This window comes from Echiichthys vipera (genome assembly GCF_963691815.1).
Source record: "Echiichthys vipera genome assembly, chromosome: 3".
In the NCBI taxonomy this organism is placed as follows: Eukaryota; Metazoa; Chordata; class Actinopteri; order Perciformes; family Trachinidae; genus Echiichthys; species Echiichthys vipera.
In genome coordinates this window covers 34537453-34659348 of record NC_139828.1, presented here as the reverse complement: position 1 = coordinate 34659348, position 121896 = coordinate 34537453, and the positions used below count along the sequence as shown (strand labels likewise).

Sequence of the window (121896 nt, the reverse complement as noted above, 5' to 3'; positions counted from 1 at the left end):
AATTTAGTCCTTAAAACTGACAAAGTAATCATTGTAGGAGATTTTAATATTCATGTGGATGTTGTTAATAATAGCCTTAGTACCGCGTTTATCTCTCTATTAGATTCGATTGGTTTTAGTCAGTGTGTACATAAACCTACTCACTGTTTTAATCACACCCTCGACCTTGTTTTGGCTTATGGTGTGGAAATCAATGACTTAATAGTCTTTTCACAGAATCCTATTTTATCAGACCATTATTTAATAACTTTTGAATTCATATTACAGGACTACTCACCTCTGGGCAAAAGTTTCTACACTAGATGTTTATCTGATAGTGCTGTAACTAAATTTAAGGAAGCGATTCCATCTGCATTTACTTTAATGCCTTATCCTAATATTCAAGAGTCCTGCACTAACGTTTGTCTCTCTGAAATTGACCATTTTGTTGACAGTGTTGCAGGCTCACTAAGAAAAACACTCGACTCTGTTGCTCCGTTAAAAAAGAAGAAAATAAAACAGAGGAAGTTAGCTCCGTGGTATAACTCACAAACCCGTGAACTAAAACAAATATCGCGAAAATTAGAAAGTAAATGGCGCTCTACTAAATTGGAGGAATCTCACTTAGCTTGGCATGAAAGTCTAAAGACATATAGGAAGGCCCTCCGTAATGCCAGAGCAGCCTATTACTCATCTTTAATAGAGGAGAATAAGAACAATCCTAGATTTCTTTTCAGCACTGTAGCCAGGCTGACAGAGAGCCACAGCTCTATTGAGCCATGTATTCCTATAACCCTCAGTAGTAACGACTTCATGACCTTCTTTAATGACAAAATTATAACTATTCGAGACAAAATCAACTCGCTTGGCACCAATCTTTCATCGAACCCAGGAACCTTAGAAACAACTGTACGACCTGATATATTCTTGGACTGCTTTTCTCCGGTCGACCTTAACAAATTAAACTCTACTATTTCAGCATCAAAGCCTTCTACTTGTCTCCTAGACTCTATTCCAACTAGGTTACTCAAAGAAGTGTTACCTTTAGTTGACACTCCTGTATTAGATATGATTAACATGTCTTTATCAGCAGGTTATGTACCAATGTCTTTTAAAGTAGCTGTAATTAAACCTCTTCTTAAAAAGCCCAGTCTTGATCCTGAGGTTCTAGCCAACTATAGACCTATATCTAACCTTCCTTTTCTCTCTAAGATCCTCGAGAAATTAGTTGCCAATCAGTTGTGTGACTTTCTACATAATAATGAGTTACTTGAGGACTTCCAGTCAGGATTTAGAGCGAATCATAGCACTGAGACAGCACTGATAAAAATTACCAACGACCTTCTAATAGCTTCAGACAAAGGACTTGTCTCTGTGCTTGTCTTACTAGATCTTAGTGCTGCCTTCGACACTATTGACCATCACATCCTGCTACACAGACTAGAGCATCTGATCGGCATTAAAGGAACCGCACTGAGCTGGTTTAAGTCATATTTATCAGATAGATCTCAGTTTGTACATGTTAACGACAAATCCTCCATGCACACTAAAGTTAATCACGGAGTCCCACAGGGCTCTGTCCTTGGACCGATTCTATTCTCCTTATATATGCTTCCCTTAGGAAATATTATAAGGAAGCACTCCATACATTTTCATTGTTATGCTGATGATACACAATTATATTTATCGATCAAACCAGATGAAACCCATCAGGTAGATAAACTTCAAATGTGCATTAAGGAAATAAAAAGCTGGATGACCTGCAATTTTCTGATGTTAAACTCAGATAAAACTGAAGTTATTGTACTTGGCCCCAAAGGCCTCCGAAACTCAATAGCTAAAGACATTGTTACTCTGGATGATGTTGTGTTGTCCTCCAGCACCACAGTAAGGAATCTGGGTGTTATTTTTGATCAGGATATGTCCTTCGATTCTCACATAAAAGTAACAAGGACTGCATATTTTCACCTGCGTAATATTGCAAAAATTAGGAACATTATGTCTCAGAAAGATGCAGAAAAACTAGTCCATGCATTTGTTACTTCTAGGCTGGACTACTGCAACTCCTTATTATCAGGCTGCTCCAATAAGTCTGTTAAGAGTCTCCAGTTGGTACAAAATGCTGCAGCTCGTGTACTAACTAAAACAAATCAAAGAGAACATATTTCTCCTGTATTAGCTTCTCTGCACTGGCTACCTGTAAAATCTAGAATAGACTTTAAAATCCTTCTCCTTACCTATAAAGCTCTTATTGGTCTGGCCCCGTCGTATCTTAAAGAGCTCATAGTACCGTATCACCCAACTCGATCACTGCGCTCAGAAAATGCAGGGCTACTTGTCGTTCCTAGAGTCTCCAAAAGTAGAAGGGGAGGCAGAGCCTTCAGCTACCAAGCTCCTCTCTTGTGGAACCAACTCCCAAGTGTTATTCGGGAGGCAGACACTGTCCCCATATTTAAGAGTAAACTTAAAACTTTCCTTTTTGATAAAGCTTACATCTAGGGCTTACGAGCTCTCAGCTGTGTTGCTGTTGTTATTCTTAAAGCTGCGTCCATTCAGTTTAATGATGCTGCTATAAGCCTAGTCTGCAAGGGGAAATATTACCTTTCCTAATACTCTGAGATACTCTGTCATTCATGTCTCATCAATGCATGTTATTAATTCAACTTCTTCCCCAGAGTTGTTTGTGCTTTGTCATCTCCGAGGTCTCTGCTGATCGTGGTGGTGCCTACTGCCGTAGTCCTGTGGGTCACTGCTGATTTTGGTAGTGCCTGCCGCCTTGGTCCTGTATATCAGTCCCTGCTGATGGGGGTGGTGCCTGCTGCCGTGGACCTGTGTGCTAGTCTCTGCTGGTGCTGGTGGTGCCTGCTGCCCTGGTCCTGTGTGTAGGTCTCTGCTGACAGTGGTAGTGCCTGCTGCCTTGGTCCTGTGTATCAGGTTCCTGCTGATGGGGGTGCTGCCTGCTGCCCTGTTCCTGCGCGCACATCTCGGCTGATGGTGGTGATGCCTGTTGCTGTGGTCCTGTGGTCCTGTATGAAGGTCTCTGCTGATGGTGTTAGTGCCTGCTGCTGTGGACCTGATTGTTGGTCTCTGCTGATCGTGGTGGTGCTTGCTGCCGTAGTCCTGTGTGCTGGTCCCTGCTGATGGTGGTGATGCCTGCTGCCCTGGTCCTGTGTGCAGGTCTCTGCTGATCGTGGTGGTGCCTGCTGACGCTTCCTGCTACTTCAATAACTATTAGTCATTTATTCTGTCACTACTTTTATAAATTATAAAATCTGTAGCCATAAAAACACCATCAGTGGTATGTCTTGCTGTATCGTAGCTGCTACTGCCCCTACTACATCATTTTGTCATGATTATTTTCATTTTCATGTTCTGTCACCTTGGATGTGCGTGTTCCTGCTGTTCTGCTATGCAGACTGCCATAACATGTGGGTCATGTTCACATTACTATAGATATTGTTATAGTTACTGTTACTCGCTGGCTGCTTGCATCTCTGGAAGTGTGTCAGTCTCTCTGTCTTTTGTCTATCTTTGTGTTTCTCTCTTTCTCTCTCCTTTTCTTCCTCCCCAACCGGTCAAGACAGATGGCCGTCCTCCACAGAGCTGGGTCTGTCCGACGTTCCTGCCTGTTATAGGGAAGGTTTTCGTTGCCACCGTACTCTATGGGGGAATTGTTGGGTCTTTACCTACTCTGTAAAGTGTCCTGAGATAACTTTGGTTATGATTTGACACTATAAATAAAATTGAATTGAATTGAATTGAAATTGAATTGACACTTCACCCCCCCCCCCTCCCTGGACACCATAACCCCCCCCCCCCCCCCCCCACTCAAAACACCCTCCCTGGACACCTCACCCCCCTCTCCACCCCAGACACCCCTCCCATCACCCCTCCTCCTCCCCTCTCCAGACACCCTCCCTGGGCACCATCACCATCACCCCCCCTTCCCACCCCTGACACCTTCCCTGGACACCTTCACCCCCTGGACACATTGTTTCCATCACAGCACTATGGTCACTTTATTTTTCAGTATTCATCTGTTACACAGAGCTAGCATATACTTAGACTGCTGTTTTCCTGCCATGCACCACTATCACTTTATTATTTAGTATCTGCACATAGCTTATAGTTATATATTATATTTATACTCTATTACTGCACTATAGTTCTGTTTACGTCTGCACACATACACTTACACACATGTATCATGTCTGATCACATATGAATCCGATCACTGTCCACTTATATCTTTCTGCACTACAGTTCTGTTCATACCTGTTTTAACAGTCTACTGCATGTTTACATTGTTTACATCATATACACCCGTTCACATGTCTGCTTACATCTGATACACGCATTTCTTTCTACATCTCACGCCGACGATGTTCTCTGTATCTAACCTGTACTAACACACTAACATCCTGACACTTATTCTACCTGTACTAACACACTAACATCCTGACACTTATTCTTCTTTTACACTTTATTCTTGTTGTTAGGATCAAATGTTTTTGTATAGTTGCACTGTCGTTATTTGCTGCTCTGTGTGCCCTGAATTGCCCCCCGGGGACAAATAAAGTTTTTTTAATTGAATTTAATTTAATTGAACAGGCCTTAACCAATCAGGTTTTGCAGTCACCACATTACACGAAACACTTTTGGCAGAGCTTCTCCCACCTAAGCATGCAAATTGGCTACAGGTAAGACTGTCACTATTTTCACATATAGCAGATATGCATAGGGGGTTTGCCACTCGTTTGGTCAAATTTGGGCCAATCGAGATTTTCTCGCTGCATCTGGCAAACCCATCGCCCATCACAACTTGGTCGCTTCCCTCCTTGATGCTTTGCAGTTGGCACATCACATCGCCATATGTAATAGAAGGACATACACATAAAACAGACTATGTCTCACTAGGAAATGCCCGTGCTGATGCTGCAACCAAGGTCACAGCTAAACAACAACACCCTACACAGACTTACAAGAGCTGCAGAACAGAGCCACACCAAAAGAGAAATGGGCGTGGAAGCAGGCTGGCAGTTTGATGAAACAAAACGTTTGGTAGGGGCCTAATGACAAGCCCTGTTTGCCGGACTATTTGTTTCACCATAACTCTAAATTGATGCATGGTCAAGACCACGCGTCAAAAGGGGGGATGACACGTGATATCCAAAGACATTGGATGACACGTGATATCCAAATACATTGGTTTTACAAAAGGTTTCTCACTTTGCTTACAAAATTTTTGCCAAAAATTTGTGATCTCTGCAACAAACAATGCAGGCAGAGGCATTAGGGTCAAACAGAGTGCCCATCCCCCCAGCAGCGAGACCTTTTGATCACTTACAAATGGAGTTCATAGAACTAACAACAAGTGAGGGAAAGGAATTTTGCCTTGTCATGGTCGATATGGTCTCAAAGTATGTAGAGGCTTTTCCACTTCAAAGCAAGATGCATCAGCAGTGGCCTAAGCCTTACTAACACAGATACTTCCCAGATGGGGAGTCCCCTTACGAATATCAAGTGACAATGGGACCCCTTTTGTAAACGCCGCGCTTAAAAACATCAGTCGGTACCTCGGTATTGACCTGAGGCGCAGTAAAGGTTGCAGAAAGGGCCACCTGGATCCACGCCAGCCACTGCAAAAGAGTCACAGAGCCATCAGACGATGCCCTCGTACAGACAGATCCGAGGGAACCAGATGGCATCGATCTTCCAAGGCCAGCCACTCCAGGGGGGGTGAGACGCCACCTGGACCTGTTGCCGGCTCAACACCTCCTACTACTCCTGCCGCTGAACTAGCCCTACTCCGGCCTCGCAGATCGAAACGGACAGGAACTACACATCGTGGACATCGCCTCGGTCACCCGACCGGAGCAGAATGCCTGGTAACGAGTTGTGGCTCTAACCGCCAGGCTGATGACGAATGACAGTTGTTATGTCTGTGCTCAACATCCTCACAGTGTGGGCATGGCACTGCCTGCGGCCTCGCTCCCTGGTTGGGGGTTCTGAACATCAGTGCCGTCAACTACGAGGGATTGCCAGTCAGATTCAGAAACGTCACAACTACTCTGAGTCAGGTGCATCATTCAGTGATGACGAAGAACCCCATACAGCAAGGAGGAGCTGTGTGCTTTGTAAGAAAGTACCGGACATCACTTGACCAAAATCTGGGCACGTCCTTTTGCAACTAGAGAGTGAGCGCCACATGCAACAGCGCATGGAACGCTGCCTACACCAACCCTGAGTGCAAGAACATGGGCTCTTAACTGGGCAGACTGAACCTCACACACACCCACAGCCTGGCCTCTCAAGGGGGTATGTGCCACATTATCGGGACAAAATGCTGCACCAATGTGCCTGCATTAGGTGACAATTTGACTCATGTTGTCGCCCACTTGAAAGAACTGTTGAGAAAAAAGCAAAAACTCAGAAGCCCATGACGGCTGGGACCTTTGGTCCTGGCTCACGATGGGGGGATGGGAAACCACCGCTGTCAGATTCCTACTCCCTGTGTTGATTGTGGTGGTGGTAATGTTGTTGGTCATTTGTTGCGTGCTGCCTTGCTGCAGAGCTCTCGTGGTTTCCTTAGTGAGCTCCGCCACGGGGTAGTACCCACGAATCACCATGGGCCCAGATGAAGATCTGTGGGTAACACCATTTTTGGATTCAGATATTGAGTCAAACTGATGTAAACACAAAATGTGAATGTTAGAGTGTGATTACACTACAACCAAATGCATGATAACAACAATAAAATTCTCACCCTTTTGTGCAAACCATGACATGTAATTGTGTGCAAACTGTCTCACTCAGGTCTGCCTGTTTGCCTGTCAGACCTTAGCTCCTTTACCTTCTACAGCTTGACCAGACCGCTACAAAGGGGGGGGGGGGGGATTATTTAGATATCCTTCGTCTCAACCCGGTGAAGAGTGACAACAGACTTGGTCAAGGGGGCTGTAGAAATTAGAAAGTGGCTGAGCGGTGATGGTGAGTGGGGGCCCTGTGGTTAGAAGTTTGGCCAAATACTGAGAGAGAAATGGGCGGTTAAATTCTTCAGGTGGTAAAAACCTATCTTTGTTGTGTTTTTGATTTGTGGAATAAAAGAGGTTGTTGAAGGATATATGTATACATGCCGATCGTTATACCATACAGTTTATCTGTATTATGCTATTCATTTTTTGTTCCTTTCCCCTCACTCATTTATTACATGATAATTACCTTTTGTGACTATTCCAATCACTGTTTTTACCCAAATTACCTTTATTCATCTGTAATATAAAAAGCTTTTTCTTCAGTTTTGATGCATGCTATTTAAAAAATTGCTAAAAATGTAAATATAGATAAATTACAAATTTCCTGTTTTAGTGAACATAAAATGTTCAAAGGGGGGACTGTTTGCTGAATTTTTGGATATTTGTAATTCATAATCATAGTTTTGTCAGGTCAGACACAATTCAGTGTCTCCTCTGTCTCACGTTCTTAATGGATAATACAAATAACTAACTCATGATGGTATAATGGCATATTTGTGCATCTGCACCCTGTGTTAGAGACCTTGTGATGAGAGAGGTTCAGAATGTTCAGAATTGTAATGTCTAAGGCATGTTTTTGTTTGGTCTAAAGACGTCACCCAACCAAGGCTATTCGCGTCATGTCCCTTCCCCTAAAAGACTGTGCGAGATTTGGCTCATCGTCATTCCTGCTAAACTCTTAACTTCGTGAGGATGCAGGGATGAACGTATTTTTGTCTGCAGAGGAAAATGCTTTGGCAAAATAAACCATGGAGAAAAAGCTGATCCTGTTTGTTGATCTTTATTGAAGAATCCATTTCCACAGTATGCAGTGACGTGCAGTCAGGGGAGGCTGTCATCATGAGAGGAATAGGAAACGAAATAACAAAGTATTAATATTTGTCCTCTGGACTATGATTTTGGTGTGGTTTTTAGTGTATTTTGACCATTTTTATAGAAAAAATGGCAGAAAATTCTGTATTTCCTGCTTAAATAAACGGAGTCTCCTTCGGAGACGAGAGGTGAGGCATGGACAGCCGAGCCTCCCTCCAGATTGCGCAATCACTCACAAACTGGATTGAGCGCGTGCAAATGGCGCGTGCTTGTTCCCATTTCTGTGTATGTTTCCAATATGATGGTTTAGGACACTTTTATGTAATAAAAGTATACGTCTTCTTTTCCATGGTGTTCAGTAATGTATTTTACGTATGTGTGTAATATTTACATCTTATTGATATGACATAAATCCACAGGGAAGGCAGGACCTGCCTCAAGGAAGACGGCGATAGTGAGCAGCCTGATAGCCTGCCAGCAGCCAGGTCACGGTGAACTCTAACCCGTGTGCAAAAAGTAAACACAAGAAGTGTGCTGTGCGATGCTGTAGATTTGATTTCTAAACTAAGAAATTTTTCAAAGCTGGACTTTCAGTCAAAGTCATTTAAAAGTAAAGGTATGATATACTGCAATTTACAGTGGCACTGGTGTTTTAAAATGGTTTTCAGCATCCTATTCACTCCTATTCTCTAATCCTATCCTATTGGCATCCTACTGTATGTTTGTAAATCTGACTTGTGAGTCAGTGCCTCCCCAACCCCAACCCTCACTGCACATCACTGTGTGTGTGTGTGTGTGTGTGTGTGTGTGTGTGCGTGTGTGTGTGTGTGTGTGAGTGTGTGCGTGTGTATGTGTGTGTGTGTGTGTGTGTGTGTGTGTTTGTGTGTTTGTGTGTGTGTGAGGGGGTGAGAGACAGAAAGGTTTCAACCACTTTTAGTAGAGTGGCACTCTCCAGGTGCTGCTCCTTGTGCTCCCTAGCTGCTGTAGCTAGCTCTCCTAGCATGAATGTTTACTCCAGTGTCACTGTTGACTTCAGTCGTTATGTTTCCGGCAGAAGTTAATGGCGCTGCTATCTGCTCACTCCTGTTCGCGTCGTCACTGCCTGTCCGTGTATTTTTTGGGAAAAAATGGCGGATATCCATACCGAACACCACAGCTAACTAGCGACAATGTACTGCGACCATGAACGTCAAGTACTAACAGCGTACCCTCAGTGACCCGCCCCCACCACCTTTAATTGGCCAGCATGTTGCCTGCGTTTGTTGGTTGGATTGGTTAAATTGTATGATCGACAAACCGAGATAGGAATAATAGACCGTTGGCCACTCCGATGTAGAAAACAAAATCCAAATAAAATAAACAGCTTCCAGTCCAAGGCAGGCACGGCTGACTCTGTGGGCAGGCATGGCTCATGGATTATTGAGAGTGAGTGTGACACTGTAACAACCATGAGTGAGATGTAGAGACACAACAAGTGTTATATATATTGGTTGGACTCTCTGTATCTACGGTTTGTAGAGATTTCTGAGATTTTCACAGAAACGTGCTTGATTCTGAAGAGTTTTAACTCAATGGGCCGGTCATGAACATCATACGGCTGCGCAGGGCGGTCTGCCGGCCGGTTCACTTGAGATTATTGGCCACCGGCCAAACGGGAAATCCCGGTTGAACCGATGGCCAATCCGCCCCTACTCTGCAACACCCCTAATGCAAACCTCCAGCACATCCTGTCAGGCTGTAAGATTGCGCTCTCCCAGGGAGGCTATAGGTTCACCCATGACCAGATCCTGAGGAAGCTAGCAGAGGTGTTGGAGGGCCGTCGACAGGGCAGCAGAGGGGTACCACCTGCAGAGAACCACAGCTTAATCGACTTAGTTAAGTTGTACATGTTCTTTTTGGGTAGACCAGAGAGCAGGGCCTTACAATAATCTAAACAAGAAAAGATAAAAGCATGCATCAGCACCTCCGTGCTGGCCTGAGAGAGAAATGGGCGGCTATATTCTTCAGGTGGTAAAAACCTATCTTTGTTGTGTTTTTGATGTGTGGAATAAAAGAGGTTGTTGAAGGATATATGTATATATGCCGATTGTTATAGTGGTTTAAGAGTACAGTGGGTGCTTGTTTCTCAGCCTTGAAGCCACTGTGGGAGTGTGTGCAGAGGAGAGATAAAAAGGGGAGTTTTGTTAGCGGTCAGTGGATGGGGCGACTTCGGTCGAGGGAGCACTCAGGCCTTCAAGGACACTGTCAGTGGGTGTGTGATATATGCTCAAGATTTCTATACTGTCACTGAAAAAAAGCCCTTTCAGCATGACAACACACCTGTTAACATCAAATTACCAGAAGCAACCCTTTTTCCCCAGTATACACTGAATGTAACTTGTTCTGAACTGTCTCTGAATTGTGTCTGAACCTTCCATACATCTGTAGGACCTCATGAGGAAGTGCTGTTTAAGGAGTTTTTGTGTCTGGTTGTCTGCTCAGCGTCGCAGGAAGACAACGGTAGATAAGACATTTGCATACTTGTTTCGATAGGAGATAAGGTGTGGTTTACTACCTCAAACCCTCCTAGGGTAATAAAAAAAACAGAACTCCAAAAAAGGACCCCTTTTAACCTAAATCAACGTCAAATCCGACCACAATTTGAACCGGAGGACCGTCTCTGTTGGGAGACAGAGGGACTTTCAGTAATAAGATCTACACAACAGAACTTTGTGTAGATGTTTGGAAAACAGTTAAAGTTCGATGTTCGCAACTTTCATTGCAAGTGTGTAACAGTATATGCATTATTTGTATCTTGTTGTGATTATGTTTATGTGGTTTCAGAAGTGCAAAGTCTTTGTCTAATTCCTGAAATATGTTGTGTTTTAATAATAGGCCCATCACTCAGTATCTGTATCTGTTAAAACTGTCTGCCTAAAGATTTTGGTTAAATTGGATATCAGAATTAGAATTAGAATACTAATTACTAATACTATCAGAGCCATAGGGGTGGGTTATACCTCAGACCCCCCCCCCCCCCCCTTTTCGTTCAACTTCGAGATAAAGGAACAGACAGAGGTGTCCTTTACTCGCTCTCACTCTGAAACTTTCTCCTGCACCTCTGCACCTCTGACCCCCTCTTCGTTCCCTTTGTTCTTTTGTCTAACTTTGTTAACCCAAAGTTAGCAAGAGACGTTGTTTTCTTACTTAAGTATTTTCGTTTATTAATCTATTTTTACTGCGCAACTTTATAAGTTTCTACGACACGTTTTTATTTTTCCTAAGTATAGTAAAACCCCTCGTGCCGTCTTTTCCCTTTTTGTCCGGTCGACAAATTGCATCAAACTCTAGTTCAGAACCAGTCAGAACATTTTTGTCAACCCAAAAACAACCTCCAGAGGCAAGCCACCTATAGAGCTGGGGCGGGAGCAGATGAACCCCGCCGATCCAACCGAGCAGCTGACCCAGTCTACAGAACCAGAACTAAGGTCCGCCAAACACCAGGGACCTACGAACCTGCATTGGTACTGTAAGACGCCAGTGCGACTGTAATATCAACGGCAAAGTAAGGTTGGCCTTTTAATGCAACTCTTGGTTTAAACGTTGGTGACACTTGAATTCTGATCCGAGTTCTGTTGACAGGGTAATTAGAGCAAGTTTTAAAGTCCGCCAATAATATTATAAACCAGCCCCGTAGGCCTGAATCACTCTGGTCTTGAGCTTTTATATCCACATTTAACCCTTTTTCTCTTCTCTATTCAGTGTTGCACTGTCCTGTATTCGCTTTGTTAGGTAGTCAAATAAATGTTTATAACTTTACGTCGTTGTGAGAGTCTTCCGTTCTGTGCAGAAAGTGTTGGTCCCTGATAAGGCTGTGGTACGAACTAACGCGTTCAAGACGAGACTGATACAAATTTAAATAATCAATTACTTTAAATAACTAACAGGTATTAAACCTTCACCAAAGTTTAATAAACATCCTGTCTTATTTTGGTGTGGTGCCCTACTCCGAGGTAAAATCAATCCTAAATTATAACGAGTCGTGTTAATTCATAATTAATTCAGCGACTAATATATTCTAGCCATAATAAAAGCAGGCTTAATCTTCTACACATCGTTTCACTCGACAGACAGCGAGATAGTATGCGTACAGCTTAACCATCCTGTACCAACATGTGCAGCTGGTTTTCAAAGTGTTTTAGTAAACAGACGTTTGTTGCAAAGTCTCCCAAATAAAAACAACATATACAGAAAAAAATGTTGATGTTTCAATGTATGCATCTATCCTAGTGAATGTTTGTTAATTAGACTATAATCAATAATTAAGTGTATATTTCAGTGTGCTATGCGCACTATTGGTCAATATGATAGAAATCAAAACTCCTTCACCCCTGCTCACACTGTTCATGGCCCTAGCCTAACCAGAACTGATTTGTCCACTTCAAAGTCAAATCAAATCAAATTACAACTTTACATTAATAAGCATTACAAGCTGCAACACATGTCGTATGGGTCAACGCGATCTATCTGCCAGCATCTCTAAATATCTCTGCTCCGCCCTGGTTATTAGTTTGTCCCTGTAAGGACCCTTTTCTTTTGTCTTATTCTAGATATCTCTGCTCGGCCCTGGTTTAAAGTATGTCCTTGTAAGGACCCTTTTCTTTTGTCTGATTCTAAATATCTCTGCTCGGCCCAGGTTGTAAGTTTGTCCCTGCAATGACCCTTTTCTTTTGCCTTAATCTTCTCCATCTCTTTACAATCGTCTCGTCAAATCTCAGTTTAAAACGCAGTGATTCCGTCTCTATGTGCTTCCAGTTGTGATTCAAACTCCTTCCTGTTGCACTCTATGGTGCAGTGTTGCCCTGGCAACCAGTAGCGTGGGATTCCAACGTGGCGGACCAGTTCAGACCCCTCCCAAATTGTCACGTATCTGCTCATTCCCAATAGCTTTTAATTTTTTTGTCATACTTTTGGGGACTGAAAAAAGCGTATTGTGTGTTTTTCATCTAGGAGGAGGGTCACAAGCTCGGGAGTCAGTTTACCAGCAAGCAAGAAAGCGTTGTGGTGTGGTTGTCTTGGACGATTGTCAAGAGATGCCTGTCCAAGGGGACAGCACAGAGGAGGCTTTGCCTGCAGGTGTAGTGTCAAATGATCATGACTATGCCTGTCACCTTCTCCTGGTTACTTTTACAAAAAAGATCAACAGCTATTTTGTCCAGCGAAAAAGTTAAAGTATATGGCAGTTAATAACAATTACTATCTTGTGATGATGGAGACACCTGGAGAGGCGTGATTGGGAGGAACGGCCTCCCTGATCTAAATCCGAGCGGTCGGCTGTTATTAGACTTCTGTGCTAGTCACGGATTGTCTATAACTAACACCATGTTCGAACATAAGGATGCTCATAAGTGTACGTGGTACCAGAGCACCCTAGGCCAAAGGTTGATGATCGATTTTGTGATCGTATCATCTGATCTGGGGCCGTATGTTTTGGACACTCGACTGAAGAGAGGGGCAGAGCTGTCAACTGATCACCATCTGGTGATGAGTTGGGTCAGAGGATGGGGGAAGATTCTGGACGGACCAGGTAAGCCCAAAAGAGTAGTGCGGTTGAACTTGGAACGTCTGGAGGAGGCCCCTGTCTGAGAGATCTTCAATTCACACCTCCGGCAGATTTTTTCTGGCATCCCTGTGGAGGTTGGGGGCATTGAACCGGAGTGGGCAATGTTCAAAGCTTCCATTGCTGAAGCTGCAGCAGTGAGCTGTGGCCTCAAGGTCTTAGGCGCCTCAAGGGGCGGTAACCCTCGAACACCATGGTGGACAGGGAAGCTGTCCGGCTCTAGAAGGAGGCCTTCCAGGATATGTTATCTCAGAAGACTCCAGAGGCAGTTGCAAGGTACCGACTGGCAAGAAGGGCTGCAGCCTCTGCTGTGTCAGAGGCAAAGCAGCAGGTGTGGGAGGAGTTCAGATAAGTCATGGGGAAGGACTTTCGGGCAGCACCAAGGTGCTTCTGGAAAACCATTCGACATCTCAGGAGGGGGAAACGGGGAACCGCCCAAGCTTTTTACAGTAAGGACGGGACGCTGGTGACCTCAGCTGATGATGTAATCGGGCGGTGGAAGGAGCACTTTGAGGAACTCCTTAATCTCACTAACACGCCCTCTTTTGTAGAGGCAGTGCTGGAGGCTGATGGGGAATCATTGTCTATATCTCTGGCGAAAGTCACTGAGGTAGTCAAACAACTCAGTGGCAAAGACCCAGGGATTGATGAGATTCGTCCAGAAATGCTGAAAGCTTTGGGTTTGACACATCTCTTCAATATTGCGTGGAAGTCTGGATAGTGCCAAGGGAGTGGCAGACCGGGGTGGTGGTTCCCCTATTTAAAAAGGGGGACCAGAGGGTGTGTGCCAATTACAAGGGTATCACACTACTCAGCCTCCCTGGTAAAGTCTACTCCAAGGTGCTGGAAAGGAGGGTTCGTCCTATAGTCGAACCTCAGATTGCAGAGGAACAATGCGGATTCCGTCCTGGACGTGGTTTGTGGATTTGGAGAAGGCATATGACCCGGTCCCTCCGGAGATACTGTGGGAGGTGCTGCGGGAGTATAGGGTGAGGGGGGTCACTTCTGTGGGCCATCCAATCTCTGTACACCCAAAGCGAGAGCTGTGTCCGGATCCTCTGCAGTAAGTCGGATTTGTTCCAGGTGGGGGTTGGCCTCCGCCAGTGGTGCGCTTTGTCACCAATCCTGTTTGTGATTTTCATGGACAGGATATCGAGGCGTAGTCGTGGTGGGGAGGGGTTGCAGTTCGGTGGGCTGAGGATCTCGTCTCTGCTTTTTGCAGATGATGTGGTCCTGATGGCATCGTCAGTCAGTGACCTTCAGCACCCACTGGAACAGTTCGCAGCCGAGTGTGAAACGGCTGGGATTAGGATCAGCACCTCTAAATCTGAGGCCATGGCCGCTGATGAGAGGCTTGGTCACTGCAGAGTGGGCTTTCAGTCTAAATCGTCTTGACAATGAGACACTGTGTGCAGAGACAGATCTTTGCCCTGTTCAGATCTGAACTGGCGAGACACTCCAGATGCAGTGTTGAACTCGTTCCTCATTGAGAATCTTGTCATGATCCTGTCCTCTCGTGCACTTGTTTTACGTGGAAGACCAGCCTTTTTGAGGGACTTAAATGTAAAGTTTTAATAGTCTTGAAATCTCAGACTTGTAACACCCAACCAGGAAACCGGTGGATTGCTTACTCCAGGTAGGGAATGAGTCCTTACCCCAAGTGAAGGAGTTCAAGTACCTCGGGATCATGTTCACGAGTGAGGGGACGATGGAGCGTGAGTTTGGCCGGAGAATCAGAGCAGCGGTTAGAGAGCTGATCCGGAAGGCAAAGCTCTCGATCTACCGGTCAATCTTTGTTCGCTGGTACAAGCGACGGAAATAAGTTTTCTCAGGAGGGTGGCTGGAGTCTCCCTTAGAGATAGGGTGAGAAGTTCAGCCATCCGTGAGGAACTCGGAGTAGAGCTGCTGCTCCTTTGCTTTGAAAGGAGCCAGTTGAGGTTGTTTGGGCATCTAGTAAGGATGCCCCCTGGGCGCCTCCCTAGGGAGGTGTTCCAGGCACATCCAGCTGGGAGGAGGCCTCAGGGAAGACCCAGGACAAGGTGGAGAGATTATATCTCCAGACTGGCCTGGGAACGCCTCGGGATCCCCCAGTTAGAGCTGGTTAATGTGGCCCGGGAAAGGGAAGTTTGGGGTCCCCTGCTAAAGTTGCTGCCCCCGTAACCCGACCCCGGATAAGCGGTTGAAGATTAGATAGTAGTAGTTGTATTAGGGGCAACTGATCTTTCTATAAAGTTTTGAACCTCATATTATAATCTTTTTTCAGTTCTATTGACTGGTGAGGATCTGTGTGACATACCTAACAGTCAGCTGAAAAGAAGAGGCTTCTTGGATGAGGATCAGAATTTTCAAGTCTATTCACAGAAAGACCAGTTACTAATGCTACTACTACTATTTTATTAATATGTTGAACTCAAAAGAGATGAGTCAAAATTATTGTCAAGCTCACAAACCAATAGCAACCAGTAATGAAGACTGAGTGAAAATGGGTAGAAGAGTGATACCTAACTCACTTCATGTATGTTTTTTCTTACCCATAAGGTAAACTGGACAGTGCCGCTCAGAGAATACAAGAGTTGGAACTGCGAGTTGTGTCTCTCGAAACAGAAATCCAGCAGCTGACAATAACCATGCAGCAGCTACTCATTTTTTAGTTTTCTGTCACAGATGAGGACTATCGCTACTACACAAGATTCAGCTCAAAGGAGGTCTTCACTGTGTTTTGTTTGTTTTGTTGATTTATGACGTCATAGCCTACTGATATTTCTTCAAAACTGTGCTACTGATTTGGCTTTCAAAATGTTTATTACAGTACAGTTTGTTAAGTACATTATAAGGTACAAGAAAATAAACATTTTTTGAAATGGTTGGATGCAAAAACAACTCTTTTCAAATGTGCTGCAATGTGTGCACCCAAGTACTACAAGCTAATAGCTTTCAAAAATTCCACAACTTCAACATTAACATTCAAATATAACCCAGTAGTCATTATGGCCTTTAGAAAATGTTTTTTTGGGGAGCTGGGGTAGTGCACTATAGGCCCATGTAGTGTGGCCTAAGCATTTGTCCTTAATAGCATTTTTCCCTTTACATTACTTTTACTTTTATACTTTAAGTAGTTTTGAAACCAGTACTTTTACACTTTTATTGGAGTAAAAAGCTTGAGTTGATACTTCTACTTCTACTATGAATTTGAATACTTTTAACATCTCTGCTCAACATAGACGGATTACCGCATGGGCAAAGTGGGCGTGTGCCCAGGGCCCCTATTGGCTCTGGGGCCCTGGGCATTCAGAGGTTTTTTTTTTTTTTTTCGGTACAATTTAAAAAAGAAAATATTGGAATGAAGGTTGTTTTGAAAATGTACTATGATAATAAAATCATATGAAAGTTTCAGAAATGATAAGATTAAATCAGTAATGTGTGATGACTCAATGACGCACGGGCTTGAGGCATTTCAAGTGTCTGAGGTTCGGTTTCGTTTGCAGCTCTTTAGACCGGCCCTGCCTCCGTGTTTGTGTCTGCTGCTGCTGCTGTGGTGTTTGCTTCCGCTGCTGCCCATTTTGTGCCGACTGCCGCGGCCGCTTTCCCCGAGCTCTCCTGCTGCTGGTGCTCCTTGAATAAGATGCGGGCATTTATCCCAGCCAGGTCGAGAGGGATGTTATAAAAGACCGCCACTGTCCGGCCGTCTTCTGTACCGCCTTCGACAGAGTAGCCTACCCCTTTCGCATCTTGTCCGGGTTGTCCTCGTGGTACTTGGTGTTGTTATAGCACATCACAGTTTCTGGTGTTGCCTTCGCCCCACTAAAGGTGCCCACACCAGTGTGCAAGGTTCTCAGGATGCAGACAGTCTTTCCCTGCGACACAGAGTCGCATTATTTCAGCACCGAACTGTTCCGCTCGCTGTTTCACGTAGGGGAACTCCTGTTTTTGTTTGCCCATGGTGCCAACCAGGCAATATAATACAGCTATATAATAATTGACTTACAAGTAAATTCACAAAGAGGCACAGCTGGAGACTGCTAACAAAGTTAGAGACAAGAGAGAAAATGAAAGCAGCAAACCGCATGAAAAATGTAACAATGAAACCGAAGTGAAGTGATGTGCGGTCAGTTTGGCCGAAATATGTAAAACATCTCATATTTTCTTTACCTTTTGTGTAATTTATATAAAAACGATTCTCAATTAAAATAGAGACACTTTTAGAATGAAATGGTTAGAAGCCTTTATTGTCTGCATTTTGTTATTTACATCACAGACTGATAATTTAATTCTGATAATATTCAAAGTTATTATTATTATTGTTTCACAAAAACAAACACACAGCAAGTATAACGGTACTGGGCTCTTTTCTTTGTGATTTAGCAATATTGTTGCTCCGTTGTGTGACAGCACTTTTATTCTCAACAAATCATACAATGAACATCACTAAGATTTTACAACTTGAATAATTCATTCATCAAGATCTGAAGTGTTCCCTTCATTTGTTTGAGCTGTTTTGTGCCAATGTTGGGAAACATGATGCAGGCATGCTTATGAAGAGAGGGCGCTGTAATTGGCTGGGGGACTACGGAAGCCCCTCCCGCTGAGCGCTTTCTTTTCTTTTCTTTTTTTTTTTTTTTCTACCACTGAGCTCATGTAAACAAACACACACTGGGCATGCGTCACTGGAATAATGGAGGACTGTCTTTTCCGCCCGGACTGATGGTGTCTGTATTTCTACTCTACTACCTGTGATCCAAGAAAAAAAAAAAACTCGTCTACATTGCAGCGTGTGTAAGTTGATGTTTGACACTTTAGAATTAATTCGTTTGTAGGGAAGTAGGAGTAACTTTTAAGTTTAGGCACAAGAAAGTGACGATCGGCAACAAGCCATGTTTGCTAGTTGTTTAGCTGAGAGCGGAGGCAGCTGTCAGATCTCAGAATCCGCTGCACACTTAAAGCGGTTGCTTCTGCTGTCAAGAAATTAATATCTGTTTTGACAGGACGACTCGTGTTATTTGTTAAGTTAGTATGCAGCGGTTTACTCCTGAATATGACAGTGCTTTGGTTTTTGATGACTACACTTTTAATTCCTAAGACGCAGAGCAAGCTATCTTGCCGTTAGCATGTTAGCTAGCGAAGGAGCAGCGCTGTCAGTGGGCCACGGTGTGTGACAGACGTTCTATTCACCCAATGACAGTCTGAGCATCATAATACGTTAGGATTGGATCCAATCACAGTTACACGGTGGACCCACAAGTCTTCAGGTCCGTATTGCCAGAGTGTAGAGGATGTTGATAGACATCTTCTCGGTTAGTCAACTCTACACGTAAAGATTCCTGTACATTAATGCACAGCACATCACATACCAAGGGCAGTGAAATCGGATGTTTAAGTTACAGATATGTCCTTTGTAGCATCTAGCCCACTGGTTCTCAAACTGTGGTACTCAAGCTCCCTATGGTGGTACTTGAAGGACTCTCCGAAATTAAAAAAAGCAAACATTAATTACTGAATTAATTATTATTTTTGTTCAAATATCAGCCTGCTATGTAGTCACGTTCAGAATTACGAGCTAAACTGTGATGGTAAGAGAGTCAGCAGAGGTAAAACGATTGGTTTGAAAACTCTTGACATGTTAGTGCTGATGCTAACCTTTCATACAGTGTGGCTGAAGACAGTCAACAATAAATTATCTTCTGATCAGAAATAAACCTTCCTGTCTGTAGCTGAATAGTGTCGGCCTACGCTGCTGTATTTCATTGCTACCGTCCTACCATCTATGCTGTTTATACCGTTCACCCCTTGGTGTAGGTATAGTGGTTTCTGTTCTAATGTGGTCTGGCATGAAAAAAGACAGAAACAGAATAAAGGTTTCATAAATGTATTTCATAAACAGTGTCTCTGGAGTCAGCTTTTTAATATAAAGTAGTTCAGGTTTGACCAGTCAGAGTGTAGTGGTTTTTTGACCTGGTTAAATGTGCTGTAAGTACTGTTTTTTTTCTGCATCTGGTTTAATGTGGTCTGGATGGAGAAAAAGCAGTGAAATCAACCTTTTGTCTTCAAAAACAGAAGAAAAGACTGACAAATCTGCCGAACAGTTTAACAGCTTTGCAGCTGTAACGGTGATGTTTAGGACTGTTTTAATGAAAAGTGGTGCAACAATTGGATAACTGGCCAAGAAATCTTATCTCTTTACCTTCCCCCTTACTCCCGGATCAGAGAACAACTACAGCAGCGTGCTTGAGATGGGCTGTTACTGTAAAGTGACTGCACAGACCTGACGTAGACTGGGTCACAGGCTGAGGGCGCACTCACACTGTCCATCCGTACCGTGCCCCAAGACGTTTCACGGTTAAAGTCTAGTCCGTTTGACCAGTGTGACTTGTTTGGGAAAGGTGGGCTTTTGTAAGGCACGTTTACACATGTACGAGCGCGAGCGTGCACACGTGTACGGGCACGAGGCCTACCGCGGTTCTGACGTCATTTTATGTGCGCCTGTTCGGACATAGAAAAAAAGAAGGATGGACCATGCGCGGACATTTAAAACAATGGCGGCGAAAGGTTCATGTTGGTGTGATGCGGAGGTGGAGTGTTTACTGCGGATTTGGTCGGATCAAAAATATTCAAAAACAGTTGGACAAAACGCACAAAAACTCTGAGGTCTATGGAAAGATTTGTAAACAAAGCGATGCATCGCGATGACGTCAATCAATGCGTGTGACGTGTTACGGCGTGATGAAGTATCGGCAGGCAAGAAGCATTCCGCCGAGGGCCCAGGTAGTGTGAGTACAAAGGGGCCTGGCCCGCGGGGGGAGAGGGAGGGGGGGACAAGTACCCTAAAGCACGGGGCATGGTACGGATGGGCAGTGTGAGTGCGCCCTTAGAAGACTTTAAAAAGTGCATTCAATGGAGCCTGATGCTGTCAAACATGTAACTGTCCAACTTGTAACCTAGATGTTTTCATGATCATGTCCATGTTTTCCACCAATCAGAGTTGTGGTCCAAGTAACAAAACTCAAGATGACTACAGACACGCCAGCCAAAAGCATGGGCTCCAGGATAATGACGTTCACCCCCTCCAAAGAGGAGTTCAAGGACTTCAGCCGGTACATTGTCTATATGGAGTCACAAGGAGCACACAAAGCTGGAATGGCAAAAGTAAGTAGTAGGTCTTTTGTGTTTTCCTGGGTTCTTATAATGGTACAGACTGCATTTATTAATTCTCCTGAAATGACCTGTGTCTACTGTTTGTAGTTTGGATAATCTACTGTTTTATGATAAAATGAGATATCATTATTTACCCTGGCGTTTGTCTAAGTAGTTCCTAGAGATGGAGAGTACAGAAAATGGACTCAAGTTGAAAATAGCCCAACTCATTATGTGAACTAAAGCCCTGCAAAAGAAAGAGAGTACTAGACATTTGTTTGGTCTTAACTCAAATCCAATACTCTCTGTAGCTGTTTCCTAGGTGTAACGTTAACATACGTCTTCAGTGGCCACTTTTGATCTGATTTCACTTCCCCGTTCTGAATGGAAATCATGTAGCTAGCCTGCATATTTAAATGACAAACAGTTTGTGTTCTTGTTGTGTACATTTAAGCTCTTACTCTCACATGAATCATTATTACAGAAACATGAGATAAATGAGAAAGTACTACCTACTAGGGTTGTCACCATACAGTCAATACCGATACCCAGGAAAATACTCAATACCATTTTGATTTCACAGGAAAAAATTTCAAAAAATGAAGGCAGAATTTATACAATAAAGATTAGTACATACAAACAACATCTGTACCGATACTTTTAAAAAGTTGTCTCACGTAGTGTAAAAAAAAAAAAACTGAATATATGTGAATATATGACAATTTGTTTGTTTCCCTGTGTTGTAGAGGATTTGTGTGATGATGTCATATGAGCAGCACCGTTCAGAGCCGCTGAGGTAGAGTCAGTCTAATATTTATTTACCATTAAAAGTGCTTAAATACATCTATATAAAGTCTATTGTGCTTTAAAACTATGTGCAAATTGTAACTATCGATAGATTATTTACATTACAAATTGTTTTTATATCGATATACATGTAGTTGGATCAGTGGAATATAAATCTCTACATTGATGTAGCCTGTGAATGTTCTCATTCGTCCAGGTCATCGTTATCCTCAAAACAATTTCAGTCAAAAACAACTGGACTGGTTGTTTGTCTAGGAAGACGTTTCACCTCTCATCCAAGAGGCTTCATCAGTTCATGTACGCATCTGACCAGGCTGGGACCGGTCCAACTAACTGGTGTGGAGATCCAGGTATTTAACCTCTCACAAGGCCGGTGATGTCACTGACACCTTTTGTGCTCCAAGTACCCACGCCCATCGTAAGAGTGACAGTCGTTGGTGGGCAGTTGGTTTCGACTTCGTTAGTGCTCTATTGAGTCTGAACGACAGTCGTTGGGGTCACCCGGGCCATGTGTGAACAGTTGTCCTTTGAGGTTAGATTGTTGAATCTCCTGGGAAGTGATGAAAGGGCAGCATTGCAAATTGGAGATAAGTGGTGTCTCAGACCCCCTCCTCTGTTTAGCGATGGTTTCTCCACTTTTACATATATGGCTTCTTTTACTCCTCTTTCAAACCATCTGTCCTCTCTGTCCAAGATTTGGACATTGCTGTCATCAAAGGAGTGGGCTTTCTCCTTGAGGTGTAAGTGGACAGCGGAGTCCAGGCCTGAGGAGTTAGCTCTCCTGTGTTGGGCCATGCGTTTATGCAGTGGTTGTTTTGTTTCTCCAATGTAAAGATCTTTGCATTCCTCGTTGCATTGGACAGCATAAACCAGGTTGCTTTTTTGGTGGTGTGATGTTCTGTCCTTCGGATGTACTAGTCTCTGTCTGAGTGTGTTACCGGGTTTGAAATACACAGGGATGCAGTGTTTGTTGAAAATCCTCCTGAGTTTCTCCGATACCCCAGCCACATATGGGATGACTATGTTGTTTCTCCTGTTATCTTTTTCTTTCTCAACCACTCTGGTTTTCTTTCTGGAGGCAGCTGCCGTTTTAACAAAGGTCCAGCTGGGGTAGCCACAAGTTGTGAGGGCGCCTCTCAGGTGCTTGCGTTCTTCCCCTTGAGCCTGTGAGCTAGTGGGTACGTTTTTAACAAAGGTCCAGCTGGGGTAGCCACAAGTTGTTTTTAACAAAGGTCCAGCTTGGGTAGCCACAAGTTGCATAGAGCTGATAACGTACCCACTAGCTCACAGGCTCAAGGGGAAGAACGCAAGCACCTGAGAGGCGCCCTCACAGCTTGTGGCTACCCCAGCTGGACCTTTGTTAAAACGGCAGCTGCCTCTTGGATGAGAGGTGAAACGTCTTCCTAGACAAACACCCAGTCCTTTTTTTGACTGAAATTGCTTTGAGGATACATTGATGTAGTAGATGAATGAAAGTTAGATAGATGGATTGATCGATTTCTTTCTTCCTTTATTTGTAAATGGTAAATTTGGCTCGCAGTGAGAGACATTCATACAAAACAATACATAAATAAATAAATAATTTTAAAAAAATAGTAAAAGCTACACAATTTGCCATCATCCCCATCATCATTCCATGCTGCCTCATAAAGTGCATTTAATATGTTAAGTGGCTACCCTCAAAGTGCACGGCATAAGTGCATTCATTGTCATCATCAACACCACCACCAAAACCATCGTCAGCTAGTTCTCATTCAGATGTCTGATGGCCGCAGGGACAAAAATAGACCTGTGCCTTTTTAGTTTTGGTTCTGGGTACCACTCACTACCCACACAGTGAGACCGGCACACCTTCAAATCACTCATCAAAACCCATCTCTTCAGAATTGCCTTCAACCTCCAATAATCCACTGTGTCATTTAACTTTTATTTCTTGACTACTTATTTTTAAATTCTCCTGCCCTTTAGTCATTTTACTACTTTGAATCTTTCTTACCTTAACTTACTTGTTTCTTCAATGTAGCCTACTTGTTTTTAATGTACTCACTTGTAGCCTGCTTGTTGTTTTAAATGTACTTATTTTAAATGTATTGGTTTTTATTTTACTATGTAAAGTGACTTTGAGTAAGCGCTATACAAATAAAATGTATTATTATTATTATTTACTATTATTATTAAATGCCCCTAAGAAACAGGTCTGAACTGGGGCCATATCGTGAAGGTCTTTCAAATAAGATTATTTATTATTCTTTTTACTGTGAAGCAACAGCACCAAGTATTAAGATACAGTCATTGGGGGAAGCTTAGCTCATGTTCAACTGAATGAATCTACATCAACATTCATTACAGTGGAATTACCTGTACTCTCATAGTTCACATGGTAAATTTGGCATAATGTACATTTCAATGACACTCATTGCTTGATATAATTCAGTAGTGAATTCCAATTACATCTTTGCCATATTTTTGCTCGCTCTTGTTTTAAATGTGAAACAGGGTAATGTACATTTCTCCAGCACTAACTCCTTCAATTTCCCAGCTTGGGATCCATAAAGTATTTCTATTCTATTTCTATTCTATTCTATTCTCTTCTATTTTATCAGTCCAACAGTAACATAATCTAATGGGTAAAAGGACTTGTACTTATATAGCATCTTTCTAGTCTTCTGACTACTCAAGGCACTTTCACACTACTTGTCACATTAACCCATTCACACAGACATGTCTTGGACACTTCAACATGCGGACTGGAGGAGCAGGGGATTGAACCACCGATCTCTTGAATGGAGGACGACCCGCACTACCTCTGATCCACAGCCGTCCCGTTATTTACTCTGCTGCTTTCTCTTCTTGAACTTTTTTGTTCTGTTCTTCTCTTGCAGGTTATTCCACCTAAAGGCTGGAAACCTAGGCAGACATACGATGATATCGATGACTTGGTCATTCCTGCTCCCATTCAGCAGGTAGTGACCGGCCAGTCAGGACTGTTCACACAGTACAACATCCAGAAGAAGCCAATGACTGTCCATGATTTCCGCAAGACCTCCAACATGGACAAGTCAGTTTACATTATGTCACATTATGAACACAGTGAGCTGAAATGTTTTTCACGCAATGACTATTAGATTATGATGCAGACAATCTGGTACAGTTGGTTATTTCCATAAGCCTATTATTTTGATTACCTAACAAGCTCTATCCTTGGATTTCTCATTGTAGGTTCTGCAATCCCCGATACGTGGACTTTGACGAGCTGGAGAGGAAGTTTTGGAAGAACTTGACCTTCAACCCACCCCTTTATGGTGCTGATGTCAGCGGATCCTTATATGCTCCAGTGAGTGGTAGAAAAATAGATAGATAGATAGATTTAATTTATTATTCCGTCATGCATAATCAATATGCCCAGCCCACAAGGGCTTACAAGACACATTTATTAAACAAAAAAAGACCAGGAACCAAAAGTAGACGCTTAACATTAGTAATACTAACAAAAAAAACATCCTGACGTTCCCCCCAGGCTTTTGCAACATAGGAGGCTAGCTTCTAAACATAAAGTGCACAACCATTCCATCATGTCATCATTAGTGCTCCAAAACATTCCAGGATTTTGACCAAACATTTAATTGAGAAAAGGTATTCTCAGCTGATCATGAAAGGGACAGTAAAAGTGAAATGAATACATTTACTTTCCAACTCTCCAAAATTACAAAGTTCACAAAGTCTCTGTTCCTCTGGGATGTTTTTAAATCTGCAAACTTCTAGGGCCAGAGGAAAGATTCCTGTTCTTAGCTGAGCAACCAAAGATCTCTGATTTCTCCCTAAATTTGCTTTTACATAAGATTCAGTACCATAGTTTTGTTTGATTTGAATATATTTTGTTTATTGTTTGTTTATTGTTTATTTTGTTGTCATTTAACCCCTTTCCTTCAAATCCAAAAAGTAACTTTTTTCTAATTGTGTTTACACTGCATGATAAATTATTTCTATAGGTATGCTGTATTTCGGCTTCTGCTGAACTTTACTCCAAAGGAAAACCTTTTTATTGATCCTGTTATGTGACATATAAATTAAGCAACACCACAGCCTAATCATTTCACATTTCCTTCTTACTGATCCAGGAATCTAACTCCTATCAACCTGAGCAGCCACATTTATGAATGTCTGAGAAACAACGTATAGCTCTGTTTTTTGTACTGCATCTGAAATGGACCTTTCTTTCAATCCCCATATCCCAGCAGCATAATTGAAAATAGGAGAAACTCAGCGTGCAATTGAGAGGAAGTGGAATACCCAAGGTTTTTACATATTTTTAATATAATTTACATATTTTAACAGCAGACCCCAAAGCTCTGCTAACGCAACCAGCCAAGGGTTCAATTCCATTTCCGTAAGTCATAAACTCATCAAGAGGAAATCCCAAATATTTATACTCGCATACACAGTCCAATGTCATGTTCCAAAAAGTAAAAATGGTCCTACTTCTTGAAGCCTTTTTTTTCTAAAATGAATTATCTGTATTTTACTCTTATTTATCCACAGCCTCCATATGTAAGACCATGTCTTTAACTAATTCAATATATTCTGCAAATCATTTTCTGATTCAGCCATCAGCACAATAGCATCTGCGTACAGCAGAATACCCACAGTTGAGTGCGTTAAATTTACACCTTAATTAGCATTGTTGATTTCAAGAGCCATGCCATTTATGTAAAAAGAAAAAAAGCTAGGGGACAGGACATCACATCGTTTAACACCAAATGGGTTTTTAAACCAGTACGTTTGTGAATCATTTACCTGAACACAAGCAACAGAGCAACTAACCAGGGATTTTAGAGCTTGGTAGAATTTACCATCAACCCCTGCTTTTAAAAGTTTTAAACAGCAGATCCCTATTTATCCAATCAAAAGTCTTTTGGAAATCTAAAAAAACATATAAAAAAATCATTTATTATTTTCTGCTATCCTTGTCCCAACTATTGTTGAAATTGTGTGAATATGATCAATGCAGGCTCGATTTCTTCTGAACCCATTCTGCTCATTAACTAAATATTTTACTGTTTTCAGATACTGGGTCAGCCTAATGTTCAAAATACTACTATATAATTCATACACTGTGCTAAGAAGGCTGATTCCCATGCAGTTGAGTGGTATTCTAGGATCATTCTTCGAAGACTTAGGGCACACTCACAATTACCATTTGTACCGTGCCCAAGCATGCTCCATAGCTAAAGTCTAGTTCGTTTGACCAGTGTGAGTGCAACAGTCACCCTAAAGCACGGGGCACGGTATGAATTGTGTGTGAGTGAGGAATAAGTTTGATAATAGATTTATGACATGCAGAAGGAACAATACTATATTTAAGTCAAAACCTAAATAAACAGAGAAGCAGATTTAAAAGAGGTGGTGACAGATTGAATAATGCCACCAACTGGATCTTAGATCTCTTTATTGTGTTACCACAGACCTTCCCATTCAGCCATCTTTAGTAATTGTACCACATGTTGCATTTTTACAGTATCAGTGTCACTGCTACTTAGAGCCTCTGCTGAATCCCTTCTTACAGGATGTGGCTGAATGGAACATCGGCCGTCTCAACACCATTCTGGACACTGTGGAGAACGAGAGTGGGATCAAGATCAAAGGAGTCAACACACCATACCTTTATTTTGGGATGTGGAAGAGTGCCTTTGCATGGCACACAGAGGACATGGATCTGTACAGCATCAACTACCTGCACTTTGGAGAGCCTAAGTCCTGGTACAGTCACTGACACACCCTTTCACTGCTGGTCACTCTGCTTTTGTATAAAATTTAGCAATCCTAATTTACCACTGCAGACATAGTGATGTGCAGATACAATAGTCAAAAATATATCACATGCCCAAAAAGTACTATATTTATAAATGCATTAGCACTTGGATTGTGGGAAAAATCAATTAAGACTGATAGATATTTATATTTTATTATTATCTTAAAGTGGAAACCGATAGTTTTCCAGCCTGTAGTGTTCCCCAGTGTTATTGTTGGTGCAGCTGTCACAAGCAGCTTGCCAACAGTTCCCAACAACACAGGACACACTGCATTTGTTTACAACCAACTGAACAACAGAGACACTGATTTTCGGTTGTTGATTTTTACATGAACAAGTAGATAGAACTAGTCAGGCTGGCTCTCCAGTCACTGGATCCATCAGTTACTTCATATTAGCAACATGGCTAATGCTAGCAGCCTGTATACTCTCCAAAGTACGACACAACTGTAAGAATCCCAATTTGAAGCAGAAACTCTGAACTCAGTGATCTAGCTTAGTAGAAAGAGCGGTTCTGATCACTCTCCCCTTCCTCCATCTGCAGGGCTCTTTTTCTTTTGTTCCACCGTCCATCATTCACGCTACCTGATGATAGCTACTGTAAGATTTTTGTTGTTTGCCTCTTACCTTTTTAAGTTGAGGCGCAACGCAAGCTCTTTCCTCTTCCTTTGTAACATAAAGTAAGTCGGGAGTTCATACCCGGTAACAGACAAAGTTAAATAGTTAAAGTGAGGCTTGAATCTAAATTTTGGTGGAATCTTTATTCAGTAACCATTACATTGTGCAGTCAACATTTACTTCATAATAAGTTTAAACAGAAAGTTATCTGTTTACATGCAGTTTAAAAACCTGATTATATTCGGGAAGGACATACTCAGGTTTCTCAAACACCATGTAAACACCGTACCCCTGGTAAAATCAGAGTTCTCATACCCCTGTTAACAGACCTAGAGAACACTTATTCGTGTATGTAAACAGCTTTCCGGGATTACTATCGGGTCACTCATCTGTGCATGCTCCATGGGTTAGAACTCCCCCCTCCCCCCTCCCCACTCCACAGTAGTGGCTCCACAACAGGAAAAAAACAGATAGAATAGAAAGAATAGAGCATTACCTTTAAACCGAGAGAGGACTTGATGGAAAAATGAATGGAAAGTAGCATGGTAATTCTGTCCAAAGTCGGCCATATTTTCCCCAGTTGGGATTTTGACAAAGGGGAACCATGTCCCAACCAGCTTTGTTGGCAGAGCACCACCTTCTGTACCGAAGGTCGAGTTACTCCATCATTTTCCCATTCAACCCATTTCATGTATACGAGGGAAACTTCAATAATCGGATTATTCCCTTTACCAGGTTAAGATCTTTATTGTGTTACTGATGTGCCTGGAAATGCACTGACTGTAAATGAACAGCAGGGTTTCTGCTTTGTACATTTTGCAGCGGCGGCCCACCGTTGCTTCTGAGAAAAAAAAAAAATTAAAACAATTTTCTTTTCACCTAAAGGATTACTAAATGTGAAGGAGATGGATAGTAACAAAAGAAGTCTGGTTTCAGACCTATTATTCATATTATTCAGATACACTGTACTTTTTTATGGAAGATAAAACCCATGAAGAATAATCTATTTGACTCATCTGTTGCTTTGTGTTATTGATAATTGTTGATGAATGTATTAGAGGTGCCAGCCTCAAAGTACTACAGTAACCCTGTGATGAATAATGACATGGTTGAGAGGAGAGCTGCAATGAATCGTCGATTAGTCATTTAGTTGTCAACTATTAAATTAATCACTAACTATTTCAATAATTATCCTCAAAGCAATTTCAGTCAAAAGCAACTGGACTGGTTATTTGTCTAGGAAGACGTTTCACCTCTCAACCAAGAGGCTTCATCAAGCCGACTGAAATTGCTTTGAGGATAACGATGACCTGGACGAATGAGAACATTCACAGGCTATTTCAATAGTTGATCGTTTTGATTAAGTTTTTTAGGAAAAATCCAAATTTACTGATTCCAACTTCTTAAATGTGAATATTTTTTGCTTTCTTTTTCTGTCATTTTATAGAGCAAACAACTGATCCACTATTGGAGAAAATGATCAACAGATTAATCCACAATTAAAATAATCAGTTGCAACTGTAGTTGAGCGGAGTTATTCTCTCTGTGGTTATTATGTACAGTCTTTATTCTCCAAAATACTTGCCCACCATGAACGAGCTGATATCTTTACTCTGTTGTCAATACAGCCATTGATCATATTTATATACTTGTACTTTTGTTGCTCTTAAGGTATGTTGTCCCACCGGAGCATGGGAAAAGACTGGAACGACTTGCCAAGGGTATGTGATGGGTTCTTGCAGAACTCCATATATGGATTTGAATGTGTTACAACAGGCACTTGTAACATTATTCTTAAATCCCCTATGTAAATTATCTGGCACTCACATTTGAACCACTGGATGCCACAATTCAATCCAGCTGGTCATACTCAGTGGTTTTAAAGAGGAAGCCACAACTACTTTTACTGAGCCTCCATACGGAAAGTACCTCAGAGACCACAGCAGCAATTATATTCACATATCCCATTTAACAGTTTCACTGCAAACACAAACACATCCATAGAGGGTCATTTGTGTTAGAGAGAATTTATTGTGGTGCCAGAAAGGAAGACACAGTGCCAGAGTCCCGTATGTATTATGCTTAAGGAGTTTATTTATGCTTGATCAAGGAGAACAGAAGCGCGTCACACAAAGTACTGTGTGAAGCCACCTCAATTCTAAGGCAAGTTCAGATTCTTATACCAGAAGGTGGACTGAGACAGCAAGAGGAGATCTGCTAACATCTCATAGGCTATAATTAGTGATGTCCAAATGAGGCTTTATGAACCATTATTGTATTTGTTGAGTTCACTAGATGGAACTCTTGGTTTAAAGAAAATGGCTCAAACGAATGGTGAGTCATTGGCCCTCATTTATCAATCTTGTGTGAAAACGGGTGCAGATCTGAGCGCAGAATTGGTTGTAGGAAAGGACCCAGGTGTGATTTATGAAACATTCATATCTGACCAATCTCAGCGTATTAATGAGCGGGCCTTGATAAATGCGGCGGCTGAATTCGATCGTCATTAACATGTTACGCCCTTAAATATTCCTGTTTCGGAGGCCTAGGCCACTGAGGTCAAACATGGAGAGGAGAAACGCTGGGAAGAAAAGACAATTTTTTCGACACACAGATCGGCATCCTGACATCCGAGATGGAGCAAAATAAAGATTTGCTATTTGGCAGTCTTAAGAGTGGAATAAAAGGGGCCCATAAAAACGCTGTATGGAAAAGAATAACGGAGGCAGTCAACCCGAAGCAGCGCTCCACTGTGACCCGTGTGCGTGTGTGCGCACTGCTGAACCTGCGCTCCTGCTCTGTAGCGGGGTTTGCCAGCGGGGTTATTAGGTATTCCGTTAGAGGATAACCTATGTCACCTAGAAGAACCATACCAAGATGTTAATCATCTGATACCTTGTTTGATTTAATGCAATTTATCGAGGGTAGCCACTAACCGAGGAGATGACTTTGGCTCTGCAGTGCGCTTTCCTTTTCATTCATTCATGTTCAACCGCTTGTCCCCTTCGGGGTCGCGGGGGGCTGGAGCTGAGCTGTTTTGAAATATAATAAAATAATCGTGTGCCCCCCCCCACTGGCCACCTGGCCACCACGTTTAAAAGTGATAGCTTCGCATCACAAATCACCTGTACATTTATCGAGTGGTAGTTTTTGCGTTTGATGAATGCGTAATCATTCATGGATGGTGCCTTCAGACGCACATGAGTACAATCAATTGCTCCAACCACAATTTTAATTATTTTTTATTTGTTTTAAGAATCCGTTTTGATCTGTTCTTAATATGTGACTGCTTATGCTTAATGACAGCTGAGGTTTGTTAATTATTTTCAGCCAGATTTTGCTGTACTGCACCGCAAATACACAGGCTGAAATTTGCGTAAACGATCTCAGACCAGAAGTGAGATTTGATCGTAGCTCCCGCTCACGTCCAAATTGATAAATGCCGAAGTTTGCCAGGAAATGGTCGTATGCACGTTTTTCTGCCGTACGTTTGTTTGATAAATGAGGGCCATTGTGTTTTCAACCCTTTGTTGAACAGAGAGCTCCGTCTAGTGGACTGGTTCATGAAGCTTCATTAGGACATCACTAGCTATAATGTATATACTGTACATGACATTAAGGATTCACACCAGCTAAGAAATGCAGAATGTTACGTAGTGACAGTGAGCATTATCTTCTAAGCCTGCAGATGTGTCTGAAGCCTGCAAAGAATAAGATAGTAGACGCCAAAAGAAAAATACGGCCTTGGCATGTTCCCCAGAGAGTTTTCAGGTCAGACTAACTGACCCTAGAAGTAATCTAACAGAACATGCCGCTATCATAGCTCTCCACTATAATAAAGAGATTGATTCATTAACCACATAACTGTCTAGACAAAATTAAATAATCCCTATCAAACTGCACTGATGTTGTGAATGACTTCCTGCCTTTCCAGGTTTCTTTCCAGGGAATGCTCAGAGCTGTGAAGCCTTCCTGCGACACAAGATGACTTTAATTTCACCCTCGATTTTGAAAAAATATGGCATACCATTTGAGAAGGTGACCTTTCATTTACTAAAAAAATAGATATGCTAGGACAGAAAAGTACTTCACAGACAGGCAGATTTAATAGAAAAGTGTATCCATTCTTGTAATTGTGCGTTGTTTTTATATTCAGGTCACTCAGGAGGCTGGGCACTTCATTGTGACGTTCCCTTTTGGTTATCATGCTGGTTTCAACCATGGCTTCAATTGTGCCGAGTCAACCAACTTTGCCACTCAGCGATGGATTGATTATGGCAAACAGGCCACACTGGTAGATCATTTAAACATCTGCAAATCTAAATCCCATCATGCAAAGGCTCATCTGCATCGATGTAGTGGTGCTCTACTAAAAAAAAATCAAACATGCCTTGGAATTGTGTTTCAGGATGTCGCATTATTTAATCACCATAACAAGAATAAGGCTACTTTCGCATTTGTAGTCTAATCATTTGGTCCGGAGCATAGACTGTACATGAAGATTGACATCATGGCTCTACAGAAGTGAAGCCAAAATATCCCGGATACAGATGCCACCATTTTACAATTTTGCAAGGCTGTGCAATATAGAGATCTGGTGGCGGGGTCGCGTCATCCCTGATCCCAGATCACCTGACCAATGGGGAGTCAATCACAGCTGTTAATCATGACGTTTCACCCCGTTTTGATGGAATCAAATAACTATTTGAAACCAAAAATACAGAAAAATAAACACCAGAACAAACTTCAGCGTGATCTGCTAACATGGAAGTGGCAGGACTTGTGAGCCATACTGCCTCCAGATGCTTTGGCTTCACTTTTGGGGAGCTGTTAAGCCACCCATCTTTATATATGCTTTATGGTCTGTATATAGCATTGTTACTTTTTAGGTTCCTGGCCCTGTTCTTCAGATGTGGCTCAACCAATCCAGGCTAACATGTTATCAAGCTAAAATAAATACTGGTTATTCTCATCCAGCTAATTTGGCTCTTTGAGAGTAGCTTGAGGATTGATTTGTTAATCAAGCATAAGGTTCTCTTGAATAACTGTGTTAATATTTTGAAATTAAGGCACAAAAGGTAAAAACTTGATTTATTCTGAAATATTGTTTTTTTTATCGTTCAGAATTTAATAGAATATCAGCTGTTTTTTAAAAAAAACAAGGCACTTCAACAAAAACCTTTATTTTGTGGAGAAAAAAAAAATGGTGATCAAAATTAGAGAACAGTAACCACTGTGTCAGAGGAGAAGATTTCAACAATGTTTTCTTCTATAGGATTAAAAAATGAATAGGAAGTGTAGAGGCCACAGCTTTGAATGACTGGTTTGATCTGTGGCCATTCTTCTTCACTCTCTCTCACAGTTCAGTAACTGGAGGGGGTTTCTTCGACATTACTTTACCAAGGATTTTCCAGAGATTTTCCTCTTCCCTCTCTGAGTATGAGGAGAGGAAAAAAGAACAGAGACCGTAAATGACAACAAAACACAGTAGAGACTCACACTGAGTTAAAATGTAAACACTGTGCTGCAACACGGCTTTTTTTGGTTCAATTAAGGGGCATGATTTTTTTAAGGAATGAGTTAAAAGAAAAAAAAAAAACACTACGAATATCCGAATACCAAAATTGAAAACCAAAAACCTAAGAACAAATATCCGGATATTGGAATATTTATTTATCTAGCCCTAGCTAGTTATTATACAGTTCTTAAAGCCTAACCTATAGTAACACTAAATTGTCAGAAAAGATCTCAATCTCTGGGAAGCATCATTGTCCTTATTAGTGGGAGCAAAAGAGGCTCATGGAATGTCCACATTTGAAAGGGTTCATCCTCTGGGAAGCTGTGTGTTCAGTAAACTTATTCTGATTTTGACATTGCACCCAAAACCTTGACCGAAGGGTTGCTCTATGGAAGGTTAGGGGCTCCTAACATTGTTAGTATCGCCCTCTTGGAACTTCAAATATTCAAATACAAGCCAGAATATCTAAATTACTCAGAGAATATTATCAAGCCAAAGAGTAAATGCAGCTGTTCTCAAAGCATTTTTTTATACTGCCCACACTACCAAAGTTTATACCTTGCCCGTACCAGCCTAAAATGCTGATTTGTGTGTTCCCCCCAGTGTTCGTGCCGTCAGGATATGGTGAAGATCTCCATGGATGTGTTCGTACGCAAATTTCAGCCCGACCGTTACAAGCTGTGGAAGGCAGGGAAAGACCATGCTCCCATCGACCACTCCAAACCCACACCAGAGGCTATTGAGTTTCTGAATGGAAGCAAGAGCGAGCCTTCAACAGAGACTCCTAGAGAAGCTGAATCTGAGGAGCCCACTCCTCCTGTCCAGAAGGACAAAAGGTCTGGATTCCCACTCACTACGTGTTTCAAATTTGTAGCACATCTCTCCTCTCCACTGTGCTATGGACTGGGGCTGCATGAGTCCACCTTTTTCACACTCAAGATGTGGGTGGGCTCTGTGGTCCGTGACTGTCAGGCATCACTAATGGACCATGATGTCATCCATTGGACCTAAAATTACTGCAGTAAATGTAAAAGTCCTGCATTCAAAAACTTACTCATTTAAAAGTACAAAAGTATTTGCATCAAAATATACTTGAAGGACTATAAGTAACATATGCAAATCACGACTGATCTGATCATTGTGCTCTCAATCCAGTGAGGGGCTTCTACTAGTAAAGCTACAGATTGGGTCTGTGATGATGGTTATTCAGTGTAGTCATTCCTTTTAGCCGTTTTTGTGTTCTAGATGAAATCAAACATCACTCAGAATAGCTGCTTTGCTGTGTGTTTCGCTTAGTCCTGTCGGGCATGTCTTCACTAATATCTCCAATCCGTCAGTCCAAAGCCTCAGACTGGGACAAAGCGACAGCATGAAGCTATGAAAGCCTCTGAAGACATCAGACCTGAACTGACCATGAAGGTAGCTGGGGAGGTGGAACCAAAGAAGGCCAAGCTGTCACGCAAGGAGTCTCCGTCTAAAGTCCCTCTCAAGCAAGATGAAGGTACACTACAGTTCATAGAGATCTTATTTTAGCTTTTGATCCTTTTGTTTCGTGTAGAAAGTAATTCAGCCTATGAGTAGAAACTGATCTTTAATCCCTCAGAAAAGTATTTTTATTTTATTTTCTACCTGATCAAAGCTCTGGCTTCTTTTCACCTTATTGCCATTTTTTCTTGAAATTAAATGTTGCTTTGGTGCTGCATCCTTTGGAGATAGAATTTGCCCTTCAACTGGAGAACCTGTAGGCTATGCACATACTCCAAATACTTGAGTTGCTTCAGGTAACTAGTAATTAATGTATTTCACCTAGTCACCCATCTGACCATGTTTTGTCAGAAGAAATGTTTTCAAAGTTAATCTAGTAGATCTAGTATCATTTATTGCAATATTGTATATTATTACTGTATTTTACTTTCAGACACAGTGAAAGTCAAGTCGGAGCCTAAGAAGGAGAAAGACACAAAGCCTCAGACTAAATCCCAGTCCAAAGCCATCACCAAGAAAACTTCAAACCGACAAAGCACGTCAAAAAAAGAGAAGAACGGTGTGTCGGCAACAGACATCTGTCCTCCTGAGCCTGCTGAGAGCCAGGTGGTGGCTCTGTGCTCTGAGGAGGAGCCTCAGCTGGGCAGCAGCTGCAGCCCGGCACACAAAGTGTTTCAGAGGACGCTGAGTCCAGCTGACGTCCTGCATGTTCACAGCTACGCCAAAGGAGACTATGGAGAGGGAGAAGCCCCGCCCAAGGAGGAGAAGAGGAGTGAGGGCAGTGACAGTGAAATAGAGAAAGACAACCGACATGTTAGCAAAGCAGTGAGTGGACACAGATGTGATGGAGAAATCCTGGAGAGTGTTAGCGACTCTCCGGGATTTCTCCGTTAATATACTGTCTCGATGGCTTATTTGGTGACCGAATTTGCCAAAAAAGACCATGGGATGATTTTATGCCAGAATTTCACTTTAATACTGTACTGCAAATGTTAATGAACAATAACAGTGTTTTTTTCCATGCTTTTTTTCTAACCAACCAACTCTTAGCTCAAATGACAATACATCCTTAAACTCAAGAGCTGTTTTAAGCAGTCATTGCTCCATTGAGACACTTACAAATAATGGCTGTTTGGTACAAGTTTTAGCTTGGAAAAATTGGGATGATTTTATGCCGGAATTTCACTTTAATACTGTACTGCACATGTTAATGAACCATAACAGCGGTTTTTTTCCATGCTTTTTTTCTAACCAACCAACTCTTAGCTCTAATGACAATACATCCTTAAACTCAAGAGCTGTTTTAAGCAGTCCTTGCTCCATTGAGACACTAAAAAATAATGGCTGTTTGGTACAAGTTTTAGCTTGGAAAAATTGGGATGATTTTATGATGGAATTTCACTTTAATACTGTACTGCACATGTTAATGAACCATAACAGTGTTTTTTTCCATGCTTTTTTTCTAACCAACCAACTCTTAGCTCTAATGATAATACATCCTTGAACTCAAGAGCTGTTTTAAGCAGTCCTTGCTCCATCGAGACACTAAAAAATAATGGCTTTTTGGTACAAGTTTTAGCTTGGAAAAATGAGAATCAACCAGTATGGTCTTTTAAAAAAGATAGTTCAGCCTGGAGGCTTTTTGTAACTGTAGGTGTGTCTCTCCAGCAGGTAGCAGAAGAGGTGGCTGAAGATGGAGAGATGGAGAGTGATTTAGGGCAGCTCCCAGGCCACCATCCGCTCATAAAGGACGGCATGAGTGATGAAGGTCTGTCACATCAACTGCAACAACTTACCTGGGATGCCTCACCATCCAGTATATATTGGTTGAATATGAATTATGAGTTATTAGAAATGGATCTAATTAGCTTTAGGTGTCATTGGTGAATATCCTTGTGCCAGTTGTGATTTGATATAAATGTGTATACAAACTTTGCCGTTGTGTTGGTTTGTCCCTCAGAGGCTCCAGAGGAGGCCCCCCCAGTAGAGGAGGGTGGTCTGGAAGGGGAGAGCTGGGCAAAACCTCTTGCTCACCTGTGGCAGAGCAGACCTCCCAACCTGAAGAAAGAGAGGGAGTACAACCAGCTCATGGAATCCAAACCTCCATATTGCTCCATCTGCATGCTTTTCTACACATACCAGCAGGTAACCTGAACTGAGCATACATTACCAGTGTTCTACTGATCTATACCAACATATGGACTATACACTAAAGAGACCAGCAGCTGTCATAGAGAGAAAATGTCAAATGAATGGTAAATAGTGCTCAATTTATAACTAATATATTACATTACCCTGAAGACATCGTTACGTTACATCCGTTTGTGATTTAAACTATACGTTTTGAACAAAAAGCCTACGTCACAAACTAGAAGTGTGATGCTTGAGAAAGTGATTCTTTAGGAAGTATGGTTAGTCTTAAGAAAGAAGCAGTCCAATTTCATTCTGGGAAATATAAGGTTCCAATGTTTTTGGAACAAAAGTGAGGATATATTTGCCTCTGCTGAATCACTTTTGACCGTTCTGAGATGTGAATCCGACATTTTTATGGTAGTGCAATACTAAATCGCTGTACATCCAAACCAATCCATGACCTGACAATCTACTTATGCCTCATTTCCACTGCATGGTTTGTCTTGACTTGATTTTTTTGGTACCAGTACTTTTCTCCATTTCATTATCCACTGCAGATAGTACCCCCTTAGAGTAGGTGGGATTCATAATAAAGGTATGATATGAGGTAACTGAGCCCATTAAACTCGACGGAGCAGCACTCACTCACACTGAAGCTGACTTTTTGACTTCATTCAACATCAGGATTTATCTTGTGCACAAAAAAACTGTTGGTTTGTCCATGACACCTGCTGATCTCCTTAATACATTTAAGTCCTTGTTTAAAAATCACAATTATTACTGTCCAGTGATCCAGGAGTTGTTTAGTTGTTGCAGCTTTATGAAAAAGTCCATATTCAGAATGGGGTGTAATTTGGTGCACAGAGTTGTAAGCTCCATGTTTGTGCGTGCTGTTCCTGCTGTCAGACTGAATGTGTGAACAGTCCTGTCATGATGGCTGGTGGGCGGATGCGGACCAAACCTCTGATCCCAGAGATGTGCTTCACCACCACCACAGAGGAGGACTCTGAGTGTGAGGAGCAGCCCATCACACCTCACCTAGAGGAAGATGGAACCAGCCTCCTCATCAGTTGTGCTCAGTGCAGCATCCGCGTTCACACCAGTCAGTATACACACACGAAATGAGTTTATTTGCTGCAAATATGTATCACATCCTGTGTGCGCATAATCAAAGTGTTTTTAGACAAATCCTGTAGACTGTACATAGTGTTGTCACAATACCAAAATTATGACTTTGGTACGATACCTGTCTAAAATATCTCAATACCAATGCTGAAAAGATACCGGCGGGAGACTAAAACATCATCAAAGTAATGGAATAAACAGCATGTGGAACTTAAAATTATTTATTTTTATTATTTAAAACACTTAAACTGTAAATTAAAATACATTTTTGTGAAAGCTACTGAGCTTTTTAGCTACCTAACATGTTATTAAGTTCAAAACAAATGACCCAGACCTGGTGGAGGTCTGTGCTCTAATCGGACCATTCTCTACTAATATAAATGACGAAAAGAAAGCTGAGCCGGAAAGGCAAAGTTCTCGATCTACTGGTCAATCTTCGTTCCTACGCTCACCTATGGTCATGAAAGCCGGGTCGTGACTGAGAGAACGAGGTGGCGGGTACAAGTGGCCGAAATGGGTTTTCTCAGGAGGTTTGCTGGAGTCTCCCTTAGAGATAGGGTGAGAAGTTCAGCAAACCGTGAGGAATTCGGAGTAGAGCCGCTGCTCCTTTGCGTTGAAAGGAGCCAGTTGAGGTTGTTCGGGCATCTAGTAAGGATGCCCCCTGGGCACCTTCCTAGGGAGGTGTTCCAGGCATGTCCAGCTAGGAGGAGGCCTCGGGAAAGACCCAGGACTAGGTGGAGAGATTATATCTCCACATTGGCCTGGGAACACCTCGGGATCCCCCAGTTAGGGCGCGCTCACACTATCCTCCCGGACCGAGACCCGGACTTTAGGGTACTTGTCCCCCCTCCCTCTCCCCCCCGCGCCCCAGCCCCGTTTGTACTCACACTACCAGGGCCTCGGCCAATGCTTCTTGCTGTCCATACGCCTTCAAGCCGTAACACGTCACACGCATTGATCGCGTGTGTGGCTTTGTTTACAAATCTTTCCATAGACCTCGGAGTTTTTGTGCGTCTTGTCGACTGTTTTTGAATATTTTCATCCGACCAAATCTGCAGTAAACACTCCACCTCCGCACCACACCAACGTGAACCTTTCCCCACCATTGTTGTTGCTGTTAAATGTCCGCGCATGGTCCGTCCTTCTATTTACATGTCCGAACAGGCGGACATAACGCTACTGCCGTATGGCTCGTGCGCGTGCACGTGCGCACGCTCGTGCTCGTACATGTGCAAACGGCTCCGCTAAAGCCCACCTCTTTCAAGCGGGCCGTGGCGGCCCAGCTGGCCCCAGTTGAGCGCGGAGCGGGTGCGCTCACACTACTTAAAGGTACTAGACTTTAGCTGAAAAACCGGTTTTGGCCGCGGCCAAAAGGATAGTGTGATCACGCTCTTAGAGCTGGTTAATGTGGCCTGGGAAAGGGAAGTTTGGGGTCCCCTGCAAAAGCTGCTGCCCCTGCGACCCGACCCCGGACAAGCGGTTGAAGATGAGATGAGATGAGATTATACATCATTTACAGCAATGCACATGCTGTGATTATATTACCAGTACTGATTGCCTCAAAATAGATCATTAATAACTGGTGTTGTTGATCATGGGCGGCTGTGGCTTGGTGGAAGAGTGGGTCGTCCTCTGTTCGAGAGATTGGTGGTTCGATCCCCATCTCCCCCTGGTCCACATGTCGAAGTGTCCTTGGGCAAGACACTGAACCCGGAATTGCTCCCCGTGCTGCGCATGGGTGTGTAAATGTGGTGTGAATGGTTAGATCAGATTAGATGGTATGTAGATGTCCACTGCCATCAGTGTGAATGTCTGTGTGAATGGGTGAATGTGACAGACACTGTGAAGCGCCTTGAGTAGTCAGATGACTAGAAAGGCGCTATAGAAGTACAAGTCCATTTACCATTTACCATCATACTTGTGAACACCAGCTCATGTTCTGGTAAAGTTAATGTCTCCAGATTGAACTGTTTGCATTCAAAGATGTGTGAACCACATCGGGCAGTTAAACACTTAGCTTTACCCCTGACTGCCGCGATCAACTCTGATGGTGAAAAAAAGTTCACTCGTCACAAAATAAACACTCGCTTGACTTCACGTTACAGTGGGGAATATTTATGTTATCCATCTCTAATCTGCAGCTCTCTGAACTCTTTGAACAAGTCCTCATGTCTTTCATCTAGATGTTATTCCAAGTTGGTCGTGTTTGCTCCCTTGGTCTGTATCGATTTAAAGAATTTAAAGACTGTGTTGTGTCTGTGGGCTTGACACTGTGGGCTACGTTTTTGCTCCGTGCGTCTGCTTATAAACAAGTCTAGGAGGGTCGGCAGGAGCACTCATGTCTGTCACATGAAACCCGCCCTGGCTGCAGGCAGTGATGAAGCAAAGAGAGGCTGCACACAGAAGTTCATAAGTATCGATACTAAAAAAAACTGAAATAGTATTGTTTCTAACCACTGGGTAACGCGGTACCTTTTCTAGTAATGGTTTAAGGTGCAACACTACTGTACACACAGCTCATTTTCTCAGTTATCATTCCTCAAAATGACTCATGTATCATTAGCACAGATGTGTTACTATAGAATCAGACAGCAGCATTTGATGGCTTCAGACTGCAGTGATCAAATACCACCTGTGAATGGCAGCACATGCTTATAGGCCATCATAATGCCATGACAACTACCACAGTGTCACACTGTGTCTTTGTGTTTGTATATTCCAGGCTGTTACGGTGTGGACCCTGCCAGTGTGAGCAAAGAGTGGAAATGTGCACGCTGCAAAGCCAACGCCATGACTGAGGTTAGTGAACACTCCAGGGTGGATTTCTCTGTCTGTCTGTGGACAGATTGTATCACCACAATAGCGTCCTAATCGTCAGGAGATACAGTCAGGAAACCTTACTGGTGTATGGTTGGGTGGGTCTGAGCAAAGGGGTTGGAAAAAAGCGGTACTAAGTGATGTGGCAATTCCAATTGCCTTGATAAATGAGTAAATATATCCATTTGTATGGTGTAAGAAGTTTGGTTTAATTCCAAAAGAGAAACAGAATTCAGAGTACAAAAGAGTTATTTTACAGCTGGATCAGAGCTCCTGCACATTAGGGTTAGGACCAGAGGTGTGACCCCGAACATACTGTAACACAGCATATATAGGTTGGACAAGATTATGAGGTTACCAGGACAGAGGCTCATAATCAAAGGGAGCAGGATCCACAACATGATCTATCAGATGCATTGTTTCATGGCAATGCCAATCAAGTACGGAAGGGGCCATTCAAAATCTAGGCAGAGGGCAGGGTCTCTGCTGATACAGACTTTACACATTGTTTTTAGAATATATTACATATTATACCTTTTAAGTTGTACTCTATTAGAATTGAGATATGTTGTTTCTAGCAGCCTCCTTAGCAGTAAGTTGTAACTGCAGGTGAGCCTGTTCTTTCAGAGCCTCCATCTTGTCACGTGCATAGTTTGGTTCCCTTTTGTAAACTGTATTGAAGCGAATTCACCTCGCTACTTCCAGTCCGTCCCCTATGTTGATCTCTTAAAGCCATACACACACATATGTTCCTTTTACACTTCTGCCCTTACTACAAGCCTGACTCAGAAGTCGGAAGTTCCTGATTTCTGATTACAGGTGAAATTGGTGACGATCTGGGCCAAAAGACCAGCAGCTGTCAGCAGAGTCACTAACATGGTGGTGTATTTACATCTTGAGAGGGAATGTCTCCACAGACACAGATATTGAAATACTCAGCAAAAAGGCAACAAGTGCTTTCATTAGTGGGTCATATGATCAATCATCGTTGTTTAAACTCACTATTCGATGGATAGGAACTTAAAAGACAACTAACTAGATGAAAAACTTACAGATTACAACTTTAAATGCAGGGCTTTCACATTGGATTATCTTAGCCCTGGGCTAACTTGGCAACCTTTCACTCAGAAATTGTTAACCCAGGCTTAACCTAAGCCCAGTGCTATGGGATTCACACAGCACCTATGCTAGCTCTGGGTTAACCCTCAGGCCTTTATGGCACCCTTTTGGGGCTTTGCAAGACATGTTTTTGCTCTCATTATGGTAGTTTTGCTGAGATGATGATATTTGACAAAGGTGTTAATTTTTCAGTGAATTTTAGAATTTCTTCATTAAGACTGAAAAAAACTACACTTTGCACTGTCTACACAACTTTCTCCTGTTGGCTTTAATGGTAGTCAATGTCTCCAAAAAGGGCTTCTAGCAACCCATTTCTTTCATTATACTACCATTGCAATACAGAAATATGAAATTTTGTCAGTTTCTCTTTTTCCCCAGTTGTTCAAAGGGTAAAAAGCCCCCCCAAAAAAACAAAAAAACAGATGGCACCATTTCCCCAGTGATGCATTGGCAAACTGTTAGGGCATAGCAGTGGCTTTAGGGCAGTGGAAAAAATTATTTCAACTAAAAATATTTTGTGTGTGTCACACTGAAATCTGTTGAAATAACTGCATTCATGAAAACCAAGAAAACACTGTATATTTGTATTATAGCAATGGTATATAAAAAAAAATGCATTTGACTATTTTGGGAATGCATCCTACTCTTAGGCCTTAAAATTAGTAGTTTTTAGTGTTTTTCATCTGATCCACTCATTTCTCATATGATTTATCTGCAAAGACATAACAAGGTATTTCCATTGGGTTACATTATATGGTGTAAGATGCTGTTTTCAGGGTTACAGAGAACCAACAGAGCAACTCCCTGTAGAGCAACAAGGCAGCCAGGTGCATCAGTTTTTTTCATGCAGGCGCTTGAAAAAGTTTGTTTGAAAAGCTTTTTTTGTAATAAATTGGTATTTAGAGGGTCAAAATTAGGAACAATTAATTATAATTTGCTTTACATGAATAGTTCTGGAGTTAATGAAAAAAAAAAGTCTAGGTCTTTAGGTCTTTATTGTTTGTATGGGCAGTTGATAGATAACGTGTTCTTCTTGCAGAATTGCTGTTTGTGTTCACTGAGAGGGGGAGCCTTGCAGAAAGCCAACAACAACAAGTAAGTTGTTCTAGAGTCATCAGGAATGGTAAAAGACATCTAGCTGTACTTTAAGTCGACTTGAACAATAAACTGGTTTAAAGTGCCAGGCTGGGGCTGGAGTTCTGAGTCAGCAAACTGGAATAGCCATGGTATGTATGACCACATGTAGGGATTCACCTTATATTGGTGGCTGATATGTTATTGGCTGGTAAATAATAAATTCAGTCATTATTGCTCTGAAAATGGAATGACTTTCAATCATTTTCTCTGAAAATGCAGAACTTTGGCTTGTTTTTTTTATTGATGCGACACTTGAAAGACATTCTGGATGGGATTTATTTTCTAGTAGTAGAGTGAATTACATGGCTATAATGTAGTTTATGATAGTCCCTACAGACACCTCTGATCACTGTGTCTGTGCATGTTTGCACAAGGGCAGTCAATCCACACACACACACACACACCTGAATGTAACATTAAATATTTAGATTTAAAAAATGCTTTTTTTTTTTTTTTTTTACACATTCCTTAAATGAATAATGCCTTTATTTATACCAAAACACACATGTTGCAGCACAGTGTTTACTTGTCAGCTCAGTGTGAGTCTTTACTGGATTTTGCGATTTTTGCTGTCGCTCAGCTTTTCTCTTTTCCTCTCCTCAAACTTGGTTGCTTGTGGTCAGGACAGTCGCTAACTTGTTGTTCTGCTACCAATGTTAGCTGTTTCATCAGTGTAGGCTTTAAAGACATGCTTGAAGGCTGAGATTAACCACAGAGTTACCAGTAATAGCCACTAATTTCTTTCTGCCAGTGCATGTCGGTGACATGGAGACACTTTTGCCAGAGTCACATTTTAACCGAGATGCCTGGCATCTGTAGAGGTCTGTCCTTGTCCGTCTGTCTGTCTGTCCTTAACTGTTGTTATAAGACTATTTAATGAAGATAAACACAGAGGTTTGTTTCTGATTCTGTACCGCTTCCTGATTCCCCAAACTAAGATGTTGGCTGAGGGTCACAATCACAGAACTTGCAGAACGTGTTAACCTTGCATTAAAAATATAAATGGCATTAAAAATTATTTGAGTTAACGCGTTATTATCGTGTTAACTTTGACAGCCCTACTGAATACATATAGAACAGGGACCCACTATTTATCATACACACACCGATACCAATGGCAGCTTATAAAGATCCATACTGTATTTGAAAAACTGTGAAGAAAAACAACATAAAAATAACATACTCTCTGATGGTGCAGCACTATCCAAATGGAACTGAGATTATTCATAAAAAACAGCAGGCACACTAGCAATGATGCATTTAAAGGGACAAGGTTCAAATCAACTACAAGGTTAAAGTGTTTGGTTGTGGTCCAAAGGACTAGAATTAATTAAAAACTGAACACTAACCTCAAAATCCAAGGTCACTCTCTTTGATGAAATGAAATATTGCTATTTTGTGTTTGTTCACAAAACTAAGAGAGGTGTTATATGTAGATTAGTTTACTTTACAAGCCCCACATTGAAAAATGTATACACACAGGCTTTTAGTCTTTCAGTATGACCTACACCATCCTGTATGTCAGACTGCTCATCAAGTTGACTGAATCAGATCAATTGACTGTTATATTTATGTTATAGTCAATTTTATTTTTAATTATCTTTTGTTTACTTTTTGTTAGGTCTTAAAGTTGTATGTGTGTTGCTTTACTTACTTCACTAGGTCAAATCACACTTCACTAGGTCAACATTCACATAGACAATAACATGGACACAAATACCAAAGAACTTTGTTCTATCTATTTATTTTATTTAATGAATGATCCATTTTTCTTATTTATTTATTTTTTCATCAATGTTTGTGTAGGCCACCCCATGCTATCTAAGGTACTTTTATCATCAATTACCAGCCAACAGCTGGATTGAAGACTAAAACATATGAAATGTAATAAAGTCACATTTTTACTTAGTTGTATAGCTTGCACATGGGCAATGTGTGAAATGTATGTTGATCACAGAGAAATTTTATTTATAGTGCCAATTCATAACAAAAGTTATCTCAGGACACTTTACAGAGTAGTTATAGACCACACACTATGACTAATTTGTAATTTTCATAGACCAAACAATTCCCCCGTAGAGTCAAGTGGGAACGAAAACCAACAGGCAGGAACGTGGAACAGACCCAGCTCTATGGAGGATGGACAGAGAGAGATAAAGACAGACACAAAGACAGATGAACAAACATTTCATCAGAAACAAAAATAAATAGTCAGCCTCCTTTAAGGATACATATACGTACTCCATAAATGTGGTGGTAAATGTATATGTCACTATTATCTTTTCAAGACAATGTCCCCTGTCACACTGCAAAACAGGTAAAGCAGTTCCTTGAAGCTAAGAATATTGAAACAATGAAATGGCCACAGTCCAGATCTAAACCCCATAGAGAATCTCTGGAAAATCCTTGTCAACAAAGTAATGTCTAAGAAACGCAATACAGCTAGTGAACTGTGGAAGAGACAGTGTGTCAGAATGGACCAAGAGCAGAGTGAGAAACTAGTGATGTCCTGTGTGTGCAGATGTGCTGAAGTCATTCAAAGCTGTGGCCTCTCCTCTTGATATTTTCCCAAAATAAAGGTAACAGTGAGCAAAATTAGAGAACAGTAACTACAGTGTAAAAAGACTAGATTTAAACAATGTTTTCCTAGGGCTTTAGGATTCAAAAAATTAGTCTAGTTTGTTTGACCAGTATAAGTAAAACTCTTCAGCGCACGGGCACTGGCCACGGCCTGGTTGAGAGAGGTGGACTTTAATAAAACACGGATGCACATGTACAAGCACCAGTATGAGCAATGGCGGCAGTCCTGAGACTATTTATATATGACTTCCAGCCGAACGGTTTGCGGTCGTCGTCAGGTTGAGTGTTTACTGCAGTTTTGGTCGGATAAAAATATTCAAAAACAGTCAGACAAAACTAAAACTCCAAGGGGTGATGACGTATAAGCAAGAAGCATTCCAGCTGAGGCTCGGATCATTTAAAGTAATGTGCAAGCAGGCCTGGGCTGCCGGGGAAGAGGGAGGGGGGCGTGTGAGTATAAACAAGGTTACGTCCACACACAATGGAAAACAATCTTCTTTTTTTCGTCGTTCTTTCCGTCCACATGGCCACGGCTCAAGAAATGTCTGCATCCACAGGAAACCAGTGAAACACTGTAGTACACATGCCAGACCTATATGTGGGGCTGTAACTGCCACAGAAATACACCAACAACGGAGAAGAAGAGACGGGGGAGGCGCTGTGGAGAATCCAAATCTGGAGACTTCCCAAATCCTCCTCCATCCTAGAGAGAAATGTGTGGCTCTGATGCACCAATTACTCTGCAGTTAGTGTCCTCAACGAGCATTGCTGCTGTGAGCCCCCTCCCCGTCCCAAAGCACTCACAGGTGCCACTTTCTCACTACATTTAGGGTCTGCTCACACTGTCCTCCCGGACCACGACCCGGACTTTAGGGTACTTGTCCCCCCTCCCTCTCCCCCCGCGCCCCAGCCCCGTTTGTACTCACACTGCCAGGGCCTCGGCCAATGCTTCTTGCTGTCCATACGCCATCAAGCCGTAACACGTCACACGCATTGATCGCGTGTGTGTGGCTTTGTTTACAAATCTTTCCATAGACCTCTGAGTTTTTGTGCGTCTTGTCGACTGTTTTTAAATATTTTCATCCGACCAAATCTGCAGTAAACACTCCACCTCCGCACCACACCAACGTGAACCTTTCACCACCATTGTTGTTGTTGTTAAATGTCCGCGCATGGTCCGTCCTTCTATTTACATGTCCGAACAGGCGGACATAACGCTACTGCCGTAGGGCTCGTGCTCGTACATGTGCGCACGCTCGTGCTCGTACATGTGCAAACGGCTCCGCTAAAGCCCACCTCTTTCAAGCGGGCCGTGGACGGTCCGCTGGCCGCAGTTGAGCGCGGAGCGGGTGCACTCACATGGCTTAAAGGTACTAGGCTTTAGCTGAAAAACCGGTTTTGGCCCGCCCAAAAGGACAGTGTGATCACACCCTTAGAGACTTTTCACACCCAGTCTATTTGTCCGTCTCTCTACTCTCACGCAGCATCACTGTTGTTGTTATGTGACGTCGTGGGGTTAGAGGTCGGAGGTGAGGCGATAACGGCATCCTTTAACAAAGTATGAGGTTTCACCGTCCAGACGACAACGCCATGGGGGGCGTTTTCAAATTTTCACACTCTGGGACCAGGTTATAAAAGATACAGTTTTCAGGCTCGGGTAACGCCACGGGCTGGAGTGGATGGTCGGCCAAAATGCTACTAAAGCTGCGCGGTTACAGGAAAACATGTCTCTGTGTGGACAGACCCTAAGTAACGTGTTTCATAGCCTTTCTACAGTCTGAAAGACTTCCCAGAGCTCCAGCCATTCACACAATGGAGGTGTCAGAAAAACGGCGTGTGTGAGTGGTCTCTTAACACTCTGATGGTGAAAAGAAGTTTACTAGTAATAAAATAAACACTTCACGTTACATCTGTAGATATTTATGTTATCCATCTCTATAAGTCTTTGAACAAGTCCTCATGTCTTTCATCTAGATGTTTCTCCGAGATGGTCGTGTTTGCTCCCTTGGTCTGTATCGATTTAAAGCATCGTTTACAGACGGACTGTGTTGTGTCTGTGGTCTTGACACTGTCGGCTACGTTTTCAGCTTATTAATGTGTGTGTGTGTGTGTGTGTGTGTGTGTGTGTGTGTGTGTGTGTGTGTGTGTGTGTGTGTGTGTGTGTGTGTGTGTGTGTGTGTGTGTGTGTGTGTGTGTGTGTGTGTGTGTGTGTGTGTGTGTGTGTGTGTGTGTGTGTGTGTGTGTGTGTGTGTGTGTGTGTGTGTGTGTGTGTGTGTGTGTGTGTGTGTGTGTGTGTGTGTGTGTGTGTGTGTGTGTGTGTGTGTGTGTGTGTGTGTGTTGCAGGTGGGTACATGTGCTGTGTGCAGTGGCTGTGCTGGAGGCACGCTTTGTCAACATCACTGAAAGAAGTCCTGTGGATTTGAGTGGAATCCCTTTGCAGAGATTTAAACTGGTGAGTTCAAATAACAGTCACACTTGTATGGATAAGCTACTCTTGCCTTCTTCATTGAAAGCTGGTTTTCAAACAATGTCTGAGTCTCAAATAATAACCAGCAAATAAAGGCTGATTGCTAAAAAAGGTGGAGGGGAGTAAATTGCTCTGTGTGCTGTGGATGGTTGTGTGATTGTGGTTTGAATGATTAGATCTGCCATGTGTGTGATTGGGTGAACCTGACAAGTCGTGTAAAAGCGCCTTGAGTGGTCAGAAAACTAGAAAGGCTCTATATAAGTACAAGCCAATTTACCATTTTGATCTCAGTGAGCCCATGTGTGAATACAGCTGCCCATTCTCTGGTGTATTTATGGCGAGCGAGTAGGTGCATTGATGACGTTTCTTGCGATACCAGACAAAAACAAACATCTGACCGTGAGGAGGAAGGCTGATTTACACAAAGTCCGCAAAAACAAAGTCTAACTGGAGAGACAAGGAGATTCAGGAGCTTCTGTTTTTAAGGACCACTGCTGAAATGACCAAGAAGAAGAAGAAAAATTCAATGAAGGGCAACAGACTCTGGTCTTTATGGCCAAATTACGATCTGTGTTTGTGACCACGACGTAATCTACATCATGTCCTTCCTCCTGCACGCTCTACCTAGACATCCACTGCATTTTCCTGAGTCTTCCTGTGTTTTCATCTCTGACAGAAATGTTACTACTGTAAGAAGCGGATGAAGAAGGCGTCTGGCTGCTGCGTGCAGTGCTCTCATGGCCGCTGTCCCACTGCCTACCACCCCACCTGTGCCCAGGCTGCTGGAGTTCTCATGCAGCCAGATCAGTGGCCCTTTGTGGTCCATGTGACATGCTGTCGACACAAAGGTCCCACTCAGATTGAGGTAAGGAGCTTCTTAAGATCTGTTAAATTCTAGAGGGCTGAACCATTAATTGCATTCAAATCGACATTGCAATGTAATTAATGCAAGTTTCCAACTGAAAAAGCTGCAATTAAAATAAAAACAACAACCAGAGGGTAGAAAACAGCTGACTCCGTGGACTTGCACTATGTCCTACGCGCCACATCACATATGAGTAGATGATGAAAACAACTTGTAAAATGCCACACACAAGCTTTGATGCTCCCAGTACTACAGTGTGAAAATGACCAAGGCTGGGTTTAAGTGAAGTCCAAGTTTACATGTTACATACATGTTAGAGGTCTGAGGTGGGGAGATGACGCCATCCTTTAACAAAGAATGAGGTTTCACCGTCCAGACGACAACGCCATATGGGGTGTTTTCAAATCTTCCCACTCTGGGACCCGCTTTCAAAAGATCCCGCTTTCAGGCTCCGATAACGGCGGCTGCTGTGGATGGTCGGCCAAAACAATACTAAAGTTGTGCGGTTACAGGAAAACGCGTCTCCGTGTGGCTGGGCCCTAAGTGTAGCTTTCAGAATAGAATAGAATAGAATAGAACTACTTTAATGATCCCAAACTGGGAAATTATTTTGTAACAGCAGTAGTGGGTCAGCAAATAAAACACTTTGTACATAACATACATAGAATCCAATATATACATAGTGTATAAGTAAGGACTGCGGGGTTTGTTCCAATACTTTAACTGACTGGAGGTCAGTAAGATTCATATCTATTTTTCAGGTCACACCAGGCCTGTGGTTTTCTTTTTCAGATTTTATTTAAGTTGAGTTATGTTATTACATGTTTACAAGGCATGAAGTTACAAGTTATAACATTCAACTGTGAATGGTGTTTACAATTCAGTAGCTAAATAAAGATATGTTCTTCATATTAATTCATGTATCAATTCATCTTATTCATCATAACATGTTGGCCTGGCCTACATGAAAGTGCAGTTAATATGTTTCCTTTATCCATTCTTGTGTTGTCAGACTACAGAATGAGTAAGAAGATAAGGAATTAAAAAACAATTGTAAACTTGATCGCAATATTGGCCTAAAAAAAACTTTTCTCACTTTTTTACCCTAGTACTCAGGGACTACTGAAGGTGTGTCAACAATAGTAAGTCCTAAACATGCCATTTCCTTATTCCCCTCTGGCAGCGCAATAAAGCAGCCATGCAGGAGCTGACTGTGGGACAGAAGGTCATATGCAAGCACAAGAATGGCCGCTACTACCAGTGTGATGTGGTGCAGCTGTCTAAAGAGACCTTCTATGAAGTCAACTTTGATGATGGTTCCTTCAGTGACAATCTCTTCCCCGAAGACATCGTGGTAGGTCTCACTAGTTCATCTGTATCTTGTCATTTCAAAGAAAATTAAAAAATGTAAAAAAGACACACAGTTAGTAAAAATCTTAAATTCAATCTTTTGTTATTAGGTTTGGTAAATAAATACTTTAACATATTGTCCATTTATATTTACATTGCTGCCCACTTAGATATTCATGTACAACTATAAGATTTTTCTATTTTTGCTGGACTTCGAGGTCATCATGATGACAACTTTCGTGATGTCATGGAGACCTTTATTAACCTCAGTGCAAAGAGAACCGTGCCTCTATTTGACAGGCTTATAATGCAGACAGGCCTAATTCTTTCTGTGTATCGCTCAGGATGTTATTAATAGTTTCATGTTAAAAAAATAAAATTGGGTGTTTTAAATTTGCCTGTAGCAAAAGAAGCATTAACATTTACATTTCGTTTTAACTTTGGCAAGAGCAAGGGGTGACAGAGTTTGTGTCCTTATAAATACTTCATCTCATCTCATCTCATCTTCATCCGCTTATCCGGGGTCGGGTTGCGGGGGCAGCAGCTTTTGCAGGGGACCCCAAATTTCCCTTTCCCGGGCCACATTAACCAGCTCTAACTGGGGGATCCCGAGGCGTTCCCAGGCCGTCCTTACTGTAAACAGCTTAGACGGTTCCCCGTTTCCCCCTCCTGAGATGTCGAATGGTTTTCCAGAAGCACCTTGGTGCCACCTTAAGTCCTTCTCCATGACTGCTCCGAACTCCTCCCACACCCGCTGCTTTGCCTCTGACACAGCAGAGGCTGCAGCCCTTCTGGCCTGTCGGTACCTTGCAACTGCCTCCAGAGTCTTCTGGGATAACATATCCCGGAAGGCCTCCTTCATCAGTCGGACAGCTTCCCTGACCACCGGTGTCCACCACTGTGTTAGAAGGTTACCGCCCCTTGAGGCACCTAAGACCTTGAGGCCACAGCTCACCGCTGCAGCTTCAGCAATGGAAGCTTTGAACATTTCCCACTCAGGTTCAATGACCCCAACCTCCACAAGGATGCCAGAAAAGCTCCGCAGGAGGTGTGAGTTGAAGATCTCTTGGACAGGGGCGTCCTCCAGACGTTCCCAGTTCACCCGCACTAGTCGTTAAGGCTTACCTGGTCTGTCCAGAATCTTCCCCCATCCTCTGACCCAACTCATCACCAGATGGTGATCAGTTGACAGCTCTGCCCCTCTCTTCACTCGAGTGTCCAAAACATATGGCCTCAGATCAGATGATACGATCACAAAATTGATCGTCGACCTTTGGCCTAGGGTGCTCTGGTACCACGTACACTTATGAGCATCCTTATGTTCGAACATGGTGTTAGTTATAGACAATCCGTGACTAGCACAGAAGTCTAATAACTGACGACCACTCGGATTTAGATCAGGGAGGCCGTTCCTCCCAATAACGCCTTTCCAGATGTCTCCACCATGTGAGTATCCCCACACCCGCCCGGCGACTTACACCCTGGGCAACTCCAGAGAAGAATAGGGTCCAACCCCTATCCAGGAGTACGGTTCCAGAACCGAGACTGTGTGTGGAGGTAAGCCCCACCAGATCTAACTGGTAGCGCTCCACCTCCCGCACAAGCTCCGGCTCCTTCCCCGACAGAGAGGTGACATTCCACATCCCCAGAGCCAGCTTCTGCTGCCCGTGTCTGGTCCGTCGAGGCCCCTCACCTTCACTGCCACCCGTGCAGCAGCGCACCCGCCCCAAGTGGTTCCTCCTGTGAGTGGTGGGCCCACAGGATGGAGAGGAGGGAGGTGCCACGTCACTTTTTCGGGCTGTTCCCGGCCGGGCTCCGTGGCAAACCCGGCCACCAGGTGCTCGCTGGCAAGCCCTCCGTCTTAGCCTGGCACCAGACGGGGGCCCCGGGCTTCCTCCGGGCAGGGTCTCTCTTCCTCTTCCTCGTTTGTCCATTTAGTCTTTGTGAACCATTCTTAGTCCGGCCCCTCACCTGAGACCACTTTGCCATGGGAGACCCTACCAGGAGCACTAGGCTCCAGACAACACAGCCCTCAGGTTCACAGGAACACACAAACCTCTCCATCACGATAAGGTGATTGTTCCCGGACAGGGTAAATACTTCAATTCATTACAATTCTATGCACGTCAAGATTAGGGTGGGACAAAATATAATTTTGGGCGATATATCTAATGTGTAGGTGTGAGTAAGTGTCTGAATGTGTGAGGGAACAACTAAGCTGAATAAATTCATCATTGTGTTTTGTCTGTTAGAGCCGAGACTGTGCTCAGCTTGGACCACCACCCCAGGGTGAAGTGGTTCAGGTACGATGGACAGACGGCCTGGTGTATGGGGCCAAATTCGTGGCAGCGCATGCCATCCACATGTACCTGGTAAGATTTTCTCTTTGTTTTTGTGTTTTTTTGGAAAAAAGTTTGAGCTGCTGTTATTAATAGCACAATAAGCTCACAGTGGTAACCCAAAAAATGGACGGGACATGGAGATATACTAGAGACTATCAGTGAACTACGAACGTGCGAACAAACGACAGAATTGTTCCTGGCCCTTTGAGTAGAAGCCTGTGTGAAACAGTAATTCATGGCCGTGGTGGCCGATGTTGACTGCTGTCCGCTGATCTCAGTGCTTCCACCTCAAAACCAACGCTGATTGGTTCGGTCGCTTGGCAAACTTCTCCAAATTTTCTCTGCCGCACGTTACCAAACTGATCTGAGAGGAAATATAATGGAGCTCGGAGAACAGGATTGTCTTGCGAGGCGGCTTCCCTTCACCACCCAAGAGAAGTTGTGTGAACTACATGGCGGGGTTACTGTGCAAGGCCCAGGCGGTATGGAGGGGGAAAGCAGCGACGTTTGGGGCCGCAACATCGCAAGCACAGAGGCACTGGACACCCTCTTCGGGGAGGATTAGTTTGAAAATATGGATTGTTGTTTCAGTGAGCCATGCATTGTTCCTCATAGAAACCCACTGTGTGGTGGAAGTCCAACAGGCACCAGGACAAATAACTGAGCGTTGTGTCAAAGCAGCAGCTGCTGATACCTGCCACCTCTGTGCCAGAGGAGCGCCTGTTCTCCACAACAGGACTGATCATTAACAGGATGGGAACGAGGATTTAATCCCGTTTTTGTAAGGAGCCATGTTTTGAACTTGTGGTTGTGAAAAATCAATCCTTAAAGGGGAACTGTGACTGTTTTGATTGAGAATAAGCATTGGCTGTTGGTAGGCTGTATTGCTGTGGGCATCATCACTGCAGGAAGATGAGTTGATTTCTAAAAATAGATGTATGTACAAATGTCAAACAAAATGGTGTCAGAAGAGATTTGGTTTGATGAATAATTCTCAGAATGCTGAGATATTTCAAGTTCATCAATGCTGCAATCTGCATTTTTCCAGAGTCACAGTGGAGTGTTGTACTAACTGTCACCTCTGCTGTTATTTGATTGTCTGGATTAATTGGTAAAATGATTGGATAGTAGTGAACTTGCCTGCTTCTTTCTAAAATGCTGACAGGGTGCTTTACCTGCAGAGTTTGACCGTGAGCAGATCTCAGTGACTCAGGACTCCTTTGTGACCTTGACCCTCTCTCAGACTTAGGAGCTGCTTTGTAAATGAGTCTAGTTCATTTGAGTGTAACATTCAGGCACACTTACCATCCCTGGCCAAGTTTAGAGAGGTGGGCTTCGGCACGGCACAATTGCACATGCACAAGCAAAGAAGGCGTACTGTATATAGGTGTATAGGCAAAAAGCAAACATGCCTTGGCCTGACTGAATCTTTTCAAGCTGTGGGACAGCAGGCCGGATGAACTGGACAAAGTGCACCAGTGCATCCTTACAGTCCTTAAGTTAGGACTAGCCCTCCCCTAACTCAGCCAGTTCAGATCTGTTTTTAACCTCAGACTGTTGGTTAATATGTCCCCTGCCTTAAACCCTGTTATCTTTGGAAAGCCCTATCCAGTCTTTCAAGGACAGAAACGCTGCTCACACTTAATATTAAGTGGAAAATGAACATAAAAGTCATATTTAATAACTTTCTCTCCACCATTGTTCTTAAGTTGTTATGGCATGTTGGATGCTGACTTCTTTTCTAGTATAACATTTTTGGTTAATTTCTACTCTGAAGCACTTTGAGGGCAGCAGTAGCTGGAGAGGTGTCAGTTCACATCCTTGGTACTGTGGAGGTGTCCTTTAACACCAAACCCTGAGCAGCTCAGGGCGCCACCCCCTCACTCCTAAAGGGGAATTTCTGTGTTTTTCAACATGTACCCTATTTCCCAATGCATTTCTGTGTCAGTGACTACTTGCAACAACTTTTTTTTTTTACAGTGCCAAATCACAACAAAAGTTATCTCAGGACACTTTACAGAGTAGGTATAGACCACACTCTATGACTTATTTAGGATTTACAGAGACTTCCCCCGTTGAGTACGATGGCAACGAAAACCTTCCCTTTAATAGGCAGGAACATGGAACAGACGCAGCTCTGTGTAGGACGGGCATCTGTCTACACTGGTTGGGGAGGAAGAAAAGGAGAGAGAAAGAGAGAAAAGACAGACAGATGGACAGAAAGAGACAAAGACTGACACAAAGACAGAGACACATTTCCAGAGGTGCAAGCAACCACAAAAGTAACAGTGACTATAGTGATAGCTAAAGTAATGTGAGTATCACTTATATGTTATGGCAGTTAATACAACAGGACAACAGAGAACAGCCAGGGTGACGGAACATGACATTGACAATAACAATTATGGTGGTAAATATGAAGTTGAATTAGTAACGTGCATTAATGAGACATGAATGATACAGACAGAGAGGAGAGAAGCTCAGAGTATCAGGAACAGTATTATCCCCTGGCAGACTAGGTGTATAGCAGCATAATTAAGCAGAACAAAATCTTAGAGTACATGCAGGTTCTAAGAGAAATTGAATGGTAATAACAACATAGCTAAGGGCTCGTAAGCCATAGCTGTAAGCTTTATCAAAAAGGAAAGTTTTCAGTTTACTCTTAAATATGGGGAGAGTGTCTGCCTCCCGAATAACACTTGGGAGTCAGTTCCACAGGAGAGGGGCTTGGTAGCTAAAGGCTCTGCCTCCCATTCTACTTTTGGAGTCTCTAGGAACGACAAGTAGCCCTGCATTCTCAGAGAGCAGCGATCTAGTCGGGTAATACGGTACTATGAGCTCTTTAAGATACGACGGAGCCTGACCAATAAGAGCTTTGTAGGTAAGGAGAAAGATTTTAAATTCTATTCTAGATTTTAGAGGTAGCCATTGCAAAGAAGCTAATACAGAAGAAATATGTTCTCTTCTATTTGTTTTAGTAAGTACACAAGCTGCAGCATTTTGGACCAACTGGAGACATTGGAACAGCCTGATAATACGGAGTTGCAATAGTCCAGCTTAGAAGTAACAAATACATGGACTAGTTTTTCTGCATCTTTCTGAGACACAATGTTCCTAATTTTCACAATATTACGCAGGTGATATTACCACAATATTACCATCGTGGGGCCACCACTCGCAGGAGGAACAGCTGGGGTCGGGTGTACTGCTGCACGGGTGGCAGTGAAGGTGAGGGGCCTTGACGGACCAGACACGGGCAGCAGAGGCTGGCTCTGGGGACGTGGAATGTCACCTCTCTGTCGGGGAAGGAGCCGGAGCTTGTGCGGGAGGTGGAGCACTACCAGTTAGATCTGGTGGGGCTTACCTTCACACACAGTCTCGGTTCTGGAACCGTATTCCTGGATAGGGGTTGGACCCTATTCTTCTCTGGACTTACCCAGGGTGTGAGGCGCTGGGCGGGTGTGGGGATACTCACAAACCCCCGGCTGAGCGCCGCAGTGTTGGAGCTCACCCTGGTGGACAAGAGGGTCGCCTCCGTACGCCTGCGGGTGGTAGGGGGGAAAACTCTGACTGTTGTTTGTGCATATGCACCGAACAGCAGTTCAGACTATTCGGCCTTCTTGGAGACCCTGAGTGGAGTCCTGCATGTGGCTCCAGTAGGGGATTCCGTAGTTCTGCTAGGAGAACTGCTGGGAGAAAAATGAAATGAACGCCCATGTGGGCAATGATGGAAACACCTGGAGAGTCGTGATCGGGAGGAACAGCCTCCCTGATCTAAATCCGAGCGGTCGTCTGTTATTAGACTCGGCCTCGGGGAAGACCCAGGACTAGGTGGAGAGATTATATCTCCACGCTGGCCTGGGAACGCCCCGGGATCCCCCAGTTAGAGCTGGTTAATGTGGCCCCGGAAAGGGAAGTTTGGGGTCCCCAGCTAAAGCTGCTGCCCCCGCGACCCAACCCCGGATAAGCGGTTGAAGATGAGATGAGATACGCGGGTGAAAATAGGCAGTCCTTATTGTTTTATTTGAGAATCGAAAGACATATCCTGATCAAAAGGATCAAATTCCTTACTGTGGTGCTGGAGGACAACATAACATCATCCAGAGTAACAATAGCTTTAGCTATTGAGTTTCGGAGGCCTTCGGGGCCAATTACAATAACTTCAGTTTTTAGTTTAACATCAGAAAATTGTAGGTGATCCAGCTTTTTATTTCCTTAATGCACTTTTGAAGTGTATCTAAATGATCAGTTTCGGTGTATCATCAGCATAACGATGAAAATGTATGGAGTGCTTCCTTATAATATTTCCTAAGAGAAGCACATATAAGGTGAATAGAATGGGCCCAAGAACAGAACCCTGTGGGACTCCGTGACTGACTTTAGTGTGTATGGAGGATTTGTTATTAACATGTACAAACTGAGATCTAGCTGATAAATAAGACTTAAACCAGCTTAATACGGTTCCTTTAATGCCAATTAGATGCTCCAGTCTCTGTAGCAGGATGCGATGGTCAAAAGTGTCGTAGGCAGCACTAAGATCTAGTAAAACAAGTACAGAGACAAGTCCTTTGTCTGAAGCTATTAGAAGGTCATTAGTCATTTTTACCAGTGCTGTCTCAAGTTCTCAAATAACTAATTATTATTAATTTTTAAGAATTGAGCACGGGCCCCACAGCCTAACTGCTGTGTACCAAGTTACAATGTAATTAAACGGGGCGCCTGCACACCGACAAAATACATGTCTGGCAGTAGTGTCCTGGTCACACTACAGACACACGGCTGTGGTTCAGAGTGAGAAAGAGCAGGTCATTCTCCATTCGAAAGAATGCTGGATTTGATCCCTGGCTCCACCTGTCCCCATGTCTAAGTGTCTTTGGGCAAGACACTGAACCCCATGAAATTCTAGCCCAAAACTCCCTGTATTGCTCAGGGGTGTGTGAATATGGTTTGAATGATTAGATTAGTGTGAATGGGTGAATGTGACAAGTAGTGTAAAAAGCGCCTTGAGTGGTCAGAAGCCTAGAAAGGCGCTATGCCCTCTATCCCCTCTAATATTTGCACCGATCATTGAACCCCGCACCCAGATTATCAGACTGCAGTAGTGGCCAAATGTTTTGAGAATGTATTGAAAGTATTGGTTTTCACAAAGTCTGCTCCTCCAGTCCAGATATTTGTGTCAGATGTTACTATAGTATATAGAAGTATTATTACTGTACAAGCCTTTCATGAGATTCAAAGCCTTTTATTGACATTACATAGGTCAAGTTTATGCAAAGTCGACTAAACTTTAGAAACTGCTCAGTTGAACTTGTTCTGTCCTGACATTTCTTGAATGTAGGTGGAATTTGAGGATGGGTCACAGCTAACTGCCAAGAGAGATGATGTCTACTCTCTGGATGAGGAACTCCCCAAGAGAGTCAAATCCAGACTGGTAAATGCAACCCAAACCACACACAAATTAACTTTTTACCATGCATCATAAATGTGTCTGATCCTGTGTTCATTTGACAAACAGAGTTGGAACTAAAAAAGTGTAAAATCAGTGAAAGTCATTGAAAAGCAGCTTTGTGTTTGTCTCTGCAGTCTAAAGCGTCAGACATGAGATTTGATGGCATCTTTGAAGAGAAGGAGATCATCCAGGAGTCCAAGAGACAAAGAGTGATTAACTCTCGTTACAGAGGGGACTACATAGAGCCTGTGATCTACAGAGCCATCATGGAGTAACCCTCACTTCCCCACACAGCACCAGCACTGACTCAACTGTGCTCACTGTACCTTAACTTAGCAGCTAGCCACTGAGAGAGAGTAGCTCCAAATGACTTCCTTCAGGACTCCCTTTGGGCTCTTCTCTTGTTTTACTTGTTTTCTTTGTTCAACCAGTAAGAATTATATGTGCTTTGTGTGACTGTGATCAGACAAACAGGAGTAATTTTGACTTCAGTTTTTCCATAGGACTCCACAGTGCAGTAGGCTGACGTCCAGCCCTGGCACTACAGAAAAGTAGGAAGCAATACTAATATGGCATTTGTTCAATAAAGTAGCATTTTGACAGTAAAAAAGACAAGGCTGGAGTTAAATTAAATGAATTGCTCTTCACTAAACATTTAGTGAAAGTATTTAATATGAAATTCCGGTGTGAAATCATCCCAGGGTCTTTTTCAGAAAATACACAATTTTTTGGTGTAACAACTATTAACGGCCATATTCAGGAGAGTGGCCATCAGTCAGCCGTGGCTAACACTGATTAGCTCGGGGCAATATAGTGAAGGCATTAAAACGTCTTTTTTAACCACTTATACTGCTCAAAATAACAGCAAACATCTGCAGTAGCATGAGAAGTCCTTACACATAAAACAAAGAACCAAAAACGTAGTTATTGAACCCAGAGTTTATTAAAAGAGTGTTTTAAAGACTTACCTACTGGCCCCTGTACCAGCTCCTCTCATAGTAAAGTCCATTCAAGTGGATTAGCAAATGCAATCCAAATTAATTCTGTCAAATGATAAGCCTTATTGCAGCCATTCCTTAGGTACCTGTCCCTCCCACACGCTACCAACTCAATATTATTATCAATGAATCTGTCACTTATTTTTATTGACTAATCACTTTGTCTATGTCAGAAATGCCCTTCACAATTTCCCTGAGCTGAAATGAGCGTTTGTGCATTATTAATTAGTTGTTTTGGAGTTCCGAATAATATAAAACATTAAGGAACAGGCTTCACATCGGAAAAGCTTGAAATATTGGCATATGTGCTTGGAAAAATGACTAAAATCATTTATCTTGATTCATTTTCTGTCGATTGACGAATGGACTCACCTGCAAAGATGTTGCCCCTGATACCTGCCAGGCTCCACATTCAGAGAAGGCACAACTGCAGTTCTACCAAGCTAATTGAATTCAACACAACTTTATATTGAAATACTCATGTGGACCCTTACTCCGTAGAGTACTTTAGTGTTGGATTACTATTAACTTGCTAGCTGAATTGGCTGCACCCTACCTCTTTCTGTTCCCAGTAGAGATTGTGTATCAACTTGCAACACATTGACATAGATGATTTGCATAACCAGAGCAAGACATTTCTCTATAAATGATATAACCAAACCAACCCAAGCCCTACGTCAACACAATGAAAAAAGTCCTGTGTCCAATACAAAGGCACCTCTGAGAGCCTGGAATGATACAAAGAATGTTTGTGCTTGTGATCCCTTATGAAAAAGTGGCAGTCATTTCTTGAAACAATGGAGTTACAGGAAGATTATTTTTTAACATCAAGCAAATCTGCACATACAGGTAAAAGCACCCCAAAGTACTGACACCACTGAATTGTTTTTTTTTTTCACTAGTGAAAGTACAGTAACCTGAGTTTCTGTACCAATACTAAATTAATACTGTTTTTAATTCCTTAGTTTGAAAAATTGTAGTTAAATTGGCGGAAATTGCAATTGCTATCAGGAACTATCTGTTAAGAGTAAGTAAAGATTAAAAATTTGACAGATTTTTGCTACGGACTCATTTCAAGTTTTCAGTACCATCTGCATTTTGAAGTGGATATCAATGTTTGAAAGTTTTAAAAAGAAAATATTAACAGATTTTTTGGATCAAACATTTTAGATGATGATTGGTTGAGCATGAAATGTATTGGTAACCTTAGTCACAGTCATGTGACAGAAGAATCTCACTAGTTTTTCTCTGGGCTCTCAAATGCACTTTGAAGCTCTAAAAAAGCTAGTAAGTGACCTTTTGAGTTGACACTGTTTACGGTTATACATAAATTTGTTATTTACTAAGATATGTATTGAGCACACATTTCTTTTTACAGTGCCAAAATAAATTGAGGTGTGATAAGCTGTTTTGGACATGGTAGAATGCTGCAAACCTGGTGTGAGTAATTTAAAAGGTTTTACTCAAGGGTTTTTCATATTGTTTCACATGATTGTGACAAATGCATACAAAAATAATAATTTACGGATAACCTATTTCTTTCAGTGGGAGCAGTGCCATTTGATCCTGTGATTAAGCCTCCTCTTTAACTCCAGTTATGAACTTCTTTCCTTCACATTGAATTTAGTGTGTCAAGTGAATATAGCTTGTTTTTACCAGCCTATTTATTAAGGTGCTTTAAGAAAGTAACCTCTGCATTACAGACATGCATCTGCAGTTATACTGCAGAGGTTTAGGTTCATGATGTATGTTCTATTTTTTCTACATTATATAGATGAATTTTAAAGAACCCATTCATTTTTTTAATGCGCTTTGTCTACCCAATTGTTTCCTTACTCTTCTACTGAAAGTTGTGCATTGCACTTTTATTTAAGTCCAGTTTGCGAGGAAATTTGAATAGTTGTTTGCTGCCATTGCTGATTTGTTAACAGTCTGTTTTAGAATGTTTATTGTACTTTTTATAAAAATGTCTTATGGATAGTGCACCCCTCCCTCTTGACCAAGCTCCAGCCTGTGAACTTGTTCTTGCCATAGTGCAGAGACTGCAGACAGAGGAACGCTAGTTTTCTAGTTAGTCATTGCCAATTCAAAGAACCTGCTTTCATCAGTCCAGTGGAGAATGAATTTATTTTATTCATAAAGTATCAATACATTGGGAGGGGGGAATCTTATCTATTTTATTGCGTTGTTTTGTAAAACATGTTCTATGTGTATTTTCACAGAGACCTGTGAAATGTAAATGTCATGTAGTCTATTTTAAGATGTTACTCATTGACCCAGGACATTGGCTGTCTGTTCTCGTTGTGCAACTGAACTTCCAGATTATCATTCAGGCAATTTTTTTAAATAATTTGTTTATTTCAGTAAAGAAATTTGCTTCAGCTCTATCAGTCTGTTTTCATTCGACATTTACCCACTTGTTATTTATAATTATTGGTACCTGTTTTTCTCCTGAGGTACACTTTATTAAGAGTTTAGATGCTGTAATTAATATTGTTCAGTCACTAAGACATCAATAAGACCCACTTAAAGTTGTAGTCCATAAGAATTTAGACACATTTTTCTAGCAGCCACTCCAAATATAGCGAGTTTAGTGGTACAGGCCAGGTACACACATTTAAAGGTTGAATATGGAGAATGGCCAGAAGGTGTCGTGGCCTTTACCACCCTACTCGCTAGACGTAACATTCTCCTTAAATGGAAACATGTTTCTCCACCGACTCATAATGGATATGTGAAATTTTACAATGCCTAAGGTTGGAGATGTTAAGGTTTTCACAGAGTGGATCTTTGACAGCATTCCCAAAAGCTTGGGACACGATGCTGGCTCTCATTAGTAATAGTCTTACTGTTACTCCTGATGATGCTGAGGACACTTCCTAGTGCTTGGAAGGAGAGACCCTCTCCCCCAGCCCCCACCACCCTTTATCTTTTTCTTCAATTACTTTAATTATTTTTGCTATTAGCTATAACTTTTACCCTATTTTTCCTCATTTTACCTGAATTATCTACTTATGTTATATGTTATATTACTAAGTTGGTTACTGTGAATACATCTGACATGGGTTGTTGGGAGGGGTAGTGGGATTCATGCTAGGGTTTTTTCTTTTTCCCTTTAAGGCAGACGCGCTAATGCACTATACAATTGTTGTACTTTTTCTTTTTTGCCTGTCTGCAAAATTGCAGGAGTTTGACTGACGATGACCGTTAGCCGTTAGGGTTAACCGTTCCAGCTAAGTAAAGATGAAAGTGATGTTAGCGATCAAGGAGAAACGTAGCCATTTGGGCGTGCGTTTTAATGGCGTTCCTCTCCTTTCTCTGTCCATGGAGTGAATGCTTGGCCTATATTGACTCTGGTTTTTGCCCATCTCCGCTCACTCAGTTGCTGGTACAAATAACGCCCCCTTCACTGAGGCTCCGAAGCAGCTGCAGGATTGGCAAACTCCATTTCACCCAGTGCCAGTCTACAGTAGCTGCACCCAACAACAGACAACCCTGGCAACCAGCAACGCCCAACGCTATTGGCTGGAACGGGACAGAAAGTTCTCAAATCTGTCAAAAAAATTTTAAATGTTAATTCAGACCTAATATATTTTTTTATGGAAAAGCAATATTTTCATTTATTCCTCCCAATGTTTTTCAGCTTTTAAAAAAAATAAAGCCTTTAATAAAAAAATTAAAATTGCTTATGAACACACAAACCATTCATTTCATCTCATCTTCAACCTCTTACCCGGGGTCGGGTCGCGGGAGCAGCAGGTTTAGCAGGGGACCCCAAACTTCCCTTTCCTGGGCCACAATAACCAGCTCTAACTGGGGGATCCTGAGGCGTTCCCAGGCCAGTGCGGAGATATAATCTCTCCACCTTGTCCTGGGCCTTCCCCGAGGCCTCCTCCCAGCTGGACGTGCCTGGAACAACTCATAAATGCTAAATTAGGCTAAAAAAGAAGGCTCTCTGAGTGATACCAATTGAAGAGACATTTGAGAGCCATTTAGGAGCCTTAAGAAACGGTTCTCTTAAGGGAGTTGAGCCAAAAGAGCTGAATCTTTGAAATGAGCCGGACCTCCCACTATTTCACATGACGCTGATGTTGACTAACTGGTGACCCGAAACACAGAGGGATTTACTGAGGTCAACTGAAAAATAACGGTATCCACCCTGTAAGAGTCTGTGAATGGCTTGCTTGCTAGCGTAGCCAGCTACTCATGCTTATTGGCTACTTATTACATCCAGTTTTACTGACATTTCTGTTGCCATATTCGTGTCGTGTATTTTAGGACAGCACATTTTAATCTGCCATCAAAGCCAGCCCAAGGAGGAACGTTAGCGGTGGTTATTAGAAACGTTAGCAAACGTTAACGTAACGCTATCATTACTGGGGCGACGACAGCAAACGTCATTAATGAGCTGTTAGCTGCACTAACATCATTGTCTTCATATTTGTCACTGTTTATCTAACGTTGCATTCACTATTAACTGTTTCCCTCACTCAATCCTCAATTCAGAGCTAAGTATAGATGAAATACAGTGACCTAACGTTACTGGTTAAGCTCATTTACCCCAACTGACTCACCATTTCTGTCCTAACTTTTAACTTTTTATCAGTGTACTTAGAAATACATTTTAATATTATTGAATTTCAAAACATTGCAAATCGAAAACTTTAACAGGTCAAAACTTTGACAAAGGAAACCCTCCTTAATGACACATCAGAACTACAGATGGGACTGTTCCGATCCAGTCTGCATCTCTAATCAGAACTCCTCATCTCTGTCTTCAGCAGACCTCCTCTCTGCACCCCCATCCATCCAGTCAGGCCTCTGCTTCTAACTGAGCTCTCCTGCCACAGCATCGTAGCTGTGCTCGGATCAAAGTCACTGCGTGAAAATTTTAAAGAGCAGTGACTCGTACGCTACGTTGTTTCTGAGGGGAACTATTTTCTACAGGGGAGCTACTTCAGTGCAACACACAACAAATCACCGGTTCAGCACTAACGTTTGCTACCATCATAATTTATCATTTCATAGCTTCTACAATGTTTTGCTATATTATGCATAATTTATTTCACAAGCACAACCATCATTTACCTGCCCCATGGCATGGAGCCCTCCAAGATTAGGTTGCCAGGGCTTCAGTAATTATTTTAAGTATTGGACCAATACTGGCTGAAAAAATCCCTGTTTCTAACAGTAGTGGAAGAGAGTGAAATTATAGAGATTGTGCAAAAATGTAAAAACTTCTACACTGTAAAAAAGGATTTTGGAGGGTGCTAAATACAATCCATGAATATTGTTTAAAATGTACTCTCATATATTAGTCAGCAAGTGAAATACATAATAATGGGTACATTCTACCTACACTACCTATTTTTTAACAGTAACAATTACAACCTAAAAAAATATCATAAAATGTACCCAAATATGTTTGCCCTGCACTGCGATGTGCGCATGCGTCAGGTCATACGCTAACGGCAGCGGGACTTTGGCGGTCATTTGCTTCCTGTCATCTATTGTGGAGCTGCTGGATTTTTAAGGTAAGCGAAGATTCCTGTTTAACGTGTTGCTGTGTATTATATCAGGAATGTAAATGTCAGCTTATTAAATGCTAAAATACTCCCCAAGAGTTGTGCTCCGCGTTCTTCTTTATGTGCCATGCATGACTGAACCGGCTTGAACCTGAACGTTTGAATTGGCGACAGGCGTCATCTTAGCTATTTTAATGTCTAATTTATAACCGTGAGAAATAACACACCGTTGAACTGAACTGCTGTAATTGGGCTTTGCAGCGGAATTATATGCGCACTAAGTATTCTATGCAGTGAGCATGCACGTTTGTGTATTTGCTGCACAGAGCCTCCACAGTCACAAACATGCAGTTGTGTTGCTCTGAAAAAAAGTGTTTTTCCACTGGTACCTTGTGTCTGTTTGCTAATGTTACTTTATTTTGTCACGGGGAAAACGTATTTTTGCCCACCGTTTTAGACAATGTATAGTTTTACTTTGAAATAGCGTTGATTCAGCGGATAATTGATGGGACCGACTATTACCTGTTTTTAGCTAACCAACCCGGTCAGCGCCGGCGTCTGAAGGGCGACTGGCGCCGTCATGAATGTCTTAATGAGGAAGAGAAATAATGTTATCAGCATTTCAGTGTAAAAGAGGGAGACTTGCGGTGAGTGGGAGTTGCAAGGGAATTGTGTGCAGGCTGCTTAGTGTGTTTTACAAGACGAAGTGAACATAGACCGTTTGTGATTATTTGGCGCGGAGTATTTAATGGCGTCTAACCTAGTTCATTGGAGCACACTCAACAGACCCTGTTTGTTGCTGTTATTTCCCTTTAGTCACTCCCCATTTACCCCCTCTCCTCTCTCTGTTGACAAAGTTACGTACAACGGATCGGAACAGAAACCTTCGTGACCCGCTTCGTTTATGCGTCGAGAGGCTCTGCGCTGCCCAGTGCTGTCTGCCTGAGAGCTCACCGGAAATCAGCAACTGTCTCCGGGATAGCGTTGGCTCGTTCCCCGCTGTACACTATGCAAAGCCACACACGTGAACTTAAGTTGCATACTTTCTACTGGCGCTTGCCCGGGATACTCAATTAAGCACAAGTTCTTAGGATGTCTCTTTTTGGTGCTTTTTAAACATGTTTAACAGCATGGTTTTGGAGCAACGTATGTCCAGGATTAATGCCCCTGTGCACCAGAAATGATTTAAATTCCGCTTTTCTCTGCCAGACTATATGAAGCTAATTTTAGTTTATTTTTCTTTTATCCTGTACATACGATTTAAACAATGATATCCACCGTGTTTTATTAAGTGTAGAAATTTTAGCTTATGGCAGATCTCCCAAAAGCTATACAATACTACATTGTTCACACAATCTGGATGTGAAAGTCAGATATTTTACCTCATTTAAGTTTAATTTAAAATGCTGTTGTGCTGAGGGAAAAAAAGCGGATACCAGTGTAGTCAGTATAAAATGACCCACTGCTAAATGGGAAACATAGGGAAAATTTTATATTTACTAGAGCTAGTTAATGAGTTAAAAAATGTTGGAGTCAAAAAATGCCAAGTAAAATTGTAGGACACCAGATATGGAAATTATTCCTCATTTTTTGTCCTTTGCCAGTCACATGCCTGATTATTTACTCATGTAATTTGGTATTTTATTTGCTGCAGATTCACTCTAAGTATGTTTACTCTCCTATTTTTCTCCCCCTCCCCTCAGGCCCTCTCCTGTGTTCTTCGACTGGAATATTGACTCATTCACCAATTCCCGCGGCATCTGTCGGTACCAGTTCCGGGATTGCTAGATCTTCGCCTGCCAGTCCTCTCGATAGACTACCTGCAGGTGTGGGACATGTCTGTTTGAAACGTTTGTGAATGCCGGTTTTCAGAAGAAAACAAAATGCATGCACTTTAAGAGTTAAGTTAACTAAACCAAAGACCCTAACCTGAGGAAAATTTTGGTGATACCTTAATTCAAATGAACTGGCTCTGCAAAGTATGTAACTTCACCACATCAAAACAACTGGACCTATTGAAACACAATAGATTACAACACGGGCATTTTGGTCAAAACCAGTCGATACCCTGTCTCCATTCTGATTGCCCTTGCACCTTAAGGACATGGGGTGCATTACGGACACATTTGTCTAGATATCACCCAAGGAAAACCAAGACAGGCCAACTCCTTTCCTTCACTTGCCTAGTGTGTAATTCATGCTTTTTCGACACCGAAAGACAATATTTTGAGCACCTTGGTTGCCATCTTAAAAAGTTTGAAACTGTGCCTTGTGTTTTTCAAGGTTGTGATTACAAGACAAATATATACACAACATTCCACAGTCATAAGAGCAGGAAACATAATCCCCATTCAGTGGAAGATTTTAAGACTTCTGTTTTTCATGAATACCAAAGCCAAACGGATGAAGAAAGCGACTTTGTTGAAAGTGAAAACTACTGTGTCTCTGTCCTTAAGGAGGATGAGGACTTGAACAAAACTATTATCAAGAGACTGGGGTTGCTCCTCCTTAAATTGGAATGCATTTACAATGTGTCCAATACATGCATAGATGAACTAGTAGAAGAACTTCATTTCCTTTCAGCAACTGCATCTGGCCCAGCTATTAGAGAAATTCTACTGAGCACTTTGAGGAAGCATAGCTGTACTTTTGAAGATTCACTGATTTCAGAACTGGTCAAAGATATTTGCCAGCTAAACCCTCTATGTGCTGCTTTAGGGGTGGATGGGCCTTTAAGTACTCACTACAGGAGAGGGCAATTTATAAAAGAGCATCTCTCATTGACTGAGCCAGTTGAGTACATACTTGATAGTAGCGACAAAAAAACCTTCCAGTATGTACCAATTCTCCCATTATTGACTCAACTTGCAAACAACAAACACATTCAAGACACAATATTACAGAACAGAAGACCATCTGATGTTTCTTCTGGATACAAATCATTGCATGATGGATCGTTCCTAAGAGAAAACAGCTTTTTATGTGGAGATGAACTTAAACTCTCACTGATTCTTTACATAGATGACTTTGAAGTATGCAACCCTCTGGGAACGTCCCGCAAGAAGCATAAAGTCACGGCTGTGTACTGGGTGTTTGCAGACATCCCTGCTACCTTGCGATCTACACTAACTTCCATTTACCTAGCCATTCTTTGTAAGGCAGGCGATGTCAACCAATATGGATACCCAAAAGTGTTGGAGCCATTGCTTAGAGACTTGAAATCCTTGGAAGATAATGGCATTTTTGTTCCAACTCTGGGCAAAGTGGTCAAGGGAACTGTATTTGCTGTAGTCGCTGACAATCTTGGTGCTCACTCTTTAGGTGGGTTTGTTGAAAGCTTTTCTGCCTCAGACTTCTGCCGCTTTTGCCTTGGGGAACGTTCACAGATCCAGGAGCACGAAGTAGGAGAAGGACTGTTTCCTCTACGGACTAAGTCCAACCATTCCATGCATGTCGAAGCAGCATTGTCTGACCTTGCTGAAGCTCATCACTGCGGAATAAAAAGACAGTGTCCCATCTCTGACAGACTGAGTTACTTTCATGCCACGTCAGGTTATCCCCCTGACGCTTTGCATGATTTGCTTGAAGGGATTGTACCTCTAGAAATAGCACTCTGTCTTGATGTGTTTATCAAGAAGAAATACTTCACTCTTCAGGATCTCAACCATTCCATCCGTCGATTTCCTTACAAGTGGAACGACAAAACAAACAGTCCACAAGCTATTCCCCCGACTTTTACATCACGTAAAAGTGTGGGAGGCAACGCACATGAAAACTGGTGCTTGTTGAGGATCCTGCCTTTTATGATTGGTGACAAAGTACCAGAAGATGACACAGCATGGGAGGTTTTGATGACCCTGAAAGATGTTGTTGAGCTTGTCATGTCTCCTGTCCACACAGATGAGACATTAGGATACATGGAAAGCAAGATCAGTGAACACCGTTACAGGTATTTAAATGTGTTCCCAGAGCAGAAATTGAAACCAAAACACCACTTCCTTGAACATTATCCATGGCTTACAACTGCTTTTGGACCACTTGTGACTCTCTGGACAATGCGTTTCGAAGCCAAACACAGATTTTTTAAAAGGATTGTGAGGCAGACCGGGTCTTTCAGAAACATTCTCATGACAATGGCAAAAAAACACCAATCAATGATTGCATATCACATCCATGATGCTAACAATCAAAGGCCTACACTGTCAGTGTCCAGAATGACTCAAGTGGCAGTTGACATTCTAAAAGACAGTATTAAGGAGTCATTTGGAAGGAAGTTCCCTGGGGCAGAGGTTGTGAGCATGACAAACAAGGTCACCCTTTTAGGCACGGACTATAATGTTGGAATGTTGTTGCCCTTTGGATCGACAGGAGGATTGCCTGACTTTGGAGAAATACTTCAAATAATCATTGTGCATGAAAGCCCTGTCTTTGTTCTGAAGTTGCTAAGTGGGTGGTACCATGAGCACCTGAGGAGCTTCAAAGTAGAGCCAACAGGGGAGATTGAAATACTTCAGCATTCGGAAATGAAAGATGCATACCCCTTGGCTGCATATAATACAGCAGATGGTCGAATGGTGTCCCTTAAACACTTCATTTGTACATGAAAGTAGGTATACTTCAGTTGAATTATTCTGTTACCATGCCATATCAATCGTTAGCATATTGCAAGTAACAGTTATTCATTGCTTAACAACAAGAAAAGGACCGTCCACACAAAGGAACATGATTTATTTTAAAAATTTAGCTCTAAAATAGTTGTAATGCAGGTGGTTTGAGTGGTCCAGACTACAGCTTTATAGTTGTGGTGTGGACATGAAAATGTTGTGGTTCAGGTCCAATACGCACATAATTATAGATTTTATGTTGTAAACCCACTTTGAGTCCACAGTTTTTATTCATGATAATAATGTTCAGATACAGTAATGCTTTTATTACCCAACCATTGTCAATTTGCATTGATCCAGTCAAGAACATTGGATCTGGAATGAATAGGGATATTTGAAAATGGAAACTGGGTAGGAACACTGCTAAACATTTCTTCCCTTTCTGTCTACAGCTGAGGACAACATAGTCCAAATGGCAGTCCAGTTACGAGTGATCTTGGAAGAACACGATATACGAAAGTTGATTCTTCCATCGGGAATTCCTAATACGGTGGAAGATCTTGTTTCAATATTCATTGAAACATTCCAATTACACGGAGAATTTGGACTATTATATGAAGACAAAGATTTTGGGAACCAATTTTTCAGTGTCACCTCAACTGCTGACCTGCGAGACAAGGCCACTGTGAAAATAATAAGAAAAGAGCCTTTGATAACCCTTGACTTGCATCCACTAGATGAATCAGGACTGTCCTCTACACAAAGTGAAGTGGACACATACCCTGCAGATGAAGAAGAATCCTCTCATGTGGATGACTGTGCATCATCCAGCTCACAAGACACCATTATTCTCCCTAAATCATGCCGTGCTGCTCCATGGCCAGTGCCATTTCAAATCCCACAGTTTTCCCGCGACATTGAACTTATCCTCGCAGAGGCGAACAAATCATATCATACTTCTGGAACATACTTCCGAGATGCAAGTGTTAAATCGGCAATAATGCATGACCTTTCCAAAGTCATATTCTCTTACACGGCCTACCCTTCAAGTCAGCAAATAACCTCAGTGGCTGAAGCCCTTGTTGAGAAGTTTCCATGCCTTAAGGAGCCTGGGTCCTTTGCAGGGCTGTATGGCTGGCAGCAACGCATCAAGTACAAGATGCACAATTACCGTGCCAAGCTGAAATCACGAAAATATGCCTATCCTGAAATAGAAATAAACACATTAAAGAGAAAGCTGCCGACCGATTCAGCCCCTGCCAAAAGTGTAAAAAAGCCAAAGAAAGCGGAGGTAAATTATCTCCCTCCACATCCTGTTGGAGAAGATCAGGACACATTGGAGAAAGAGAGGCTTGAATTAGTCAATGAAGTGAAAAAGAGGAATAACGCAAAGATAATCACAGAAAAAATGTCTAGAACCTTTTCAAGTCGAAGAGTGGAGTTGGTGACCCACAGCCCAGCTGTCAGTGTCTTCAAAGAAAGGTGGCCTGCGTTATTCAGTGAGGCTCAGGTAAGGGTGTTTGATGGATATTTATTTTTTTCCATCAAGAACTATTGTTCATCTCATTTGTATCCTTAAAATTTGAGAATTAGTGTTTTTCAAAAGTTGTCCCTACTCATTTACTAGATCAAAGAAGAATTCCGTCGTGTAACGACAGTTTCCCTTGAAGAGACATTCATGTTGAAACTTGATGGGTACACACCACGTCTTCTGCAGCTGATGCGTGCCAAAGGAGGAGCTGCTCGTTCCAGGATGCGTCCTCTCCTGGACACTGTAAATGAGGTATATTTTTCTTTCACTTTTCCCACAAAAGTGCAAATACTAATTTGCAGGAAAACAGTTGAAATCAAAAGTTTGTACTTAAATTGAAGTCATTAAAACTATTTTTCTTAACCATTCCACAGATTTCTTGTTAAACTTTAGTTTGGCAAGTCTGTTAGATACTGTGATTTGTGCATGAAAAAAGAACATTTTCCAATAGTTGTTTACAGACATTATTTTATATTTAATTCACTTCATCACAATTCCAGTGGTTCAGAAGTTTTCATACACTTACAGTAAGTTGACTGCCTATAAACAACTTGGAGGATTCCAGAGATTGTTGTCATGGCTTTCGAAGCTTCTGATAGGCTAATTGACATAATTTGAATCACTTGGAGTCGTATCTGTTGGGCGTAAGTTTAGGATTAAGTCATGGTTCAGAGTTAGTGTTTAAAATTGGTTTTGGCGTGAAAAATTATGCCATATCCTACAATCGATTTTGTGAAGTGCACAAGCCCCTCCTGCAGGAAAGCAACCCCACAACGCAATGCTTCCTGACAACCCCCTGCGCTTCACGGTTGGGACGGTTTTCTTCAGCTTGCAAGCCTCCCCCTCATAACCTGAGAAGCCACCTAGCAAGGAAGAAGCCACTGCTTCAAAACTGCCATTCAAGAGCCAGACTACAGTTCTTGGAGACTTTTTGGAGAAATGTCCTCTGGTCCGATGAAATAAAAATCAAGCTGTTTGGCCATAATGACCATTAAGAGAAAAAAGGGGGGAGGGGCTTGCAAGCCAAAGAACACCATTCAAACTGTGAAGCACAGGGGTGTCAGGCAGCATCATGTTGTGGGGGTGCTTTGTTGCAGGAGGGACACAGTGCACAGGAAATGGCATCCCTTTCAATGCATGTTTCATGAAAACTTTTGACCCAATATTATTGTGATGAAGTGAATTAAAAATGAAATAATCTGTCTGTAAACAACTGTTGGAAACATATATTTGTCATACAGAAAGTAGAGGTCCTAACCGACTTGCCAAATTATAGTTTGTTCACATGAAATCTGTGGCGTGGTTAAAAAACATGTTTTAATGACTTCAATATAAGTGTATCTAAACTTCTGACTTTAACTGTAAGTCTTATCACTAAAATATATCTCATTACAGTCCCAGAGCATTGAGAAAAAAAGGGATGCAGTTGTCTGTTGCCTCATTGAGTACCTTGGGGAACAGCAAGAAGAGCTCTTCCAAGATTGCCAGGTATGTTATTAAATGATTGATCAACCCAAGGTATTCTCATGATTACACATCCTCTCATTTCATCTCATGCCAGTCCAGCATGATCTTGGCTTGTGTTAATGTGTTGTGCACTGTAAAAGTTTCTGTGATCTTTTGAATGTTTGATTTTTTTTTCATGTGTCTATGCTTTAAAGATGGTTATATTTTTTTAAATAGATAATGGAAAGTTAAGCCCTCATCTCCACTCATCTCATTTCATCTCTGTTGTATTATGGGAAATTGGAGGCACAAGTTGGGACATTTTGGGCCAATTTCTATTGTTGCCCATAAATCAGCACATCGTAATAGGATATTAGGGTCAAGCATTCGACTTGAAAAAACCTGATTGTGTTTAAATAACAACCATGACCAAGAAAACTGAAATCTATTGAAACAGCAACAACTTGTTTATAGTCTTAAATTAAAAATGCTAATACTTTTTGTTTCTTTTAAACATGGAGGACGAACGTGGGGGCCACATGGACCATACCATGAAGGTGCTTGTGATCCCTAATCCCACTGCAGAGGAGGATCCAGCAGAAGTGTCTATTGTGATCGAGGGAAACCGAGTGCTCAGCGGGTGTGGAAACCGAACAAAGGCATGTATGCTGTTGATGGGACTGATCTATGCCCTCAACCTTGAGTATCCCAAGACGCTCAAGAACACCTTCGAAGTATTCCAGAAACTTTTCCTGGAGATAGATGGGGGAAAGCTGCTGAAGAAGGTCCACAGCCTCAAAAACAAGCTAATGGATTGAATTGTTTGCACTGAAGTTCTGGCACAGACTGATGTTCCCTCTTCATCCAATAAGACTTTTTCGTCCAAATTATTTCAGGAACTGGCTGTAACTGATCTTTGTTTTGGTTGCACTGTGTGATGCTCATTGAAATGTGATCAGCCAAATCCATCTCGCTGGAACAATCAAAAGAAAGTGGATACTCAAAGAATGACCAGATTGGCTATTGACAACTATCTTTCAGGGTCATCAAATGTAGAAAAATGTCAAACAAAGCATACTACTGATTGACAAAGGTGCTTGAATTTCTGTTAACAAGTTGAAAAATCTATGTTAAAGTATACGCGCGTCTCTACTGTCTAAATGAGACATAGCATAGCACTAGTAATTTGCATATAGACACATTGAGTTGTGTAATTTTTTTTTTTATTTGAGCAATCTTAAATAGCCCAAATGGGTTGAAATGTTTTGTCATCTGTGGTTGTTCAGAACCCACATTTGAATCTCTGATGGAGTGATTGTATGTCAGTGTTTGGTATTTGAGATGTTTTGTGATCTAGTTGTTCAGTAAGCTGCACATTATTGTAGGGCTGCAAAGAATGATTGATTATAAATCGATTGTTACAATAATCGCCAACTATTTTGATAATTGATTGTTTAAAAAAAGTTAAAGATTCTTACTCCAGATTCTTAAATGTAAATATTTTCTGGTTTCGTTACTCATCTGTCAGAAAATTGAATATCTTTAGGTTGTGGACAAATTAAGACATTTTAGGACGTCATCTTGAGTTTTGGGAAACACTGATCAACCTTTTTTCACCATCTTCTGACATTTCATAGACAAAATAACTAATCAATTAATAATCAGATTAATCATCTGAAAAATAGTTGCAGCCCTACATTGATGTTCAAGAAATTGAACATTTGAAGCTGCCTCCTCCTCTCTTCCCTACAGCAATGGGTTGTCTTTACCCCAAACGCATAGAAATGTTTTGTTGCCAAGTTGTTCAGAAACTAGCCACACTTGAAGCTGTTATGGATTGAGTGTAAGACAGTGTATGGTGTTTAAAATGTCTTGTGATCCAATTGTGCAGAAAGGGGGGGCCCTCAAATCCAAATTTGAACTGTTTAATACACTTTTGTTTTAGTTGAATATTCAGAGTGGTGTGTCCTTTTGTACCTCCTATAATTTGTGATCAATCAGTTGATTTAAAAGAAGATGCCAACTAGTATCAAGTATTATCTGCTGTCCGAAAATAAGTAAATCTAACCTTCCCTGATTAAGTAATGGTTAATTAGTCATATTGATTAATTATTATTAATAATTATTAAGTAAATTTGCCTAACAATTAAGAGTTAATATTACTCAATTTTTATGAGTAATTAGTTGTGTAATGTATTGAGAAATTTTAGGTAGACTTTACCTAATTTCTTTTAGTATTTGATAGCTGTTGAATTTAGGTACTATTTACTCAAAATATGGAATTAAATCTACCCAATCAAACTGAGTGCAAATTGTTACCTTAGATTTATTGGGTAAATTCTATAGGTTGTTATTTACAGTGTACTTACTATAATGACATTGACATGAAATTAGGTAAGCAGGTTGTTTAGGAAATTGCAAAATCACTAAAGTTATCATTTAAAACTGGTAAATTCCCAAGAAAAAGGAAAATTGCAAAAGTCATAACGCTCTACAAAACTGGAGACAAAGAACACTTCGTAAACTACAGGCCTGTTTCCCTGCTTCCTAATTTTTCAAAAATCTTCATTAGCAGCCATTGAGCTAACTGAAAAAATCCCAAATTCCCTGGAGCAAAAGAATTAGCTGGTGTTTTTATTTAACCTCGAAAAAACATTTGAAGAAGAATTCCTTTATTAGTTATTATTAGGACCTATATACATGCAATAATAATAATAATTTGAGAGAAAAGTTTAATTTTAAGACACCAGCTGTTCGCACAACTTTAAAGAAGTGAATGCATTTCAATTGGTGGTGTGAGACTGGAATGGAATGAGCCCAGAGCTAAAGCAACATCAAAGCATGGTCCAGTTTAAAAAAAAAAAAGATATAAGGCAATGGTTTTCAAAAAGTACAGGGATAAGGGAGGTAAGCCCTGAGAGGCAAGATTCTTTTTTTTTTTTTTTGGGCATTGTTGGCCCAAACCTAAGTTTATCTCCTACCTTTGTATCGTGCATCAGTATCTCGTAGAGACATAAACAACATGTTTTACCTTATTAGTGAACTACACATGTCTGTAAACAAAATGGGACCGTGCATAGGTGCTGACTTGGGTTAAAGAGTGTAGATATAAGGTCTGATGGAATTATATTGTGAAGAGACTGTGTTCCACATGGCTACTTAATATTCATGTGGATGGAGTGATCATGATTCCTGCAGGCAGTGTAAGGGTACATCCACACGATCGAAAACGACCCCCCCCCCCCCCCCCTCCGTTCTTGACAAGTTTTCCGTCCACACTGTCTCCACGCAGCAGCGCTCCATCTCCACGCCTCTGACCTCTAACCCCCGTGGAGATGACGCCATCGTTAACAAAGTATGCTTTTTTACCGTCCAGACGACAACACTACGCGGGGCATTCTCAAATATTCCCACTCTGGGACCTGGTTACAGAAAAGATCATTTACATGCTTCGATAACGCCGGCTGCGTGTGGATGGTTGGCCTAACCGCTTCTTAGTTCGCTCTCTATGGAGCAGTGCCGTATGTCGACAGGTGCTTGGCGGGGCCCTTTTAGAAGTGAGCCCCCCCTCACAAAGGGGTTACTTTACCTCTGTGAGTTTCGTAGGCTACACCGCGGCTAACACAAGTACTATGGAATGACACCTGCAGCACCACCACAGCTCTCTGACAAAATCAACCCCCTGTAAAGAAAATACTGACATTTTAAAAAGGTGTTTAAATCTCGTCTCCTCTCGTTCTCGTGGACTCTATCGTGTATCGTCTCAACAAACCCCTTATTCTGAATGTATGGTATATTTTTGAATATTGTAATTTCATGGCAGCGCACAATAAAAATGTGATCATGAATTTTAAACAGCACATTGCAATTTCTGCATCTATTATTGATTCAACGTGTGTGCCCCTAAAACTTCTGGTTTAACCCCTAAAATTTTCCGTTGGGGGCCACAGTGCTCCTTGTGAAAAAAGTTAGTCTGGAGCCCTGATTGTATTCTTCTTTTTTTTATGCTGCTGCTATTAATGTTTCCAATGTTGCAGATGAGAGAATGCCCAATTTATTTTCATGTTAAGTAGCCTGTGTAATATTTTGATATTTTCTATTTAGAATATGTTTGATATGCTACCAAAATGTTATTCCCTTCCCTCAAGTGAGTGATTAAGGAATATGATTTACATTTTTTCTTTATATCATAAGGAAGATAACATTTTATGTTACGTATAGACCTTTTCAAAGTTGTAAACAGAAACATTCTAAATGTGTCCAAGTTTGATTCCTGTTGCTGGGTCTATACAGTTAACCTATTCAGAGGGAAAATCAGCTTCTCAGAAGAATTGACGCATATCACTTAATCGATTATTGATGGATAAGAAGAAACCGCTATCGATTAATGAATTACTCGATAATTTGCATCCCCAATTCTGACGTCTCTCACCATCAAAAGATCTGATGAAAAGCTTTAGGTGTTGGTTCAAAAAGCATTTGATTTGTCACTAACAGCTGATGTTGACTGTGTGGAAAATAATCATACAGTTCACTGATCGTGCTGCACACACACACACACACACGCACGCATCTGACTTGACAACGTTAAAATATAGTCTATGAGTGCGATTAATAACGATGAACGCAGTAGTGAAGTGAGCCCTCACAGCCAGTTTACAGCTCTGTGCGTAATCGTAATTTTTTGCACGGGTATACAGTAAGTTACCAGTCAAAGGTGAATGAAGCGTGTCCAAACTTTGACTGGTTCTGTAGAACTACTGTTTATCTTCTTAAATCACCTGAAAACAATAGCAGTCTGCTCGAGTTCAGACACACAGACATCCTGTGTAACAGCCATGTCCAGACACATCAGCTGTGATGGACGAATATTGTCCAGGTGTGAACTTAACCTGCTATTGTTGTTACATTTATTTAACATATTGCATTTCTTGCATCCAGGTGCATCATATACACATTAGGTAGGTTTACACTGCCTGCAGGCATCATGATCACCCATCCATCCACATGAATTTTAAGTAGCCATGTGGAACACAGTCTCTTCACAAAATTATTCCATTAGACCTTATATCTACACTCTTTAACCTAAGTCAGCACCTATGTACAGTCCCATGATGTTTACAGATGTGTGTAGTTCACTAATAAGGTAAAACATGTTGTTTATGCTGCATTTTGCTGAACTTTTACTGCCCTTTGTATCATGCGTCAGGCAGGACTATCTCACCCTCAAAACAGACTAATTAAGCCTCACGTACAAGATAGTATTTCCTACGTACGAGATAAACTTGGGTTTTGGCCAACAATGCCCAAAACAAATGTTTTTTCACCTTGCCTTTCAGGGCTACCGTAGGGAGGGCTTTAAAAAAATGTTTTGTTTCTAAATATGGGCTATATATTTATATTTATGGTTATATATGTGTATATAAATGTGTTTGTATGGATGTTAAATGATGTATAAATCAGAATCAGAAATATTTTAATAATCCCAGGGGGAAATTATATTTTTTGCCACGAAACTCCAGATATACAAACAACAAATATTATAAATCATATTCTATTATTTAATATATATTATATTTTATATCTTATTTATATTATTGTTTATAGATTTACAAATTCTACAAATTGTAGTCGATAAATTATTATTATCACTTGTTCTCAAACTGTGGTACTTGTAACACCGGTGGTGCTCAAGCTCTCTATGGTGGTACTTGAAGGAATCTCCAAAATAAAAAAAAGGAAACATTAACTACTAAATTAATATAACACTAAGAAAATATTATTTTATGATTAATGATATGTAATTTAAAATAAGTCTAGCATTTCCTGTAATAATTTTGTTTTAATATCAGCATGCTACACAGTCTCGTTCATGAGTCACAAGCTAAACTGTGATGGCAGAGAGTCAGCAAAGGTAAAATGATTGGTTTGAAAACACTGACATGTCAGTCAACAATAAATCATCTTCTGATTAGGAATAAACTTTCCTGTCCGCAGCTGAATAGTGTCCGCCTACGCTGCTGTATTTGAACACTGGTGTTAGTGGTGGGACTGGAGAGAGCCTGATATTTTCTGAGGTGGTATGTCATGAACAAAGTTTGAGAACCATATATTATAGATTATAGCATAAAGTTGCACTGCATCAGGAAGTGAAGTTACTTGAGAAACAGGCAATTACTGAGTTGTGAACAAGGGGCTGGATTAAATTAAAGTTCCTACTTCCTACTCCTTTTCAGGCATAGTTAATTGTATATTTTGCATGAACTATGACACTAACGGTTGCCCACTTGCCACGGCAAGTAAAAATAATATTTGGGCAAGTTGAGATTGTTTTCTTGTTGCCCGAAGGGATAAGTGGATTTTTGAGGGATTATTGTTGATATAAAGGCTATTTATTTAAGTGTTTTAGAGACTGTGGAACAACCTGTTTTTGGCTAATGCACAGAAAAAAAGATGTATTTGCAATCAAGCAGCACACCGCCTCTCTCTCCCCCACAAACACACACACACTCCCACCCACCCCTGTTAGGTAACCACACCAAATAGTCCTACCCCAGACATTATATATTTTTTTGCAAAATACGCAAATTATAATATTTTTTTATAGCTGGAGCAAGCTCTCCAAAAACAGGAGGAGATCAAGGAGACTCTGGAAAGATCCTAGACTACCTTAAGAGCCCAGCTGGAGAGCCAGGAAAGAAACAACAAGAACTACCTGGCTGCTCTAAAGATAAAGGGCTAACTTCAGTGTGAGAGTGACGGTCTCCGATGGCAGCAGGAGAGAAGGCTGAGAGAACAAGAGCCTCCTCTGTCGCTCAGCTTGAGCAGCAACAAGAGAGGAACAACACCCTCGTAGCTGCTCTGAAGATGGCTGAGCAGCAGCTGGAGAGTCATCGCACCAAGTGGCAGGAGGACAAGTCATCCAGCGCCATGACGTCCAAGGTGGAAGATCTTGAGAGCCAGATCAAGCCAAAGAAGAAAAAGAATAAGAAATGGTTCACAAAGTTCTTCTAGTGCCCGTCTCCAGGACTCCGCGCTGAAGAAAATGCACTCACACACACACACAGGTTTGTTTTTGTGTACTTGTGAGAATTAATCAGTTTTTATCCCTAAACAGCCCTTTAAAAAGGGCTCCGCAGCTGCCGCTGCTCGTTGGGGAAAGAGTCGCCAAACACAACGCTAGTCGATTTAACAAAGACAAAGTCTCTGGGGACCAGTAAAGTATCCAGATCAGTTCAGAACAACAAAATGAAAAACTTGGAAAATGCTCAGCTGGATGTTTATTCTTCAAGATTGCTGATTCGCTCATTTAGCTGTCAATCAAAAAAGGATTCCGCCTCAGACAGCTCATCCAATCATCATGCAGAAGCCGAGCGTCCAGGCCAGCCCACTGTCCCATGACCCCCAGAGACACTGAGTGTTCAATGGCCGGGGAAAAGCCCAGCATTTATCCACTGAGTGTCTAGTTTGGCTGCAAACCGGCTCTACACTTCCACATTGAAGTTAGTAGAAGCTGAGCGTCCGACTGTGTAAAGCGCTGTGAGGATGAATGAGAAGGGGGGTTGAAACTGCAAAAACACTTTAGTGCTTTAGGAAGAAGTTTAGGGAAGTGTGTATGAAACTTTGCTCAAGCTAGAAGCTTGTTTCAGTGTACAGTGTATTGTTCCTCAGAAAAACCCACTATAGTGGTGGAAGTCCAACAGGCACCAGGACAAATAACTGAGCATTGTGTCTATGCAGCAGCTGCTGATACATGCTACCTCTGTGCCAGAGGAGCACCTGTTCTCCACAACAGGACTGATCATTAACAGGATGGGAACGAGGATTTAATCACATTTTTGTAAGGAAACAATGTTTTGAACTTGCGGTTGTGAAAAATCAATCCTTAAAGGGGAACTGTGACTGTTTTGATTGAGAATAAGCATTAGCTGTTGGTAGGCTGTATTGGTGTGGGCATCCTTATTCCAGCCCACCCCTAGACTGTATGTAGTATATTGTGTGAACTGGATCGGTATAAACATGTTATGATTTTTTTTGTCAGTTGCTTATTCACACATTATCATTCTCTGTTCTTTATAATATAAAATTAAAATACATTTATTCATTAATTTATTCATATTATAGAAAGCCATTTGAAAGCTTTAATTTACTGCTTATATTTTACTCTTTGTGCTACAACTGAGTTCTTTCCACAAATCATCATATTTAAAAGAGAACAAAAAAAAGAATTTTGGCAACATTTTCCCTACATTAGCCACATTAGCTCCACCGTCCAGGAGCTAAGCGAACAGAACACGTTACTAGATAAACAGGAGTGGGAGTCAGTGTTGAGATTTTTTTTCTGGGACCGGGCAAGAACAGGAGTCATTTTGTTTTATTTCCTGTGTCTCTTGCAGGGATTACACCGGCTCCACGAGTCAAGTGCAGGCAGCATTTCTGATCTCTGATTTAAACTGATATTTAACACAGTCCCATGCTCATAGACTGTAAAACACCTACCCCCACCGCCCGAATCCTCCCGCTGCTCCAGATTAGCATCTAGTGTAAGTCATGGTGCAAGTGTGTGGGTATTTAATTAGCATAACAGAACTAACAAATTGTATTCCTAAACCATCTGTTGGTACAACAAAAGAGCAAGCCATCTTGTCACTTATAGTAACACCACCACACTAGAGATGTCACAATACCAAAAATTCAAAAGTCGGTGCCAATACTAGTGAAAATACAAGATTCTCTATGCCAATTCCATACCACGGTAAAAAAGAAAAAAAAAAGGGCTTTTCTCTTTTCTAAGATCCCGTTTACTTAATCATGAACTTCTTTATTTATGCACAAAACAAAATGCCATTTCTATAACAGACATACAGAATAAAACAGAATTAAGATTCATACACAGAAAATGCACACACTCTCTCTCACACACACACACACACACACACACACCAGGTAGTTAATGTCAAAACATTAACTACAAACAATGTTTGCAAACATTTGCAAAAGTATGTAGTTGATAAGACCGACTGAATTGTAAAGAGGCGTGCTAACAGATCAGCCGAAGCTGCATCACTACGAGGTACAGGCTAACGTTAAAGCTACAGCACCTATGCTACATAACATAAGGCATTAATGCAGCAGATGTGTCCACAAGCATCCAAACATCATGTAACGTGTATTTCAGTATGACATAAAAAATTCAAAAACGTTAACTCGTTTGGATGTTGTTCATATATGTGAATCAAATATCACCTTGAATCAGAAGCTGTACCATAGCTGTGAATGCCTCCTTTTTTAATTTTCCGTCACTATGAGTATAAGAATACATTAATAGTTTGTATATTTTGGAATGTTGGTTAATAGTTTTGTAACTTCTGTATGCAGGCCTAACCATTTATGCAGTATCTGATCTTAACTGCATAAACTGTTTTACAGTAAGTAATGAGACCATTCATAATCTAAATACCTCCACCATCTGGAAACTGTCTACATTTAAAAGTAGATATACTGTAGGTTGTGATGATGAGAGGCCCAACTCCTGCTGCAGAAAACATCACCCAAACCAAGACACTCCCTCCACCAAATGTAACTGACTTCTTTACACACTTTGGGTTCAGTCTTTGCCCAGTCCTACGCCCAACATAATGTTTCCATCAGACCCAAATAAACTGAACGTCCTCTCATCACTGAAGTCACTCTGGACCAGTTCTCCTCTGTCCACACAACAGGCTCCTCAGCAAAGGCAAGTCTAGCCTTTTTATTCTTTCTGCTGATGAGAGGTTTGGTCACTGCAGAGTGGGCTTTCACTCCAAAAAGTCTTAAATGACGAGATACTGTGTGCGAGACGGATCCTTGCCCTGTTCAGAACTGAACTGGAGACCGACTCCAGCTGCAGAGTTGAACTGATTCCCCATTGAGAGTCTTCTAATAATCCTGTCCTCTTGTGCACTTGTTTTACGTGGACGACCGGTCTTTTTGAGGAACTTGTAAAGTTTCAATCTTCTTGATATCACAGACCAACCTCTCTCTGATGACTGAGAGGGTAATCCCTTTGGCCTTCAACTGGGCAACCTGCTATCTCAGGGTTTCAGTCTCCTTAGAGCTGTAACAAGGAGAGCTGCCAGATAGATAGGGTGTGTCCAATAATGGAGTCAATTGTCACCAGGTGCCAGATTAACACCACAACCTGGGAGGGATCGGAAAGTGCTCTCTAATTTTGCTCACCTTTTTTTTCACAAAGTAAAGGTTTTTCATAAAGTGCGTTGGTTATTTAAAAAAACAAAAAACATCCTAGGACAGCAGTGTTATAGTCACAGCTGATATTCTATCAAATTCTGAAAATAAAAAAAACAACATTTTAGAATTAGGGTTAGGACTTAGAAAAAATAACGTGATTAACGCAATTTATTATTGCACTCAGTGCGTAACGTTGCTCATTTGCATGAGTTCCTGCCCGGCCTGTAATACTGACGCACAGGATGCAACACGAGAGAAATGAAGCTGATGGGAGCTGTTGCTGGGTTCAGTGGGCGGACATTTTAGTTCTAAAGCCCAGTTCAGACCAAAGATTTGAAACCAGTTGAAACAGCAGGTCTGCAACGTTCTGAAACCTGCCCATTCAGACCAAGGAGACGAGACGGTGTATCATCTCCAAAGCAATGGCTCTCTGTACTTCTGTCCTGACCTCCGACTTTTCAGGCTTGTCAGACAGTGAGATATTTTCTACAGCTGCATTTCTATAGAGATGAAACAGAGAAAATACCATTTTATTTCCCTGATTCACTGCTTTGTTTTGGATTACTGCGCTCGCTTTCCTTATTTATTGTATTGCTCGCTCGACTCTCTCTCTCTCTCTCTCTCTCTCTCTCTCTCTCTCTCTCTCTCTCTCTCTCTCTCTCTCTCTCTCTCCCTCTCTCACACACACACACGCTCGTTGAGCTTCCGTTCATAACGGCCTTGTCAACCAGCTGACAGTCTCTAAGTGACTTGATTGAGAATTGACAAGCTGAATCGCTGGCGACAACATCAGCCGGTTAGATTCGCAGAGACAGGTCAGTTCACACAGCTACAACTTTCCCCTGTGACCTTTGAAAACAGTTACGTTGCAAATCTTTGGTCTGAACTGAAACTGGGCTTTAAATTCACCTCCCACCGGAGCTCTTCAGCCTCCGCTCCACCCCGATGCTGAACAGGCTGCAGCTAACGTAAGCACAGACAACGCTGAACATGCTGCAGCTAACGTTAGCACAGACAACGCTCCTAGGAAGGAATGTCATTAGTTGATGGATCATTTTTGTTTCTGTGTTTTTGAAAACATGGGAGATGTTTAACTGTTTATTTATGCCATGGATATTATTTTAAATATTTTTGGTTTGCACTTTTCTTGAATATACCGTACTAAGCCATGTTTTATTTTTTTATAATACATTAAGTCATATATCAAAATCCATTTAAATTGAAAAATGTTGCTACTTGTGTCAAATATTGATATACGATTAATCACAATGAATTAATTACAAAGCTTCTAGTTATTAGATAAAAAAAAATGTAATTGTGTCCCACCACTATTGAGAATAAATCAAGAATTAATAACTCATTTGCTAATTTGGATCTCCAGTGTATACCGTATATAGAGAGAGACACTGAGAAAAGAAGGACTAAACCTATTCCAGGTCTGATTATGATTTACTTCGCCTAATCAACCACTTCTATTCAATTCAATTTTATTTATAGTGCCAATTCATAACAAAAGTTATCTCATGACACTTTACAGAGTAGGTACAGACTACACTCTATGACTTATTTATGGTTTACAGAGACCCATCAATTCCGCCGTTGAGTACACAGCATAGACTGTATAATGAAACTTACAACTGGAGTTAAAGATAGTAGACCCAAGCGGTTTCCTCAGTCTTCTACTCCCTTCTTCCTTCTTCTCTTCCACTTAGTATTTTCTATTGTACAGTCTTTTATTTTGTATCATCTATCTAGTCTATTTTTGTCTTTATTTATCTTTATTTTACTTTCTGCCTGACTTTGTTTCAACAAAGTTCAGTGTTTTATTTGATTAATAACATTTTATTAATCAGTCAAACGTTGTTTTAAGTTAGTGCTTGTGTTTTTGAGAGCAACCTTATTTTTATTCCGGCCAGAGAAATTAAGCTTTAGTCAACAGCGTGAAGTTACCCTTTAAAGTTTATATCAAAGTCCAGTATTCGCCAGCAGCTTGAAAGTGACCAACTGACTCTCTCATCCACCTAACTCAAAGCTGTCGAAGCTGAAGAATCAAAGAAGACTTAGGGTTTAACGGAAATTACCCTTGACGCTGAATATCTGCGCCACGTTGAAGCGCCCCCTATCTGCTGTCGCATTCCGCCCTGTTGGACAGCCCATCCATTCCTTGGCCTCTGAAGAACCCTCTGACGACCTGGTTCTGCCAGCCCTGCACTTCGGGAGAAACAAGGTGTTCTGCACGTCTGGACGACTGCTCTGGAGCTGTGAAATACACCTCCTTCCTCTTGGATCACCCTTCTACAAAGTTGAGTTAGTGAGATGATGTTGTTGGTACTTTAATGAGCAGATCTGGTGACCACTGGCTATTTGATATCAAACTTTACTTGCCATTGCCTATGATTAGAAATTGCATTTCCATGTCATAGCTTTGCCATGCCCATTCATTTTCTGTGTTATTCTCACGTGTGTCATTTCATGTCATAATTTATCATGTATATTATGTATATAAATATATCCATATTTTTGTAGTAAAACCCCAGTTGTTGTATATGAGCTTTCATTCTGTTTTGCAAAGTTTTGAGGTCACTGTTTTACAAGAACAAATGTTTTCAGATTGAGATTGATAGAAATTAATAGATACAATTAATTTATACATTTAATTGATTAGAGAAACTGATAAAAAGTAGGTTTTCCATCGAGCTTAGTCCACATTACCTATCTATACAGTGGTGCTCCCTTTGTAACGAAGAACAATTAATTTGCCTAATTAATACCTAATAACAAAGACGCTTTTCTGACCGTGAAGAGCGTCCGCTCCCGTGTTAGTCCAGCCAGATACTGCCCTTCAGTTTATTGTCGAGGTAGATGCCTCGGATCCGGGAGTGGGGGCGGTTCAGTCCCAGCGGGCAGTGTCTGACAACAAGGTTCACCCATGCGCTTTTTTCTCCATGAAGCTGTCTCCCGCTGAGAGGAACTACGACGTTGGGAACCATGAACTGCTAGCAGTTAGATTAGCATTAGAGGAGTGGCAACACTTGTTAGAGGGGGCAGAAGTTCCGTTCGTGGTCTGGACTGACCACAAGAACTTGGCGTATATCCAGACCGCTAAGAGACTTAATTCCCGTCAAGCCCCGCAGGCTTTGTTTTTTGGCCGCATTAACTTCACTTTAACCTACATTCCTGGCAGCAAGAACATTAAGCCAGATGCCCTTTCTCGTCAGTTTGGACCTGCCGAGGAGAAAGAGACCGGTGTGGAGCACATCGTTCCCGCATCTTGTGTGATGGCAGCGTTAACCTCGAGTCGACTGTCAGACAGGCTCAACGCGCTAAGCCCAAACCTGGTGGTGGTCCAACGGGGGGTCTGTTTGTTCTGCCTGTGTTCACTCCCAGGTGCTCCAGTGGGGGCACTCTTCTCGTCTCTCCTGTCATCCCGGAATCACCAGGACCCTATCACTCCTTCATCGTCACTTCTGGTGGTCTTCTCCGCCCTCTCCCGGTCGACCATGGTCCCACATCGCCTTGGATTTTGTTACTGGACTTCCCGTCTCCCAAGGTAACGACACTATTGTCACAATTGTTGACCGTTTCTCGAAGATGGTTCACTTTGTCCCCCTGCCTAAGCTGTCTTCTGCCATGAAGACGGCATCAATTTTGGTGGACCATGTCTTTCGCATTCACGGGATACCTGCAGACATTGTTTCAGACCGGGGTCCCCAATTCACCTCCCGTGTCTGGAGGGCCTTCTTCCAGGCCTTGGGAGCCAAGGTCAGGTTATCCTCAGGCTTCCATCCTCAGTCCAACAAGCAGACGGAGAGAGCTAACCAGGACCTGGAGACCGCTCTTCGTTGTTTCTGTGGCCGCAATCCCTCGTCGTGGTCCTCGCAGCTGTCCTGGGTGGAATACTCCCACAACTCCCTGACCTGCACCACTACAGGTATGTCCCCCTTCGAGGCTTCATTGGGCTACTTACCTCCTTTCTTTCCAGCCCAGAAAACAGAGATTGCTGTTCCGTCCGTCCAACACCATCTCCGGAGAATTCTTCGGATATGGAGAGAGACCCGAGGGGCCTTGCTAAGGAAGGCGGAGCAGAACCGCAGGATGGTGGATCGTCATAGCATCGCTGTGCCCAAATACAGACCAGGTCAAAGAGTCTGGTTGAACTCTCACAACATCCCCCTGAATGTCGCATCCAAGAAACTCGCTCCTCGCTTTATTGGCCCCTTCGAGGTGGAGGCCATTATCAACCCCAGTACTGTCCACTTAAAGCTCCCTGCGTCCCTCAGGATCCATCCTCCCTTTCATGTTTCCAAGTTGAAGCCAGTATCCACCAGCATGTTGTGCCCGCCTGCCTACGGCCCACCATCCCCCACCGTACCGTTGATGGCCATCCGGCGTTCACGGTCAGCTCAATTTTGGACGTGCGATGCAGAGGGCGTGGTTTCCAGTACCTGGTGGACTGGGAGGGATACGGTCCAGAGGAACGGAGCTGGGTCTCTAGATCCCTTATCCTGGACCCGTTCCTGATCCGGGACTTCTACCGGGCTCATCCAGGGAGGCCTGGTGGAGCGCCCGGAGGCGCTCGTTGAGGGGGGGTACTGTCAAGAGTCGGTTCTGTCAGTACCCTCCTCTCTCCTGTTTGTGTGAGTTTGTCTCCCTCTGTCTGTCTTTCCCTGCATGTGTCTCCCTCTTGTGTTTTGTCGTCCAGGTCCGGTAGGCGTGTTCCCCCAAGCTGCAGCCTGTTACACTAATCACCTGATGGAGTACTTAAACCCTGAGCTGACAGGCATGCAGTGCCGGACCGTTGTTATCCTACCCTTGGTAAACTGTTTCCCCCGGATTGGCTCCCGTTCCTCATTTGTGGGTTTTGCGCTCCTCGTTGGTAATTGTATTAATCGTTGTTGTCTTTTTGTTTCACCGTATTATCCTGTGTTCCTGTTTCCTCTTCCTGTTCCCTGATCGTCCGTTGTTTCCTCGTTCCTGTTTTCCTCGACCGTCTAGTCCATGGGTGTCAAACTGATCCAGTAAAGGGCCGTGTGGCTGCAGGTTTTCATTCCAACCAAGCAAGAACACACCTTACTCGACTTACTCAATCACCTGTCTTCACACAGTTGATTTGTTGGACCAGGTGTGTTTTTTATTGGTTGGAATGAAACCTGCAGCCACACAGCCCTTTACTGGATCAGTTTGACACCCATGGTCTAGTCCCTAGTTTTTCTGTTACCCTGTAGTTGTTTATCGTCTTTATTAAACGTTTTGTTTGTACTTTTATCCCGTGTCTGGGTCTGCATTTGGGTTTAATCTCTTCGTGTTATATCCCGTACCATTCATGACATAAAGGTCATAATGATGTCAGATATACATCATTAAAGATATAATATCTTATTTATCTAAAAAAAAAATTATCATAACTATAGTTTCTTATTCATTTTGTTTGTTTAATTTATTATTACTATTTTTTTTTAATAATTACTATTATTATTTTTCCTTTTTAATAATAACCACAATAATGACATTATTATTATACAATATCATGACTACCCTAATACTACTATGACTGTGGGACTGATCATTATTTCACTCCTTTGCTGATAATGTTTATCAATTTTATTAGTGAGAAAATGCTCATGAATGAATAGTAGGATTATAAATGATATTATTGTTGTTACTATAATTAGTATTATTATTACCATATCATAATCATAACTAAAGCTTTTTACCTTGCTTATTAATCATATTATTATAGATATAGTTTCTTAAGTCATTCATCTACAAATTCATCATCATAGTTGTAATGTCTTATTTACTCATTTATTTATTTATCATTGACCTGCTTACTGAATTATTATTATGACCATACCATCATCATAACTAAAGCTTCTTACTTATTTATCGTACTAGATTTGTATAGTTTTCTAACACAATCATCCACAAATTGATCAACATATCTATAACCTTTTATTTATTTTTCTGATCTATTTATTTGTCTATTTATTATTATTGATTTGTTTATAAAATTATTATTATTAATGTCAATACTATACCATCATCATAATGAACTCATCTTCAACCGCTTATCCGGGGTCGGGTCGCAGGGGCAGCCGCTCCAGCAGAGAACCCCAAACTTCCCTTTCCCGGGCCATATTAACCAGCTCTAGCTGGGGGATCCCGAGGCGTTCCCAGGCCAATGTGGAGATATAATCTCTCCACCTAGTCCTGGGTCTTCCCCGAGGCCTCCTCCTAGCTGGACATGCCTGGAACACCTCCCTAGGGCGCCCATGGGGGCATCCTTACTAGATGCCGGAACTAGCTCAACTGGCTCCTTTCAACGCAAAGGAGCAGTGGCTCTACTCTGAGTTCCTCACGGATGGCTGAACTTCTCACCCTATCTCTAAGGGAGACTCCAGCCATCCTCCTGAGAAAACCCATTTTGGCCCCTTGTACCCGCGACCTCGTTCTTTCGGTCATGACCCAGCTTTCATGACCATAGGTGAGGGTATTTGCCTTCCGTCTCAGCTCTTTTTTTCACAACGGTGCGGTAAAGGGACTGCAATATCACCCCCGCTGCTCCGATTTTCCGGCCAAACTCACGCTTCATCGTCCCCTCACTCGCGAACAAGATCCCGAGGTACTTAACTCCTTCACTTGGGGTAAGGACTCATTCCCTACCTGGAGTAAGCAATCTACCGGTTTCCTGCTGAGAGCCATGGCCTCAGATTTAGAGGTGCTGATCCTCATCCCAGCCGTTTCACACTCAGCTTTTAACCTATCCAGTGAGTGCTGAAGGTTACTGACCGACGATGCCATCAGAACCACATCATCTGCAGAAAGCAGAGACGAGATCCTCAGCCCACCAAACTGCAACCCCTCCCCACCACGACTACGCCTCGATATCCTGTCCATGAAAATCACAAACAGGATAGGTGACAAAGCGCACCCCTGGTCCCCCTTTTTAAATAGGGGAACCACTACCTCGGTCTGCCACTCCCTTAGCACTGTCCCAGACTTCGACGCAATGTTGAAGAGACGTGTCAACCAAGACAGCCCCTCCAAACCCAAAGCTCTCAGCATTTCTGGACGAATCTCATCAATCCCTGGGGCTTTGCCACTGTGGAGTTGTTTGACTAAGTCAGTTACTTCCCCCAGAGATATTGACAATGATTCCCCATCAGCCTCCAGCTCTGCCTCTACAAAAGAGGTTGGTCGGATTAAGGAGTTCCTCAAAGTGCTCCTTCCACCGCCCCATTACCTCATCGGCTGAGGTCACCAGCGTCCCGTCCTTACTGTAATCATCTTGGCCGGTTCCCCGTTTCCCTCTCCTGAGGTGTCGAATGGTTTTCCAGAAGCACCTTGGTGCCGTCCGAAAGTCCTTCTGCATGACTTCTCCAAACCCGCTGCTTGCCTCTGACACAGCAGAGGCTGCAGCCCTTCTGACCCTTCTGGCCCTTCTGGCCCGTCGGTAACTTGCAACTGCCTCCGGAGTCTTCTGGGATAACAAATCACGGAAGGCCTCCTTCTTCAGTCGGACAGCTTCCCTGACCACCAATGTTCACCACGGTGTTGGAAGGTTGTCGCCCCTTGGTCTGTCTGGAGACAGGGAAGAACTGAGGAGAGTGCAGCATGAACTCAGGGATATGCTGAGGACCTGTAAAGACGCCTACAGGAGGAAGCTGGAGGCCAAACTCCAGCAGAACAATGTGAGGGATGTGTGAACTGGTATGAAGCAGATCACTGGGTGTAAGGTGAGCGACAGACGGTCATCAGGCAGCCTGGAGAGGGCAAATGAGCTGAACAGATTCTTCAATAGGTTCAGCTCACAGCCTTCTGTCGTCTCCATGACACCTCCAGACCCCCACACACCCTCACTGCCCCAAATGCTTCCTCCCCTCCCCCCTCACTCCCCTGCCGTGAGCTCTCCTGTGCAGCACCTCTCCTCCTACTCCACCTCTTCCACCTCCACCTCCTCCTCCTCTGCCTCCTCCTCCTCCACCTTCACCTCCTCCTCCACCTCCTAGTCCTCCACTGAAGACACCAGCAGCCTTCCCCGCATGACTGTGACTGCAGGCCAGGTTAGGAGACAGCTGGAGAGACTCCACCAGCATAAGGCTGCAGGCCCTGACAGAATCAGCCCCAGGATCCTGAAGACATGTGCCAGCCAGCTGTCTCTTGTCCTACAACACCTCTACAACCTGAGCCTTGGTCAGGAGAGAATACCAGTGCTTTTGAAGACTTCCTGCCTAATTCCTGTTCCAAAGAAGTCGACACCATCAGACCTCAATGACTATCGACCAGTGGCCCTCACATCTTACGTCATGAAGGTGCTGGAGAGACTAGTTTTGGTCAACCTGAGGCCGCAGGTGAGAGCCCTGCTAGACACTCTGCAATTTGCTTACCAGACCCACTTGGGAGTTGATGACGCTGTCATCTACCTGCTGCAACGAGCCGATTTGCACCTGGATGGTGGAGGAGGTACTGTGAGAATCACATTCTTTAAATTTCTCTAGTGCTTTTAACACCATTCAGCCACTGCTACTGGGAGAGAAGCTGCGGGTGATGGGAGTAGACGACACAATGATCTCCTTGATTACTGACTACCTGACAGGCAGGCCGCAGTTTGTCCGTATGGGCAGTGTTCTGTGGTGGTTAGTGATACAGGAGCTCCACAGGGGACTGTACTGTCTCCTTTCCTGTTCACCTTATACACCACTGACTTTCAACACAACACTGAGTCGTGTCACCTGCAAAAGTTTTCTGACGACTCGGCTGTTGTTGGGTGTATAAGTGAGGGACAGGAGGAGGAGTACAGGGCACTGGTGGACAACTTTGTAAAGTGGACTGGACAGAATCACCTGCGGCTGAACATCAGCAAGACCAGAGAGATGGTGATAGATTTCAGGAAGAAGAGGATAACGGCTTTCCAACCGCTGTGCATTCTGGGAAGGGATGTGGAGGCGGTGGAGGATTACAAGTACCTGGGTGTTACCATCAACCACAGACTGGACTGGAGATCTAACACTGAAACTGTTTACAAGAAGAGGATGAGCAGACTTTACTTCCTGAGGAAGCTGAGATCCTTCAACATGTGCAGCAGGATGTTGGAGATCTTTTATCAGTCTGTGGTGGCCAATGTACTTTTCTTTACTGTGGTTTGTTGGGGAAGCAGCATCGGCGCCAGCGACACCAACAGACTCAACAAACTGATCAGGAAGACTGGCTCTGTGATTGGCTGCAAACAGGACACTCTGGCTGTGGTGGAGAGGAGGACACTGAAAAAATTGTTATCCATTATGGATAATCCTCTCCACCCACTCCAACTCACACTGGTCAGACAGCGGAGCACCTTCTCCAAAAGGCTGCTTCAGCTTCACTGTCGTAGCAACAGATACAGGAAGTCTTTCCTGCCACAATCCATCACTTTTTATAATAACTCTCTCACCTCTGCCTGACAGAACTCTGCTCTCTCTACTGTTTTTTTTTGTTTTGTATATATTATTATTGTTACAGTATATTTTGCATATTTTGTTGTACATATTATTATTGTTTATAGCACACTGTGCACTGTATATATACACTATGTATATATTGGATTCTATTTCTGTTATGTCCAAAGTGTTTATTTGCTGACCCACTACTGCTGTTACAAAATAATTTCCCAGTCTGGGATCATTAAAGTAATTCTATTCTATTCTATTCTATTCTATTCTATTCTATTGAGGCACCTAAGACCCTGAGGCAACAGCTCACCGCTGCAGCTTCAGCAATGGAAGCTTTGAACATTGCCCACTCCTGTTCAATGCCCCCAACCTCCACAGGGATGCCAGAAAAGCTCTGCTGGAGGTGTGAGTTGAAGATCTCTCCGACAGGGGCCTCCTCCAGACGTTCCCAGTTCACCTGCACTACTTGTTTGGGCTTACGTGGTCTGACCAGAATCTTCCCCCATCCTCTGACCCAACTCAACACCAGATGATGATCAGTTGACAGCTCTGCCCCTCTCTTCACTCGAGTGTCCAAAACAGACAGCCTCAGATCAGATGATACAATCACCAAATCGATCATCGACCTTTGGCCTAGGGTGCTCTGGTACCATGTACACTTATGAGCAACCTAATGTTCGAACATGGTGTTAGTTATAGACAATCCGGGACTATTGTCTATAATAACAGACTTTTGTCTGTTATTAGACAAAAGTCTAATAACAGACGACCTCTTGGATTTAAATCAGGGAGGCTGTTCCTCCCAATGACGCCTCTCCAGGTGTCTCCACCATTGCCCACGTGGGGGTTGAAAGTCTCCCAGCAGAACTATGGAGTCCCCTACTGAAGCCCCATGCAGGACTCCATTTGTTTGTTGCATACTCTTGTGGCATGGCAGGGGCCTTCGGTGGGGGCGGTGGTCGTACACCCATTTATATATATATATATATATATATATATATATACTTTTCATCGTATTCTGTTTGTTCTGTTATCTGTTGATATCTGTACTTTAGGTCCACTGTCTGTATTTGTAATCCACATGGTGTGGATTCCTCTCTGGGAACCATCACCTTATCGTGGTGGAGAGGTTTGTGTGTCCCTGTGAACCTGAGGGCTGTGTTGTCTGGAGCCTTGTGCTCCTGGTAGGGAGTACAATGGCAGAGTGGTCTCAGACGAGGGGCTGGACTAAGATTGGTTCACAAAGACTCAATGGACAAACGAGGAAGAGGAAGAGAGACCCTGCCCGGAGGAAGCCCAGGGCCCCCGTCCGGAGCCAGGCCCAGACGGAGGGCTCGCGGGCGAGCGCCCAGTGGCCGGGTTTGCCACGGAGCCCGGCCGGGTGAAAAAGTGACGTGGCACCTCCATTCTCTCCATCCTGTGGGCCCACTACTCGCAGGAGGAATCACTTGGGTCAGGTGCGCTGCTGCACGGGTGGCAGTGAAGGTGAGGGGCCTCGACATACCAGACACAGGCAGCAGAAACTGGCTCTGGGGATGTGGAATGTCACCTCTCTGTCGGGGAAGGAGCCGGAGCTTGTGCGGGAGGTGGAGCGCTACCAGTTAGATCTGGTGGGGCTTACCTCCACACACAGTCTCGGTTCTGGAACCGTACTCCTGGATAGGGGTTGGACCCTATTCTTCTCTGGAGTTGCCCAGGGTGTGAGGCGTCGGGCGGGTGTGGGGATACTCACAAACCCCCGGCTGAGCGCCGCGGTGTTGGAGTTCACCCTGGTGGACGAGAGGGTCGCCTCCTTACGCCTGCGGGTGGTAGGGGGGAAAACTCTGACTATTGTTTGTGCATATAAACCGAATGGCAGTTCAGAGTATTCGGCCTTTGTGGAGACCTCGAATTGAGTCCTGCATGGAAGTATGGAGTATGGGGTTAGGGGGTCACGTCTGTGGGCCATCCAATCTCTGTACACCCAAAGCAAGAGCTGTGTCCAGATCCTCGGCAGTAAGTCGGATTCGTTCCTGGTGGGGGTTGGCCTCCGCCAGGGGTGCGCTTTGTCACATATCCTGTTCGTGATTGTCATGGACAGGATATTGAGGCGTAGTCGTGGTGGGGAGGGGTTGCAGTTCGGCGGACTGAGGATCTCGTCTCTGCCTTTTTGCAGATGATGTGGTCCTGATGGCATCGTCGGTCAGTGACCTTCAGCACCCACTGGAACGGTTCACAGCTGATTGTGAAACGGCTGGGATGAGGATCAGCACCTCTAAATCTGAGGCCATGGCTCTCAGCAGGAAACCGGTGGAAGCTTACTCCAGGTAGGGAATGAGTGAAGGAGTTCAAGTACCTCGGGATCATGTTCACGAGTGAGGGGATGATGGAGCGTGAGTTTGGCCGGAGAATCGGAGCAGCGAGGGTGGTGTTGCAGTCGCTCTACCACACCGTTGTGACGAAAAGAGAGCTGAGCCGGAAGGCAAAGCTTTCGATCTACCGGTCAATCTTCGTTCCTACCCTCACCTATGGTCATGAAAGCTGGGTCATGACCGAAAGAATGAGGTTGCGGGTATAGGCGGCCGAAACGGGTTTTTTCTCAGGAGGGTTGCTGGAGTCTCCCTTAGAGATAGGGTGAGAAGTCCAGCCATACGTGAGGAACTCGGAGTAGAGCCGCTGCTCCTTTGCGTTGAAAGGAGACAGTTGAGGTGGCTTGGGCATCTAGTAAGCGTTGGCGCCTCCCTAGGGAGATGTTCCAGGCACGTCCAGCTGGGAGGAGGCCTCAGGGAAGACCCGGGACTAGGTGGAGAGACACTGGCCTGGGAACGCCTCGGGATCCCCCAGTTAAAGCTGGTTAATGTGGCCCAGGAAAGGGAAGTTTGGGGTCCCCTGCTAAAGCTGCTGCACCCGCGACCCGACCCCGGATAAGCGGTTGAAGATGAGATGAGATGAGATGAGATGGTGTGATGTATTTGTCCTTCATGTCATGGTGTGATGTATTTGTCCCTCATGTCATCTTTTCTATGACTTAATAAAAAAAAACAATGCTCTGGTTCCCCTGGGTCAACCCCAGCAGACCTCCTGAAGCATCTGGACCCATCGAAACCTCTCTGAACACCTTGAGAAGCTCAGTGGCGAAGGTCTGAAAAGAGGAGCAAGCCGGTGTGCTCTGCCTGTCAGGTGATTTATGGTAAACGCTAGCTTTCTCCGCTTCCTGGGAAAGGGGAAGGGCTGTAGGGCAAAGAGAATGAAACAGTTTGTGAGAAAAGGGTTGCAGCCCTGCAGGTCACCAGCGTAGCGCTCCGGGGCTCCCACCCAGGGCTCAGGCGATGGTCCAGACGTAACGGGTGTAGTTAAGGACCCAATAGCAGCCAATAGCAGCACACAATCAGGCAGGTTCAGTTGGTAACAAACTTTATTGAACGACAAGGGACAGGCAAAAGGAGTGTCCAAGTCTGGCAGGTAGTCAAGGAGCTGTTGCAGGAACTCACCAAACAGCTCAGGAAGATGACAGGACAGGATTGTCAGGGGCAGGCAGCGTCAAAACCGTGTAGGCAGTCCCGAAATCTCTGGAGAGTGGTGAACGGCACAACGATGGGTCTCAGGATCTTGTCACAGTATCTCTGTGCATTCAAAAGATCAATAAAATGCACCTGTGATCGTTCCGTGACATACGACTGCCCATACCATAAGCCCAATACCACCATGGGCTATTCTATTCACAACACTGACATCAGCAAACTGCTCACCCACATGACGCCATACACAGTCTGCCATCTGCCCGGCACAGTGCAAACTGGGATTCATCCATGATGAGAACTAGGGTTGGGCGATATTATGTGTTGACGATCTGCCAAAGCAGAGAGATCGTAGTATCGTCTTTAGGGCACATTCTAATCACTGCTGTTCTATGTTCTGAACAGATGCATCAGGGTTTTTTTTTCCTCAGCCAAATCACACTATTGGCTGGTCCGTCTCAAGCACACAGATTGACCAATCATAGCAAACTAAAGGCAGTGACGAGGATTCATGGCTGAAAAAATGAAAACGACACTACCGTGTCTGAATTTCCAGCTGCTTACAAAAACACAAGGGAGGTATAGAAAAAAAATACAGTATAGAATAACCAATAAACTCTAAATAAATACAGAAAGTATATATATATATATATATATATATATATATATATATATATATATATATATAAATAAAAGCATTAAACAATTCACTCTTAGTCAAATATACGGTATATGAGGTAGATGTAAGAATACAGGTAAAATAATAATGTCCAGCAGTTTTTCCAGTGTCCTCCTCTCTGCCACCGTTACCAGTGAGTCCAGTTTCTTTCCGACCACAGATCCGGCCCGTCTGATCAGTTTATCCAGTCTGGAGGTGTCCTTCTTGGATATGCTGCCCCCCCCCAGCACACCACAGTGTAGAAGAGGACACTGGTGGCCACAGACTGGTAAAACATCCACAGCAGTTTGCTGCAGATGTTGAAGGGCCGCCGTCTCCTCAGGAAGTACAACCTGCTTTGTGTCTTCCTGTACGGGTGGCTGGTGTGTGTTGTCCAGTCTAGTTTATTGTCCAGCCACAGACCGAGGTAGTCCACAGCCTCCACCTCAGCTCCCTCTAGCAGGACTGGTCGCGGCCTTGGTCTGGACCTCCAAAAAATCAATGACCAGCTCCTTTGTCTTGGAGGTGTTGAGCTGTAAGTGGTTAATGTGGCACCAAAGGGCAAATTCAAATTCAAAAAAGAAAAAAAACTTTATTTGTCCCCGGGGACAGTTTAAATATAATATATAACTATAAGCTATGTGCAGATACTAAATAATAAAGTGATAGTGGTGCATGGCAGGAAAACAGCAGTCTAAGTATATGCTAGCTCTGTGTAACCAGATGAATACTGAAAAATAAAGTGACCATAGTGCTGTGATGGATACAATATAAGACCTGATAGACAGAATAATGGAGTAGTGCATTAATACCATAAATTAAAAATAACTAACAGAATCAAGTAGACCAGTAAGAACATAGTAACAGAATAAGTCCGCTGTGAACATAATAACAGAATAAATAAGTAAGTGGAGTGGTGCAACAGACCGGAGTAACATAGTAAACAGAATAAATAAGTGGAGTAGTGCAACAGACCGGAGTAACATTATAAACAGAATAAATAAGTGGCGTTGTACAACAGACCAGTAACATTATAAACAGAGTGAACAGAATAAAGTGGAATCGTGCATCAAACCAGTAGTTCAGGGGGGGTGGTGTCCAGGGGGTGAAGGTGTCCAGGGAAGGTGTCGGGGGTGGGAAGGGGGGGTGATGGTGATGGTGTCCAGGGAGGGTGTCTGGAGAGGGGAGGAGGAGGGGTGACGGGTGAGGTGTCCAGGGAGGGTGTCTGGAGTGGGGGGGGGGATGGTGTCCAGGGAGGGGGGGGGTGAAGTGTCCAGGGGAGGGTGTCAAGAGTGGGGAGGGGGATGGTCAGAGGGCTCAGGAGTTGAGAAGCTGGACAGCCCTGGGGATGAAGGTTACTCTTCTCCTCTGTGTCCTGCAGCAGGGACAGCGAAGACGTCGTCCTGAGGGGAGCCACTCAAACGCTGAGAAGAGAGCATGAGAGGGGTCCTGCATGATCCGACCAGCTAACCTGAGTGTCTGCTCCTCATGGATGGTCGACAGAGTTTTTACAGGAAGTCCAATGATCTTAGAGCAGACCGTGGCTATGCTCTGCAGGCGGTTTCTGTTCTGGATGCTGGTGGAGTAGAACCAGCATGTGATGGAGAACGTGATGATGCTCTCGATGAAGGAGTAGTAAAAGGTCAGGAGGATGTCCTTGCTGACTCCAAAGGAATTGAGCTTCCTAAGGAGGTATTTCCGCTGCTGACATTTCCTGAGAATCTCCTCTGTGTTGGAGGAGAATTTCAGCAGGCTGTCGAAGATGGTGCCCAGGTACCTGTACTCCTCAACTGCTTCGACAGGACAGTGTCGTCAGCGTACTTCACCAGATGACAGTTAGGCTGTGTGGTTCTGCAGTCATCGGTGTAGAGGATGAATAGAATAGAATAGAAAGGGATAGCCTTTATTGTCATTGCATTTGCATACAACGAAATTGGAGTGCTACTCCCCCTTGGTACGTTTTTAGAAAAATAATATATAATAAAACAATAAGCAAAGTATAATATAAGCAATAAACACACAATATAGTATAAACAATATAATAATGTGAACGGCATAAACAGATGGGAACAGTATAAGCAGATGGGGAACAGTATAAACAGATCGGGAACAGTATAAACAGATTGGTGGAGAACAGAAACTATACTAAAATAAAATATGTATATTTAGGGTGGAGCATGTTATTATTGCACAAGAGTTTTAAAGTGGCTTTTTTCAGTTTAAAGTGGCTTTGTTAAGTTATTTAGATTCTAAATTTTAAATCTGATCAATGTGATCAATATATGTAACATTGAGGTAGTTTGTTACGTTGTTTTATTTTTTGTTATTGACTGCAGTGATAGCTCTGGAAAAGAAGCTATCTCCGAGTCTGTTTGTCTGTGATTTTTGTGACCTGTAGCGTCGGCCTGAGGGTAACAGGTCAAACAGGTGGTTGCTGGGGTGAAAGGAGTCCTTGATAATGTTTTCAGCTCTGCTGAGGTAGCGAGAGCTGGCAATGTCCTCCAGGCTGGAAGAGCAGAGGTGAGAGCACACAGCCCTGAGGGGAGCCGGTTGAGGTGTGTTGGAGGTCGGAGAAGGTGCTGTTGACCAGGACTCTCTGTGAACGGTTGGTCAGGAAGTCCAGTATCCACAGGATTAGCTGTTGGTCCAGATGAAAGAGGGCTGAGAGTGTGTCAGCCAGGATGTGGGGCTGCATGGTGTTAAATGCAGAAGAGAAGTCTGCAAACAGGAGTCTGGCTGAGGTGTTGGGGCGCTCCTGTTTGTGAACAGTGTCTATTATGAATGTTTTTGCATCATCGACGCCCCTGCCAGCTCGATAAGCGAATTGGAGCGGGTCCATCTGGGAGTGGGTTTCCCTGATGATGTGTTGTTGTTTTTTTGTTGTTTTTTAAACTTAAATTTTTATTGAAATTTTTCATCTCCACACGTGGACAACAAGGTATACATATACAGTAGATCCATGAATTACATTCTGCGTGTGGAGCAGTTGGAAAAATCAGATACAACTGAGAAAAAAGAACACAAAAACAAGTAAAACAGTCGTGGCTACATGTGTCCATTGTTAAATTACACTGTATACAGATCCAAGAGAAAAAATATGAATAAGACAGATTTCAGGTATTCCCAACTGTGTCCCATCGGGTCCACTTCTCCCATTTAGTCACAAAAACATTTTCCTTCATTCTAAGTCTATATGTCATTCTCTCCATGTTATGGACTTCTCTAATGATTTCTAGCCATTCATTCATAGCTGGTGGCTCGGTCTTATACCATCTCCTTGTTATTGTTTTTTTACATGTGACCAGTAATATTTTTATTAAATATCTGTCTTTGACCAGGACATATTGATTCAAGTTCCTAAGGTACATAACACCACATTCTTTAGGTATTTCATAACCCAGGATGTTCTTAATTATATTGTGTACGTTTTCCCAAAATGGATTAAGTTTCTGACATCCCCAGAAAATGTGTGTATGATTGGCTTCCCTTTCTCCACATAAACGCCAACATGAGTGCTGGGAGCCTGTTTGTTTACTTTTTAATTTGGGAGTGATGAAAAAACGGGTCAGGTTTTTCCACCCGAATTCCCGCCATATTCTCGAATTTGTGGTTGTGTGCTGTGCTTCACACATACTCTGCCACTCCTCTACAGTAATGTTAATCTTCAATTCCTTCTCCCACTTCTCCTTAATGTACAGAGTGGAGACATCTTCTGAGTCTCTTAAGTTTCGGTACAGTACTGAAACTGCTTTCAGTTTGGTTCCATTGTATGTCCTGATCATTACATCAAGTACACCATTTAGATTTTTCACAGTTTGTATTTCCTTTATAAAATAGTCCCGTAGCTGTAGAAATCTAAAATGATCTCTATTTTCAAGGCCATAGTCCGTTTTCAGCTCCTGGAAGCTCATTATGTGTCCATTCTTCATTAGTTTACACATTGCTGTGAGCCCTTTCCTACTCCAGTCCCTGAAGTTGTAGTCATGTACACCTGGCTTAAATCCGTCATCATAAGAAAACCAGCTTAACAATTGTATGTCCCTTTCTAATTTGTGTTGTCTGACAAAATCAAACCAAATAGACAGTGTGTGTAGAGTTATTGGGTCTATCCATTCTTGTAGTGACTTCATTAGTTTTAGATTGCCAACCAGGGCCCGGGTTGGTGTATCTGCCACCACCTTTTCAATATCTTTCCACTTTGCATTATAGTCCTTGTCACACCACATAATTATTGGTCTTAATTGTGCTGCACGGTAATAATCTTTTAATTTTGGGAGTCCCATACCTCCTTTTTCTTTTCCCAATTGCAGCGTAGAGTATTTTATCCGTGGTCTTTTACCATTCCATATGGATCTGGAGATCATTTTATCCCAGATTTTGAACTTTTCCTGTGGAATCTTGATGGGTAGAGAGAGAAAGTAGTAAAGTAGTCTAGGGAAAATATTTATTTTAATTACTTCAATTCTTGAGTTAAGATCTAATAGCAAGGTTGTCCACCTTTCTATGTCTCTACTTATCTGGAGATGGATCTGATCGTAATTTGCTTTGTATAGGTCAGAGAGTCGTTTTGTTAGAGTTACACCAAGATATTTTATAGTTTTTGCGTGCCATTTTAATTGGTAGGTTTTCTTGATTTCTAGGGATGGGGTATAATTAAAGGTCAGAATCTGCGTCTTATTTACATTTATTTTGTATCCTGAGTGGATCCCAAACTCATCTATAAGGTGCATTAATTGAATAAAGTTTGTGTTGGGGCGGTCCAAATATATTAAAATATCATCCGCAAATAGACTTATTGTATGTTCCTGTCCTTTGATATTAATTCCTTTTACCTTCTCATTCTGTCTGATTGCCTGTGCTAACGGTTCAATATATAAAGCGAAAAGGAGCGGAGATAGGCAACATCCTTGTCGGGTACCTCTTTCTAGTAATATTCTATCTGTTAGGCTGCCATTAACTTTTATCCTGGCTGTAGGGTTTTGGTAAATAGTTTTAACACAATTGACTGAATCTTTGTTAAATCCGAATCGTTCTAATACTAAATATAGGAAATTCCAATTAACGCTATCAAAAGCTTTTTCAGCGTCAAGACTTAATAGAATTGCGCTGCTCTTATTTGATTGTATTGTATTGATTATCTGAATTGTCCTCCTAATGCTATCTTGTGTTTGGCGCCCTGCGATGAAACCTGTTTGGTCTTCATCAATTAGGTCATTCATAAGGGTCTTATATCTTTGTGCTATGATAGATGTATATATCTTGTAGTCCACATTAAGAACTGATATTGGTCTGTAATTATTACAGTATTCTGTATCTTTTCCCTCTTTGGGGACTAACGAAATGATTGCCTCTTTCCAAGATGGTGGTAATTGGCCTTCCTTGAGGGTCCAGTTAAAAGAAGCTGTAAGGAGAGGTATCAGTTCCTGTTTAAAGGCTCTATACCACTCCGATGGGAAACCATCCCCTCCAGGGGTTTTGTTAGCTTTAAGTTTGGATATGGTCTTGGATATTTCATCAGGTGTTATAGGAGCTGTGAGTTTGTTATTCTGTAATTCCCCAATGGCTGGTAAGTCGAGTGAGTTGGATTGTGAATATAGTTTTTTGTAGTAATTTTTAAATATGTTTTCTATTTCCGCTACCTCATATTCTAATTTGTCTGATTGTGGGTCTCTGGTTTTGGGTATTGTGCTTTGGACCTGTTGTTTCCTAATACGCCTTGCAAGAATTCTAGTAGCTTTAGGGCCAGTTTCATAGTATTGCTGTTTCATAAATCTGAGTTTCTTTTCTATCTCATCTTTCAGAAGTTTGTCTATTTCCTCTTTAATAGTCTTCACTTCTTGTAGAAGTTGAGTTTTCTTCGTGTTTCGATATTTTGTTTCCAGATTTTTTAATTTATCAGTCAAGTTGAGATAGGCTGCTTGTTTTAGCTTCTTTTGCTGTGATGTTATGGCTATTCATTTTCCTCTAATTACTGTCTTTAGAGTGTCCCATAGGATAGTTGGTTTAATTTCTTCTGTATCATTATCTTCTATACAGCTCTTTATTTCTTTTTAATTTGTTCAGTTATTACCTTACTGTTCATTATTCCCACGTTCATTCTCCATGTTGTGTTTTTATGTCTACTATCCAGAAGTACAGTCAAGTGAACTGCATTATGATCAGAAACATCCGCCATCCCAATTTTACACTCCTTCACCCTGTGCAGGTCCCAGCTATTCATAAATACATAGTCTATTCTGGAGTGAGTCTTGTGTGTGTTAGAGTAGTGTGTATAATCCTTCTCCGTTGGATGAAATTCCCTCCACACATCTTTCATACCCTGTTCCTTCAGTGACATACTCATGAATTTAGTTAGGTGGATCTTATTCTTTCTTTTGCTTGTTGTATCTATCTTATGATCCAGAATGACATTAAAATCCCCTGCACACATCATAATACCTTCTGCCTCAGATGATATGGTGGAAAATAAAGCTTTAAAGAAATGTTTGTCACTTTCTGGTGACATTAACTAATGTGATCATTTTGTTCTCTAGTTTTCCTTTAACAATAACATATCGCCCTTCGTCATCGTTGATTTCTTTCAGGCATTCAAAATTAACTGTGTTTTGTATCATGATAGCAACCCCTCTTTTTCGGCTTTGCCTGCATGTGCTATAGTAAGTTTTCCTATAACCAAACTTCTTAAGCTTTTCATGCTCCTCCTTGGATAAGTGGGTTTCCTGGAGGAAGATGATTTGTGCTTTAACTTTCCTCATTTTCAATATTACCTTGCCTCTCTTAACCGGGTTGTTTAGCCCATTTAAGTTTAGTGACACTAGTGAGATATTACTCATACTTCAGTCGTTCAATCTTTGGATCCACATCGTAGCCATAGTAACCAACAACAAACAAAAACCGAACCGTTTGATATAGAACGTATAACATAGAACAGTTTAACTTCCAAAAATAGGCATGTGTCCTTGTGTGTGCCTCCCACATTACCTGTGTGGGTTGAGGGGAAAATCCCACTGTGTATGGGGGCCCCTCTCTAGGTAGGTTTGGTCTAATTGTCCAGTAATGTCTGTGCATTAACCTCCTAGGTGAACATGTTCTCATCGATCAGATATAGTATATGAAGACTGATCAATATTATGACCGGTTTTACGAGTTCAATCACTTCAGGTCTGTCCTTTCGTGTCCTTTTCTGTCTGTTTTAATGCACTCACATACCTTAGACCATCATTTCCTTTGAAAGTCTTGTAGTTTTTTCTTGATTCGCGTAACAGTGACTTCTGGGTTCCCGGTTAGTTGCCACGGCAGCGCCCGCTGGAGCCGCTCCTCCGTCCCCGTCCTGGCTGCGCCTCTCCCCGGTGACTCCGCCGTGATTCCCCTCCTGTGCAGCTCCTCTGCAGCCTCCTGCGCGCTCTCGTATGTCCGTGGGCCGGCTTCCCAATGGATCCTTATTTTCGTCAGGGGCGTCTGGAAGCGTATTCCCTTCTCTTTTAGGGCTTTTTTAATACCGTTGTATTCTTTTCTTTTCCGGATAACCTCAGCGGCGTAGTCGTGATCAAAAAAGAGTGGTTGGTTTTGGTAGTGGATCTTTTTCTTCCAGGCTTCCTTCAGCACCGTCTCCTTAACCGTGTACTGAAGAAAGTTCACCACGATCGATCTCGGAGGTTTATCAGCGTCTGGTTTCGGCATTAGAGCTCGGTGTGCCCGTTGTATTTGTAGCTCCATGCTTATCGGCAGCGGTAGTTCTTGTTTCAAAAGTTGTTCAATGAATTGTGCCACTGAGCTGCCCTCAGTTCCCTCTTTCAGACCAAAGATGCGGATATTATTCCGTCGATTTCTTCCCTCTTGGTCTGTCAGCTTGTCTTGTAATATTTTCTGTTGTTTCATCGATTGGAGTAGGGCCTCTTTTGCCTCTATGTTCCAGTTTTCCATCTCTTCAATTCTCTCTTCTGCCTCTGTGAGTCTCTTGTCTTGTGTAGTTAACTCTGTCTTGTTTCTGTGAGCCGCTGATAAACGTCTTTTTTTAAATCCTCGAGTTCTTCTTTCATGTCTTTTTTTATTTCTTCCTTGAATGCTGTGAACTCTGCTTTCATTTCGGTTTTAAAATCTTTTATTTCTTTGACGATATCTTCCAGTCCCGTTCGTATTAGCATAGCCGCTTGTGTCCCCATGTGCTCTTCCTCACGGTCTGAGTCCGTGCCTGTCGTGTCGTCTCCGTCTTCGGTCATTTCTTGTTGTTTTCTCGTGTATCTTTGTTTTCTTTGTCTTCTTGTTTTCCCACCCCGTTCCATCTCGGCTTCAGGTTATCTATTTCTATCAAGGTTGTCGAGTTCGGGGAATTTTATCGAGTACTGATCGGGAGCTAGTTCTCTATGCTGCCATTTTGGGCTGGAGCTAACCGGAAGCCCGATGATGTGTTGTTTTATGATCCTCTCCATGGCCTTCATCACAAGAGAGGTGAGGGCCACCGGCTGGAGGTCATTCAGACATTTGACGGCGCTCTTCTTGGGGATGGGGATAACTGTTGAGTGTTTCCATTGCTGGGGGACTATGCTGCCGTCCATGGATCTTTGAAACAGGGTCTGAAACACGTCCCCTAGCTGCTCAGCACAGTGCTTCAGGACGCGGCCGCTGATGTTGTCTGGGCCAGGTGAGCTGTTCTTCCTTGTCTTCCTGAGGGCTTTCACCACGTCCTCTGCGCTGAAGGTGAAGGCTGCTGAGTCACTGGGCTTGAGCTTGGACATTGCTTCTTCCAGCTGGGTGGTGTTGTCCTACTCGAACCTTGTGTAGAAAGAGTTAAGGTCGTTGGGGAGAGATGAAGAGCTGCTGCCTGAAACCTGGATGGTTTTTGTGTTGCTGGCAGCAGTGTTCACAGCAGCCATGTTCTTGAGTCCCTGCCAGGCTGAGCGGAGGTTACCCTGCGTGAAGCACTCCTCCACTTTGTTCTTGTACTCCAGCTTGGCAGTTTTTATGGCATGCTTGACCTCTCTGTTGACCTCCTTTTTCTCCGTTTCAGAGCCGGTGTAGAAGACCCTTTTCTTCTTGTTGAGGATCTCCTTGAGCTCTTTGGTGATCCAGGGTTTGTTGTTGGGGTAGATAGTGACCGTTTTGGAGGGGATGATGTTGTCCACACAGAAGGAAATGTACGATGTACACAGTGTTCACATGTTCATTAATGTCATCAGAGGGGGCCAGGAGGTTGTCCCAGTCAGTGGATTCAAAGCATCCTTGGAGTGTGATGATGCTTTTGTTGGTCCACTGCTTGATGTTCTTGACAACTTTCTTCACCCTTCTCATGACAGAGATGTAAGCCGGAGCAAGCAGGATGGCATGGTGATCAGCAGAGCCCAGAGGGGGGAGGGCGACAGATCTATATGCGTCGGGTACTGAACCATAGCACTTTTCCAGTGTCTTCTCCTGGCGTGTGTGGCATGTGTTATACTGTTGATAACCTTTTAATGATTTGTCCAGGGAGCAGTGGTTGAAATCACCCAAGATGAATTTGTGAGAGTCCGGTGCAATGTGGTCCAGTTTGTTTAAAGAGTCTGTGATGTGTTCAGTGGCTGTGACTGCGTTGGCCCTGGGCTGGATGTAAACCAGGATGACAAAGAGCTGAGGAAACTCTCTGGGTAGGTAGAAAGGGGGAAGGTAGACAGCCAGAAGCTCAATGTCCGGGGTGCACAGTTTCTCCCTCACGATGATCGTTGAGCACCAGCGTGTGTTTACATACAGACACACGGCGCCGCCATGTTGTTTACCGGTGAGCTCACTGTCTCGATCAAGTCTTAGAGGGGGGCCGAAGCCATCAACGTGCAGGGCATTGTCATCGTCGTTCTTATTTAACCACGTCTCAGTGAAAGCAAGAACCGAGGCAGTCCTGTACTCACGCATGTGGTTAACGTTAGCTTGTAGCTCATCCGTTTTATTCCGGAGGGATCTAACATTAGCTAGGACGATAGATGGAAGCGTCCGTTGTATACAAGTCTCCCGTTTGAGCCTGGCCCTGATTCCGCTCTTTCTCTTCCCCCTTCTGGTTACCTTATTATTCTTGTGTGTGGACTTGTCATGGCTGGTTGAGTTACTCCGCAGTAATTCCTTCGGTAGCAAGTCTACGGCGAAGGCGTGTAGAGGATGGAGTCCGAGCTGCAGTAGGGTCTCTCTGGAGTACGTGTTCCGCTGGTCGCTGTTTCTGCTTGCCGTCACCAACTCCAGGAGAAACCACACTTGAAGAATGGCCATGAAAAACACGGGTATATCCATGCAGAATGGAGAATTAAAGTGCTGGGTGAAATAGGAAAAGAAAAACAAGGAGAATAACTTCCGCGTTGTCCGGCAGTCACGGGGTTAACAGGAAGGTAAACAAAGAGAGCGTCACGAGGGGAGGGGCGGGGGAAAAAAAGTCTGCTACGTCTATGTAACGTAGTTGAAAAGTTAGAAAACACACTCAGCGTGTGTGGCATGCAAATGGGTAAAATAAAAAGTAACAAATATATACATAAAACAAGTAGAAAAGCGTAATAAATGCAAAATAACGCTAAAGGTTGCTCTGTGCTCCAACCGGTCGACCACACGAGCAGCGACCCGGAACCGGATTCCGATGCTCCTCTCTGGCGCGCCTGATGCGTCCCAAAATGGCTGTGTCATTGGCGTACTTCTGTATGTGACACAGCTCCGAGTTCTAGCAGAAATCCGAGGTGTACAGGGTGAAGAGAAGAGGGGCGAGCACTGTGCCCTGAAGGGCTCCATTGCTGCTGACCACAGTGTCAGGTGTGGTTTCCTTCAGCCTGACGTACTGTGGCCTGTCAGTGAGGTAGTCTCTGACCCAGTCCAGCAGATAGGGGTCGACTCCCTGAGGGGGTATTAAAGGCACTGGAGAAGTCCAAGAAGAGAATCCTCTCTGTGCCACTTCCCTTATACAGATGGGAGTGGACTTTGTGCAGCATGTAGAGGATGGCATCCATATATGTATGTGCTCCCCGCGTTACCCATGGCTTGTTATAAGGGGAACAGCGGACAGTCTTGACAGGGGAGACCACAAGTTCAGGTACTCCATCAGACAATGCATTATCCCCTCTATGTCCTCACCGCGCGGGTTGATCAGCACATCCCAGACTGTGGTGTTGGAACAGTCTCTCAGGGCACTTTCCATTTCAGGGGACCACCTCCTGATGGTGCGAGTTGTTTTTGGACCAGGGGGGTATACAGTGAACCAGGTCGTGATCACAGTTCCCCAGTGGGGGGAGGGGAGATGCTCTGAATGCATCTCCTTACATTAGCATACAGGAGATCAATTGTCCTGTTGTTTCTGGTGGGACAGTCTACAACCTGGTGAAAAACCAACACAGTCTCACACCAAACGCGTCAAAAACTGACGATTGGTCAGGGGCCTTTGGCGTTAGTTACTGACTAAAAAGGTCTCCTTAAACGTACAAACCCGACGCAGAGAGCTTTCAACTCATTCCAATGTAAGCCCGTCCGCAGCGATATTTAAAGCTCAGGGCGCTACTCACGGCGCTCCTTAAACGTACAAACCCGACGCAGGGGGCTTTCAACTCATTCCAATGTAAATCCGTCCACAGTGATATTTGAAGCTCAGGGCGCTCCTTAAAAGTCCATATTTGAAGCTCAGGACGCTCCTTAAACGTATAAACCCGACGCAGGGGGCTTTAAACTCATTCCAATGTAAGCCCGTCCGCGGCGATATTTGAAGCTCGAGGAGCGCTCCTCGGGGCGCTCTTCGGGGCGCTCTTCGGGGCACTCTTCGGGGCGCTCTTCGGGGCGCTCCTCGGAGCGCTCCTTAAACGTACAAACCCGACGCAGGGGGCTTTCAACTCATTCCAATGTAAGCAGCCTGTCCTCCACCCAAAAACGACCACATAGGTTGTTTAATCAAGGAGCTTATTACGACCCATAGGCACGTTTCGAGTTCAGCAGTCGTGTACATAACTACAATAAACGGTGTGTTGGGTATGTCGTCATCGTCTACCCTTTAACCTTTGGCACCAATCAAAATGTGATGCGCCAGAAGGAGGCGTGGCATTCACGTTTCACTGAACGTCGTAGCATTGGTAAGTCTGTCACGTTTGTGTACTCAATTTATGTGGTTATGTTGTGTTTTGTGCGTGAGCTATCACGGTGATTGTCTGCAAATCATGTGTAACTAAGTTAGTTCAGTTTGACGTTTAAGTTGCAACTCAGTTGGGAATGCCACGGAGGTCGTATGTTAACTATCAATAAGGCGCTAAGGTTAGCGCAAATGCTAACACGCTTTTTATTTATGCTATCTTGACAAAAAAATGCTACCTTATGTGATTTTGTGTATTTCCGTCAGTATTAGGACATCTGTTAACTATTTATTTTGGTAATAAACAGGTGAAAATGCACTGTAAGAGCTTAGAGAGTGCATTTTGATACTTAATCATTTCTCAAATACAGAGCCCTGATAGTTTTAATTAGTGTTAGTGTACTCATAACTTTTGTAGGCACACGTTTTATTTCTCTTTTTATTCTTTTGATAATTTACTCTACATTTTGCAAATTTTTTTCTTTTAGTGGCAATAAGTAACATTTATGGAAGTGCAACTAATCCTGCTTCATTTTTTTTTTATTATCAAAAAAACTCTCTTCATATATCACAAATCCAACGGTTCTTTTAAGAGCCATTTTCTTAATCCTTCTCCCTGTTACACTAATTTAATTTTCTGAGCTTTTGCTTTGTCATTTTGTCTCTTTGTCTTTACTTTGACTGTAGCCTTTGTTTGGTCTAAAATGGCATCTGGGCCATCCCAAGTTTTGAATTAATGGTTGGAGGCAGGAAAAGCCCTGATAGCCAAGTTGGAAGCAAAAAGGGTTAAGTTTCCCTCTAATGCAATTATTAATTTATTGATTTATCAATCACTGAAATGTACACTTCTACACATAACTGAAAAGGATGTGTGTGCCTGAGTGTAGGCAAATTCATCACCTTATTTTTTTTACTTTTAGCCTCCGAAAAGAAAACAGAAAGGGACTAAAGTTTCCAGAGTTTCCTTGAGGAAGGGACAAGAATGGGAACATTATAGCTCAACACTTTAGGAAGAATCGATCTGGTCAGTAAAATATAATACAATTCTACTGTTAATCACAAGTTGGTCAGCAGTAATGTTTCCTACATTATGTTTTGTGTTTATAGTTAAACCTTGTGGCGCTAGGAAGCCCCCAGAAGTGGAGGAGTTGCTGACAGATGACATTCCTCAAGATGTCCTAAGTCTTGGTACGCATATTGACATCTGATAGCTTAAATAGCTTAAAGACGACCTTTATGTTTGCATTTAAAAATGTGAAATTTAGGCAACTGATTTAAGTAGTGGCCGTGATTTTTTTATGCACATGCAGTAACAAAGCCATTTTGGAAATTACTTTTCTGTCTTTAAATACACTGTCCTTTACATCAATTTTTGTGTTTTATTATTTTAGATCAACATCTTCAGAGACTGAAGTGGAGGAGACACCCACAATGTCAGCATGGACAAGAAAACAGTGAACCAGGTCGTGATCACAGTTCCCCAGTGGGGGGGAGGGGAGATGCTCTGAATGCATCTCCTTACATTAGCATACAGGAGATCAATTGTCCTGTTGTTTCTGGTGGGACAGTCTACAACCTGGTGAAAAACCAACACAGTCTCACACCAAACGCGTCAAAAACTGACGATTGGTCAGGGGCCTTTGGCGTTAGTTACTGACTAAAAAGGTCTCCTTAAACGTACAAACCCGACGCAGAGAGCTTTCAACTCATTCCAATGTAAGCCCGTCCGCAGCGATATTTAAAGCTCAGGGCGCTACTCACGGCGCTCCTTAAACGTACAAACCCGACGCAGGGGGCTTTCAACTCATTCCAATGTAAATCCGTCCACAGTGATATTTGAAGCTCAGGGCGCTCCTTAAAAGTCCATATTTGAAGCTCAGGACGCTCCTTAAACGTATAAACCCGACGCAGGGGGCTTTAAACTCATTCCAATGTAAGCCCGTCCGCGGCGATATTTGAAGCTCGAGGAGCGCTCCTCGGGGCGCTCTTCGGGGCGCTCTTCGGGGCACTCTTCGGGGCGCTCTTCGGGGCGCTCCTCGGAGCGCTCCTTAAACGTACAAACCCGACGCAGGGGGCTTTCAACTCATTCCAATGTAAGCAGCCTGTCCTCCACCCAAAAACGACCACATAGGTTGTTTAATCAAGGAGCTTATTACGACCCATAGGCACGTTTCGAGTTCAGCAGTCGTGTACATAACTACAATAAACGGTGTGTTGGGTATGTCGTCATCGTCTACCCTTTAACCTTTGGCACCAATCAAAATGTGATGCGCCAGAAGGAGGCGTGGCATTCACGTTTCACTGAACGTCGTAGCATTGGTAAGTCTGTCACGTTTGTGTACTCAATTTATGTGGTTATGTTGTGTTTTGTGCGTGAGCTATCACGGTGATTGTCTGCAAATCATGTGTAACTAAGTTAGTTCAGTTTGACGTTTAAGTTGCAACTCAGTTGGGAATGCCACGGAGGTCGTATGTTAACTATCAATAAGGCGCTAAGGTTAGCGCAAATGCTAACACGCTTTTTATTTATGCTATCTTGACAAAAAAATGCTACCTTATGTGATTTTGTGTATTTCCGTCAGTATTAGGACATCTGTTAACTATTTATTTTGGTAATAAACAGGTGAAAATGCACTGTAAGAGCTTAGAGAGTGCATTTTGATACTTAATCATTTCTCAAATACAGAGCCCTGATAGTTTTAATTAGTGTTAGTGTACTCATAACTTTTGTAGGCACACGTTTTATTTCTCTTTTTATTCTTTTGATAATTTACTCTACATTTTGCAAATTTTTTTCTTTTAGTGGCAATAAGTAACATTTATGGAAGTGCAACTAATCCTGCTTCATTTTTTTTTATTATCAAAAAAACTCTCTTCATATATCACAAATCCAACGGTTCTTTTAAGAGCCATTTTCTTAATCCTTCTCCCTGTTACACTAATTTAATTTTCTGAGCTTTTGCTTTGTCATTTTGTCTCTTTGTCTTTACTTTGACTGTAGCCTTTGTTTGGTCTAAAATGGCATCTGGGCCATCCCAAGTTTTGAATTAATGGTTGGAGGCAGGAAAAGCCCTGATAGCCAAGTTGGAAGCAAAAAGGGTTAAGTTTCCCTCTAATGCAATTATTAATTTATTGATTTATCAATCACTGAAATGTACACTTCTACACATAACTGAAAAGGATGTGTGTGCCTGAGTGTAGGCAAATTCATCACCTTATTTTTTTTACTTTTAGCCTCCGAAAAGAAAACAGAAAGGGACTAAAGTTTCCAGAGTTTCCTTGAGGAAGGGACAAGAATGGGAACATTATAGCTCAACACTTTAGGAAGAATCGATCTGGTCAGTAAAATATAATACAATTCTACTGTTAATCACAAGTTGGTCAGCAGTAATGTTTCCTACATTATGTTTTGTGTTTATAGTTAAACCTTGTGGCGCTAGGAAGCCCCCAGAAGTGGAGGAGTTGCTGACAGATGACATTCCTCAAGATGTCCTAAGTCTTGGTACGCATATTGACATCTGATAGCTTAAATAGCTTAAAGACGACCTTTATGTTTGCATTTAAAAATGTGAAATTTAGGCAACTGATTTAAGTAGTGGCCGTGATTTTTTTATGCACATGCAGTAACAAAGCCATTTTGGAAATTACTTTTCTGTCTTTAAATACACTGTCCTTTACATCAATTTTTGTGTTTTATTATTTTAGATCAACATCTTCAGAGACTGAAGTGGAGGAGACACCCACAATGTCAGCATGGACAAGAAAACAGTTAATGTCTGAAAAAAAATTCAGAGCTGCAATGCCAGAGCTCTTGAATTCGAAATTGGGCGCAGAGACTGTAACTCCACATTGCTGTCAGCAATGTAAAACAGCTGATGCTGGTTGGTGTGTATTCAGAAAAGGGTAGGCTTGACACGGTACCAGATTGTAAAAATTATCTGAATTTTGATATTTTCTGGGGGTTTTTGTGTGTGTGGATATTTTTTTTACAGGCAGAGCAGAGATGATAACTGTGCTTGCCATGGGATGGAACAACAGGAAGACAGAGAGTCTGCACAAGACCCTGGCAAAAAAGATTTTTCAAAGTAAGAAGTTACAAGTAACTGCAAGTTAACATTTGTCATTTCATGGTTACTTTCTGTGGGCTTGAATACTGGCATCACAGGTTAAAGGAGTGACAACTTTGTTCAGCCTATGTCCTGTGACTGGTGTGGTGTGGAGGCATGGCAGAGCCATATGCTGGTTGGCTGCTGGCTTGCTGGATCACTGTGTTTTTGTGCTGCATTGGCTACAAAAAATGAGCAGAACAATAGGCTTATGGTCCACTGACTCCCTGCTACTGAGTTTGACAGTCCCTTCTCCTCACACCTTCCCGCTCTGAAGAACGTCTCCAAAACATCCTCCCAACGAGCTGTGGCACACTTGACGGCCCCACTGGCGTACGTTGTCATCATGACAACTCACAAAAATCACCATTTAGTGTTTTTGACATCAAATGACTGCAGCAAACAACTCAATGTCCTTTCTATCCAATTAGCATTCTTGTATACGTATTGCATTCTTTCACCATAAAATAGCCTTTGTTATAACAAGGAAATAATTGTTTCATGAGGCACATAGTCTCTTTTGAGGACATACCTCTGAGAATATCCTCATCAATTTGTGCTTGAATGTTTTGCATGTTGTCATTTAGGTTTTTCAATCATGATTAGAGATACACTCACTGATATTGTCCCCTTTTTTTAAAATAACATATTTTGTCTGATACTATGAAATACTTTTGGTGTATTAAATTCCAATAGATAGTTGTCCTACATCTTAAGCCCCTGTCACACATGCACTGCAAACCTGAAACTATCTGAACATTTCCTGGTAAAGCTGTGTGTGTACACAAATATCGGATTCAGTCGGACCGGGCATCAAATGGAGTTTACCTTCCCAACCTAATAGTGCAAAGACTGGGTAATTCCAGAGTGTGCACATGTGTGAATACAGCTGCACGCTCCGCTTGCCTAAACCAAACTAAGTAGTTACATTAACTGTGAACACATCCAAGTGTGTGCTGCATGTGTGAAAGAGAAACTCGGGACTATCTCCAGACCTGATTCTCTGACATTATTCTGGGTTCAAATGTGAAAACATAATTTTTCTCTTATCTCTAATGCCCTATGTTAATATACCTTTTTACGGATCACACCATGACTTATCTTTGTTTTTTGTTTTTTTTAAACATTCTAAATGGACTAAACAGCGAGCAGAAATCGAAGGAGCTAATCTTGAGAGTCTCAAGCAGGAGCTCAACATCTCTCTGGAGGACACAGAGGAATGGGTGTGTGACGTCCAGCAGTGGGCAGCCACTGGTATGTGTTATGGTCACGGGTGTAAAGATTTGGTAGTCTTGCCATACATTTCACTAAATGTTTTACAATACTATTTTTTTTATGGTCAATTTTGCTTGTTTCTGTTTTTCAAAAGAGACATGTAGCTCATAGTAGTAGTAGAGCTGGCCAAGTAAATTCCACTTGATGTCCAGTCTGACTGGATCAAATATTTGTGTTTTCACATACTGATTGTCTAGAACATTTTATGTTTGCAGTGTATATGTGAAAGGGGCTTAAGTGTTTTACTTTTGTCCCATCTGTTCTCTTTTCCAAAACAGTGGTGAGTCTTCGCCTGAAGAGGCGACTTTTTGACCAGGTTATGCTGGTCAGGCCTATGGAAGAGGAAAAAGTTATCATTGTGAAGGAGATGACCCAGCATTGCCAGTACCTGAGAAAGGCCTTGGACAAAGTATACAGCCTCCTTCGTCACACTCAAGAGAATATCACGAAACATAGTATGTAGTAGTACAGTCTCAGAGCTGGGCAGACAATCTGCATTTTAATGTTCATAAAGAGTTGCCTTATTTTCTATCTGATTATTATTATTTATTTTTTTTACATTTTATTTTAGCACCTCCCACAGAGCTGAGAGAAGAGGGATACAGGGGGCTGCTCTGTTGTCTGCTGTGCAAGCTGCACATTCTGCAGCAGAAACTGAGCGCAGTCACCAGCACTAACACCCATTTTGACACTGACCCCTCCTTTTTCATGTTGGAGGAAGACAATGAGGACGTTGAAGAGGACAGTGACCAGGAGGACAACAGCACTCCAGATATTTCAGAGGAAGAAATGTAAAGCCTTTGAGGCTGTGATTCACTCCCTCTCGTGTGATATTGCTTTTATACATCCTTTCTACAAAGCACCAGACTGGAACTGGACTGTGGCTAAGCAACACATAACCATTTGACTGTGCAATATCTTGATACTTTGTCTAAGCTGGAAACTAACTGTTGTATAAAGTTAACATAACAGGTGACGAAAGTTATGCTCAGTTTTGGGCAGAGTGCTGTACTTGTTACTCGTGGAAGTTCAGTAAATGGCTGCATTTATATAGTGCCTAGTGCTGGACAGTATGACTAATTATTTGTTTAAATATTTTAAAGATTCTTTTTTATTATATTTTACAGTATATCACAGTGGGATGGATTTTATTTTGCATGCGAGTGGCATATTCTAATGTGAGTACATAGAATATAAAAACATAGCGTTTTGAAATGTAACATTATTCGTGTCACAAATTGTTGTGCCATGGGGTTCTGGTTCATTCAGTATGCCGGTGGCTCATTCAAACATTACTGTTATTACAAACGAGGTATTTTCATACATCTAACATGTCTGGAGATAATCTTTAAAAATATTGTATTTTGTATGTAATAACAACGTAGACATGAAGAATTAAGCCTCACAAATAAATGTCTAATCTACAGCTTTGTCTAGTGAATGTTTATGATATATTATTTATGAGTTATTACAAAGCGAACAAATAGTTGGAATGCACAGATGCATCGTTTTCTATTGTTGCTATGGTGGTTGCCACGCACGCTGCGGAAGCCGGAAGTGGCTATTGTAATGGTAAATTTGAATATTCCTTTTTCCTTGAGAAGCCTTTCAGACAGGCAGAACAGAAGGTTTTCCCCCCAAGATATCAGATCCCTTTTTCTTTTCTACCCATTTGTGTATTTTAATGTCTAGACTTTGTAATGGCATTTCAAGTTTCAGAGACAGTCAACCGCTCACTGTCTCATGATGTATTCAACCCTTTTGCATTCTGAACTGTGTTGATCAGACCTCTTAATTATACGGCAGGATGTCTGTGAAAGGACAAGAGTGTGAACCGTGTTGACTAGACCTCTTGATCAAACCACAGGATGTCTGGGCTGGTCAACCCCACAGTAGACAAAGGATGTAATAAACATTCAAGGGGTGGTCTTTCCCTCAGGTATAAATGTTCAACGTTTCTTTATGCTCACGGTCTTTCCTCATTCGAGCCGCTCGCATGTCGATTGACCTTTTCTTTGCAAAGAAAATAAACTCTGTCGGCCGGCAAGAATTCGTTATTTCATTCTTCACCAAATTTCCACGACAATTTGGTGTCAGAAGTGGGATTCCTCAGGTGATCGTCTGGGACGGAATGCGGACAGGGATAGGCCATCCTGGAAAAGAAAAGCTTTTCAGCCTCTAACCTCAAAATCTCTTCTGAGGGAGGACTGACCGCAGACGCCCCAGATTGTCCCTGCTGCAATCCTGCGAACAATACGTCAGCAAAATTTATCTGGTGAGCATTGAAATATTGACATTGTAACTCCTTGTCTTTTAAAATTTGGGATTTAATTTTACATAATATTTCCAGTTTTCGTTTTATCCACAATTGCTACTGAGTCTCTGACTCAGGGATCAAAGTTTAAATACTTTGGGTTACGCTTTTATCACTTTTGCGGGTTATATAAATATTTTATTATATTGGTATAAGTAACGAAGTGGTCCTTGCAGAGACGTCTGTATTGTAAGTTGTCGTGCACGACCTCCGCAGCTGGAATGGGGAGTAAAGGCTCTGTTGAGGCAGGACCTCCGGAGGGGCAATTGTGGATGTAATGAGAAAGAAATATGGGGATAAAACTCTAAAATATTTAAATGTCTGGACAGCTGAGTTTGGATTCCCAATAGGGGGATCTCTCAGTTTAAAAACTATATTACTATTAGAGGAAAAACTAAAGAAAAAAGAACTAAACATGAGAAGGTAAAAGAAATTATCCGTAAAAAAATTGGAAACTATAGAAAATCAAAGGGAATGTTTACAGATTTGGAAAGCGGAAGCAAAAGCAAGAAATGGGAGAATAATGCAGAAACAACTTTTTTCAAACGAAATAACTGAAACAAATGAAAAACAAGATTTAAACACAAAAAGAACATCAGACCCGCAGGTTTCTTCCTTTTTGTTTCCACAGTTGGCGGCTTTGAAGCCGGACCCATGCCTCTACGGCAGCCACCGAACCACCCTTCAGCTCCACCACCATACAACGCTACAACAGCTGACGAGAGAAGAAGAACAGATCCCTTCAGCATGACACAACAAACAAGTTCGGGAGCAGCCCATCCAGATGCGTCTGTTCAAACAAAAGATTCTTCGGACAAACAAAAGAAGAAACAACTCAATAAGAACTTCACATGGCAGCAATGACCATGTATAACACAGCCCGAGACTACAGACAGCCACAGCGTGAACACAGACAAAGAATACACAGCCAAGACAACAACTGGAAAAACAATGCTAACAGATCTGCAAGAAGACGTCCTGATGACATCTGTTACCGCTGTGGCCAATCTGGACATTGGAGACGTGAATGTCTCACACCAAAATCATCAGTTCCACAGACATCAGACTGAGGGTGGTCGGGGGTTGTCGGTGAGAGATGTGGACTACTGCTGACAGGCCCAACCAACATGTGAAATAGAAGGAGGTACTGCCACACTCACACACACATGATTGAGCAGATTGACACACAATCCATTGAGAGCTCAGACACAATTGCTTTAACATATGTTCAATACACATCTGATCATTTCAAAAGGTTTCCCAAACATACATTGACTATTGCTGAACAAGATGTTGTATTCTTAGTTGATTCAGGAGCCACATATTCTGTGATAAGAGCTCTAGAACTCACTACAAAACCAAGACTGAGGGGAAAACATGTATACTCTATTGGTTCATCAGGTCAAACAATCAGAGGGTTTGAAAGTTCACGGACTATCTGATTTGGAACCAAGTCTTTCACGCTCCTTTGTTCACCCAAATTTAAATTTGCTCTATGCATATCAATGGAAATTACAGGAAATAACAGTCTCTTCTGACTAGTCACAGAAGCTAAAAAGACAGTTTTAACAACGGCAACTGATTTCATGACACCGGAGGATCTGTATTGTACATCTCATGTACATCTCATGTGTCACCAGAACCTGATGACACCTGAGCCATTTGAGGAAAGCTGGATGAGAGAGAGATTTGACAAGCTTAAACTATCACACATATATTGGACACAACACAGTTGTGCTAATCAATCTCTCTCACATCAGCTCAATCGAACATGTACACCATAACTGATTCCGTCACAAATAACACTTTCAAAACACACATCAGATAACTGGGAAGATTTGGGCCCATTCATAAAATCATGTCAGCACGCAGCCGATTGGCAAAAGACATGTGATCGATCAAATTTTTTATTTTTATTTTATTTTTTGTTTTTATTTTTATTTTATTTTTTTCACCAACACTGCAGTGTTATTGTAAAGGTTTAACATCTGTTGTGCACACTACGAAAACAATCCAGCTGGTAACCGAAAGCACTTCTAAATCTTTTTCTTTTTTTTGTCTGAAAAATAAGCTGCAACTATCACCGCCCTACAGGAAGTCCCTAAGACACTGTGGGCTATTAATAAGTATGATGTTGGCCTCATCAAAAACTGTGAACCTGTTGTCATAACTCCAAAATCTGACTTTAGACCTTGCAAGACTCAATCCACTCAAACAAGAAGCCATCGATGGTATAACACCAGTTTTTGAGTCTCTTAAAGCAGCATGAGTAATTATCCCCTGTGATGACTCTCCAGTGCAAAAAACCCTTTACGTCCCGTAGCTTACTTTTCTTCCAAACTGGATCCTGTGGCTGCAGGCCTCCCAAGATGTCTCAGAGCTGTTGCTGCTGTAGAAAAAGGCAGTTATGGCATCCAGAGACATTGTGGGTTACTCTGCTGTAACCCTCCTGGTCCCACATGCTGTGTCCATGATTTTACTTGAACAAAAAAAACTTCACTTCCACAGCAAGATGGCTCAAATATAACACTGTGCTTTTAGAAATGTCTAACATCACTGTCAAAAGATGCAATGTTTTAAACTCTGCCACTCTCCTCTCTACGCCTGACGATGGACAGGAACATAATTGTGTTGCTGTCCTCCAACAGGTTTGCTCTCCAAGACCAGGGGCCTGTTTCACAAAGCAGGTTTATTGAAAACTCTGAGTCTGTTAACCCTGAAATGAGGGAAACTCTGAGTTTTCCGTTTCACAAAGGGAGGTAACTCAAACCAGAGACAGAGGGGTAACTCTAGCCTGTTTCACAAAGAGAGGTAACTTAACCTCTCGGTCAGTTACCATGGTAACATGCTCTCTGAAACTAACCTGGTCGGGACCAGGTTTTTCTCAGAAAACCTTGAGTTTCTCTCTGTCTCCGCCCTCTTTCAGCCACACACGGTGTTTGATTTCCTCATTCATTCAGTCAGCACGCGAGTTTTGGCGTAGTATAGTTCCGTCTGTTTTTCAGAAAATCACTGCAAACATCAGACATTAGAAGTTATATTAGGTCGCAACTATTTCACTACCATGGCATGTCCTTTTGATAACGATCCCGTGGATGAAGCTGACGCATTACCGCAAAGTTAATTAAATATTGGTCGGGAGAGGATTATCAGACCGCGCATAGACGTCCTTAATATACTGCAGCCATAATTACAAAATGAATAAAATGGATCTTTTGAGCAAGTTGAATGTATTTGACTTAGCGTTTCCTAAATATAATCCCAGCTTTACTTGCAATTCATAGGTTCAAAAGTGTGTGCTTTTAATTGGGTTACAGGTATATAAACTACTAATATAGGTGGAAACAACAGCCTTCTGATCCAGAATATCACCTATAATGCGAGGGGGCTGAATACGCACAACACCCTTTCATGTCACAGTCCATCTCACCCCTCCTTACATTTCCAACATTAACAACCAGTAATGCTCTCATATCACAGCAGATATTGTGTGTTGCGCTGCCTTTTTTTGCAAATGGGAGTTTTTTATACAACATTTATATGTTGAATAAAAAACAGCCACTTACGGTAATATTTACTTTACCATGTAAAACATGCACAAAATGAGGCATCACCATGAGATTTTGCTGATGTTTTACCTGTTTGAATACCTGTATGTTTTTATGTTTCATCTTAAACTAGTGCCTAGTGCGCTTCTCCCCCGCGGGGTTGCACTTAAATGAAATAAACTAATAGGCTCCCGCTCATGCAGTTCCCCCTGTGATATTACTGTGATTGCAACAGGACTACATTTAAACTTATGCACTGACCCGAGCCGCAATGTTCTCCCGCACCGTCTCCCTCTCTTTTGCTGCAGCAGCGGTGTAAACCTGCTCAAACTTCGTATGAGCGCATTAATGTTTACAGTTCCAGTTGTAGCGTAGCCCTCCTCTTCCCCGTTGCCATGGTGACTCGTCGAAACAGGGCTCCATTGATGCTGTCTTTTTTTACTTGTGGTGCACGCGCTTAACTCCAGGTCAAACTACTCTGAGTTGATCAACCTAACGCAAATCTGCTGTTCTGGAACCGAAAACTCAGAGTTTCCTATCTCAGAGTAGATCAACTCAGAGTTCAGGGTTTGACTCAGAGTTTTTTTAACCTGCTTTGTGAAACAGGCCCCAGATCTACAAGAAACCCCATTAACTAACCCTGATTTGGTTGTTTTTGTAGATGGATCTGCCTCACGTGACCCCCAAACCGGTCACAACAGAGTGGGATTTGCTGTTGTCACTAACCATGAAACTCTTGTCTCAGACTCACTCCCTTCCCACTACTCTGCACAAGCAGCAGAACTGATAGCATTGACACAGGCATGCAAACTGGCAAGAAACAAAACCGTAACTATTTACACTGACTCCAGATATGCATTTGGTGTTGTACACGATTTCGGCACTCTGTGGAAACACAGATAATTCTTAAAAAAAATTGACGAGAAACCCATTCTCAATCATGACAAAGTTGCAGCTCTTCTAGATGCCATTTTGCTCCCAACCTCAATTGCTGTTTGTAAATGTCTTGCTGATACTAACAACTCTGACCCTATCTCCCTAGGGAACGCAAGAGCTGATACCGCTGCAAAAAGAGCAGCACTCCAACCCATTATCCTTAATCCTTTGTTTGTTTCAACTCCAGCCTCCATACCCAGCTCCCTCGAAGCATTACTGACCTTTGCCACACCAGAGGAAAAGACGCTGTGAAAACGATGCGGTGCCACACAGAAAGACGCAGTGTGGCAAGGGCCTGATAACAAACCATGTCTACCTAAACATTGCTTTCCTCACTTTGCATAGTTGACACATGGATTGGACCATGTGTCAAAAGGGGGAATGTTGGATGCCATAACCCGCTATTGGTTCACCAAAGGATTTTCCGCTTATGTGCAGAAGTTTTGTCAATAATGTGTGATTTGTGCAACACATAACACAGGTGAAGTCAGTCCTTCCACCGCCAGCTTCCACATCGCTCCATGACTTCCAGCGTGGTGATAAAGGACCTGAGAAGGAAACATTGGAATTCCAAACGCTGGCGTGGTCCATTCCAAGTACTCCTGACAACACATACCGCTGTGAAGGTTGCTGAAAGAACAACGTGGATACGCACCAGCCACTGCAGGAAGGTTCCCGAACCAACAGAGGGACTCAGCTGTCAACCCGGACAACGCGAGAACGAACAACGAGAGGACAACATGAGGGATAACTCCGTGAATTCAACAAACACCAATTAGAGGCACAGAACCATTTTCTTTCAACTGCATCATGCACCACCTGATGCTGTTCCTTTCATGGTCAGCGATGCTGAAAGAAGCTTACACCTACAAACCCACCAAGACTGTCACTCTGAACAAAGGACAAAAATGCAACATTCACTTGCACTGTTTATCCTGAAATTTGGCGATCAGGACAAGTTCATGCATATTATGCCAATTATGACAAGTATCCATGCACAGACTTGTGTTTGTTCAGTATCACCATCCGGCCCTCATCTAGGTCAGTCAACTTGTCTAACTAAAATGTTTGTAAACACTACAGCATCAAATAATTGTTTTTGTTTTGTTTTGGGTTTTTTTTTTTTCTTTCTTACTTTTTACTCCTATATTTTATATTTTAAATTCTCAACTTACTTTTCTAAACCACTGCCATGATGATACATTTTAAAATCTGCGTGAATAAATGTTCGGATTATTAAGTTGTAGTAGAATTTTAAAGTTGCATTTTATGTTTATTGTATTCCATTCATATTTTCTTTATTTTTTTATTTTGTTTTACGTCTTTATCATTATTTCATTTCATCTAATCTGATTTTGCAAATATTATTTTTATTTCTTGTTTATGCTTTATTCTCTTCAGTTGTGATTAATGAATAATCAAAAGGGGGAAATGTAATGGTAAATTTGAATATTCCTTTTTCCTTGAGAAGCCTTTCAGACAGGCAGAACAGAAGGTTTTCCCCCCAAGATATCAGATCCCTTTTTCTTTTCTACCCATTTGTGTATTTTAATGTCTAGACTTTGTAATGG

At 42.5% G+C, this 121896-nt stretch overlaps 1 protein-coding gene across 3 annotated transcripts; it reads left to right on the top strand.

The window, feature by feature from the left end:
* Positions 1–18081: 18081 nt before the first annotated feature.
* kdm4aa (lysine (K)-specific demethylase 4A-a) lies at positions 18082–61557 on the top strand. 3 transcript variants are annotated; one of them, XM_083911093.1, is made up of 22 exons: positions 18082–18198; positions 20400–20565; positions 24243–24418; positions 24580–24694; positions 26924–27117; positions 29459–29508; positions 31722–31825; positions 31944–32081; positions 33909–34141; positions 34643–34806; positions 35224–35615; positions 36462–36558; positions 36751–36935; positions 37830–38025; positions 40771–40847; positions 43024–43079; positions 48045–48153; positions 48845–49033; positions 50217–50387; positions 52636–52755; positions 58064–58156; positions 58309–61557. In XM_083911093.1, exons 2-22 carry the CDS (start codon positions 20428–20430, stop codon positions 58447–58449), a joined length of 3138 nt encoding a protein of 1045 aa, XP_083767219.1. In that variant the 5' UTR covers positions 18082–18198; positions 20400–20427; the 3' UTR covers positions 58450–61557. The 3 variants fall into 3 exon arrangements, with proteins under 3 accessions (XP_083767219.1, XP_083767217.1, XP_083767218.1); XM_083911091.1 differs by having other exon boundaries at positions 36459–36558; XM_083911092.1 differs by having other exon boundaries at positions 18085–18194; positions 36459–36558.
* Positions 61558–121896: the final 60339 nt, after the last annotated feature.

Coding starts and splice junctions, on each gene's coding strand:
- kdm4aa (XM_083911091.1), top strand. CDS start 20,428: ATGACTACAGACACGCCAGCCAAAAGCATGGGCTCCAGGATAATGACG. Junction 31,826..31,943: donor ATGGCATACCATTTGAGAAG/GTGACCTTTCAT, acceptor TTTTATATTCAG/GTCACTCAGGAGGCTGGGCA. Junction 43,080..48,044: donor CAGAAAGCCAACAACAACAA/GTAAGTTGTTCT, acceptor TGTGTGTTGCAG/GTGGGTACATGTGCTGTGTG.